This window comes from Protopterus annectens, chromosome 5.part1 (genome assembly GCF_019279795.1).
Source record: "Protopterus annectens isolate FY-2018-M chromosome 5.part1, PAN1.0, whole genome shotgun sequence".
Lineage (NCBI taxonomy): Eukaryota > Metazoa > Chordata > Ceratodontiformes > Protopteridae > Protopterus > Protopterus annectens.
In genome coordinates, this window is record NC_056736.1 from 496899437 (window position 1) to 497043615 (window position 144179).

A 144179-nucleotide genomic window follows, 5' to 3' on the forward strand; every position below is an offset into this window, starting at 1 on the left:
CTCTTAAACCTAGTTGATTTCTTTGAAACAGTTACCAAAACCAAAAGCGAGGGCAAGGTAGTCCACACAGCCTACCTGGACCTTGCAAAAGCCTTCAACACAATACCCCACTCAGGCATCATAAATAAGCTTACCAGCTTAAATATCAACCCCTATATCACAAGATGGGTTGCAAACTGGCTCAGGGATAGAACCCACATGGTCAGAATTGCAGGTGCCACATCTGAATCCAAACCAGTTACAAGTGGCATCCCACAAGGCTCAGTTCTGGAACCTCTCTTATTTGGTATATACTTCTCTGAGGTTCAGGCTAACACGGGGGGACTATGGCTGACAAAGTTCGCAGATGACTGCAAACTGGGAGCCATAATCGACTCTCCAGCTGACACAAGCATCCTCCAAAAGGGTCTCATGGAGATGGATGCTTGGTGCCAGAACCACGGCCTCAAGCTAAATGCTAAAAAGTGCATAGTCATCCCCTTTGGGAAAAACAAAATGCCCACAAATTACCACATAGGTGGTAATCCATTAAGTACGGAAGAAGTAATTAGAGATTTGAGGACCAATGTAGATAGTAATCTCTCCTTTGATAATCATGTTGCCAAAGTAGTTAGAAAGACCTTCTATATAGCCCACCTTATCATGAAAGGGTTCGCATCTAGATCAAGAGAGGTCATTGTGCCCCTCTACTCATCACTCATCAGGCCCATAATTGAATACAATGCCCATTTTGGGATGTACCTTACCCGACACCTGCAACAACTGGAGAGACCCCAAAAGTACCTCACCAAGATCATGGGCTACAAACAGATGTCCTATGCAGCTCGACTAAAGAAACTCCAGCTCTACTCAGTTGCTTACTGCCTATTCAGAGGCAATCTATGCCTGACGTACAAAGCCATGTCTAACCCAGAATTAATTGTCATGCTCCACCTCAAAAAATCCAAATCCCTTAGAGCTACACGCTCTAGGGACTTAAACATCAGCACAAAAATAAATAGGATTTGCTGGAGGGACAGATTAATTTCCCAGAGGCTCCCCTCACTCTGGAATAGAATACCAATTCATGTTAGACATAGCCCCTCGCTGACCCTCTTCAAGCAAAATCTGGACGCGTGGATGGGAAATCGCAAATTCACCCCTGGGATCTCTTCTGTGTCCCTGCTCGACAGAGGCACAGTAAACTAATCTTAAAGGGCTACCTTCTGTGACCTACTATACAGAGGCACAATAGGCTAATCTAATAGGGAGGCGAAAGCCAAATACACTCGGGCTAGGCTTATAAATGCCCTAGGGCAGATAGCCTAGTATCTACCTATGAACCTATGAACCTATAGGTGACCTCTGTCTGGTAAATAAAGCAATCTTAGACCCCAACTTTATGGGACAGCTGCATATCCGTAAGTCAAGCTCCACTTGAGTAATCTGCATGTGCGACCTCAGCTTGGTCTGTGACATCAATAGGACTTGTTGCCGGCACATATTTGTTTCCCAAGGACTCCCCCTTCTGTGGAATAGACTTCCTCTCCACTTCAAGCAGAGTACCTCATTAACCCTTTTTAAGCACAAACTGGATAACTGGATGGGGAACAGAAAATACACCCATGGGATTCCACTTGTAACCCTGCTAGACAGGGGCTTCGGGTACTGACTTGTAGGAACATTCGCTAAATTCTTGGCTAGGCTTGCAAGGGCCTCAGGGCCAGTAGCATAGTAACTTTCTATGATCCTATGAAGAAGAAGCATATAATGCATATTAGCTCATCCTGTAAAGAAACAAACCAGCATTTGGCATGCTGTGGGTTTAACCCCACATACAGAAAACATATTATATAATTATCTTTGCGGATTTCACACATTGTCAAATATTCTTCTCTTCTTAACTATTTATTGATATTAACATGTATTTTTGCATGGTTACAAATAAGTCAGTTATTTGTCAAATTTCTATTAAGTATTTTTGTAATCTGTAATTTTCTTTTAACAATACCTCTTTAAGTATAGGGTTATATTTAAAGCATGCAACAGAGTGCTTCATGTCTGACAAAAGGTTTTGTGGAACATGGTATTTTTTCAAAAGTGCTTTCAAGTGGTTTTTTTGCCATTTCATTATTAAATTTATTACTTATTTATTATTTATTATTACTCCACACCACATACCATGCATAGTCCACACACCTGTGTCTCATAATAACCACTAAGGCCTAACCATAAGCCCAACATATTAGTCATAAGAGACTCCATTGTGAGACACACAGATGTGCCTCTCACCAGGCTGGATAAGGAGAAAATCACGGTTAGTTGTTTGTCAGGTGCCAGAATCCACTATATCACATACTCACTCAAGTCTATCAACAACAGGTGCTGTTATGACACTGTCATAGTCTATGTTGGTGTGACTGACGTGAGACATACCTCCCTGGACTATATGAAGAGAGACATGATTCAGCTCACTGAATATATGTCCCAGGCAGGTATGTCTCTACAGTAAAGCATGATTCTACAGTCACCCAGTATGAAGCCTCAAAGCAAACTAAAAAATGATTGACTTTAACAATTGGCTTAGTTTCTGGAGTCATTCCAGTGGGATCCAGTACCTGACAGACTGGGAAGATATGATCGAAGACCACGATGCTTTGCTAGAGATGGCCTGCATCTGTCTCACTTGGGATTCAGGCTTCTGGCAAAGACCCTTGCCTCTCCCATAGTGCCTTTTTTAGGAAAATGCACGAGGTCGATACTACCAACAAAAAAGGTTCAACAAAATGAAAATTAAAGGTCATGCTGCTAAACGCTAAGAATCTAAACAGGAAACTGCACTCATTGCAAGCATTCTTAACCCTGGAAGATGCTGACATTTGTGCAGTCACAGAAACATGATTCAAAGCTGCGGAGAGCACCCCAGCCTTACCAGGTTACTCATCCTATCATACATTCACACCCCAAATTGTGGGCAGCAAAGCCAAAGGAGGTGGAGTCTCAATATATATTAATGACACACACACCTCCAGGCTGGTCAGATAGTATGATTCACAGCTGGCACTTCAGGTGCAGTTAACCGTTGACAAGACCCCTGTTCAAATCATAGCTAGATACAGGCCCCCAAATTTGACTCAAGATGCCCACTCCACCTATCTGGACCTCTTCAAATCTATAATGATTCAACCCTTTACCCTGATCCTGGGTGACTTTAACTACCCAAGCACAGAGTGGAAAAATTACTCATGCCAGAAGACAAATGCCCAGAGATTCTTTGATTTTATCAATGCAAATGCCTTGGAACAGCTAGTCAATACCCCCACAAGCGGTAATAATATCTTGGACTTGGTATTAATCAACATGACTAACCACTGCAGCACCCCTACAGTGTCATCCTTCCTGGTAATATCCAACCATAAAGCGTTCACTTTCAAAGTCACCATCTCCCCTGACCCTCCTCTAGCCAGGGTCAAACAAAAAAAACTTCTCCAAAGCTGATTACAACCTCCTGAGGAATGGTATACCCAGCTTCACAACCTCCTCCTCCTCTTTAGGAACTGGCACCAATGTCCAAATCTACACCAAAGTCCTATACAAGCATTTATATAGATGCATTGCATCAGAAATATCCAACAGGACAAAATTATCCCCCGCAAAGAAGAGTAAACCTGTCTGGTGGACATCGGCAATAAATAAACTATATAACAAAAGGAAACATTTGCTGTCCAGGACCAAGAAGGAGCAGGTGCCTAAATGGAAGCAATCTCTCCTTAGCCTGAACAAGTAAATACTCACAATAGTGAAATCCTCTAAAGCCAACTTTGAGTCCAAATTGGCCACATCTACTAGAGACAATCATAAGGCCTTCTTCACATATGTCTACAATCTCAAAGGTAGCACCCAGATCTGTTCAGAACTGGTGGTCAAGGACACCACATACACAAATGCTGAAGATATATCCAACCTACTGGCTGACAGATTTAGTGAAAACTTTACCCCTCTGTCCCTCCATCAGTAAATCAGGAAATCCCCAGTACCTGACCCCATCCCATTATCTCTAGGGAACAGGTCATCACTGCCCTCTCAAAGGCAAAAAATACAGCCTCCATGGGACCCGATAACATCCAAGGCTGCATCTTATATGAACTCAGGCATGAACTTGCAGCACTATTAGACACTCTATTCAACCAAAGCATGAGTACTGGCTTTGTCCCAGCCAAGTGGAGGACAGCCACATCCCTTTACACAAAGGTGAAGCATCCACCAAGTCGGGAAATTATAGGACCATCAGCCTAACTAGCCTAATGTGCAAGGCCATGGAATGGATTACCATGGACCTAATTAACAGGGACATTGGCAACCTCCAAACACTCAACCCCACACAGTTTGTCTTTGTCAAGGGGAGGTCATGTCTGTTAAATATGGTCGACTTCTTTGTGACAGCCACCAAAGCCATGGATAAGGGGAAGATAGTGCACACCTCCTACCTTGACCTGGCCAAAGCCTTCAACACCATTTCCCACTTGGGCATAATCAATAAACTCTCTCAAATAGGCATCGATCCATGTGTTACCAGATCTGTAGTGAACTGGCTCACTGATATAACCCACCTAATCAAAACAGAGGAAACCACCTCAAGCAGTAGACCCCTAATGAGCGGCATACCCCAGGGATCAGTCTTGGTGCTTCTGTTATTCAGGATATACTTCTCTGAGGTGCAGGGCAAAACCAGTGAGCTATAGCTGACCAAGTTTGCAGATGTCTGCAAGCTGGGTACGCTCATCACTTCCACAGGTGATTTGGATGTTCTCCAAGATGGTCTCACCCAAACAAATGACTGGTGCCAGAAACATGGTCTCAAGCTGAATGCCAAAAATTATTGTCCCCCTTAGGGAGAGTTATGTCCCCACAAATTATCACATTAATTGCAATGTCCTAAGCATGAAATCAGTCATGAGGGATTTGGGCACCCAGGTTGATAGCTACCTGAATTTGACCACCATGTTGCCTCCATTGTATGGAAATCTTTCTACATGGCCCACCTCATACGTTAGGGTATCTCATCCAGGGACAAGGACATCATAACATCCCTGCACACTTCCCTTTTAAGACCCATTATTAAGTAAAATGCCCCTTTCAGCATGTATTTCTCAGCAGGAGAATCCATGGCCTCAATCATCTACCCTACACAGATAGGCTAAAAGCCCTGTCCCTCTACTCAGTCTCACACAAGCTCCTCCTAGGTGACCTCCATCTGGTATACAAAGCAATCTCAGACCCCAACTTGATGGGACTGCTGCATATCTGTAAGTCAAGCTCCACTTGAGTAACCTGTACATGTGACCTCAACCTGGTCTGTGACATCAATAGGACTTGTTGTCGGCACAGATTTGTTTCCCAGGGACTCCCCCTTTTGTGAAATAGACTTCCTCTCCACTTCAAGCAGAGTACCTCATTAACCCTCTATAAGCACAATCTGGATAACTGGATGGGGAACAGAAAATACACCCATGGGATTCCACCTATAATCCTGCTGAACAGGGGCTTCAGGTACTGACTTGTAGGAACATTCGCTAAATTCTTGGCTAGGCTTGCAAGGGCCTCAGGGCCAGTAGCATAGTAACTGTCTATGATCCTATGAAGAAGAAGCATGTACTGCATATTAGCTCATCCTGTAAAGAAGCAAACCAGCATTTGGCATGCTGTGGGTTTAACCCCACATACAGAAAACATATTATATATTTATCTTTGTGTATTTCACACATTGTCAAATATTCTTCTTTTCTTAACTATTTATTGATATTAACATGTATTTTTTGCATGGTTACAAATAAGTCAGTTATTTGCCAAATTTCTATTAAATATGTTTGTAATCCATAATGTTCTTTTAACAATACATCTTTAAGTACAGAGTGATATGTAAAGCATGCAACAGAGTACTACATGTCTGACAAAAGGTTTTGTGCAACATGGTATTTTTTCAAAAGTGATGTCAAGTGTTCTTTGTCATTTCATTATTAACTGTATTACTTATTTATTATTTATTATTACTCCACACCACATACCATGCATAGTCCACACACCTGTGTCTCACAACCACTAAGGTCTAACTGTAAGCCCAACATAGTAGTCATAAGAGACTCCATTGTGAGACACACAGATGTGCCTCTCAACAGGCTGGATAAGTAGAAAGTCACGGTTCATTGTTTGTCAGGTGCCAGAATCCACTATATCACACACTCACTCAAGTCTGTCAACAACAGGTGCTGTTATGATGCTGTCATAGTCCATGTTCGTGTGACTGACTTGAGACGTACCTCCCTGGACTACATGAAGAGAGACATGATTCAGCTCACTGAATATGTGTCCCAGATAGGTATGTCTCTACACTAAAGCATGATTCTACCTTCACCCAGTATGATTCCTCAATGCAAACAAAAAAAAATTGATTTTAACAATTGACTTAGTTTCTTGAGTCATTCCAGTGGGATCCAGTACCTGACAGCCTGGGAAGATATGATCGAAGACCACGATGCTTTGCTAGAGATGGCCTGCATCAGTCTCGCTTGAGCTTCAGACTTCTGGCAAAGACCCTTGCCTCCCCCATAGTGCCTTTTTTAGGAAAACGCACGAGGTCGATACTACCAACAAAAAAAGTTTCAACAAAATGGAAATTAAAGGGCATGCTGCAAAACGCTAGGAATCAAAACATGGAACTGCACTCATTGCAAGCATTCTTAACCCTGGAAGATGCTGACATTAGTGCAGTCACAGAAACATAATTCAAAGCTGTGGAGAACACCCCAGCCTTACCCGGTTACTCATCCTATCATACATTCACACCCCAAATTGTAGGCAGCAAAGCCAAAGGAGGTGGAGTTTCAATATATATTAAAGACACACACACCTGCAGGCTGGTCAAATAGTATAATGCACAGGTGGCACTCCAGGTGCAGTTAACTGTTGACAAGACCCCTATTCAAATCATAGCTAGATACAGACCCCCAAATTTGACTCAATATAACCACTCCACCTATCTTGACTTCTTCAAATCTATCAAGGTTCAACCCTTTATCCTGATCCTGGGTGACTTTAACGACCCAACCATAGAGTGGAAAAACTACTCATGCCAGAAGACAAATGCCCAGAGATTCTTTGATTTTATCAATGCAAATGCCTTGGAACAGCTAATCAGTACCCCCACAAGAGGTAATAATATCTTGGACTTGGTATTAACCAACATGAGTAACCACTGCAGCACCCCTACAGTATCATCCTCCCTGGTAAAATCTGAACATAAAGCGGTCACTTTCAAAGTCACCATCTCCACTGACCATCCTCTAGCCAGGGTCAAACAAAATAACTTCTCCAAAGCTGATTACAACCTCCCGAGTGATGGTATATACAGCTTCACAACCCCCTCTCCCTCTGTAGGAACTGGCACAAATGTCCAAATCTACACCACAGTCTTATATGATCATTTATATAGATGCATGGCATCAGGAATACTCAACAGGACAAAATAGTCCTCCGCAAAAAAGATTAAACCTCTCTGTGGACATCTGCAATAAATAAACTATATAACAAAAGGAAAAAAATGCTGTCCAGGACCAAGAAGGAGCAGGTGCCCAATTGGAAGCAAACTCTCCTTAGCCTGAACAAGCAAATATGTGCACTAGTGAAATCCTCTAAAGCCAACTTTGAGTCCAAATTGGCCACATCTACTAGAGACAATCATAAGGCCTTCTCCACATATGTCCACAATCTCAAAGGAAGCACCCAGATCTGTTCAGAACTGCTGGTCAAGGACACCACATACACAAACGCTGAAGATATATCCAATCTATTGGCTGACAGATTCAGTGAAAACTTTACCCCTCTGTCCCCCCATCAGTAAATCAGGACATCCCCAGTACCTGCCCCCATCCCATTATCTCTAGGGAACAGATCATCACTGCCCTCTCAAAGGCAAACAATACAGCCTCCATGAGACCCAATAACATCCAAGGCTGCATCTTACATGACCTCAGGCATGAACTTGCAGCACCATTAGACACCCTATTCAACCAAAGCCTGAGTACTGGCTTTGTCCCAGCCGAGTGGAGGACAGTCACATCCCTTTACACAAAGGTGAAGCATCCACCAAGTCAGGAAATTATAGACCCATCAGCCTAACTAGCCTGATGAGCAAGGCCATGGAATGGATTACCATGGACCTCATTAAGAGGGGCATTGGCACCCTTCAAACACTCAACCCAATACAGTTTGTCTTTGTCAAGGGGAGGTCATGTCTGCTAAATCTGGTTGACTTCTTTGTGACAGTCACTAAAGCCACGGATAAGGGGAAGATAGTGGACACCGCCTAACTTGACCTGGCCAAAGCCTTTGACACCATTCCCCACTTGGGCATAATAGATAAACTCTCTCAAATAGGCATCAATCCATATGTTACCAGATGGGTAGTAAACTGGCTCACTGATAGAACCCACCTAATCAAAACAGGGGAAGCGACCTCAAGCAGTAAACCCATAACGAGTGGTGTACCCCAGGGATCAGTGTTGGGGCTTCTGTTATTCAGGATATACTTCTCTGAGGTGCAGGCCAAAACCAGTGGGCTATAGCTGACCAAGTTTGCAGATGTCTGCAAGCTGGGCATGCTCATCACTTCCATAGGTGATTTGGATGTTCTCCAAGATGGTCTCACCCAAACAAATGACTGGTGCCAGAAAAATAGTCTCAAGCTGAATGCCAAAAATCATCATCCCCTTTAGGGAGAGTGATGTCCCCACAAATTATCACATTAATAGCAATGCCCTAAGCATGCAATCAGTCGTGAGGGATTTGGGCACCCAGGTTGATAGCAACCTGACTTTTGACCACCATGTTGCCTCCACTGTATGGAAAGCTTTCTACATGGCCCACCTCATAAGTTATGGTGTCTTATCCAGGGACAAGGAGGTCATAACATCCCTGTATTCTTCCCTTATAAGGCCAATTATTGAGCAAAATGCCCCCTTCAGCATGTACCGCATAAAGCACATGCAGCACCTGTTGAGACCACAGCGGTTCCTCACCAGGAGAATCCAGGGCTTCAAACATCTACCCTACACAGATTGGCTAAAAGCCCTGACCCTCTACTCAGTTTCATACAGACTCCTCAGAGGTGACCTCTGTCTGGAATACAAAGCAATCTCAGAACCTGCCATGATGGGACTGCTGCATATCCACAAGTCAAGCTCTACTCGAATGCGCAATCTCAACCTGGTCTGTGCCATCACTAGGTCTTGTTGGCAGGACAGATTTTTGTCCCAGAGATTCCCCCATCTGTGGAATAGAATCCCTCTCCATGTCAAGCAGAGTACCTGATTATCCCTTTTAAGCGCAACCTGGTTAAATGGATGGGAAACAGAAAATCATCCCTGGGATTCCACCTGTGTCCCTGCTGCACAGGGGCTTTCAGTGCTGACTTGTAAAATTGTGGGCTAAACTCTTGTCTAGGCTTATAAAGGCCTCAGGGCCATTAGCCTAGTAACTTCCTATGATCCTATGATTCCTATGATCCTATGAAAATCTGTAAATGTATCTTCCCACATATCTTAATGTGTCCCTGATGTACAGCACCTTTTATGTTTCTTTTAACAGAAGCTATATGATACATGACTCTGTCCCACTATCTGAAGGTGAAGGTTTTCATTTCCTCTTACTGGCTGTGACCGCAGCACTGACATGAATTTAGTGTTGCAAATGATTTACCTACATGACCAGCACATTGTCCTTTTTTGAAATCCTAAGCCATGATCCATTTTAGTACCCCATCCCTGCTCATTCATAATGCCAACTCTTTTCACTGCATTCACAATGCATGCTGTCAGGCAAGATGCATTATCTAGACAAACAGGTGTCAGAGTTAAGAGTGTAGACATTGATTAAAGTTACAGGATTGAAGTTCGCGGACTCCAGTCTGTGTTCAACTCTGTTCAAAAATGTAAAGGTCTGTGTGTGTAACATTGTAAAATATTCATGGTGATTCTCTAATGTTCTTCAGAAATAAACTTATTAGAACCTGATCTGAGCAATCTATATCACTGTTATTTGAGGACAACATCATTCATAGTTGCTCTTATCTTTTTGCAGGTGACAAGGACAGGACCTAAAATCATGCACTGTGCACTGAGTGGATACAAAGGCTTGAGTAGCAGCAGAGCGAAAGAGGTATGTTGCTTAATTTTCCTGTTTTGTTAAATAAAATGGCTCTGATCCTTGTTACAGGCCTGTATTTTTCATTACCATGTATATTGCTTAGAATGCCATCATACATCAGTAGGATAAGTGCAATAATCACACTATACCTGTGCTTACAAGTCTGATCGAAATACATGTATGTTTAAATATTAGTTAGCAGCAAGCCATGTTTTCTGAAGACAGTTTTTGAAATGTAGGCCACAACCAAAAAGACAGTTGGATTTGTGCAGCTATCACAAATATTTTGAGGTGGACGTTGTACATAACAAGTCTGTATTGCTTTGATGGTTGCATTTTATATATGTGTTGGCACACTTTTTGTGTGGATATAGTTCTCTGTCAATGATCTGTTGTGCATAGCCTATCTTTTCACAGACTTTATTGTTATCTGCTATGTCAGTGGTCACACTGCTGCTAGTAGACAGTGAGGCATGCCCTTCAGTTCAACATTGGTGTTGCATCTGCTACAGCACCTTGGGTGATTTTGTTACAACATACCTGTATCTTGTGTTTGTGGATATTTGTACAGATAGTCATTTCTTTTTGCCATTTCATAATCAGCAAGCATCATCAGGATATTTGCATTTTGCAGGTTACTAATTGCTAATAAGTGTAGGTAGGTCATGCATACAGTTATAGACAGAATATACTGTCTGTACAACATATACTAGATTAGAGTGTGTCACAGGCTGTTACTGTTTATGATTGAACATTATTATTATTTGTTACTGTTGTATTCCCTATATTGATGTGGGGTCAGCCAATTACCATGCTGTCCAACTGAGATGTTTATCTTATGGCTTGCGTAGTTTCCACCATACTGTCATCTCACTTTGTATACATTTTAACAATGTTAATTGGCAGCTGTTCATATGAGTCATTACATGCAGAGAATACAATTTACATTTGCACACAGGCATAACTGATCAGACAACACATGCTGTCAGACACTCAACTGGACAGTTTACTGAGGCAGAAACCATTATTAAACTGTGTAGGTCCCAATGATATTGTCATCTTATCATTTACAAGCATTTATTTTGTCAAATGTCAGTTATGGTAATGTTGCATAACACAGTTCCAGGCATGTTCTTATACAAATGTCATGATGTGTTACATGTGCTTGCTTTGCATATGCTTGTCATGCTTAATGCTGGCCAATAAACAAATGTTCAGGTCATGTCATGATTTCAACTAGTAAGCTGTGTTATGCATGTTGTTGCATGGCCTTGATTGAACTGCTCACATTGTGTGATAGATACAATCTCCCTGACATATTCTGTTATTGGACATGTCCATTAGTATAGATTAAGTGACATAGGGATGGTGATTGTGTGCATGAGGAGGCATTTATTAGCAGCAATTCTGTTGATTATAATTGTGGTACTTGCTAATGTTTGCACCATTTCAACATGAGGTGTGTTTTAAATAAGAATTTAAATGTATGCACTAATACTTTCAGTCTCATACTTACAGTTGCAAATCTCACATGTGGATGGGATGCTAATTAATGTATGTTAGACTGCAGATGTACACATCAGGTCAGCTATGCTCTTCATTGGAATCTGCGATGTGATAGACATTTGTTTTTCATTGTTATGGTTTTGACTTCTGACATACATCACATATGGTGGTACACTGGTCTATAGTTATAACATATTTTAACATTTCATGAGGAGTGTTCTCTGTCTGTTCATTGTGTCACAGTTGGTATGTTATGCAGGCAGGTAGTATCAAGTATGAATATGTAATTTCTGTCCTGTGTTTGATTCATCTTGACAAAGCATGGGACCTGTGTATGATCGCAAATCAGTCATAGATATTGAGGGCATGCCAGGCCACTGCTGGAGTCCTCAGATGATGACAGCTATGATGATGACATGGATGCCTAAGATAGCTGGACCTGCATCTGCATATGCCATCATCGCTGCTGCACCCTGGAGGAGATGACACCAGGAACAACAGATGGATGATTACTGGGAGGAGATCTGGGAGGTTGTGACCAATTTATTTTGAACACAAATGAGAGAGATGATGGGAATTTTTTCATGGACATGGCATGGCTATGCACTACTCATTCAGGGAGATCATATGTGATGTTTATCCCCATCAGGGCAGTCCTTCAGGTCCATAAGTATTGTCTGTGTGGTCCAATTGTGTAATGCTGCCAACATGCTGTTTGCCATGCAATTGATTAGACTGAATATGCACTGCTGTACATGCATACCATGTAGCTACCATGCTTGTGTGTTACATGTGCAAACATATCACACAGATATGTGACATTTAATTATGTTTCTATGTGTGCATGACCACACACATTAACACAATACAGCTGTCAATGCATTGTGGCAGTTAACCTGCAGCTAATTCTGCCATAATTACCCTGTAAACGTATTTTAGTGAGGGAAACTGACAGACAACACATGTTGCCCACACTTCAATACTACCACAGTGATATGGTTAAAATTTGTGTATTGTCATATAATGTGGGTGCAACTTAAGGACATGTCATTGCTCATGTGTTTCAGATGACACTTGTCATGCTGTCCTACTGGCATGATGTCTTGCTGTATGCTATGTGTTGGCAATGCTGATGCCATGTGATGTCATACAAAGGTATGTCATACTTATGGGTAGTTCTCCTTTTCTGGCTGCATTAAATTCCAATTAAACATTGATGTGTACACCGTGGTATGATAATTTATTCAGTAGTAGTATAGTACACCATGTTTGATGTATGCTACATTTCCACATCCATTCCTTATTCACATAAGTTCACACCTTTTGGCAATATTTGTTCAGATTAGTTGATGATTGTACATATCTTCATATTGAAACAACATTGTACCTTTGACATGTCAGTATTCACTGGTGTATTGTTAATGTGCTATAATGATGCTCACAGTAGTGTCCTCTGCTCAGTAATGAGAGGGTGTGTAACATACACCAGCAGTTGTTTATTCCACAATGGCATGTGTGACTGAAATGCTTAGATTGCTTACCAGTGCTTGTTGATGTTACATGATTGCAGATTATTGTGTGTGTGATTTATTTATGCCCATTTTGGTAGACACCAGCAATGCAGTCTGTTTATGTGATGTACATTTCCCATTTGCTTAAATGTATTTTGAGTTAGCTTCAACAGTACCCTGTGTAGTGTACCCATGTATTTGTAAGGTGCAACCTTATCTTGTTGTCCTTTATTATTGTCTTCCTTGATGTGGGCCCAGGTTGTACACCTCCCTTCCACTTTTGTATTTACATAATATATTTTGCAGATATGTTTGCCTTTGTTGCAGTTATTGCCCATTGTCATGTATTATGTTGTTGACATAGTCAACATGTGCCAACTGTATGGTCATTTCACAGATGCAGGGCATGTTGTGGAAATTCATGTGCAGAACATGATATTTTTTAAGCTATAAAATTATATTTGTGCAAATATTCTTACATGTTATCAGTGTGTGTTTGTGAATTGACATTGCTTTCATGTATGTTCCATTTTAGGACACTGACAGTCATATATAAATATATATACACGTACACCTCTGTGTTACCTTTAATATATGCATTCCATTACACCTTTGTTTGAGATGGGTACATGGACTATTGTATTTATCAGCCATTTTACTGCTTTGCAGCAGTACTGCTGTTGGCACTGTGCTTGGTTGCTTGCCTTTCATGTGCATGGTTAGAGGTTTGGTTCTGTCCTCTGCTAGATCATCTAGCATCTCTAGATCTGCATTTGCTCTGTGATGATGCTTGACTTGCACTGCTGACAGACTACTTGGATATGTGTTTATTTATCCAATTTGTACTGTGATCCTTATTTATTACCCTACAACATAAATCTACCATTAGTCATATACACCAGGTGTCACTGCCATGCAATGTGCAACATGTTGTAACATGACAGTACATAAGTAGATATATTTTTCTGCATTTCACCATGGCTGGTATGCATCTCCACTAGGTTTGACAACTTTCCATTGTCTGTGTTGTGCATTGTGCCATCTGTGTAACTTACCTGTCCTTACTGTTTTTTCCAACATTTGTCTGTCATATGTTATAATATTTGTTCTGCGGGTATACCTGCTGTGATGGCCTTCTCCTCCTCTTTACATTTCCTTCTGTTCTCAGCAAAAATAACAACAATGGGACCTATTCTGGGAAAAAAAAAATTCCCCATGCCCCTCTGACTTTCTCTCAAATATTCATATTCTAGCATACCTCTTGTGTGTCCGTTTTCTTCACCCATTCCCCACATCTTCTTTTCAATCTCCCAATTTCCTTGGGTGTGTGCATTATCTGTGTTCCCCACACATGATCCACTCCAATTGTTAGCTAATGTTAGCTGTGGAGATGTGGCAATGCTTGTCCTTCACCTTTATTAATTTTTTTATTAGAAAATTTACAGATTCCATCAGATTCTGTGAGTGATAGCTAGCATATTTTGATAATAGCTAACGTATGGTGGTATTCCATATTTGTCTGTAAGCCTACTGAAGAGATACTGTTATAGATATGCATTTATGACTGTTAGGCTGCTTAGATTGTAAGATTCTTTCCATAACTTTGTTAATTTATACACTTTGGCAGCAATTTTTCATTACTTACAGATTACTTGCGAGTGATATACAGTGCACCATTACTACTGAGATACTCCTTTGTGCACCGAGATATTTGGAGTTCACTGTGGCATACTTACATACAGAATTGCTATCTGCAACTTTGCCATTGATATCAGTATAACGCGCCAGATTTTGTGAACTTTATGGAATGTGGTCGAAAGAATATAACACAATTCTTTGTTGCATGTCCCTAACCAAGAAACCTCTAAAACCCTAAAAAGAAAAAAAAAACATCAGTGTAAAACAAACTGTAAAACACCTAGAGCAAAAGACAAGAAACAATGGAGGTAAGTAAGCCATAAATGAAGAAGTCCAAAATACTCAAAGAATAGCAGTTAGAGAGCAGTGGCAGCTCTCAAAGGCCTCAGTATACTTTATTTAATCTGAGGATTTATTTAAACTCATATTTCAGGTAGCAACACATGCAGTTCATGTGAAAATATGCTAATGTGAAGGTAGTTCTCATTAACTATTTGTATAAATAAAAATGATGACATGCGTATGTATATGAGCTGCTTTCTGCAGCAAAGATTGATATTTGCTATACTAAAACCTGATCCTGTTTTGATAATTCAACCAGAGTGGCATTCACTGTAGCATTTGGGAGGAATAAAAATGGTTAATTCTCATTCTGTGGAAAGAATTTGTGTCACACATATGTCATTAAGTCAGCACAAAATATCACTTAAGTCAGCACATAGCACAAACTGACTCAGCATATGGTATGTATAGTCTAGAGATCTTATATTTGTGCAACCAGAAATCTATTACTAGTTACAGAACCATGTCTAATGGTTTCACATAACATACAGCAAATGTGCTAGAATATGAACAATTTGACAGAAACAACACAGGACATTTATTTACCAGAAAATTGTGACATTAAAGAATTTTAACAGCAAAAGGCAGCCATAATTTATTAATTGACTTACAGCTCAATTAGACAGATTATAATTTCAGTATAACTCACTAAAGGAGGAAAACATGAAACTACCTACCATTTCTAACACCTGGTACTTGAAACTGCAAAAAGGTGAATTTGGAATATAATGTACAGATCATATATTTGTCAGTATCCATGAATTTCAGGACTCAAGTTATGGCCTTGAAACATCTACTGCAACATCTGAAGTCACATCTCAAGGGACATTATTAATTGCTGTCTATCAAACTGCAATATTTCATGAAGACCAGTTATGTCCATATACTATTATAATGTTACAGTGTAACTGTTTAAACATCAGGGTGGTACAATGGTTCAGGCATAACATTGCTACCTTATAGCACTAGTTTCTCCTTTGCTTCTAGACTGAGGTGCATTTTCTGCAGAGTCTGTATTTTCTCCATGTCTCCATGGGAATCCTCACCGAATGCTCTAGTTTCCTCCCGTATCCTAAAGACATGTGAATTTTCACTCCTATAAAGCCCCCTCTTTCCATTCAGATTTTTTTCTTCCTTTTGCCAGTTGCTTGTCAGGATAGACTAGTCCCCTTGCAATTCAGAATAGAGTAAACCTACCTAGAGAGATTAAAAGTTTTCCTACTTCTTTTTGTCTTGTATTAACTCCTACATGGTGATCTCTGCCTTGCCTTCTGGGTTATGATACATCCTGTCATACTAGACTTCCTCCATATTAGAAATACTGATAATACTAAAAAAGAACACTTTAAAGGACCCTCACACTTCATTATAAATAAGCAAGACTTCTAGGAAGGATAGTTTCCTAACCCAAAGAATCCCCTACTGATGGAACAGCTTCCCCTTGAATGGAAAGCAATGTAACACTTTGGCCTCCTCTGAGGTCTGCCTTGATGACTAGATAGGATCCCACAAATTTACTTCTAGAATAAGAAGAAGGCTGTTGCTGAGATTATGGGATCATAGAAGGTTACTAGGCTATTGGCCCTGAGGCCCTTATAAGCCTAGCCAAGAGTTTAGCTCATGCATAGACAAATCAGCACCTGATGCCCCAGTCCAGCAGGGATATGAGTGGAATCTCAGGGGTATATTGTCTGTTTCTCATCCAGTTATCCAGGTTGTGCTTAAAAAGGGGTAAAGAGGTACTCTGCTTGATGTGGAGAGGGAGTCTATTCCATAGATGGGGGAGTCTCTGGGACACAAATCTGTCCCACCAACAATTCTTGTTGATGTCACAGACCAGGTTGAGGCCACACATCTGGGTTACTTGAGTGGAGCTTCACTTGCGGATATGCAGCAGTCCCATCAAGGTGGGGTCCATGATCTCCTTGTATGCCAGGCAGAGGTCAACTCTGAGGAGTCTGTATGAAACTCAGTAGAGGGATAGGGCTTTTAGCCTATCTGTATATGGTAGATGTTTGAGGCCCTGGATTCTCCTAGTGAGGAACCTCTGTGGTCTCTCCAGCTGCTGCATGTGCTTTGTGAGGTACATGCTGAAAGGGGCATTGTACTCAATAATGGGCCTTATAAGGGAAGAATACAGGGATGGTATGACCTCCTTGTCCCTGGATGAGGCACCCTTACTTATGAGGTGGGCCATGTAGAAGGCTTTCTGTACAATGGAAGCAACATAGTGTTCAAAAGTCAGGTTGCTATCAACCTGGATGCCCAAATCCCTCACATCTGATTGCGTGCTTAAGACATTGCTATTAATGTGATAATTATTGAGGACTTCACTCTCCCCAAAGTGGATGATGATGTATTTTTTGGTATTCAGCTTAAGGCCATGTTTCTAGCACCAGTCACTTGTCTGAGTGAGACCCTCTTGGAGGATGTCTACATCACTAAGGGAATTGATGACAGCACCCAGCTTGCAGTCATCTGCAAACTTGGTCAGCCATAGCCCATTGGTTTTGGCCTGCACCTCAGAAAAGTGTATCCCAAATAACAGAGGCCCCAAGACTGAACCCTGGGGTATACCACTTATTACGGGTCTACAGCTTGAAGTGGCTTCCCCTATTTTGACTAGGTAGATTCTATCAGAGAGCCAGTTTGTTATCCATCTGGCAACATATGGATTGATGCCTAGTTGAGAGACTTTATCTATTATGCCCGAGTGGGGAGTAGTGTCAAAGGCTTTGGCCAGGTCAAGGTAGGCAGTGTATACCATCTTCCCCTCTTCCATGTCTTTGGTGACTGTCTGAAAGAAGTTGACCAAATTTAGCAGACATGACCTCCCCTTGATGAAGCCAAACTGTGTGGAATCAAGTGTTTGGAGGTTGCCAATGTCCTTGTTAATGAGGTCCATGATAATTTGTTCCATGCCCTTGCAGATCAGGCTAGTTAGGCTAATTGGTCTATAATTTTCTGGATCGGTGGATGATCCACCTTTGTGTAAAGGGATGACAGTGGCTGTCCTCCACTCAGCTGGGATGAAACCAGTACTCAGACTATGGTTGAATAGGGTGCCTAATGGTACTGCATGTTCCTGCCTGAATTCAGGTAGGATGCAGCCTGGGATGTTATCGGACCCCATGGATGCTGTATCTTTTGCCTTTGAGAGAGCAGTGATGACCTGTACCCTAGATATAAGGTGGAATATCCACATATTAAACTCTCACAGTTTTGTGGCTAGACCATACATGGTGATACAGACTGCCTTTCTATTAAGCACCAAGGAAGTTATTAGTCTATGGGTACAGGGGAATGAATGAATGAATATTTAAACCAGAGAGACAATATTTTATTTGCTGCAGCACAAAAAAGAAGACCGTAAACTGAGACAGCTATAATATCCAGCTATATTGTTTTACACTGGATATATTTAAAACAGAGCATTATTTTTCCCTCTGGCTGTGTGGCATATAAGTAAAACTTAAGATTTCTTCCTGACTCCTAAGTATTTTGAAGAATTTGCCCTTACCATTCAAGTGAATGTCAGAAATTACTGAACTTTCAGTTTACACTTTATAGACCATAAAGAGTACATAGCCTACCAATTAATATACTACCTATTTAACAGTGTTTCCAAGGTACTTAAAACAGTTGTGATGTCTTTAATACACAAGTAGGTGTTTTTTTATTTTGTCTTTCAGGTCTTCCTTTTCTGTTCTGACAAATGAATGTGATTACTGTTTTATATACTTATATATGAAAGTAGATAAATTTTTCACTCATATTACTTGCTGTTTCTGATTTTATCTATACCATGCTCTATGTCGATTTCGTCTCATTCAGCATGTGTAATATATATACTTTGTTTACAAGCAAAACAAAATTTAGGCATGGATACAAAAAGTAAAAGAGGCCATCATTTGTCTTCAAAAAGCATGTCAGTGTAACAAGCAAAATAAATGAATGGATAAACTAAGAAATGTTAATGGGTCAATAAATTATGCTGAATAATGTTGCATCCAAAGCTGGAAGACGGCTGACCATTGCTAAATGCTCTGTAATCTCTGAATTATATAGAATGATTTACTTGTGATAATGACAACAAATACAGAAATTGCCATGGTGCAGTTAATATATGTTCCGTTTTCCAACTTTTCCATTTTTTTCTGAAAGATATGTAGATTTTGGCTTGCAACTTTTAAATAATACATCAGTCATTGTAGCAGAACACAGGAAAACAATTCTCTCATCACAGTTTGGTAGATTCCAAGTATTTAGAATTGCATAGCAAATAAGAATTGACGTTTTTTCTCCAGTATTTTATGAACAAGGCCAATGACAGACAAATATTTTTGAAAAACTTAAGATTTTATATATATTTTACATACACATATTCCCAGATTCGCAAAAGCTTGCACGGAGTGCAAGATTGGTGCAGGAGCTCAAGCAGGCAATATGTCTGCTGTGCGATCCAGGAACAGCCTGCAGGGGTGTGCACGAGCGTTCCTGCACTAATCTTGCACATACTAAGCCCTTGTATGCAAATCACCCCATTTGCAGGTGAAATCCATGCAAATGAGGTGATTTTGCAATCCAGGAAGCTTGCAACAGTCCGTGCAAGACTAGTGCTATCTGCAGAAATGTACTCTGTTAATAACCGAGTACATTGCTGCAAAATCCAAATCGGAGCTGTGACAGCCCCAAATAAAGCCTGCATATCATGTAGTAAGCATGCCAATGGCCAAGTATAAGGCCATTGGCATTGCAAACAAAAAAATAAGTATAAAAATCAACTTTTATTTTTTTTAGCCGATCTTGGCTGTTTAAGCGTAGGGCAGCAGCCCACAAACGGGATCGGGGGGTAATAAAATAAACCGAAAATAAACAGTCGAACAAAAATCACTATTCTGCCATGCAAGTCAATGACAGGCAGAAGACGACCTGGCCATTGAGTAGTGGTTGCTAAGGGGGGAGGCTCAGTGTAAGATATATAACTATGCATTACCAGGCAATCCTATGCAAATGAGGGGAAGGATAGTGAATCCCAGTTTTCCCCAGCATGTGAGTTAGCGTCCAATAGTGTAAGAGTAGGTATAGCTTGGTGCAAGCCTAAGGAGTTAGGTGACATCATGGGGGTGAGTGTCAGGCATACTGTAAGTGGATTGGAGCCCTGCGGCTCGGGTTTGCTCCTAGCTTAGCACAGCTAAGCTAGAGGGTGTGCCTAAACCTGGCTAGCCCTCTTTACAAAGTCTAAGCTGGTGTGTGCTTCCGCACACCGGGTTTTACAGGAAGAAATAAATAAGTTAAACCAGGAAATAGCAGCAGTGTGCACATTTGAGGACTCTGTGCACCGCGCACACAGGCTTAAACAGAAAGGCAATGGGAAGGGAAAACAGCAGTAGGAAGGTAATCAAGGAGAGCTAGTTTAGCTGGCAGGTGAAATGTATCAGAATCAGCCAATTACACAGGCAGCAGACCAGCCTAGCCCAGCTCAGAACACTACTATAAACTAAGCAAACACCTTCCCCTATGGTTTTTCCCACACTCTACACCGCCGGTGTAAACAAGCGGGGAACTTTTACCACTCACAACAGCAAAATGATAGTGGCTGCTATAGCTATCATACAACTTGTGGAAGAGGCTGAGGGTGGTGAGGATGTGAATGTTGTCAACCAACCCACAGTGAGGAGATGGAGAAGAGTGTACAGACCCAGGGTAACCTACCAGGGGCTACATGAGCTGGAGATAGTGGAGCGCTATAGGGTGGACAGGGACCTCCTACAGCAAATTATTGAGCTGTGCCGGCCATGCCTGACACACAGAACTAACAGAAGGGAACCAATCTCAGTGGATACCAAGGTATGTGTAGGCCTAAGGTTATTAGCTACAGATACCTTCCAAAGGCCAACTGGGGATATGATGGGGATTTCACAGGCATCAGCATCCAGGGTACTCCACCAGTTCCTGGATGCCATGTCAGCACATGTCAGTGAGCACATATATTTCCCCAACACCTGTGAGGCATTGGCCAGCAATATGCAACTGTTCCACCAAATAACAGAATACCCTGAAGTAGTGGGTGCTATAGACTGCATGCACATATGCATCAAAGCACCACCCGGCAAGCGAAGTAGGGTCTACATCAACCGCATGGGCTTCCCTCCATCAACTGCCAGGTCATGTGCAATTCCCAGGGCATAATAATGAATGTGTTTGCTGGCTGCCCTGGAAGCTATCACGATTCCCACTTCTGGCATCTGACACAGCTCTACCAGAGATTTGCCAATGGGGACATCCCTCACGGTCACCTAGTGGGGGATGCTGGATACGCACTGGAGTTGTGGCTGATGACACCCATCAGAAATGCACACACACCCGAGCAAGAACTCCATAATGAGGCACACGCACATACCAGAATTATAGTAGAGCATGTGTTTGGGATGCTCAAGTCATGGTTCCGGTGCCTGGACACATCTGGTGGAGCCTTGCAGTACTCACCAGCTACATGTACCCAAATTGTCCTTGTATGTGCCATGCTACACAATATGATCATGCAGAAACAACTGCACCAGAAACAGCACAAGGCAGGGCCACACAGTCCCCCCACCATTGCCAAGGCCTGCACAGGCACAGAGTGACTCAGAGAAGGAACAACCTGAGCCTGCCCCAGTAGACGGAAGGAGGCGTGCCCAGTATGTCCTGGCCTTGGTAAAGAGGCAACGCATAGCACATACCCTGACACAGGAGGAACCCAGAGAATAACACCTCTCTCTGAATCTCACATACAGTAAAAGGGATGCCAAACATTACACTACCTATGCTTAACCATATGTAGGGAGTGTACTATGTGCATACAACATAGGCAACCCTGCAGCACCACCCTCAATACTGGGACACCCACAAGGTAAGTGACTCACACATGCCAGTCGGGGGGGTCACATACCCAACAACAGTCACAGCCAGCATGACAGGTGTAGACAAATGCAAACAAAGGCTGTGCTATTGCCTCTGAATGAGGTCTATGGGAAACCCCCCCCCCCCAGGCCACCACAGACAGACTACAGCAGGTCAGGCTGTGGGATGTCAGTTCTGAAGGGTAGTAAGTCAGAAACTAATATGTAGATAATTAAAAGCTAAGATCTGTAGTACACTGGTATGCCTCTAGCCAGCATAACAAGTAAGACTACAGACTGAAATGGAGTACCCAACATAACCAGTGCAGTCCTAGCAAATGTATACAAGTGTCAGGTGTGCCTCCCCATCCGACGTAGAAATGTAGTCACAGTAAGGTGTGCCCCACCCCCAATCCTGTGTAGAAACATAGAAATAATCAGGTGTGCCCCCATCCTACGTAGAAATATAGTAACAGTCAGTTGTGTCCCCCCACAATCCTGTGTAGAAATGTAGAAATAGTCAGGTGTGCCCCCCCATCCCACATAGAAATATAGTAACAGTCAGGTGTGCCCCCCCCCACAATCCTGTGTAGAAATGTTGAAATAGTCAGGTGTGCCCCCTATCCTACAAAGAAATATAGTAACAGTCAGGTTTGCCCCCTCACAATCCTGTGTAGAAATATAGAAATAGTCAGGTGTGCTCCCCATCCTATAGTAACAATCAGGTATGCCCACACAATCCTATGTAGAAATGTAGAAATAGTCAGGTGTGCCCCCATCCTATGTAGAAATATAGTAACAGTCAGGTGTGCCCCCCAATCCTGTGTAGAAATGTAGAAATAGTCAGGTGTGCCCCCATCCTATGTAGAAATATAGTAACAGTCAGGTGTGCCCCCACAATCCTGTGTAGAAATGCAGAAATAGTCAGGTGTGCCCACCATCCCATGTAGAAATATAGTAGCAGTCAGGTGTGCCCCACCCACAATCCTGTGTAGAAATGTAGAAATAATAAGGTTTGCCCCCCCCATCCTATGTAGAAATATAGCAACAGTCAGGTGTGCCCCCTCCCACAATCCTATGTAGAAATGTAGAAATAGTAAGGTGTGTCCACCCCATCCTATGCAGAAATGTAATAACAGTCCATGCCAAATGATTGACTGAAACCCTGCAGAGACAGCAGTGCAGTACAAACTACCTGGACTCGAGACACACATTCAATACAGACGGCCATACTGGGCATGCCCACACATACTGAAAGGTCATACTGGGCATACTCACATACTAAACACATGAAGGCCATGTCTGCAAACACCAGTGGACCAGACATATCTGGCAGCCACAGATGTTAATGCAGGCACTCCTCAGTATGCACCACACATGCTTTGCACACAAAGTGGATAGGAATACAGACATTTATGTAAGGACAACACACTATAATAAGCCAAAGGTAGTCATACATAGATGTGTGGAAGAGGGTGACTGTAACAAGGAGCCATCCAGGGCTCTCCCACCCAGCATACAACCAAAGTGCCAAAACCACACGAGGGTCTGATGTCACACACTGCAGATACTAGCCACCGGTATCTGTCAGCATTACAGAGTATGTGGTGCACGTGCCAGCTGTGCAACATGACTGTTCAAAGAAGTAGTCATCTAGCAGCTGTATACATGTACCTGTGCAATATGACCCAGGTTGTGCCCGCATGTGGTGCATCAACTCCTAGACGAATGGGTTATGGCCCATGCACACACACTGCCCTCCCCATAGCCCCACTATGACAAGCCTGCTGAGGTCATCTACTGTGAAATACACCTTTGGGAGAACTGTATCCCAGTTATCTCCATGGTGTGTCCCATAACTGCATACTGCTGTAGTGTGATAAACTAGTTAGGTAGGAGTTCTAACCCCAGCCTTGCCAACTGTGTATGCGTGTGTCTGTCTGTGTAGAGAGCAGTGCTTTTTAGGGTGGTCATGCTCCCTACAATTCAAATGCTCATCTTTGGCAAGGCTGCTGATGTCATCCACCTAGAAATACACCTCTGGGAAGCTGTAGCATGCCCCATAACTGGTAATTGTTCTATTCCCAGACATGGCAAGTGTGTGTCTGTCTGTGTAGAGACAATGCTTTTTAGGGTAGTCAAACTCCATACAATTTGCATGCTCTACTTTGGCAAGGCTGCTGATGTCATCCACCTAAAAATACACCTCTGTGAAAGCTGTAGCCCAGTAATCTCTGTAGTGTGTGCCATAACTGTGTACTGCTGTAGGGTAATATAAACCTCTGTTAGGGGTTGTATACCCACACATGTCAGTTGTGGATGTTTTGTGTGCATTTCAATGCCTGTGTAGGGAACAATGCATTTTAGGCTCATCACACTCAGTACATGTCCAATGGCCTACTTTGGCAGTCCTGCTGATGCCATCCAATGTGAAATATACCTTTGTGTAAGGAGTACTCCAGTTGTACTATAACTGCATAGTGCTGTAGTGTAATACACTAGTTAGGTAGAGGTTCAACTCCCAGACATGACAGGTGTGGTGTGTGTGTGTGTGTGTGTGTGTGTGTGTGTGTGTGTGTGTGTGTGTGTGTGTGGGTTTTGCAAATGTCTTTTATGGTGGCCCTATATCACAATGTCCACTGTACAGGGATAACAGATGTGAAATAGCCGAGAGAAGAGGGTGCAAATCCATACCCATACATGTGACATCATGGCCCGGCAATCACAGTTAGTAACCCCAGTATTACCCAAAGCATACTCTCAACCCATGTCACATACACACACACACACATGCCAAGGCAACAGCCAATATGTGTATAGTACACTGCATATTGGTGACTGATAGTAACTATGGAGTGATTACAGTGGCCTACAGAGGGGCATGGCACCCTGTCCATCTGTCCAATAGGCACATACATGCAGACAGTGCACCTTCCCCATGTTCCCCACTGGACACCTGCCATCACATGTGACCCACAAAGGACATACCATGCCTGAAAACATGCCTTGTATGGACAGATGCCACTGACAACAGGGAATGCCGTTAACATGCTATCAATGTAGGTGCAGGGTTAACCTGCTGCCCATTACCAGTTCCTGCCACAGGTGGCCAAGACTGGCACATCTGATGATAATCTGTTTACACAACATGGGCCCAACACCCCAGGTACAGTTCCACATGTCACTGTACATGCATGTGGGAGATGTGCACATCCCAGACACCATCCATGTCATGGACAAGGGAACACAAACATGGCAAGTGATGCACAGCATTGGCCACACACAATAGCCCCCCAGGTGACTAGGTGGTGGATACAATACCCACCTGTGTGGGCAAATGCAGAAACTACAGGCCTAAGCCACAATGCAGACCATTGTCATGTAGCCTGATGCCAAGGTATACCCATCACCTAGCCTTGTATAGCTGTCTGGCACAGTCGACCACCACATATCCATACAGAAATGCACCCATGCATGTCAGTACTGGCATCCAGTGTGTTTGTGTGTGTGTGTTGTATGATGCATATGATCACATTCACACTCACTACAACCCCCAATGGCATACTGAAGCATGCTGTCTGATGTCAGACACCTCCCCATACTCTTTGCCCATATAACATCCTTATGACCTGTGAGGTGCATGTGATTTCTGCACAGTAATATGTTGTGGCAATCTCACTAGTGATGAGCTGTATCCCTGGCCCTGCCAAGTGTGTCAATGTGTGTGTGTCCCTGTGAGAGTGTGGCTGTGTTGACACTGGGACGTGTTCATGCGGACAGGCAGATGTACATCACCTACCGTATAGCTACCATATCCCTGCTGCAGATGTCACTCACCATCACATATATGTTCTGCGGATTCCACAAAAGGTAACCTATGAGGCGAACATAACAACTGCATAGGACTGTGATAGCACTACATAGTCATCAGGGGTTTGATACCCTGTACTGGTAGGTGTGTGACACAAACATGCTTAGGTTTTACTCTCCCATCCCTCCCTGACTTGTCGATTTGTCTGTCTGCCTCTCTCACTCCCTCACTGGTGAACGTGGAGACCTATACCTGCTTTTCTTAGGCAGAAGCATGTGTATTTTAGGTAATGCTCATGATCAGCTGATGACCTCTGCACGGATTGCAACCCTTCCCTAGCTGATTGCATGTGGAACAGCTGTGGTAACATTTCCATAGCCAATTGCATGGAACCACACTCCATTATCTAGGAGCATCATGTTTGTGTTGGTCCTTTTCATTCACTGTGAGCAAGAAATCATTCTGTGGTTTAACAAACATCATCTCAGATGGAGTGTGGATTTATCTCTGACAACATACACTGTGAAAACAGGCCAGCACACAGGAGGGGGATGTGCCTGTCCTGACTACATACTGTAAGTGCTGCTATACTGCATTCAAAGTAATGCTGGTTTAACAGGGTGTGTGCAGATATGGCTGTCCTACATGTATTAATTCCTGCCATATCAGCTCTATGTTTATGAGGACTCCCCATCTGTAGGGTCATCTGCAGACTGGGCAGTGTGTGGTGCCTTTGATGTCATGTGTTACCCATAGAACATGTATCTGTGAACTGCAGAAGGTAGTCTGAGGATTGCAGTCTGTAGATGGTGAAAGCCATGACAGTTACTGACTTCATATCCCTTATAGGACATATGTTGCAACAAACCCTGTTACAACAGTAAATGTATGATGTTATCACAGAATGTGTCAATATTGGCCCTATGTTTGTGCTTCCAGCCACAACTCAGTCAACCTTTGTACATATGTCATGCAGTAAGAGGTGCATATGTGCTGTACACTACAATTAATGTCATCATATCTGATAACAAGCCAGTAAGATAGACTGCTACACATGTTATGTACAGTAGGGGTTATATTTAATGACATAACCTGGACATACTGTGGTTGTTTGTACAGTACTGAGGTCTGTGTACTTATGGTGAATGCCGACAGTGTGTGTATTGTTAATATGTAACTTGGCCTGTGGAAAGACTGTGGTAGTTGTCATCTTCCTAGGTCCCATCCTATCTGATGTTACATGCTGCTCCACTGTATGTTACCACATTGGCTTACATGTTTGTAGGGCCATGCACATACATGTCCCATACCATAGTCAGCCATCAGACCAAACTGTGTAGTGGCCCAGTATATTTAGGGTTAGTGTGTGAGTGGCACATATGATGACGGTTTTGAAAAGATAGTCCATAAACTGTAATATTATGCTAGCGTACCATATGTGGCTGTGGCTGTGTTCTCATCAGTTGTGGTTATGCAGTTTCACACAGGTGTACCTTACCCTGTGCTGTGACATGCCTGTACAGCCTGCTATATATGCAGGTACATGTGCATTCCCTCATAGGGCATGTAGGCCAGAGTTGAGCCAGTCTGCCTGTAGCCTGCACAGTGCATTGTTACATGCCTAGCAGCTTAGTGTACTTACCCAGTGAGATGTCATGTGCAGATACTTGCCAGATGTACTGCTGCCAGGCCTCCCTTAACAGCCATGTATGTCAGATAGAGCAGTGGGATGCTGTACAAATGTATGTCAATATCTAGTGGGTAGTATGTGGCCATGGCACCCCTGTACCAGCAGTTATTACGTGTCAGGCCAGACAGGGGTGGGTAAATGCAGAACCTATGGTGGCATATGTATACCAGTCGTTATGTGTTATACCCATCTACATGGCTGTTAACATCCATATTGTCAGGCATGGTACACATGTTTTACACTAAGGGGTTCTGTGTATACCTCTGGACTGTACAGAGTGTGTCAGAATGTCCACACATATTGGCCAATATCTCTGCTGCAGTCGACAGGGGCAGTACATGCTAGCAGCGGTACTTTGCTATATATCTATATATATATATATATATATATATATATATATATATATATATATATATATATATATATATATATATATATATATATATATATATATATATATATATATATATATATATATATATATATATGTAGACATTATGTTACCACAAACATATCATCCAGCACAATCATTCAACTGTACAGGAAATGTACTTTCACATCAAGATGTGTGTGTGTGTGTGTGTATGTGTGTGTGTATATATATATATATATATATATATATATATATATATATATATATATATATATATATATATATATATATATATATATATATATATATATATGTATAAAGAAAACAAGTAAAATTGCTACACACAGAGTAAATGTCCCACTACCAAAATAGAAGATAGTGAGGCAATACAGCAATATAAGGTAGCCAAAACAACCACGGTGAGGATATGAATTCAGCATTCACATTAGCAATAAGGATATAATTCCAGCTTTCACACTAAAAAATGCGTCTTTATTTGTGCACATACAAGTTAGCGCTTTCACATTCCGCTTCTTCAGACCAAAAAAGTGCAATGCCATATCAGTGCTTAAATATATCAAGGTATCCAATCATAAAACACATTCAATTAAATACCTTCAATTAAATCTTAAAAATATACTAATACTAACCTATCATATATACCTATCATATATAGACTGACAGTATACAAATTGTACATAAAAACTTTCATAAAATACTTGAAAAGCTACGATATTATATACATTTTAAAATATTATTTCATCACATATAAACTTCTATAAATATAACCAAATAACACACATATAGCTAATAATAACTATGTTATAAAATGATGCACAAAAAAGCGAAACTAAATTGATTAATTTTTTAATTATTCTCCGAGATTTAACAACGGGCCTCAATGAAGCCCTCTCATTAAGGCCACTGCCTCTATCAGATCTAAATCTCATAATCCAACATGTCTCTTTTTTCTCTGTAGCATTACGAATATCTCCTTCTCTTATATTAGGGGAAATGAGATATATAACTAGGAATCTAAATCAATGTTCATTTCCATGGTTCATCACATGTTTGGATAAGGCATTAGTAGGTGACTTAATTCTAATAGCATATAGATGTTTCCTGATTCTATTTTTCAAAAATCTATTAGTCTTTCCTACATAAAATGACTTGCATATCTCACAAAGAGCTAAATATATCACATGAGAAGTATTGCAGTCAGCATGTAATGAAAACTCAAACTGTCTCCCTGTATCTGGATGAATGAAACTACCACTAGAATTAATATATAAACAAAAACTACATGTTCCACAAGGAAAATTCCCTTCATTTTTTCTTCTATGTGTCTATTAGTAGTTTTGGGATTACATAATAACCTTTTAAGGTTTGGTTTGTTCTTATACCTAAATTTCAGTCTATCCCCTACTATTACATGTATTTCTGGATCAGTAGTTAAAATTTGCCAATGCTTATTAATAACTTCAGATACTATTTTATTATCTGTAGTAAAATACATGAGAATCTGTATCTCTGATTGCATATCAAATCTAGATTTTATATGCACATTAACTTCATTATGTGAAAAATATGGACTAGCTCTATTAGTTCTCAACTCATAAATCTCACTAAGATTTTGCTGTACTTCATTTTACTTATAACCTCTATCAACAAATCTTTTCCCCAAAATATTTAATTCTTCCTGAAAACCTTCTTCCGAGGCATTTAAGCATGATACCCGCATACCTTGTCCCTTAATAATATTCTTAAAGGTATACTGTGGATGCATGCTTCTCCTATGTAACAAGGTGTTTTTATGACATTCTTTTCTATAAACACCCGTATTAATTGTACCATCAATTTGTCTTTCTACAAGAACATCCAAATACTCTATCCTCTCTGCAGAAAAGTTCAATGAAACTTTAGAAATCCAGTCATTCTATTCATCTGCTCTATAAAACTTTTCAAACTGTCATCACCAAGCCATAAAAAGAAAACATCATCCACAAAACGTCGATAAAAGGGTATAAATTGTTTGAAAACATCTTCAAAAAACAATTCTTCCTCTTCCCATTGTGCCAGAAACATGTTGGCGTAACTACTGGCACATGAAGTGCCCATCACCATGCGATCACGCTGTAAATACAATATCTGATCAAAAACAAAGAACTATAGAGATAGTCCATATTTTTCACATAATGAAGTTAATGTGAATATAAAATCTAGATTTGATATGCAATCAGAGATACAGATTATCATGTATTTTACTACAGATAATAAAATAGTATCTGAAGTTATTAATAAGCATTGGCAAATTTTAATTACTGATCCAGAAATACACGTAATAGTAGGGGATAGACCGAAATTTAGGAATAAGGACAAACCAAACCTTAAAAGGTTATTATGTAATCCCAAAACTACTAATAAACATATAGAAGAAAAAATGAAGGGAACTTTTCCTTGTGGAACATGTAATTTTTGTTTATATATTAATTCTAGTGGTAGTTTCATTCATCCAGATACAGGGAGACAGTTTGAGTTTTCATTACATGCTGACTGTAATACTTCTCATGTGATATATTTAGCTGTTTGTGAGATATGTAAGTCATTTTATGTAGGAAAGACTAATAGATTTTTGAAAAATAGAACCAGGGAACATCTATATGCTATTAGAATTAAGTCACCTGTTAATGCCTTATCCAAACATGTGATGATCCATGGAAATGAACATTGGTTTAGCTTCCTAGTTATAGATCTAATTTCCCCTAATATAAGAGAAGGAGATATTCGTAATGCTACAGAGAAAAAAGAGACATGGATTATGAGATTTAGCTCTGGTAGAGGCAGTGGCCTTAATGAGAGGGCTTCATTGAGGCCCGTTCTTAAATCTAGGAGAATAATTAAAAAAATGAATCAATTTAGTTTAGCTTTTTTGTGCATCATTTTATAACATAGTTATTATTAGCTATCTGTGTGTTATTTGGTTATATTTACAGAAGTTTATATGTGATGAAATAATATTTTAAAATGTATATAATATCGTAGCTATTCAGGTATTTTATGAAAGTTTTTATGTACAATTTTTATATCTGTCAGTCTATATACGATAGGTATATATGATAGGTTAGTATATTTTTAAGATTTAATTGAAGGTATTTAATTGAATGTATTTTATGATTCGATAACTTGATATATTTAAGCACTGATTTGGCATTGCACTTTTTTGGTCTGAAGAAGCGGAATGTGAAAGCGCTAACCTGTATGTGCATGAATAAAGACGTATTTTTTAGTGTGAAAGCTGGAATTCTATCCTTATTGCTACTGTGAATGCTGAATTCATATCCTCATCGTGGTTGTTTCAGCTACCTTATATTGCTGTATTGCCTCACTATCATATATATATATATATATATATATATATATATATATATATACACATATATATATATATATATATATATATAAAACTAAATAGATATATACTTCTCTCTCTCCATGCATACATCTATACATATATGTGTATATATATATATATATATATATATATATATATATATATATATATATATATATATATGTCTATATATGTATATATATATATATATATATATGTATACATATATGTATATATGTATATATATATATATATATATATATATATATATATGTATATATATATATATATAGATATATATATATATATATATAGATATATATATATATATATATATATATATATATATATATATATATATATATATATTGATCGATATGTATATATAGAGCTATTTCTATAGATATAATAGAGAACATAACAAAGACATATATGAACACAGGCACCATGAATGGGGGTCGGGGTCTCAAGCAACATAAGTCTTACACATATATGCAATACAATACCAACTGTTGCAAATGCCATAACCAAGACCTGGCACTACATGGCCACAATATGTTAACAGTAAGCCATCCCACCTGTATTATTTCAGGCTGATATTGATAACATATCATGCAGTACAGTCTGGCTACCACAGTGAATGTACAATGTGTAAGCAATAAACAATCCTAAGATACATATACACAGACACATGTATGCAGATACTTATATATGCATATATATATATATATATATATATGCATATATATAGATATATATATATATATACACACACACACACACACACACACACACACACACACACACACACACACACACACACACACACACACAGAAGTATGTCTAGGAAGATACATAATCAGAGGATGCACACCATACTGAACAGCCAGTATCCCTACAGTTGCAATCTCATCCGATGGACAGTATATGAGTCACCCATACCAAAGACAACTGTTGCCTGAAACATATACTTGCAGAGAAGTCAAAGGATGTAACACAACACACAGGTTTGTATACATAAGAAAGGTTTATTTGTGTACTATTACAGCTGTATATGCCATGTCATATAGCTGATTATGCTTTGAAATACATACAAACAGAGTAATGCAACTCTCAAACAGATCATTTATTATAGTGATCCAAAAACATCACATTTGTTGGTGTCCACGCCAAGGCCTTCAATTAGTACAACAGGAAAGACAGACTGGGCCACAGCATAACAAGCAATAAACAGTATGTAATGCAGATGTATAGTCCAACGGCCTCTAAATGCACTCTGCACGCAATCCCTAGGGGGAAAAGACCTAGGTTGACACAATGGGTGGTATCTGTTACATAACAATGCATAACTGAAATCATCACAATCACACTGATGGCAGTAAGCAGTAGGCCAGCAATATTCACAAGGTGAAATGTATGGTAATCCACATCCGTATACCTAATGGCAGCTTACTACTGGTATTCCTCACATGTTGTAACACCCTAGGATACTAATGGTGCATACCCCCCCACACACTGACTTACAGGGGCATATAACACTGTTACACACACTGACCTCTAGACTACAGAGGTGCACACATGTGTTGTGCAGATGAAGCCCACATATATATGGTGCATATGTTCTATACACCATTATTTATTGACATCATACCTGATAACAAGCCAGTCAGATAACAGACTGCTGGACATGTTGTGTGTAGTAGGGGTTGTTTCTGAGGACATTACTTGGACATTCTGTGTTTGTGTGTACAGTACTGTGGTCTGTGTACGTAGGGCAGGGTTCTGCAACCTTCACTATACAAAGAATCATTCCTGACCCCTTACCCACCAAACTAACTTCATCGGGAGGCACTACAGCTATCTGACTCCTAAAATGAAGACAGCAGAGTATATACAGTTTCATATATAATTATACTAAATATAAAATAACTAAGTTTATAAAAATAATACTTAACATATGTCCATATTTGTGTTCCTGTGTTGGGATTGCTTTATCTATGTGTGTGTGTGTGTGTGTGTGTGTGTGTGTGTGTGTGTGTGTGTGTGTGTGTGTGTGTGTGTGTGTGTGTGTGTGTGTGTGTGTGTGTGTGTGTGTGTGTGTGTGTGTGTGTGTGTGTTTTGTGCGGTAGAGTATCAACTTCTAAATTGCTTATTCTGTGTAGGCAGGGCTTACCCCTGCACAACCGCACTTAAACATGTTTACTTTTACTACTGCTTATTTGTGCTTAAGCCTGCTTACTAGTGCCTTATTCATTATGACACTGACACTTCACATGTGTATTTCCTGCAGTACTCCAGTTCATAAATATATGTTATTTAGTGGTTTTGCAACAAAAATATGAGTTATAATGTGCTTTGCCATGTAAAATAGACAGTGCTGCAGTGGGACTCAAACTGGGAATGCCTGCTCATTAGGTGACTGTGCTACCACTGCACTATTGCTGTGCTGTATTATTTATATCTATATCTTCCATGTTATCCTCTTCAGCCTTTTAAGCTGCTTTAACTGTAGCTAAGCGTTGGGCACACCCATGCATCTACAGTTAGCTATACTCAGATTTAAAAAAAAAATAAAGGGGTTTCTTCATTTGATTTTTATGTACTGTTGCTTTTGTACACATGGGGAACTATTGGTGGGGATATGTGGACACTTATGAGTGATCTCACTCATTTCTTACCACTTTCTGCTGTTCTACATTGCAGGGGCTTATTTATTCTGAGAGCTCTGCTCTCAGACACTCCCCCTGCACTTGCACACACTAAGAGCTCGGGCAGCATGCTTTATTAATATGCATGGCACGCTGCCGTCCTGCTCCTAAACGGGAGCTTCCGCACAGGACTAAGCTAGTCCTGCACTGAAGTTTAGTAAATCTGGGGGGGGTAAACTGTCTTTTAGAATGAAATGTGACTGCATTTTTCCAAGAGGGATATTTGTCATTCAAGACTGTAATGCCTTTGTTTGTATACTTGCAGTTAACACCCATAGTTCCATATAGCATCCAGATATTGTTTTGGTGTGTCTTCCTTAACAAAGCAATTTACCATTTAATAATAGGCAGCATTAAAAAAGGTAAGGAATTATTAACAAAATGACAGAAAGACTGTTAATCTTCAATGTCCTGCAGTAAAGAAATGAATCACCTTTGCCACTTTTTATTCATATTTTCATATTCATGTTATATCTTCATAGCTGAGAGACCTATATGCTATTGAGGAGTTTGGTATGAGATGTCATGGTAGAATACAGAAAAATTAATTATCAATGTCACTTTACATCACACTATACTAAATATATTGTTAGTTGTTCATTAGTAATTATAAAAATAAGCATTATTTCCATATGTGTTCAATATTTCAACAAAACAAGTAGCTAACAAACTATTGCATGGCATCAGGAGAAACCTTAGATGTTGTTGAAGAAAACTGTCATTGATATTTGTACTGCAAGTTGCACATCTTAAGAGACATTCAGTATTATTTATATTCCTAATTATACATTAAAAGATTTCCTTTCATATTTCTGTAAATATCTCTGTGACATCCCCTCTTTGGGCTAGTAATCAAGGAGCCTGAATTCTCACAACTGACACTGGACAGGGATGTTCACTTTGAACAAAAATGGATACAGCCAGTATTTCTAGATAAAGCTCTCTGCATCAAACATAATTTCCCTTAAGAGCACACACAGAATACAGCCAGTCCAGGGGCTGGGTCCTCTCTCTCTATCCATTTCCCCAATAAGTCTCCACACTGGCACATGTGTAGGGTTGAGTCCTCAATCAAGTTCCCAAGCCAAGTCCTGCAGCACCCTCTCTGTGGAACTAGAGCTTGTATCCCCACTCCAAGCAGATGACACACACACACACTCTTTGAGATTTGATTTTCACACACATACACAGATACACACACACACACATATACACACACACACACACACACACACACACACACACACACACACACACACACACACACACACACACACACACACACAGACACACCTACCTGGGAAAGGCTGGCACAGATTTACTACATATGCCTCTTCTGCCCAGACTATAAGGTAGTTAGGCTGCCACCATTCACTCCAAAGCCAGATACTCAAAGGCTACTCAATTATACTGAGTGAAATTAATAGTAATACAAATGGTAGTTTGACCAACAACAAGGATTTCAGAAGTATCCAGAGCTATCATCAAATATATATAAGTACTTTCAGAGATTAAAATATTATCTAAAAGACCAGCCACAGTGAAAAGTTTAAATATATTTAATAATAAATAAAAGAAACATGAAAATACTAAATATCTATTTACAGTAAACACCAGTTTTAATCACAGGATATATTAAAATAACACAGACAAATTGATTCATCCAGATACAGAAAAACAACACTTAATTAGTCTCACTCTATTTTCCTGTCTGATTTAAAGAGTTATTATTCCTTGGTCACTTACTAGCGCAAGGTAAGATGAAGTAGGTGAGGGGTCATTCTATGTCAGGTCCCAATAAAGAGACTGCTATGAGACTTCAGTCTCGCCTAGTATTAAAATATCATTTTTAGTGATGGATTATAGAATGATATCACATACATCCGGTCATCTGACTTCTGGTTCCCATGCTTCCTCCCTTGGCTAGAAGCTGTCAGGATTTAGCACATTTGTATCAATAATACTCACATGTAGAGCCTTGCTAGGATCTGTTGCAGCTCCTGGAAGTCATAAAACAATTTCAAATCTCCACCCTTCTAGAGTAGTAATTAGTTCACCTCAAAGACAATGCAGGAAGCTTCCTAGTACAGACCTTTTGTGTCTGGCTGTATTGAGAACTGTAAAATGTAATCTTTATGGCCTAGACCAGTTAATTTAATTTCAAACTATATTCAAAGTTTGAGATTAACCTCTTCTCTTCCAGTATCCTCTGTTAAAATATATACATTTAAACAGTTACAATGATACATGTATATTTATTTTTCTGTCCAGCAGGGCACATTGTTGGTACATTTTTAACACAAGCAGCTTTACAAATACATTTTTCAACACAAGCATCTGTACAAATCCGTATGATATATGAATGGCATATAATTCTTTAAAAAATTCCAGCTAGCTGTACTGATACATGTTACACAACCACTTCCCTACATCTCCTGGCATAGGAGGCAATGCCTCACATTGTCACAATCTCAATATGCACGCACTGAGAGAGGAATTTCTTGCAGTCATATCAAAGCTTATGTGTCATTAACAAAAGTGTCTTAATAAAATTATATATATATATATATATATATATATATATATATATATATATATATATATATATACAGAGAGAGAGAGAGAGAGAGAGAGCTAGGTTGTAGAGTTTCCAAGATATGGCAAATTGTGAAAGTTTAGCAAAATATATAATTCTGAGTTTGTGTGCATTATGATATATTATAGTATTTATGGAAAGACTATGAAGCCACTGATGATTACTACTGTAAAGAATACTACTTTCTGATAATATAGATATTTGTACAGTTTTAATAGCTTTTACTGTTTGCAAAATATTTACATTTCTTTACATTATGCTTTTAAACTGATTTTTCAGAGAATGCTCTGGAATGCAAGTATATATATATATATATATATATATATATATATATATATATATATATATATATATATATATATATATATATATATATATATATATAGGCTGCCAGAAGTGTTACATTTAACACCACATAGGTGTTAATGAGTTATATGACATGAAATTCAGTTTAGTATAATCTGCGTGTTTGGTTCGCAAAGCAATATATATTTTGCAAAACATGAAATTCCCTCTTTGAAAAAAGAATAAGCTTAGAATAATTAAATGGGACCAATTACAAGAAAAGGAAAGGACTCAAAACGTGAAGGCATTTACAGAACACTACTAGAAGAGTAATACCCATTTAAAGCAGTGACTTTTGTTAAAGGCTTCTGATTTTAAAATGCTAGGAAAAAGGCTTTGTAAATCCAAACTAAAGTTTTCGATTTCTGAATTTTAAAAGTGACAAAAGTATTAGATTTTAAACCTAATACACACATCATAAATGCATCAGAACTGCTCTTAAAGAAACAAGACAGAACAAAGTTGGACTTATCGATTAAAGAAGCTAAGACATAATAGGAAGTGCATGACGTGAATAGTGCTTGGGAAGGCTGTAGCATGACTAGCATGAAGGTAACAGCTCTTTCAATGAAGAAGAAATGCAGTGTGTACAAAATAAACACTGCATGAGGTGTCCACTGGATTCCAGGAGCTGATGGTGGTGAGGCAGGACCAATTTGCTAATGAGGCCTATGGGCAGACTGCGATTTCTTACAGGAGACATTATGTCCAGCTAAAATCTAAAGCAGCAATGATGAATGGCAGCCATAAAAAAATGATATGAATCTACAGGTTGAGACAGTGACTGTGCTGATGTGCCAGACAAACAGGAACAGTCAATTTCTAGTCCTGACTTGATCCCTGACTTTTTGCAACAGATTGTCATGTAGAGTGCCAAATGTGCTAATAAAGCCAGAATGGGGTTAGGCATTAGCATGGACTAGTGAAATTAAGAATGGTTCTGAACTGTCATTTAAATGAGACTGGGTGTTTGTATAGATTATGCAAGCTATCTTGTCTATAGTCTTAAGTAAAATCACTAAAATGCCATATAATCCAAACGTCTAGGGTGAAAAGGGTGAGAAATGTGGTGTAGTGAGCAGTACATGTAACTTTATAACTGGGAACCCACATATCCCTGTATAAAGTGACTGCATATGTACACAGCAGTCCATAGGTTCATTGGTTAATACAAGGCAGACAGCCTGAACAGCTATATATAGTCTAGACATGCACCATATGAAATATCACCAGTAGCAGCCATGCTACTAGTCCCTGGGGTTAATTTGTACAAATCCAACCAATCATTAAAACTTAAGTTAACGAAGGCTAAGGTGTTTTATCATTTATCATGAAAATGAATTTCTTCCATGATAGGGGAATTCTTTTGAGTAATGAACCAATCTCCCTAAGAAGTCCTATTTATTTGGTAAAATATGTTGAGAGTTCCAGATATATTTTTTTTTTTTTTTTGTTTTGGACCAACCAGTATTTCTGGGTCTATATTAAAATAGCAAAACCTCACTTACGCGAATACCTAAACGCCGACACATAAATAGCAAACCGCGAAAACACTGAACATCCTGAAGCAAGAAATTTGAAATATCGAATTGTCATAGTTGGCCATTATCCAGTATAGCTCCCTAATGTAAATGTGCAATAGTTACAGACCTTAGGGTTAGGGTGCATTCAGTGTTTTTGCAGTTCACTATTTATGTGTCGGCATTTAGGTATTCGTGTAAGTGAGGTTTCTGTATTTTAATATACACCCATATTTCTGAGGTTGAAAAGAACTAGTAGATCAGGAAAGACGACAAAATGTCCACATACGAGTCTATATAAAATGGATAAATGAAACACTTTTTCACTTATCCAGATATTTAAGGGAACTTAGCACTCTGAGTCTCTTGATTAGGAAACAGAGTTTTTTTTTTTTCAAGCTGGGACATTTGTTTGATAAGATGCATATAAAATGAAGCATTTTATTGTGACATAGCAAATGTTTCCAACAGGTGAATGCCTTACAGATGAGCAGGCGGTAGAAAGAGTTTGTGAAGCTGTGTTTGAAAAGAGAAACAAAGTTTGACATGGCACATCACAATTAAACAAAGAATTAGGGCTGGTCCCTTTAAAGTGAGATACCAGAAGGCCAGGTAATGGGAATCGGCTGAGCACCTGTGTCTTTTTAATGCCAGGGAAAATGCAGCATGGCAGTAGTTATTTAGCTTTAGACTCCAGAGGATTCTTGAGAGGTTTCATGATCAAAAATAAAAAAAAATTGAGGCCAGAGCAGTCTGCTCTGAGGCAGGCATCCAGGGAAGTCTGTCATTGTATTTCCAGTGGAAGACCCAGTAATGGAGAGTTCTAGCTGCCTAAACCAGAAAATTATGGACAAAATGCTTAATGTCTTTCATCCATGAAATGCATGGCAGGTAAACAACTCTATATTACTTGGCTAGTATGTTTCTAGAGAGACAGAGACAGACAGACAGACAGACAGAGAGAGAGAGAGAGAGAGAGAGAGAGAGATACTTCTGATCTGAAACAGATGCTTCTTCTAAAAGAGTGACTTTTTGGTTTTGAACAACCTGGAAGGTGCATTTCAAAGAGTTTAAGCCCTGAGATGTGTTGAACCACCTACGATGAGCACTAGCTACTGAAATGAATGGAGTATTATTTCAATGTGCTGCTTATTATATTTTGTCTGTTACTATGCATATTGGTTAAAGTTTTAGACAAGTCTACTTGTTTTATGCTTTGCTCAATAAAATACACTGCTTTATGAGAAATTCTATATGTCTTCTGTTTGAAAAGTCTGTAACATTCAAAAGTAAGTCTAATGAGGGAAAAATATATGCAGAGTAAGACCTATTTATATATTGTGGATAAACCTTTTTTTTAATTAACTGGACATTGAAATAAAAATTATTTTCTGAAACTGATACTTGATAAGCAAAGGACAGATCATTGTTGATGAAAATGCCTAGATTTATAATGATTATAGTGATGTTAAGCAGGGTTGTATTTGTGGGATACTTAGTGGAAAAAAAAAAAACGTTTCCCCAAGTGCAAATACACCACATTTTTTGCATTTAGCCCAATACCTTGGTTATAACACTAGGTGCTGACTATAACTAACCCTTTTTGAAAAATATAAACATGTTTGATAAAATCAGTTATGGCATCCAGTTTACAGTCATTCACAAAATTTAGTTAACTACAAATCTTATACATCAGTTTTCAAATAAGACCAGTAGAGGACAAAGACAAACCGATCTAGCTAGGATTACTGAGGGCCTCAACAGGTCTATTATCTATTAGCTGAGGAATTAGCACCACTTTCACCCTGAGTGCATGATCAGAGAGGCAATTAGCTATCCATTGATTAATCTTGTGGTTAATTGTAAGCTAGTAAGTTTATCTACAATGCCCACATGAGCACTTATATTGAAATTCTTAGCAAAGTCAAGATGGTTGGCTGGAAAGAATTCCTCACATTAGTGGCATCTTTCACCCCCACACAAAAAGACAATCAAATTAAGCAAGCAAGAGCAGCCCTTCACAAAACCATAAAGACTAGAATCAAGTGTTTATAAGGTAACTGTTTTACTGTTAATGAGACTAATTAATTAATGATTTTACAAATAATACTAGTGAGGCTAAGGGGGGCAATAAATCCCACTGCCAATTACAAACCCACCCTTATATAAAGGCACAATAACTGCTCCCAAGCTCAGGTACTTGCCCTGTGAAGAGGCTGAAATTTAAAAAAAAAAAAAAAAAAAAAAAGCATAAGGAAGAGTTTAGCAATAACGGGTCTATATCAGTTAATCAAATTACTATTTGTTGAATCCCTATTCGTCGAACCCTATTTGTCAAAGACACAAATCAGCGAATGGTCTTTTCATCAAACTTTTTCCTAGAGCTAAACAATGATAGGCCATCTTAGCGTCCGTAACAAAAAAAAAAAAAACATCTCCCACACCATTCCTAATTAAATGTGCCAACTCCAAGATTGCACTACAGTGGGGGGAAAGGGCAAATTCCAGATGGTGGCCAATCCTTTGGCCCTAGGAAAAAAGTTTGATGAAAAGTCCATTCAATGATTTGTGTCTTTGACGAATAGGATTCGACAAAAAGGTATTCGATGATTAGTGTTTTCAACAAAGTGAAGTAGACCCTAGTAATAACATATGGTGAGCCAACACCAAAGCAGTGTGATATAGTGTCTGGACATATGAGTATGCTAATTTTAGTTTTGCCAGTCAATTATAGTATCTCCTTCATAGTGATGATAGAGGAACAGTGTTAAAAGTTTCAAGGGGAGTAAAAAAACTTGAGCTGAATTTCTCAGCCAGGACATTTGGTTTAGCTTTGGTATCAGAATAGGTGGTGATGTGTACTTTGAGTTCACTGCGGTATTATGAATTATTTCTAATACTCCAAATATGGCTGAAAAAGGATTGTGATTTTCCTTCAAGAAGTTAATATTTGTCAGTTCATGTTCAGATTTGCTCCTAATAATGCATTTAATATCATTGCAAATTTGTTTATGCTTCTCCTTGTGACTGATGTTGGATTTTTTTTTTCATTCAGTGAATGCTTAGCCTGATTACTGTCATATGGATGGAATAAATGTAAATAAGTTTTTTTTTTTTTGTAATTAGAATGTTTATATATTAGAACCCCTTTGCATATCTCAAACTTTGCATTGTTTCTGTCTCGGGTTCGCTTATATATTAATAACTGTCTAATATAATATCTTATAACAGTGGATCTTTTTGTACTGTTTATGTACTGTTTATTCTGTTTATTAATAACTGTGTAACATTTTATAATGGTGGAGATTTTCTCCCCGGGCCTCCACTGAAAATGGGTTCTGACTCAGTGGACCTTCCCGGTCAACAAATGTCAATAAATAAATAAATAATACTCAAGCAGTAGTCAGTGTGGGTTGGTAATAAAATGTCATTAAAGCACTTATGGTCCCCCTGTGAGTTTCTTTAAAATAGATAGCAGGACCTTAGTGTACTTCTAGTCAAAGTTCTAATCACACTTCTGAGCTGGGAATTTCTGGTTAAAGGCTTATAGTGCCTGCATATTTGAACTGCTTCTTACTAAATTGGTAAACCTTGTTTGCTGTAGCATAGACTAGATCCAGGCCTGCTGAATCTAGCTTTGTTTGTATAACTTGAGCACTAATCCAGGCATTCTTTAAAGTATTCAATTGTATTTATTACTGCTTGGTAGTAACTTGATTAAAGTGTAGCTATCATTCTAAGTCTTTTGGATTAAGCACTTGGGCTCAGACCAGTTGTTTTACATTAGGAAGGTTTGTGGCCTGCACTGTGGTGGCAGAACAGGTAGCTTACATCCTTCTAAGTTGGGAACTGCTGATTGAGGGCTCAGTGTCTGTTATTCTAAAAGTGTATTAGTTCTGGTTTAAGCACTTGGGCTTCAGGCCAGTTATTTTACATTAAGAAGGTTCGTGGTCTGCACTCTTGTGGGAGGAGAGGCTGGACTCTGCCCTTCTGAGCAGGGAATTTCTGGATAAAGGCTTATAGTGCCTGCATATTTGAACTGTTTCTTACTAAATTGGTACACCTTGTTTGCTGTAGCATAGACTAGATCCAGGCCTGCTGAATCTAGCTTTGTTTGTATAACTTGAGCACTAATCCAGGCATTCTTTAAAGTATTCAATTGTATTTATTACTGCTTGGCAGTAACTTGATTAAAGTGTAGCTATCATTCTAAGTCTTTTGGATTAAGCACTTGGATTCAGACCAGTTGTTTTACATTAGGAAGGTTTGTGGCCTGCACTGTGGTGGCAGGACAGGTAGCTTACATCCTTCTAAGTTGGGAACTGCTGATTGAGGGCTCAGTGTCTGTTATTCTAAAAGAGTATTAGTTCTGATTTAAGCACTTGGGCTTCAGGCCAGTTATTTTACATTAAGAAGGTTCGTGGTCTGCACTCTTGTGGGAGGAGAGGCTGGACTCTGCCCTTCTGAGCTGGGAATTTCTGGTTAAAGGCTTATAGTGCCTGCATATTTGAACTGTTTCTTACTGAAATTGGTACACCTTGTTTGCTGTAGCATAGACTAGATCCAGGCCTGCTAAATCTAGCTTTGTTTGTATGCTTGTTTGCTTGTTAATTTCCCTGAAATGCTAATTCCACCTAAAACGTGGCTTTTCAGCGTTTCTGTGGATCCCTAGTGACATCTGCATTGCTTACTGTACTTATTTCCTTGTTTCACTTGAAAGAAAGTTACTGTTTGTTATTTTTGCATTTAAGTTACCTGTAACACATTGCATTTAAGTTACCTGGCACTTGCTCAATAAAGCAATTATATAAGTCAGCACTAAAAAATTAAAAGCACTACACCCTCACAAACTCCCCTTGAGTACCTTGTTCCCCATTGGCCCTTTTTTCAATTATAAAGGAATTCCCAATACTATTCTAGCATGTCCAAAGATCAGTTGTCAATCTCCTCTCCGGTCCAGCTGGTGAATCTGGGAATCTTGAGGCAATGTTACAACTGCCTCATGTACACAGACAACCCTCTCCTCCTCCCAACAAATTCCAACACATGTGAGAGATGCAACCATATAGCCAAACTGGAGGCTAAGCTCTCTCAACTCAGTACTGGCGAAACCTGTCAGGAGGAGAAGGAAATCACACTCACTACAATTCCAGTCTCACATAGACCTACCACGACAGCAAACCAAACACATAAACACACAAAAACATACTCAGAGGCTCTAAATAAAAATCTGCCTAAGCAGCAGAGACCTCCAAAGCAGACACCCAAGCAACTGCTACCCCAAAACAAAACATGTGCAACACATAGCTCACAAAGCCAGTGTGCTGAACAGTCACAGCCCTTAAGGCTAAAAAACACACCTGATACACTTGTAATAGGTGACTCTATCGTCAGGAACACTGACGTCCCGCTCACCAGGCTGAACAAGGAGAAGGTCACGGTGAGCTGCCTGTCGGGTGCTAGGATCCGCCACATAACACAAGCACTCAGGTCACTCCAAGGCAAGTACAAATATGACTCAGTCATTGTCCATGCTGGTGTGAATGACCTGAGACGTACCTCCCTGGACTACATGAAAAGAGACATAGAGGAGCGCTCTGAGCATGTGGCCCAGGCCGGTATGACCCTGACCTTGAGTAGCATCTTACCCTCACCAAGAATGATGCCACAATATGAAGACAAGATGATCAATTTCAACAATTGGCTTAAGTTTTGGTGTCATTCAAAGGGGATCCAATGCCTGTCAGCCTGGGATGACATGCTCGACAAGCCATGATGCTTCGCTAGGGGCGGCTTGCACCTGTCACCCCTGGGCTTTCGGATATTGGCAAAGGCTCTTGCTACCCCCATAGTGCCTTTTTTAGGCAAGGTTCAAAAGACAAACCCACCTCCATAGGTATCACAAGGGATAAGAAACTAAGAGTAATGCTACTCAACGCCAGAAGTCTAAACCTCAAGATGCATGCACTCAAAACTCTCCTTAGCATGGAGAACATCGATATCTGTGCAGTAACAGAAACCTGGTTCAAGGCTCCCAAGAGCACCCCAGCACTGCCAGGTTATACCTCATACCATGCTTTTCAGCCCCAAAACTTGGACCGAATCAGAAAAGGAGGGGGAGTATCAATATTCGTCAAAGATACCCACACCTCCAGGTTACTGGCACAGCACGAAGCATCAGAGACTATCCATGTGCAACTAACAGTGGGCAAAACTGCCTTCCAGTTTATAGCCTGCTACAGACCACCCTCCCAAACCCAGGAACCCCACTCGGCCTTCCTGAGAACACTGGAAAATATGAAGGTCTCTCCAAACACCATTATATTGGGTGACTTCAACTACCCAAACATAGACTGGGAGCATTACTCTAGCTCCAACACCCTAGCTCAAAGGTTCCTAGAATTAATAAACTCAAACGCTATGGAACAACTTGTTACCACTCCCACAAGAGGGGAAAACATACTGGACCTGTTCATCACCAACATGGGGACTCTATGCTCCAGACCAGAAGTGTATCCCTCACTGGTAAGATCAGACCATAAACTAATCTCACTGGATATTCACATTCCGACCCCACCCCCTGCCCAGAAAACCACAGTGAAAAACTTCTCTAAAGCAAATTTCACACTCCTCAAAACCGAGGTGGAATCCTTCAAAGCTCCGGGCCTGTGGAAAATACGGCCCAGACCGCAGAATCCTTTATAAATGCATTCTATGAACACCTTCAGGAATGCATGGATCATGCAATCCCAAATAAAACCAAGACCCAATCCTCCAAAGGCAGGCGTCCTGTCTGGTGGACCCCAGCCATAAACAAACTATACAATAGAAGGAGGAAGCTACTACATGATAGAGCAAAATCCCAAAAAGGGAAGGCATCTCTGATCAGTGTTAGCAAAAAACTACGGGCACTCATAAAATTGTCTAAGGCCAGCTTCGAGAGAAAAATTGCACAGGACACTAAGGATAATCACAAGGCTTTCTTTAGTTATGTTAGGAACCTGGGTGGGAATTCCCAGATATGCTCAGAATTGGTCCAAAATGACAAAAAATACACCGAACCCACAGACATTGCCAACATCCTAGCTGACAGGTTCAGTGCAAACTTCTCCCCCCCCCACCAAAAGGGCAAATATCTATCCCAGCAGAGTGCTGCCCCCCTGACATCTCAGATGCTCAGGTAAGAGCCACCCTCTCCAAAGCAAAAAACACAGCATCAATGGGACCAGACGGTGTCCCGGGCTGCGTCCTACATGAACTCCAAGAAGAGCTAAACCCAAACATAAAACTACTGTTCAATCTCAGCCTTACCACAGGATATGTACCCAAAGAGTGACATACAGCAACAGTGGTCCCTCTCCACAAAGGTGGTGCCTCAATGGATCCTGGAAACTATTGCCCCATAAGCCTGACTAGATTGGTCTGCAAAGCTGTGGAAAGGATCATCATGGACCTCATAAAAAAAGATATTGGGGACCTACAGACACTGGATCCTACCCAGTTCGGCTTTGTTAAGGGCAGATCCTGCCTCTTAAACCTGGTTGATTTTTTTGAAACAGTTACCAAGGCCATTGACGAGGGGAAGGTGGTCCACACAGCCTACCTGGACCTCGCAAAAGCCTTCGATACAATACCCCACTCGGGCATTATAGATAAGCTCACCAGCTTAAATATAAACCCCTATGTCACTAGATGGGTTGCAAACTGGCTCAAGGACAGAATCCACATGGTTAGAATTGCTGGAGCCATGTCAGACTCCAAACCAGTTACAAGTGGCATCCCACAAGGCTCAGTCCTGGGACCTCTCCTGTTCGGTATATATTTCTTGGAGGTACAGGCCAACACGGAAGGACTGTGGCTGACCAAGTTCGCAGATGACTGCAAACTGGGTGCTATAATCGACTCTCCAGCCGACACAAGCATCCTCCAAAAGGGCCTCATAGAAACAGACAACTGGTGCCAGAGCCATGGCCTCAAGCTAAACACCAAGAAGTGTATAGTCATCCCCTTTGGCAAAAACAAAGTGCCCACAAATTACCACATAGGTGGTAATCCATTAAATCTGGAAGAAGTAATTAGAGACCTGGGGACCCAAGTTGATAGCAATCTCTCATTTGACAACCACATGGCCAAAGTGGTTAGAAAAACATTTTATATAGCCCACCTAATCATGAAGGGATTCACATCTAGATCAGGGGAGGTCTTCGTGCTTCTTTACTCATCCCTCATCAGGCCCATAATTGAGTACAATACCCCTTTTGGGATGTACCTTACCAGACACCTGCAGCAACTGGAAAGACCCCAAAAGTACCTCACCAAGAGGATCAAAGGGCTCAAACAGATGCCATATGCTGCCCGGTTAAAGAAACTCCAGCTCTACTCAGTGGCATACTGCCTGCTCAGAGGCGTTCTGTGCCTGATGTATAAAGCCATGTCCAACCTGGAATTAATGGACATGCTGCACCTCAGAAAATCCAAATCCCATCGAGCTATGCGCTCGAGAGACTTGAACCTCAGCAATGAAATAAATAGGACATGCTGGAGGGACAGATTCATAACCCAGAGGCTCCCTTCACTCTGGAATAAAATCCCAGTCCAGGTTAGGCAGAGTCCCTCATTGACTCTCTTCAAGAGGAATCTTGATGAGTGGATGGGAAATAGTAAGTTTACCCCGGGTATCACTTCTGTGTCACTGTTAGACAGAGGCATAGTATACTAACCTCGAAAAAGGGCATAGCAAAATTAATTTAAAATGGGTGGAGAAAGCCAAACATACTCTGGCTAGGCTTATAAATGCCCTAGGGCAGATAGCCTAGTATGAACCTATGAACCTATGAACCTACAAACTCTTCTGACTGACCAGATCTGCTGTACTTTGACATGTTGCATCTGTGAGGAAAATAAGTTCTGTTTCCCCCCGATATAGTAGGTTGCATCTGTCTTACACATATATCAGAAGTAATAATGTGTTTTTGTCACCAGTATAATTAGATGTACATAGTATATAGTGTCACTCAAAATGGTGTTTTCCATAGATTCTGGGACCAGAACTAACATAAGATTGTAAAAAACATAAATACCCCATTAAAATATGTTTCTATAATATAAGTTAGTCATAAAAGCAAACCCTCAAAGAGTGTTTTACCATGGTAACTTCTCTCTCAAACAGGGCTAGCTTTAGCAATTGTTGGACCAGATTTCAGTTAACACTCTCTACCTTCCATTCCTACCTACCACCCCAACCCTCCTTCCATGTTGACTTTCTGACCTTAAGACTAATTCTGATTACATGCCTAGAATGTATGTTATTACTAAACATTAAAATAAAGCTATGATTGTTTATTACCTTATAGTTTGTCGTTAAGACATGTTAAAACAGAAATAAACTCTTGGACTCCTGTAATTACCTGTAGAGCCAACATATGTTATACTTCTTCTGACAGGGTCTGCTTAACTCACAGACTATAAGGGCCCTTTTTGATGGCTAGTGAGGTCCATTGTCTACCTAGAACTTCATCAGGTGGGTATATTCAGGGTTAGCAGTAAACATGGCCCAAACTCTTGTAGTACTGCCCACACCTCCTGAGCCTAGCTAAGAGGTAGCTGCACAGTAACCCCCAGATGTTTCTTTTTCCTGTCTTCTGTCTCTTTCTCTTTCCCTTCCTCCTTTGTCATTTTAATTAGTCTTCACACCCCGCTGCTTATCGATAATCCATACTACAAAAACTTTGTTTTTGTGTATTGTTTTCTTCATAGAAACATTATGCTGCATGATGTTATGACAGTGCACAAGAATTTTTCTTACAGATTTTACATACTGAATTCTTGTATTATATCAGCTTATAAGTGTGTGTTCATTCATGATACATATTATCTGACTTCATATGTTCATAGGTGTGTACTAGGCTAATGGCCCTGAAGCCTATATAAGCCTAGCCCAAGAAGATTCCCAGGCATCATGCCACCCAAAGTTAGTTTCCAGTACCCTTGTCAAGCAAGGCCACTGAAGTGATCCCTGGGATGAACTTCCTGTTGCCCATCCACTTGTCAAGATTTCTCTTAAAGAGGGCCAGTGAAGTGCTCTGCTTGACGTGAATTGGAAGTTTGTTCCAGAGTATGGGAAGTCTCTGGGTTAGGAACCTGTCTCTACAGCATGTTCTGTTTATTGTGGTAATGAGGTTTAGGTCCCTAGAGTGTGTGGCATGGAGGGATTGGGATTTCTTTAGGTGTAGCATATCTAGCAGCTCTGGGTCAGACATGGCTTTGTAGATCAAGCAGAGATCGCTTCTAAATAGGCGATATTGTATGTCTATGTATGTTTACTTTTACATTACTACTGTTGCACTGATACTGATTAAAGTTTATTGTTTCTTTGGTTGTACTTCTGCTATGTTGAGCCTGAAAATGGTCTAGTTGGAGCCATGCACTACACTGGTTAACAAACTATAAATAAATAACTAAGTAAACAAAAAAAAAACTTCCGTAGATTAAGTAGTGTACACACTGCAGTGTCTCTAGGAGCTGCTGAAGGCAGCACTGAGCAAACCATTCTACTAAGATATAGGCTCATTTTGAAACATGAAACCTATTAAAATCTTATGACTCATCATAGTCTCCAACTCTCGCCTTCCATGCTTAATGTCCTTGTGTGCCAGGAACTATTGGACAAGATTAGTCAGTGGGATATGTTTAACTCATTCATGTCTATAGCCTTTTTATACACATCCAGTTTATACCCATAGCCCTTTCTGGCATCCAAAACGGTTTTGGGTCTAGCTTCATTTACTAAATGACTTGCCAACTAATAGAAGGCAATATTAGAAAGTAAAAGGAGATATTAGCAAAATGACACCACAATTTGGTAAGTAAGGATGTCATGCAGTAGAAAATGAATCATTGCTCATCACTTATTCATATTTTCATATTTTTGTTTATATTTTCATAACTGAGAGTCCTACATGTTTTTGAGGGGGTGTGGTATGATATGACATTGTGGGAGATGCGAAAATTCATTGCCAATGTCCATTTATATAACACTATACCTGATATATTGCTAATTGTTTATTAGTAATTATGAACATAAACAATATTTCCATATGTGTTTAATACTTCAAAAACAATTGGCTTACAAACTGTTGCATGACATCAGGTGATAACCCTGGATGTTGCTGACAAAAACATTCTTTCTAATTTGCGCTGTAAGCTGCAAATCTTAAGAAATATTTAGTGTTATTTATACTGTTAATTATGCAATTAAGTATTTGTTTTCATATCTCTGTAAGTATCTCAATAAACCTGCACTCATAGAGGAATTTCTTCGTCTGGTTAACAAATGTCCTAACAAAATATGTCTAGGTTACACAGTTTTCAAGATATGACAACATTGTTTGTAAAAGTTTAGCAAAAAATATAATTTGGGGTTTGTGTGCATTATAATATATTATTGCATTTATGGAAAGATTATGAATTCACTGACTATTATTGAAAAAAATACTTCTCACTGATAACATTCCTATTGGTACAATTTCAATAGCTTTTATTGATCACAAAATATTTATTTTTATTTATGTTACACTTTTTAAGTTTGTTTTTCAGAAAATGCTCTGGAATGTAAGATGTATACATGCTGCTAGAGCTGTGACATTCCACACCATTTAGATGTTATTGATTTGATGGTTTTCAGAGTCATGTGGTCCAAAAAGAGCATCAAAAAATGTCTGAGCTCCATTATACATTCTCATAGGTTCATAGGTTAGTACTAGGCTAGCTGTCCTTGATGGCCATTTTAATCCTAGCCAGTTTCCCTTTTTGTGCTTGAAATAACCTGTCCGGTTTGGTTAAAGATTGGCCTTGCCCATTCCATGGGCAATAATTATATATTACTCCTAATGAGAATAACTGGGAGCATACCATAGATAATTTGAGGGGACACGTGTATGGGATAAAGAATTAAAGAGCTGCACCTGTCCATTAGTAGTACAGGGTCAGTCCTGGGGTAAATTTTCTGTTTCCCAACCATAGATCTAAGTTGCTCTTGAAAATGGACAGGGATGAACTTTGTTTTATGATGGAAGTCTGTTTCACAGCAGTGTTATCCCCTGGGAAATACACCTTGACACTGTATAACATGGTATTGCTACTTAATTCCTTGTAATAATCCTGTAACATTGCTGTTTAATGCTAATTTATAATGAAAATTGGGTACTTACGTAGTATCACAACCACATTTCAGAACTGGCATACTTTGTTGTGAGTCTCCGAAAACAGGCTTGTTAACCTTTAAAGGGGTGTATATGCAGGTAAGTACTTATGTGTCCCTGACGGTTTGAGGCAGGGAGAGGAAAAACCTTCAAATTCTGTACTCGTGGGCAGCGTGTGGCATTATTTCAGTGAACTCCACAGTGCCACACTGTATCGCAAATCCTGCTTTGCTGATTACAACATCAGCTCAGGAATATTTTGTCTGACTGCTCTGGGTCGGTACCCACCCAAAACAAAGGTGCCTGCAAGAAATACTGACTAAGTGGACACTGACTCCTCAGGGACTGATGCCTTTTTCCCCAGCAGGACTCCTCAGCTGGGATATTAAGTGGTTATCCCGTCTCAGATGGATACTTCTGATCATGTGAAGTTATGTAGTTGCAGCATCCACTTACAGTACTACCAACAGGTGCCCCACATACTGAATGATTCACACACATGTCCCAAATGTAGCAATCCCCCCTTGCAGTATGTAAACCTAAACATAATTGAAATGGAATGGGTTTCCTTTTGGTGAAGGTGTTGAGTTGCATTAGTTCGATGAGGAGTGAGAAGCAGCACTCTTTCTTATAAGGCTCAAAAGGCAGTTACCAGGCAAGACAGATTCTCACCTTATTCCTCTTCCAGTGTAAACAAACAATCACACACAATAGTTTCAATACTCGAAAGAAATCGCTATGCTTCTGTGAACACTTTATACACCCCTTTTTAGCTTAGCAGACCTCATTTCACACAGACCTAGCGATTTCTGCGAGTACTGAAATGTGGTTGCGATAATACGCAAGTACCGAAAATTGTATAATATGTTGGAGCTTTTCTCCCCGGGCCTCCACTGAAAAAGGGCTCTTCAACTCAGTCGGACAATCCTGGTCAACAAATGTAAAATAAAATAAATAAAATACCTGTCCCTCAAAACCATTCTATTGCTGTTCTGGAAGACGTTTGGATCCCTTGACTGAATTCTCAATTCTTCTTTCTTTCTCCATGGTCTTCCAGTCATCTCTTGCACATGCTCTGAATGGTTGGAGTTCTTTGGTTAGTTCTCACTTCTCACACATGTAACAATGTTTCCATAAACTACATAAAACTGTTCAACTATCTCAGAATGCTTGACAATACTAATAGTAATAGTCACAGGCCTCTGCTTAGAAATGGCATCACTCACACAGCTCACTCCTTATAACAATTTCTGAAAGTTTATTTTTGTTTAATTATTTATTAAACAGGGTAGCTGAACTAATACATGGCATGTCCATATCATACACACCCTCTGACCCACTCTTGTTCTCCCTTTCACTTCTATCCCTTCAAGAAGAATCGTGACTCCTCCTTATACTGCCTCACCTGCGAACACCCACACCAACAGTCTGCAATTATACACATTCCAACTTTAAACCCAACCACATCTCTCAAAACTAACCCTAAAATCCACTCCCATACCCCTTTTACTTACATTTGTCTCAATCAATGTTATTACTGGAAACCAGTACATTCTAAGTACTACTTTACTCTAACTTAAACTATGGAATTTTGTTAAAACTTCCGACTACCTATGTATATTGTACTCTGTAACTTTAAAACTATGGAATCTTGTTAAATCATGCGTTTTCCCATGAACACTTGCTTGCTATGTAGAAATCTCATACTTGTTTGTTTTTAATCTGTGGAGCTTTTCTCCCCGGGCCTCCACTGAAAATGGACATGTATCCAGTCGGACTCTCCCGGTCAACAAATGTAAAATAAAATAAAATAAAATAAATAAATAAATAAAATCTCTTTTTCAGCCCTATGACAGATTTCAAGGGCTGCAGAAAGGATTGGATACAGGGATAATTTAATGTAGTCATTAAACATTATGTTTTGGCAGATAGGATGAAATCAGAATGCAATCCAAACTGTAGCTTGCTACAGATCCCCCACCATGCCCAAAGATTCTCACTACACCTTTCTAAACATACAGGAAAATATTAAGATACACCCTAATACTGGGTGATTTCAACTACCCTGCCATTAACTGGGAATACTACTCGTGTACCAACACCTTTGCCCAACGGTTTTTGGAATTCATAAATTCCAACGCCCTGGATCAACTAATCCATAGTCCCACAAGGGGCTCCAATACCCTAGACCTGGTCATTACCAACATAGGAAATCGATGCTCCATGCCTATGGTCACCCCTTTGTTGGTCAGGTCTGACCATTAGCTAATCTCCCTTAACATCCACATCCCATCCCCACCCCCCAGTAGAGAACCCTCCATAAAAAACTTCTCCAAAGCCAACTTCATGCTACTCAAGTCAGAAATGACAAACTTCATGACACCCACGCAGATGGGAACTGAAAATCCGATTGCTGAATCCTACACTAAGGCACTATACGAGCACATCCACTCATACATGAATCCTGGCATCCCAAATAGAACCAAGATGCTCTCCTCCAAAAAAAGTAAGCCGATCTGGTGGTCCCCTGCCATAAACTTTACAACAAAAAGAAGAAACTGTTGCAGAAGAGAGGAAAATCCCAGGATGCAAGAAACTCCCTTACCAGCCTCAGTAAGAAGCTGAGATCCCTCATAAAATCCTCCAAAGTTAGTTACAAAAATAAAATTGCCAAAGATTCCAAAGACAACCACAAAACATTCTATAACTATGTCAAGAATCTAAATGGCAATGCTCAGATCTGCTCTGAGCTACAACAGAATGGCATTAAATATACTGATCCCAAGAATATTGCCAATATCCTGGCAGATCAATTCAGTGCCAACTTCACCCCCCTCTCACCCCCTAAACAGTCCATCTCAATACCAGAAGATTGCCATATCCCGGTAATAACTGTCACACAGTTAAAAAATGCACTCTCCAAACCTAAGAATACAGCATCCATTGGACCAGATGACATCCCGGGCTGTGTACTACATGAACTACAAAATGAACTGACACCTCACCTAAGTGTCATGTTTAATCATAGCCTCAACTCACGCTTTGTGCCCACTGAGTGCCGCACAGCTACAGTTATCCCACTCCACAAGGCAGGATCCACCTTGGATCCTGGGAACTACTACCCCATCAGTCTGACAAGCCTGATCTGCAAGGCCATGGAACGTATTATCATGGAACTTATAAACAAAGACATTGGCAACCTTCAAACACTAGACCCCACCCAGTTTGGGCTCGTGAAGGGCAGATCTCGTCTCCTGAACCTGATTGACTTCTTCAAATCAGTCTCCAGAGCTGTGGACGTGGGTAAGGCAGTCCACACAGCCTATCTGGACCTCGCCAAGGCCTTTGACACCATCCCCCACTCTGGAATCATAGATAGACTTACTAAGCTGGGCATTAATCCCTACGTCACTCGATGGGTTGCCAACTGGCTTACTGATAGAACCTACACTGTAAAAGTAGCCGACTCCAAATACAGTTCCAGAAAAGTATCAAGTGGAGTACCTCAGGGTTCTGTCCTGGGACTGCTCTTGTTTGCCATCTACTTCACTGAAGTACAGGCCAACACTAAGGGACTCTGGCTAACAAAGTTTGCAGATGACTGCAAACTGGGAGCTATTATTGAATCCCCAAATGATGTGGATACTCTACAGAAGGGCCTTACAAAAACAGATGCTTGGTGCCAGAGCCATGGGCTCAAGCTCAATGCCAAGAAATGTATAGCTATCCCCTTTGGGAAAAAACATGTACCCATGAATTACCACATAAATGGCAGTACACTAAACACCAAACGTGTGATAAGAGACTTAGGGACACAGGTGGACAGTGATCTCACCTTCGATAACCACATCACCACAACAGTCAGGAAATCCTTCTACCTCACCACTAAGGGCTTTTCATCCAGAAAAAAGGAGGTCATTGTCCCACTGTACTCATCTCTCATTAGACCCATTATAGAATACAATGCCATGTTTGGTATGTACCTCTCAAGACATCTGCAACAACTGGAAAAGCCACAGAAATACCTCACTAAAAGAATCACAGGCCTAAAGCAGCTGCCCTACGCTGACCGCCTTAAAAAACTCCAGCTATACTCTGTGGCATATCATTTACTCAGAGGTGATCTCTGCTTAACATACAAGGCCATGTCAAACCCAGAGCTGTAGGACATGCTACACTTAAAGAAATCCCAATTCCTCAGAGCCACACACTCCAGGGATCTAAACCTTGTCATCACAATAAACAAAACATGCTGGAGGGATAGGTTCCTAACCCAGAGACTCCCCAGACTCTGGAATAGACTGCCCATACATGTCAAGCAGAGCGGCTCTTTGGCCCTCTTCAAAAGGAACCTTGACGATTGGATGGGAGAAAGGAAATTCAACCCAGGGATCACGTCAGTCGCCCTGCTAGACAGGCGTCCAGGGAAGTAAATAGTGTGAGAAGAAATAGCCAGGGAATTGTTATAGCTAGGCTTGTATAGGCCCAAGGGCAGATAGCCTAGTAACAGCCTATCGACCTATGATCCTATGAAAGAAAGCCATGTAGATGCAAATAAAATGTGCAAAACCCACACAGTTTCTCCACCTTTCCGTAATACACTTCCACATAAAACTCTTCACTGTTTTCTATCTTTAAGTTTCTGCTTTCTTCCCAGAATTTCTAACTCTGAAACTCTGATACAATTTTTTTCCCCACTTTCAGCTATGTGAATCATTTTATCTATTTATCTCTGCTTTCCTCCACTTAGTACACACACACCTCATGTTTCTCTTCTCTGGGATTATTTTGCTCCTGTCCATGACTGCACCATGTATTCAGTGAACTTACTGCTGAATTGGTAATATTCTGTCACAAGTTTTCAAGTGATTCAGAAGTTACCTCACAACATAGTATTTTTTATCCTTACTGTTTCACAGTTATATGCTGTGACTGCGCTCATTAGCAACCATTTATAAACTCAATGTCAGCAAGAGAAGCAAAATAAAATAGAGTACTTCTCTATCAGTCTTTCTATTAAGTCTGGTCTTATTATCTTTAAAGATAGTTACTGGAGCAATACACAAAATCAGATGGTTAATTTGGCCAGGTCTGGGTGGAAAATCCTTTAGAGCACTCAAGAACTACAATTCTCCACTGAGGGAGTGTGAGCAGCTGAAAATGTGAGTCATACAAGAGATGTGAAGCTACAGTTAATAACAATACTGGGCTAGCCATGAATGTAATGCATGATGGGAAATGTCCCTTTTCACTAGCAAGACTCCTAAGTACTATAGGAGCAAGCCTTTTTTCAATTATAAAGGAATTCCCAATACTATTCTAGCATGTCCAAAGGTTAGTTGTTAATCTCCTCTCCGGTCCAACTGGTGAGTCTGGGAAACTTGAGGCAATGTTACAACTGCCTCATGTACACAGACAACCCTCTCCTCCTCCCAACAAATTCCAACACATGTGAGAGATGCAACCATATAGCCAAACTGGAGGCTAAGCTCTCTCAACTCAGTACTGGCATAACCAGTCAGGAGGAGAAGGAAACCACACTCACTACAATTCCATTCCAACATAGACCTACCACGACAGCAAACCAAACACATAAACACAGAAAAACATACTCGGAGGCTCTAAATAAAAATCTTCCTAAGCAGCAGAAACCTCCAAAGCAGACACCCAAGCAACCGCTACCCCAAAACAAAACACGTGCAACACATAGCTCACAAAGCCAGTGTGCCGAACAGTCACAGTCCTTAAGGCTAAACAGCACACCTGATACACTTGTAATAGGTGACTCTATCGTCAGGCACACTGACGTCCCGCTCACCAGGCTGAACAAGGAGAAGGTCACAGTGAGCTGCCTGTTGGGCGCGAGGATCCACCACATAACACAAGCACTCAGATCACTCCAAGGCAAGTACAAATATGACTCAGTCATTGTCCATGCTGGTGTGAATGACCTGAGACGTGCCTCCCTGGACTACATGAAAAGAGAAATAGAGGAGCTCTCTGAGCATGTAGCCCAGGCTGGTATGACCCTGACCTTGAGTAGCATCTTACCCTCACCAAGAATGATGCCACAATATGAAGACAAGATGATCAATTTCAACAATTGTCTTAAGTATTGGTGTCATTCAAAGGGGATCCAATGCCTGTCAGCCTGGGATGACATGCTCGACAAGCCACGATGCTTCACTAGGGACGGCTTGCACCTGTCACCCCTGGGCTTTCAGATATTGGTAAAGGCTCTTGCCACCCCATAGTGCCTTTTTTAGGCAAAGCTCAAAAGACAAACCCACCTCCATAGGTATCACAATGGATAAGAAACTAAGAGTAATGCTACTCAACGCCAGAAGTCTAAACCTCAAGATGCATGCACTCGAAACTCTCCTTAGCATGGAGAAAATCGATATCTGTGCAGTAACAGAAACCTGGTTCAAGGCTCCCGAGAGCACCCCAGCACTACCTGGTTATACCTCATACCATGCTTTTTGGCCCCAAAACATGGAACGAACCACAAAAGGAGGGGAGTATCAATATTCATCAAAGATACCCACACCTCCAGGTTGGTGGCACAGCACGAAGCATCAGAGACTATCCATGTGCAACTAATAGTGGGTAAAACTGCCTTCCAGTTTATAGCCTGCTACAGAGCACCCTCCCAAACCCAGAAACCCCTCTCGGCCTTCCTGAGAACACTGGAAAATATGAAGGTCTCTCCAAACACCATAATATTGGGTGACTTCAACTATCCAAACATAGACTGGGAGTATTACTCTTGCTCCAACACCCTAGCCCAAAGGTTCCTAGAATTTATAAACTCAAATGCTATGCAACAACTTGTTACCACTCCCACAAGAGAGGAAAACATACTGGACCTGATCATCACCAACATGGGGGCTCTATGCTCCAGACCAAAAGTGTATCCCTCACTGGTAAGAACAGACCATAAACTAATCTCACTGGGTATTCACATCCCGACCCCACCCCCTGCCCAGAAAACCACAGTGAAAAACTTCTCTAAAGCAAATTTCACACTCCTCAAAACCGAGATGGAATCCTTCAAAGCCCCCGGGCCTGTGGAAAATACGGCCCAGACCACAGAATCCTTTATAAATGCATTCTATGAACACCTTCAGGAATGCATGGATCATGCAATCCCAAATAAAACCAAGACCCAATCCTCCAAAGGCAGGTGTCCTGTCTGGTGGACCCCAGCCATAAACAAACTATACAATAGAAGGAGGAAGCTACTACATGACAGAGCAAAATCCCAAAAAGGGAAGGCATCTCTGATCCGTATTAGCAAAAAACTATGGGCACTCATAAAATCATCTAAGGCCAGCTTCAAGAGAAAAATTGCACAGGACACTAAGGATAATCACAAGGTTTTCTTTAGTTATTAGGAACCTGGGTGGGAATTCCCAGATATGCTCAGAATTAGTCCAAAATGACAAAAAATACACCGAACCAACAGACATTGCCAACATCCTAGCTGACAGGTTCAGCACAAATGCCCCCCCTCCCCACCAAAAGGGCAAATATCTATCCCAGCAGAGTGCTGCCCCCCTGACATCTCAGATGCTCAGGTAAGAGCCGCCCTCTCCAAAGCAAAAAACACAGCATCAATGGGACCAGACGGTGTCCCGGGCTGCGTCCTACATGAACTCCAAGAAGAGCTAAACCCAAACATAAAACTACTCTTCAATCTCAGCCTTACTACAGGATATGTACCCAAAGAGTGGCGTACAGCAACAGTGGTCCCTCTCCACAAAGGTGGTGCTCAACAGATCCTGGAAACTATCGCCCCATAAGCCTGACTAGTTTGGTCTGCAAAGCTATGGAAAGGATCATCATGGACACTGTCATTATTTTTTAATGCCAGATGAATTTTACAGTCTGACTTTAACAAATTTATTTAACACTCATAAATAAAGATACTGGGGACCTACAGACACTGGATCCTACCCAGTTCGGCTTTGTTAAGGGCAGATCCTGCCTCTTAAACCTGGTTGATTTCTTTGAAACAGTCACCAAGGCCACTGACGAGGGGAAGGTGGTCCACACAGCCTACCTCCTCGCAAAAGCCTTTGATACAATACCCCACTCGGGCATTATAGATAAGCTTACCAGCTTAAATATAAACCCGCATGTCACTAGATGGGTTGAAAACTGGCTCAAGGACAAAACCCACATGGTTAGAATTGCTGGAGCCATGTCAGACTCCAAACCAGTTACAAGTGGCGTCCCACAAGGCTCAGTCCTGGGACCTCTCTTGTTCAGTATATATTTCTCGGAGGTACAGGCCAACATGGAAGGACTGTGGCTGACCAAGTTCACAGATGACTGCAAACTAGGCGCCATAATCGACTCTCCAGCCGACACAAGCATCCTACAAAAGGGCCTCATAGAAACAGACAACTGGTGCCAGAGCCATGGCCTCAAGCTAAATGCCAAAAAGTGTATAGTCATCCCATTTGGCAAAAACAAAGTGCCCACAAATTACCACATAGGTGGTAATCCATTAAGTACGGAAGAAGTAATTAGGGACCTGGGGACCCAACTTGATAGCAATCTCTCATTTGAAAACCACGAGGCCAAAGTGTTTAGAAAAACATTTTATATAGCCCACCTAATCATGAAGGGATTCACTTCTAGATCAGTGGAGGTCATCGTGCCTCTTTATTCATCCCTCATGAGGCCCATAATTGAGTACAATGCCCCTTTTGGGATGTACCTTACCAGACACCTGCAGCAACTGGAAAGACTACAAAAGTACCTCACCAAGAGGATCAAAGGGCTCAAACAGATGCCATATGCTGCCCGGTTAAAGAAATTCCAGCTCTACTCAGTGGCATACCACTTGCTCAGAGGCGAACTGTCCCTGATGTATAAAGCCATGTCCAACCCGGAATTAATGGACATGCTGCACCTCAGAAAATCCAAATCCCATCAACCTACTCACACAAGAGACTTGAACCTCAGCACTGAAATAAATAGGACAGCTGGAGGGACAGATTCATAACCCAGAGGCTCCCTTCACTCTGGAATAAAATCCCAGTCCAGGTTAGGCAGAGTCCCTCATTGACTTTCTTCAAGAGGAATCTTGATGAGTGAATGGGAGATCATAGGTTTACCCCGGGTATCATTTCTGTGTCACTGTTAGACAGAGGCACAGTATACTAACCGCGAAAAAGGGCATAGCAAAATTCATTTAAAATGGGTGGCGAAAGCCAAACACACTCTGGCTAGGCTTATAAATGCCCTAGGGCAGATAGCCTAGTATGAACCTATGAACCTATGAACCTAAGACTGCCAGTAGGAAAATGCCTTGTACCTTGCTGTAGTGTCTTCTAGGCCAGTCTCTGGGCCACAGAGGGAAAAACAACCCTGTCACAACCTAGTGTAGGGCCATATTGGGCCAAATAGGTCCAATTAACCTAAGACTACTCCTGCTCTTTATGTATCTACTAAACATGTGTGTCACTGACAACACTTCAGAACTGATAATGTACTTAATTATTAAAACAACACTACAATGCTCAACAATATGAAAATGGAGAGACAGTGTAGACAGTGTTTTTTGCAGGATTATAAACTGATGAATACTGTTGCATTTGCATTGGCAACTTATTTCAAAACTAGTATCTTAACCATCCAAAGTGGCAGATGCTGCCCTTAACTGTCTTACAGCCCAAGTGTCATTACGTACAAGGCTGCTTCATTGTTTTATTCAGTCTGCACTTAAACTTAAAAAGGTAGATTTTGAGGTTGATAATGTATAAGTCCACAGAGAATTTTTATATTTGTGGGGGAATAAATTTTCCTAACCTGATATTTAGAACGTGAAGCTCTTGCCACTTATTAAGCTCCTCAGTGAGGACAGAGAATAAGACTTTTTTCATTTTTTGTTTGTTTGTTTACTCTTGGAATTCTGAAAGTCATTTGTATATTAAAGCCTCTGTGCCTATGTGTGGGCTCTAAATGAAAACAGAGGATACTAGCTTCTTTCTGTTGGGAAACATTATAGGTTCATAGGTAGGTACTAGGCTATCTGCCCAAGGGCATTTATAAGCCTAGCCAGAGTTTGTCGGCTTTCGCCACCCCATTGATTAATTAACTGAGCCCCTGTCAAGCAGAGCCATTGAAGTGATCCCAGGGGTGTATTTTCTGTTACCCATCCACTCGTCAAGGTTTCTCTTGAAGAGTGTTAGTGAGGGGATCTGCCTAATGTAGTTAGGAATTTTGTTCCAAAGCATGGGGAGTCTCTGTGACAGGAATCTATCCCTCCAGCATGTTCTATATATTGTTGTGGTGAGGTTTAGCTCACTAGAGCATGTGGCTTGCAGTGACTTGGATTTTTTTAGGTGGAGCATCTCCATCAATTCTGAGTTGGACATGGCTTTTAAAGTCAGGCAGAGATCACCTCTGTGTAAGCGATATGCCACTGAGTACAGCCGGAGTTTTTTCAGTCGGTCTGCATAGGACATATGTTTGAGGCCAGTAATCCTCTTGGTGAGGTACTTTTGTGGCCTTTCCAGCTGTTGGAAGTGTCTTGTGAGGTACATCCCAAATGGGGTATTATACTCTATGATGGGTCTGATGAGTGACGAGTATAGAGGCACTATAACCTCTTTATTTCTGGATGCAAACCCATTAGTCATTAGATGGGCCACAAAGAAGGATTTCCTAACTACTTTGGAAATATGATCTCTTATTACCTCTTCTTTATTAAGGGGGCTGCCAGCTATGTGGTAATTAGTCGTGGCTATGTGGTAATTACAATTGTAAATTGTACATTTACAATGTGGCCTTGCTGCCTGTATGTATTGCAGCATGGGTAACTGCAACTGGCTTTATGTAGGTATAACCACAAGTGGCTTTATACATGTTATAACTATGTGCAGCCCTAAAACAGAAGAAATAATTACATTATTGTTGAGGTCTGCCACAATTAATGAAAAGCTGGTAGAAAAACAATACAGCTGGAACTGCAACTACTAACCATCACCCAAGACTTGCTGAAAATAGTCCAGCTTTACAAAGAGAGTCTGTCACACTGAATAACACATGGTCAGCCTGCAAAAACAAATTGTTATAATTAAACCACAAATCCCTAGTATGATGGCCAGCCAATAACTATACTAAGAAACTTGATGAAGGGTAACATTATGAAGAAGCTTGGTTCTAATTATGCTCTGGAGGTTTACCTTGTGATGATCAAGAAGTATGCAGAGAGGAAGAACTTGCCCTAAACCATCATCTTCTCATTTAAGTGGAGACTTACTGAAGGTGCACATGTATACAGAGAGGGTGTATTTCACAGATTACTATAGGCTTAAGAAATGCATTTTAGGCAAGATTGGGACTTCACTAAAGGTTTAAGAATACAGATTTCACAACTGGAGATTCCTTTTAGAAACAGTGGTAAGATCATAAATGGTTGAGTTAATACATATATTTAAGTCATGGTTAGAACCTGATATAAATAATGTAAGCAAATGATTATAAATATTACCTATGAGCAAATTTAAGAGGACATTTTCCAACAGTTTAAGGACTTGTGTATTTCAAAGCAACAGTCCTTTGAGGAAATGGTTTCTTTAGTTGAATGTTTGTTGTTATATGAAAACGTAAACCTTAAGTCTGACTTGCATGCATCCAATGTTATCAGTAAGTCTACATCTATGTAAGTGGATATACCTACTAAGTAGTGTCCAGTAAGTAGTCAGCTTATTATTAGGTAAACCGTACATGAAAGTTTGCTCATGGACTGTGACAATGGTGAAGTAAGTAAAAAAAAATGTAGAATCAGCTTACTGTTGTTATACTGCTCTTAAGCTTATCAAATGTAATGTAATTATAGATGGAGAAGAAATGCAATGATTATGAGGTTCAGATAGAATGATTAGGCTTGTTAGAACAAAACAGACATTTAACCAAGGAAGCTGTTTCCTCAAAGGAAATTAGAAATCTCTAAATGCACTGCAATTTGGGTCTGTGTGGAGGGACTGGTCAGAGAAGATACTGAGTCTTATCAATAGCCTCCAGAAGGCAAAACTATAGAAGAAGGCAGTATAGAGACTGCCATGGAATGGCTCACACTTAGACTTATACAGCAAAAAGCAACAGAAGTTAATGTCATGAAATAGATCAGTATAACAGCTGAGATAGACAAGCCTGTAATACAGATTCAGGGGGGAATTCATGAATATTATGCTGATCCAAAAGAAAGAATGAAAAGAAATAATCCAGAGCCCTAAGCTTCCCTCTGTTATACTTGAGCAAAGAGCCAAATAGAACCTCTGCTCCAAGGTAGAGGTATTACCACCTCTGTCAACCACCAGTAAACCAGATAGAATAAAACCATCTGAGTTTTCCCTTCCAGGAGTTAAGTAAAGGAGAGAAAGCTGTACCTATCTCCACTGGGGAAGAGGCTACACCCTCCAAATCACAGCAGGGTAGTTCTTAAAATAATAGTGAGCTGGTTGAACTCAAGACAAGTCATATCATCTTTAAAAAGGCTCACTGAGAGGGCAGCGCCCTCAGTAGTTAGAAGGAAAGAATAAAGCAAAGGTAGAAGATAGCACAATCAAACTGACTAGTCCCCTCCACTTTGTACCTATACTTTGGATTAATAAGTGACTCACTGTTCAAGGCAACCAAAGAAAAAGAACAGATACTGAACCACTTATTAATACTACAGAATTTTATAGCCCTCAAAATAAGGTTAGCACATAGTCATGTCTTGCATGAACATTTGTAGATGAATAAGACAAAAGCTAGACTTCTTGTTAGTTTTATTTGTCTAGGATTATGAATAAAATAGAGCATTTCTGTGCAGTTTTCCCAGACTGTCAAAAAACAGTATCTAACACAGTTATGGAAACTGTTTGAATCATATTTTTGAAAACATAGTAATGAGTAGATTAGGCGTACTTGTAAAGTTAAGTAATGGTCATCAGTACATACTGGTTATCATAGATCAAACTGTGACGACCATGCCCTGGCCCAGCAATCAAGGAGCCCCAATCCTCACCACTAATACCAGGGAGATCATCTCATAGAAGAGGAAAGGAGAGGCACAGCAAAATAATGGGTATAGTTCCCCATACTAAAGGGGTGGCGTAAGCCACAAAACTATGGGCTAGGCTTGTAAATGCCCTCGGGCAGATAGCCTAGTATGAACCTATGAACCTATGAACCTATATCAAATACACACAGCAAAGTACAATTTCCCTTACGTGCACACAGAGATCGCAGTCAGTCTGGAGCTGGTTGCTCCCTTGCTCCCCAGGTCCCAATAAGACTCCCGATTGGCACAGCTATAGGGTCCAGATCTCAGCCTAGCTAGTAAGCTAACCTCCAGTACCCTCTCTGTCCAACCAGTGCTTCATGTCCCTGCCCAGGTAGCTGACACACACCCACACTTTGAGATATGTATTTATACAACTTCACAGACACTCCTGGGAAAGGCTGACACAGATTCTCTAACTGTGCCCCTTTACCCAGACTATACAGTAGTAATTGCTGCCACCACCAGCTTAATAATTATCAACTACCCAAAGGCCCTTAAAAGGGTGTCCAATTATTACTTTGTAATATTATTATCCAATTGGTAATGTGACTATTCAGTCTAAGGCTTTTTAGAGTGGCGTATTACAATACATGCTAGATATATATGCAATGTACTATAGAGCTTACTATCTCTACACAAACCAGCCACAGGTAAAGTTTTTTTTAAATATTTAATAATAAATAATTAATACACAAGACAATGCTACTACACCACAGAGATATCTAAGAGTTCAGAGATCATACATAAACTTAAAATAATACAGCAGGGCAGGTCTGATATTAAAGAAAAACACTTATTCTAACTTTCTAAACTTTAGCTAAGCTTAAGAGAAAACACAGTGCTACAATCCTACTTACATACATATAGAGCATAAGCAGTGCTGGGGTTGATGGTCCAAGACAAAAATGCTTACAGTCTCTCTCTCTTAACAATAGTTTTTAAACTCACTATCAAACAGCTCTGCTAAGGCCCTCCCAAATTACATCATTTTGACACTTAGGTTTTCCCAGTATTCATATTACATCATTTTGACACTTATTCTGGATTTCCCAGGCAAACAAACTGCATTATTTAGCAAGCTTACACCTGCTCAGGAAACTACAACAATAAAAGACATTTCACATGTACACTCTTAACAGTCATTCCTTAAGTTAAGACAACAGAAAGAATGTGTTCAGCCAGCCGGTTCGGCACCACCATTTATATAATTGTAACTTCAAAGAACATTTGAAATGCTTGGCTTGGTTTTCCTTACAGCAGATGTCAATGTTGCAACAATCTTGAAGTTCACATTTTACAGTGTTTTCTTTCATTTAAGAAGACAAACCTGTATTTTACATTTATATATACAAATGCCAGAATTATGTATCAAATTCTATTTGACTAGGCTGGCAGCCTTCGCCCATCTTTCCCCAATCTTCACATCTTTTCCCACCTGGAGAACTGAAGCTAGTTTTTCAAGTGACCCTTGAGAAACGCCGCTTGAGAGGGTTAGGTCTATCTAGGTGTACCTCACCCCATTCCCTGTCTTGAGAGCCCATCTGCATTGGCATTGCTACTCCCACTGTGGTGCTGCACTGACACATCATATGCTTGCAACCCCAGGCTCCATCTTAGCAACTTGGCATTTTGCTGACTGGCTCTTTTTAACCATATTAGAGGGTTTTTGATCTGTCATAATAGTGAATTTTCTTCCATACAGATAAGGCTGGAATTTCTGCAATGCCCACACTATAGCTAGACATTAATTTTCTACAGCTGCATAGCATTCCTCCCTAGGTTGGAGCCTACGACTGAGACAAATCACTGGGTGCTCTTCCCCCTCTGAAGAAATCTGGCTAAGAACAGCCCCCACCCCATGGTTCAAAGCATCCACTTGCTCAACACATTCTTTGCTGTAATCTGGACTGGCTGACATAGGGGGTCCTCCCAAAGCTTCTTTAAGCTTCTGAAATGCCTGCTCACTTGCTGGGGTTCACACTACCTTAGGTGGCTTGTTCTTCCTTGTCAGGTCTGTGAGGGGAGCAGCTATGGTACTATAACTGGAGACAAACTTTCTGTAGTACCCTGCTGTCTCTAAGAATGCCCTCATCTGCTTTTTGATAACAGGTGCAGGCCATGCCTGAATAGCTTCCACTTTGGCAGGTTCTGGCCTTATCTTACCACTCCCCACTCTATGTCCTAAGTAGGAGACCTCTGCCATACCCACCTGACATTTGCTCGGCTTAATGGTCAACCCTGCCCTCTGTAGTCTGCCCAGCACCTCCCTGACATGCTGAAGATGCTCTGGCCAGGAATGGCTGTAGATGGCAATATCATCTAGGTAAGCAAGGGCAAACCCTCTTGCTCCTGCTAGGATATTATCCACCAGCCTCTGGAAAGTCGCTGTGGCATTCTTCATCCCAAAAGGCATCTTTGTGAGCTCATACAAGTCAAAAGGAGTCACAAAGGCTGACCTCTCTCTAGCACTGGGATTCAAGGGCACCTGCCAGTAACCCTTGGTAAGATCAGTGGTTGTAAGATACTTAGCCCCACCCAGCTGCTCTAGGGCCTCATCTGTCCTAGGCATGGGGTAACCATCCGACTCTGTGTGACTATTTAATTTCCTGTACTCCACACAGAATCTGGTGCTGCCATACTTCTTTGGCACCAACACCACTGGTGAGGCCCAGGGACTGTTGTAATGTTGAATCACCCCTAGTTCCAACATCTCCTGTACCTCTTCCCCAGAGTCTGTTTGACTCTCTCAGGCACCCTATGAGGGGCCTGCCTAATAGGCCTTTTGGGCCCTGTATCCACCTGGTGCTGCACCAAGTGGGTGCACACTGGTTTCCCAGTGAACATGTCCCCAATTTCCTGCAACACTGCTCAGATTTCTTTAACCTGGGTAGGAGATAGCTGCTGGGATATTGCTGCCCCTTCCACCGAGGTGTCAGCCCGAGCCTCATTGAGGAGATCAGTCCCCAGATCTCCCTCAGACTCCTCCTGCAATCCACTGCAAATGCTCAGCACAAGGGCCTCCCTATCATGGTAAGGTTTCATCATGTTAGCATGGTACAATTTGTGCCCCTGCCATCTGCTTTGCACTTCCTCCATGTAGTTAATATCACTTACCTTTCTTACCACCTTGTAGGGTCCCTCCCAAGCTGCTTGGAGCTTGTTGTGTCTGACAGGAATTAGAACTATTACCTGCTGCCCCAGAGCATATTTTGTAGCTTGAGTATTCCTGTCATACCACACCTTTTTCTGTTGTGGGGCTTCTGCCAGGTTCTCCTGGGTCAAGCCCATGAGTTCCCTGAGCCTTGTCCTGAGGATTAGGACGTATGCTCAACAGACTCCTTGTGAGACTCACACTCACTTTCCCACTCATCTCGAATTAAATCTAGAGGTCCCGTCAGCCTATGCCGATACAGTAACTCAAAGAGTGAAAAACCTGTGGATTCCTGGGGAAACTCTCTGTAAGCAAGCAACAGATGGGGCAAATGTTTGTCCCACTTCCTCTTAAACTGATCTGCAAATGTCCATAGCGTGGACTTGATTGTAGAGTTTAACCTCTCAACAAGACCATTAGTCTGGGAATGGTAGGGGGTGATCTTCATGTGCTTCACCCCACAGGACTTCCACAGACAAGCCAGCATTGTCTGACATGAAATTGGCACCTCGGTCAGTCAGTATTTCTTTTGGGAAACCTACCCTGCTGAAAATCTCTAACAAAACATGTACCACCTTCTCTGCCTCAATAGAGGACAAAGCCACTGCCTCAGGGTATCGTATAGCATAATCCACTACCACTAGGATATACTTTTTCCTTGTAGAACCTGGGATAATCAAAAGACCCACAATATCCTTAGCTACCCTCTGAAATGGCTGCTGAACTACAGGTAAAGGCATCAAAGGAGCTATCACCTTGTCTCCTGCCTTGCCTACCTTTTGGCACTGCTCACAGGTCCTGCAGTACCCTGTTACATCTCTGGAAATTCTAGGCCAATAGATGTTTTGCATAATACACCTCTTTGTATGATTTATGCCCATATGACCTGCAAAGGGAATATCATGGGCTATGGCTAGAAGCACCAGATGGTAGGCTCTAGACACTACCAACTGCTGTACTCTCTCTCCTTCTAGCCCTCCCTCTGGGGCCCAATCTCTGTATAGTAACCCTTTGTCCCAGTATACAGATTCTCCCTTCCCTTGAGAATCAGGTGCTTCCCTAGCTACCTGCCTCAGGCCTTGCAATGTAGGGTCTGAGAGTGAGCCTGTCACAACTCTCTCCTTGTAACCCTTCCCAGCTCCCCTTCCACAGGAAGTCTGGCATCGTCTGACAGTGGTGCCTCACTGTCAGCCTGGGTACTACTACTCACCTTTACCTTTGCAGTTACCCTGTCCAAGGGAACATCAGTACACACAAGCAGCTGTGGCTCACATTCAATTTCACTGCTACAGCGTAGCTCTCTCCCTGAAGTAACCACCTCAGCAGTCCTGGCTGCACGTATGCAGTCTGTCTGGGTCTCACCCAAGCTACCAGACCCACATGCTTGTCTCCTAGCCTCACTGCGTATAACTGCATAAGCACATGGTACTGCCTCATCTGAATCCTTCCCTCTTAGGACATCTGCAGGATGGTAGTTCTATACCCCAGTTGTCTCAAGACAACCCACTATTGGCATTTTGTCTTCCCCACTTACTGGCTCCCTCAGCTTTGGTTCCCCACCTTGCCTCCGTGGACACCTGTATGCCACATGGCCTCACTGGTTGCATTCAAAACATTTAACCCTAGCTCTTGGATGTGTACCTGGACTAGTGGCTTCCCCTGCTACTGACGGATTCTTTTGGGGCAGTCTGTGCTGCCCACCATGGGTTCCTTTAGACCCATGAGCAGTACTGCAGGTCCCCTTCCTGTGCAGGGCTGCCCTGCTGGCCAGGTATAGGTCTCCCTTCTTCCCCAACTCATCTGAAGTAGCACATTGTCTATCAGCTAACCAGATCCTCATTTCCTCAGGCAAAGTGTTAAAGGCTTGTTCCCTCACCAAAAGGTCTGCCAGCCCTTCAAAAGTGGTGACCTGACATCCACTCACCCAGCTATGAAAATAAGTGCTCAGTTCAGCAACATATTCACATACATTTTCATCTGCCTTGCGTCTATGCTCACAAAACTTTTTCCTACAAATTTCAGGTGTTAGCTTAAAACATTCTAATAGACATTTCTTCACAGCAGTATAATCAAAACAGACAGAGTCAGGCATTTGTGATATACAAGTTACAGCTTTCCCATGGAGTAAGGGGGTCAGGAACTGTACCCAGAGCCTTTGGTCAACACTATACTGTTTGCATACCCTTTCAAACATGTGAATGAAACTATCAGAATTATCCCCCTCTTTAAATTGCGAAAGACATTTACTGACCTGTTGTGCTTCTGGGGTCCAGTTACTCCCTTCCCCATTACCCCCATGACTTTGGTGAAGAGTCAACATTTCCCTGTCATGCTTCCTCTGACGCTCCTTTTCCTTCGGCTTCTATCTCCAAACACCTGGCCTCCAACTCAAGTCTCTTTAGCTGCAGCTGCATTTTTAAGTCCACTGCAGAAAGGTTGAGCTGTCCATTCTCTGAGGATATTGTATTTCCACTGCCAGTCTTATTGTCCTTCGCAGAAAGGTTGAGCTGTCCATTCTCTAAGGATATTGGATCTCCACTGCCAGTCTGATTGTCCTCTGGATGCTGTTTTCTGATGCAGCTGTAACCAAGGCTGCAATCAGGTCTGCCTTAGTCAGGTTTCCATGCACCAGTCCCCCAGCCTGGAATATCTCCGCCAGCTGGCTCCTTGTCAGCTTTCCGTACTCCTGTGCTGACATGCTGCCTGCTCACGCTGACTAACTAAGCTAACAAAAGAAATAAAACAATTGTGATCTGAACTCTGATTATACACTGCGTAGCTGATTTAGAGTACAAACCACATTCAAAGATCACTGTACATAAGCTACAGGATTCACACTACCCACACCACTACAAGCCAATTAGTATTTGCCAACTAATTAATATGTGATGTGGATATCCCACTGCTGCCAAATAGATATGTGAGGATATCATATCCCAACCACTGCCACCAGATATGTGACGACCGTGCCCTGACCCAGCAATCAAGAAGCCTCAATCCTCACCACTAAGACCAGGGAGGTTGTCTCATGGAAGAGGAAAGGATAACAAATACACACAGCAAAGTACAATTTCCCTTAAGTGCACACAGAGATCACAGTCTGGGGCTGGTTGCTGGTTGCTCCCTTGCTCCCCAGGTCCCCAATAAGACTCCCCACTGGCACAGCTATAGGGTCCAGATCTCAGCCTAGCTGGCAAGCTAACCTCCAGTACCATCTCTGTCCAACCAGTGCTTTGTGTCCCTGCCCATGTAGCTGACACACACCCACACTTTGAGATAAGTATTTAAACAACTTCACAGACACTCCTGGGAAAGGCTGACACAGATTCTTTAGCTGTGCCCCTTTACCGAGACTATAGAGGAGTAATTACTGCCACCACCAGTTTAATAATTATCAGCTATTGAAAGGCCCTTAAAAGGGTGTCCAATTATCACTATGCAATATTATTATCCAATCGGTAATGTGACTATTCAGTCTAAGGCTTTTTAGAGTGGCTTATTGCAATAAACTCTATAAATATGCAATGTACACTAGTGCTTACTATCTCTACACAAACCAACCACAGGTAAAGGTTTTTAAAATATTTAATAATAAATAATTAAAACACAAGACAATACTACTACACCACAGAGATATCTAAGAGTTAAGAGATCACACAGAAACTTAAAACAATACAGTAGGACAGGTCTGATGTCAAAGAAAAAGACTTAATCTAACATTCTAATCTTTAGCTAATCTTAAGAGAAAACACAGTGCTACAATCCTACTTAGAGCATAAGCAGTGCTGGGGTTGATGGGTCAAGACAAAAATGCTTACAATCTCTCTCTCTCAACAATAGTTTTTAAACTCACTAACAAACAGCCCTGCTAAGGCCCTCCCAAATTACATCATTTTGACACTTAGGTTTTCCCAGTATTTACATTACATCATTTTGACACTTAGTCTGCATTTCCCAGGCAAACAAATTGCATTATTTAGCAAGCTAACACCTGCTCAGGAAACTACAACAATAAAAGACATTTCACATGTACACTCCAGCAGTCATTCCTTAAGTTAAAACAATAGAAAGAATGTGTTCAGCCAGCTGGTTCAGCACCACCATTTAGATAATTGTGACTTTAAAGAACATTTGAAATACTTGGCTTGGTTTTCCTTACAGCAGATGTCAATGTTGCAACAATCTTGAAGTTCACATTTTACAGTGTTTTCTTTCATTTAAGAACACAAGCCTGTATTTTACATTTATATATACAAATGCTAGAATTATGTATCAAATTCTATTTGACTAGGCTGGCAGCCTTTGCCCATCTTTCCCCAGTCTTCACACACAACATAATTTCCAGAAGTGGTACCCTAAGAAACAGCAAAGGCCATGTCAATAGTCTAGGAATATTTACCACTGTTTATTTTATTCAGTAATGTATGAACTCTGCCAATTCTTTAAGGTGAAGCACTTGAGAAAATCTATATACCACTGTCACACAAATGGGATAGTTGGAAACATAAACAAATCTTTGAAATGTTATGGTCTGAAAATCTATAGAACAGCACAGAAAAAATGGAAACCAGCTACTTCTATATCTTCTCTTTGCTGAACGGGAATCACCCCAAGCCTCACCCAGACTTGCTACTCTTGATCTGTTTCACAGAAGGTATCCTTAGGATTGGATAGATATAGCAAAAGAAACATATGAAGAAGAAAATACTATCTGTAAGAGTATAATAAAACATTACACATCTACCAAGCTAACTCCGTAGTGTCAGTGGACCACTGGGTAGCACACTCAGCTTTAGTGCTAAAGGATGTGGAATCTATTCCCATACCAAGCAGATCAATTGCTCACTGTAGTGCAGCATAAGTGAGAAGGTTGTTATGAAATGATTTAAAAAAGTACATTAAATAAATTATGAAGAGAGGGAGATGCAAACTGGATGAGAAAAGCACATCAGTTATATCATGTAACTGTTTTGAAGTCAAGGAGAGAAACTGAAGTTTCTGTAGTGAGAATGCCTTCAAGAGTTTAAAATGCTCAGCACATAACAGGAAGTTTAAAGAAGAATTTGTGCTAAGGAATAGAGCCAGATTTTCAGAATGGCCTGGCAGAACTAATTTAACACAGTGTTATGATGAGACCACCCCTAGTGAGAAAGTAAATCTGAAACTGTACTGGATACCAGAGTCACAGTTCCTAGCAGTTAAGGAAGCAATATAAAAAATGCTTATGGGTGAGATCATATAGGAATCTTCTCAGAGACCATGTGACAGCTCCATTCCATTGGCTCTTAAACCTGATGGAACTATAACGTTTTGTAAAGATTTCAGAACACTGAATATTACAACCAAATCTGATTCCTCCATGCCTAGAGTTTACAAAGAAGTTGAAAAATTGGGAAAAACTAAGTTTTTGTCCATGCTGCATGTGACCAATGGTTAATAGCAAATCCATTTTACTTTAAAGGCTAGGGAAAAAACAATCCTATCCATGTCCAATAGCCTTTTAACTACAAGGTCATGAAATCTGACCCGAATGGGGGGCTACAGAAACATTTCAAAGACTTGTGGACCAGATTATTAGAACCCCAACCAGGGTATGCAGCAGCTTACCTTGATGACAAAATTTTTTCTTCTGAAAATTGGGATAGGTTCATAGGGTCATAGGTGCATGCTAAGCCAATGACCACTAGGGCCCTTAAAAGCCTAGTTGTGCAACTCAAATGTGACCCACAAATTTGATTTATATTTGATTTATGGGGGTGATTTATTGACTGCTTCTGTCTATCAGAGACATAGCCAGACTGGGGTGAATTTCTAATTACACTTCGTAAATTACTAAACACTCTCATTCAATTGCTGCAAATAACTTTTCAGTGGTTTCAGGAAAGGAAGTCATCCTACCACTATAGTCCTCACTTAGCAAACCCATTATTGAATACAATGAATACTACTAAGCTAGAAATGGCAAAATGAGTTCTTAATTAAAGGTGTTAAGTCCTCCAAATATCTCACACAATTAACATGGCCCTCATTTTACTCAGTAACCCTGCTGGCTTCTCCAGGGTGACATATGTTTCATTTTCTAGCCATAAAGAACCCCCTTCTATTTAGCCTCTTATTTCTTCTCAAAACTAATACCTCTGCAAACATCCACACTAGGGACCTTAATCTACATCAACAAATAAACATGACTTACTGGTGGTAGGTTCACAATTCAATGTATTCCTAGCCTGTAGCTACCACTGCAAGTCAAACAAACTGCATTTAATGTTATCATGTAAAACCCTGCTCAGTTTGGAAGATGAGCAATATTAAATGCTTGAAAATGGTGGCAAACGATTTTATGTCTACTGATAGGTACATATCCTTGGGCATCTTATGGTGCCAGGGATTGCTAGTATAGTTCCTATCTTCCTATGTTCCTAGAGTCCAGCCATCCTAAACTTTACGAGTCAAGGTTGAATTTATGCTATCCCACCATAGCATACATGGTTGGTTGAAGAGCAATACTTAGGCTATGTAATAGGAAAAACAAGAGCAAAGCCACAGAGAGATGGTAGAAGTCATGCATAGCTGGCCTATACTTGTTACAGAAGACAAATCAAGTCTTTTTTTTTTTTGGGGGGGGGGTAGCAACAACAAGCACATGTTTATCCTGAACTTTTACCACTATAGTATAACTGCTGACTAACCTGACCAAGGGTAGTACCCTGATAAATGTTAAGTGGACAAAGCTGACAGACCAGTTATTCTAGTACCTGTAAGAAATGTTATATTCTGAACTCATCTTGTTGGCCCAAGTCATCTCAAAGTAGTGTATTGTACTCACAGACGCCTCTGAAGTGGGTAAAGCAGCAGTATTGGCACAATAATTGAAGGCTATGATCACTCAGTTCTTACATAAGTCAATAGCTAAGTACCACTGAAAGGAGATAAGCAGCAAGTGAGCAGGATTTTGCAACCATAAAGTTGGCTCTAACAACACTGCCAAGTATTACTTACTAAATAGAGATTTTTTACTATTTATAGACCATGTGCTAATCCATTGGCTATGTAGAAAAATGACAGTAACTTCAAATTTGCTAGGCTGGCTCTGTCCTGAAAGCCCTTTCTCTTTAAGTGTTGCACCATCTGAGCCACCACAGTAATGTGGACAGATTGACTGGAGCCTACTGATCCTTCAGTGGAGCTAGAACCAGATACTCTGAGAATAATGTGTTATTTAGCAGAATAGTTAAGGTGGGATTGGATGCTAACATTCATGCAAACCACATCCCAAAACAGGAATTACATTTCATAGGTTCATAGGTTCATAGGTTGGTACTAGGCTATCAGCCCTAGGGCCTATACAAGCCTAGCCATAACAATTCCCTGGCTATTTCTTCCCACATTATTTACTTTCCTGGACCCCTGTCTAGCAGGGTGACTGACGTGATCCCTGGGGTGAATTTCCTTTCTCCCATCCAATCGTCAAGGTTCCTCTTGAAGAGGTCCAAAGAGGCACTCTGCTTGACATGTATGGGCAATCTATTCCAGAGTCTGGGGAGTCATTATAGTTGTCAGATACAGAGTAATAATTAGCATGCTCCACACAGTATATAGTTTCATAGTTTCATAGTTTGGTACTAGGCTATCTGCCCTGGGGCATTTATAAGCCTAGCCATAGTGATGTGGCTTTCGCCACCCCATGTAATGGTACAAAAGTGTACAGAATAGATTTAGAATACTGTGCCTCTGTCTAGTAGTGACACAGTGAAGACCCCCTTACATAATAGAATTAGTTTACTGTGCCTCTGTCTAGTAGTGACACAGAGATGACCCCTGGGGTAAACCTACGATCTCCCATCCACTCGTCAAGATTTCTCTTGAAGAAAGCCAGTGAGGGGCTCTGCCTAACATAAACTGGGATTCTGTTCCAGAGTATGGGAAGCCTCTGAGTTATGAATCTGTCCCTCCAGCATGTCCTATTCATATTTGTGCTGAGGTTCAAATCTTTAGCTCTCGTGGTTCTGATGGATTTGGATTTTTTGAGGTGGAGCATGTCCATCAATTCCTGATTGGACATGGCCTTGTACGTCAGGCACAGACCACCTCTGAGTAGGCAGTATGCTACTGAATAGAGTTGGAGTTTCTTTAGTCTGACAGCATATGACATATGTTGGAGACCCTTGATCCTTTTGCTGAGGTACTTTTGGGGTCTCTCTAGCTGTTGCAAGTGCCGGGTGAGGTACATTCCAAATGGGGCATTGTACTCAATCATGGGCCTGATAAGAGAGGAGTACAGGGGCACAATGACCTCCTTTGATCTGGATGTGAATCACTTAATGATAAGGTGGGCAAGGTAGAAAGTCTTTCTAACCACTTTGGCAACGTGGGTGTCAAATGAGAGGTCACTATCGACTTGGGTCGCCAGGTCTCTGATTACTTTTTCTGTACTCAGTGGGTTACCGCCTATGTGATAATTTGTGGGCACTTTGTTTTTCCCAAAGGGGATGACTATACATTTTTTGGCATTTAGTTTAAGGCCATGACTCCAGCACCAGTTGTCCGTTTCAGTGAGGCCTTTCTGTAGGATGTATGTGTCAGCTGGTGTATCGACTATGGCGCCTAGTTTGCAGTCATCTGTGAACTTTGTCAGCCACAACCCACCCATGTTTGCTTTCACATCTGAGAAATAAATGCCGAACAAGAGGGGTCCCAGGACAGAGCCCTGTGGGACACCACTTGTCACTGGCTTTGAGTCTGACATGGCTCCAGCGATTTTGACTTTATGGGTTCTATCCTTTAGCCAGTTTGCCACCCATCTTGTGACATATGGATTTACATTTAAGCTGTTGAGCTTGTCTATGATGCCAGAGTGGGGTATTGTGTCGAAAGCTTTAGCCAAGTCCAGGTAGGCTGTATGGACTGCTTTGCCCTCATCAATGGCTCTAGTGACTGTTTCAAAAAAGTCAACCAGGTTTAAAAGGCAGGATCTGCCTTTTACAAAGCCGAACTGGGTGGGATCAAGTGTTTGTAAGTCCCCAATGTCTCTGTTTATTAGTTCCATAATGATTCTTTCCATAGCTTTGCAGACCAGGCTGGTTAAGTTTATGGGGCGGTAGTTACCAGGGTCAGTAGAGGTGCCTCCTTTGTGGAGTGGGACTACTGTTGCTGTACGCCAGTTTTCAGGTACATATCCTGTAGTAAGGCTAAGGTTAAATAGCATTTTTATGTGTGGGTTTAGCTCTTCTTGGAGTTCTTGTAGCACGCAACCTGGGATACCGTCGGGTCCCATTGATGCTGTGTTTTTAGCTTTGCTGAGGGCGGTTCTCACCTGGACATCTGAGATGACAGGGTGGTTACAGTCAGCTGGGATGAGTATTTCTTCTTTTGGGGGTGAGAGAGGGGAGAAATTTGCACTGAACCTGTCTGCCAAAATGTTGGCAATATCTGTGGGTTCTGTGTATTTTTTGTCATTGTGAACTAACTCTGAACATATCTGAGGGTTTCCACCCATGTTTCTAACATAGCTGAAGAAGGCCTTGTGGTTATCTTTAGTGTCCATAGCGATTTTTCTCTCAAAGTTGGCCTTGGATGTTTTTATGAGAGAACGTAGCTTTCTACTAGTGCTGATCAGAGATGCCTTCTCTTTATGAGATTTTGCTCTGACGTGCAGTAGCTTCCTTCTTTTGTTATACAATTTGTTTATGGCTGGGGTCCACCAGACAGGACGCCTGCCCTTGGTGGAGAGGGTCTTGGTTTTATTTGGGATTGCATGATCCATGCATTCTTGGAGATGTCCGTAGAAAGCATTTGTGAAGTATTTTGCATTGTGGGGTGTGGTTTCCACTGTCCCAGTGGGCTTAAAGGATACCATCTCAGTTTTAAGAAGTGTAAAGTCGGCTTTTGAGAAGTTTTTCACTGTAGTCTTTTGTGTTGGGGGTGGAGGTGGGATATGTATATCCAGGGTGATTAGTTTGTGGTCAGACCTCACTAGTGAAGGGTATACTTCTGGTGTGGAGCACTTTGTCCCCATGTTTGTGATGATCAGGTGTAGTATATTATCTCCCCTTGTGGGAGAGGTGACTAGCTGTTCCATTGCATTTGAATTTATGAATCCCAGGAACCTTTGGGCTAGGGTGTTAGGGCTAGAATAATGCACCCAGTCTATGTTAGGGTAGTTGAAGTCTCCCAATATGATGGTGTTTGGTGAGACATTCATATCCTCCAATGTCTTCAGGAAGGCTGAGTGGGGTTCCTGAGATTGGGAGGGTGGTCTGTAACATGCTACCAGTTGTATAGCAGTTTTGCCTACGGTTAGTTGCACCTGGATGGTCTCTGATGCTTCATGTGTTGCCACTAACCTGGAGGTGTGGGTGTCCTTGATGAATATGGACACCCCCCCTCCCTTTTTGGTTTGGCTCGAGTTTTGGGGCCGAAACGCATGATACAAGGTATAGCCTGGTAGCACTGGGGTGCTCTCAGGAGCCTTGAACCAGGTTTCAGTTACTGCACAGACATCAATGTCCTCCATACTGAAGAGTGCTTCGAGAGCCTGCATCTTGAGATTTAGACTTCTGGCGTTGAGCAGCATTACCCTTAATTTTTTTCCATTTTTGTTTTCTAAGGAGGTGGGTTTGTCTTTTGAGCCTTGCCTAAAAAAGGCATTATGGGGGAGGCAAAAGCCTTAGCCAATATCCGGAAGCCCAGTGGTGACAGATGCAAGCCGTCCCTTGTGAAGCAGCGTGGCTTGTCCAGCATGTCATCCCAAGCAGACAGACATTGAATCCCCCTGGAATGACACCAGTATTTGAGCCAATTATTAAAGCTGGTCATCTTGTCTTTGTATTGTGGCATCATTCTTGGTGAGGGCAAGATGCTTCTCAGGGTCAGGGTCATACCAGCCTGGGCTACATAATCAGAGAGCTCCTCTATGTCTCTTTTCATGTAGTCCAGGGAGGTACATCTCAGGTCATTCACGCCGGCATGGACAATGACGGAGTCATATTTGTACTTGCTTTGGAGTGACCTGAGTGCATGTGTTATGTGGCAGATCCTACCTCCCGATAAGCAGCTCACCGTTACCCTCTCCTTGTTCAGCCTGGTAAGCGGAACGTCAGTGTGTCTGACTATAGAGTCACCTATTACTAGTGTATCAGGCATGGTGTTTGGCCTTAAGGGCTGTGATTGTTTGACACACTGATTTGTTGAAGTATGTGACGCATGTGTTATGTTTTGAGGTGGTGGATTTTTGGGTGTCTGCCTTGGAAGCCTCTGTTGTTTTGGTAACTTTTTTGTTAGAGCCTCCGAGTATGTCTTTGTGTTTTTATGTGTTTGGTTTGCAGATGTGGTAGGTCTATGTGGGACTGGGTTTGGTTTGTGTGTGGTTACCTTCTCCTCCTGTCTGGTCTTGCCAGTCCTGAGTTGAGAGAGTTCAGCCTCCAGTTTGGCTATATAGTTGCATCTCTCACATGTATTTGTGTTTGTTGGGAGGAGGAGAGGGTTGTCTGTGTACATGAGACAATTGTAGCATTATCTCAAGATTCCCAGATTAACCAGCTGAACCGGAGAGGATGCCAGCAATCTACCACTCGACATGCTATAAATTTTAAGGGTGTGCTGTGCCTTTAAGGGAAGTGGGTACTCACAGGGAGTGTGCCTTTAAGGGAAGTGGGTACTCACAGGGAAGGTAGGTGGATGTAGTGCTTACTTTAGTTTGCGAGTGCTTACTTAGAAGAGAGATTTTGAGAACAAGTGCTAGGCTTATAGTAAAGCGATTAGACTAGATTATTATAAGAGTAGAGCTTTCTTAAGGGAAAATTTGAAGAGCAGACTTGGCGGAGCCAGAAAAGTTTAACCTTGTTTAACCGGCACTGCTCTATGCGCACAACCGCGCAAAAACGCTCAGAGGCAGATTTTAAACAGGGAACTTCAAAAGAGCTAGAAATGGTCCAAAACAACCAATTATTACAAGCTCTTGTGCTGAGGTCACTCCTTCGGGGACAGATAGGCTGCTCAAGGCTCCCCACTCCCACTGTTGAGCAAATAAACTTCCTTCTATCCAAGTAAGGCAATGGTCACCACAGGAACTACACCACAGCCCAGAATACAGCAAAGCCTGTATACTGGTCTAAACTAGTCGAGGAGAGGTGGGAAAACAAGGATTTTTTTTGTTTTTTTTTTTTGTTTTTGAGATAGAAAGCACACAGAAAAGCAGGAAACAGTAATAAATCAGTTATACAGGCTAGCACACTTTAGTGGGCAGCCTCAACAGTTAAATTAACAAACAAACAAACAGGGTCATGACAGGAAGACAGAAAAACAGATTTCTGACTTGGAAAGTCTTGGGGGTAGCTATAGAGTGAAGACCTGAGTTCACACTAAATTTGAAGATAGGAAATTGTTTGAAGAATGCATTACATTTGCTTGGTCTATACAGAAGCTGAAAAGAATGTCATGCTTCTTAGACGTTGTTAGGAAAAGCTGCCTTCCTGGATGTTAAATATGTGGAGCTGGTATCCTGAAGAGGGAAGCTGTGAACTGTCTCTGTCGCTCTGTGTATATATATATATATATATATATATATATATATATATATATATATATATATATATATATATATATATATATATATATATATATATATATATATATATATATATAAATAAACATCTATATCTATATCTATATATCTCAAAATACTGAAATGTCGAATTTCAGTATTTTAAGACCAGAATTTAAAAACTGCACAAACACAGAAACACACAGCACCAAACTATCGAAACACCATAAAACAAAAAACACAAATAAAAACACAACCCACCCACAACATACAAACAAAAACCCTAATAAACTGAATACAAATAACACGAGTATACATTTCTGCAGGGGAGCAAGCCCTCCCCACACCCCCACTACTTATATATACCAACTCGAAGGTTGCACTTACTCAAAATAAAATAAACACAAACCTACTTTTACGTCCCCTACACTCCCACTGCACACTGTCATACTAACATTCACTAATAATACACACACATAACATATGTACCATCTCCTAGACAATGAATTACTTACAAATACTAAGCACAGCTTTTAACCCTACCACAGTACTACCACAGCCCTTATTAGCTTCACTAACACCATTAGTCAACTTAGAAATAAAGGTGAGCTAATATCAGCAATCTTTTTAGACTTATCAAAAGCCTTCAATACAGTGTCTCATAACAAACTGCTGACTGCCTTGTCCAAACTGAACCTAAGCTACTCCACTCTAGCCTGGTTTCAGAAATACCTCATAAATCGGCAACAAGCCATACGGTGGAACAAAGCTCTTTCTCCCTTACTACCAATGACTATGGGCATGCCTCAAGGGTCTAGTCTCGGCCCCCTCCTTTGTAACCTGTTTACAAATAATCTCCATAATGCTACAACTCTAGCCACCCTTATACAGTATGCAGACGACACCACTTTCTTGTTTACCCCCAACTCTACTTGAACTACAGAACTTAACCCAAACATCCTTCAATGCTATTGAATCATGGTTGGCAGATGCCCAATTAATCTTGAACCCAAATAAAACTAAACTCATGCTCTTCCACTCCACTAAATTCAAAACCCAATCTACTTACTTCAACATCACATCCAGTAATAAGACTTTGACTGAACCAATACCATCCACCCAACTTCTCGGTGTTGTTATTGATCAAAATCTGAAGTTTGACTTACACATTGCCCAGACTGTAAAAAAAAAGTACACAAGAAAATAGGTACCTTATACAGATGCAAAAACTACCTAACCACAAACTCCAGAATAACCACAGCCAGAACTCATCTTCTGTCAACTTTACTATGTGTCTCACCCATCCTTACCAACCTCTCCAAATCAAACCTTAGAAAGCTAGATGCCTGCTATAATGAGATAGCTAAATTTGCCACTAGCTGTCCTCCTGGAACCCATCATTGTAAGGCCCTAAGACAACTATCTTGGTTAGAACTACCCCACCAACTCATTCTCATGGAACTCTCTATCACCCACCAAATGTACTATAAACTTGATAAAACACCAGCTCTACAAGGCCTCCTCAATCCCCATATAAGTACCCATCCACTAAGATCCACTAACAAAGCTCTTATTGAAATAACCAGGAGTAAAAATAGCTGGGGTGATTCTCTATACTTCTACTACATTGCTAAACTGTGGAATGTCTTACCACCTGAAATTAAAACTATAACTATCTTAAAACACTTCAAGCATCACATTAAAGCCCACATCACCACCTCTTGGACTTGTACATGTACTGGGCATGGTTAGCCAAAACTATGGATTTAGCTGATTTCAAATTTGAATTGCATATGTAATGAGCATTGAATTTAAGCCATATGACTACCTTATATATTTTTTTCTTTCTCACTGTTAATATCTATCAGATTTTAAGTCTTCAGTTTGCTATGATACCTTTATATAAGATTAAGTATCGTAATTGCACTCTTATTGTATACAATGTCACTACCTGCTACTACTATAAGAACTGTTTTCTAGAAGCATTGTTATTTATTTATTTATTTATTTATTTATTTATATTTGTTGACTGGGAGTGTCCGACTGGACGTAGGTCCATTTTCAGCGGAGGCCCGGGGAGAAAAGCTCCACAGTTAAAATAAACAGACAGTAGTTACATTGGATTACATAGTGATTAACAATTTACATAGCAATTACTTACAACATATTTACAGATGAAGAACATAGTACATCAGTAGACAACTAGAATCTTTATCTGTGAAGTACATAACAGACATTAACAAATTTTACAAGAAGAAGTTCCTGCTGTATAATAAGTACTGGCTTATGAGCATCTGAGCTTGCTATAATCAAGGTAGTTAGTGGAGTGGAAAGAAAGGTTGTGGTTGGATGGGGTGGGTGATATTAGAGTGGAAGTTGCAAGTGCATAGCCAGCATGTTTTTAGGTGCGCTTTTAGTAAAGTTTTGAAGTGGGTGCATGATTGTATGGAGGTAATTGTGGGTGGGAGGGAGTTCCATAATTTGGCTATGGTGCAAGAGAATAGTGTTTCACCAGCAGAGTTATTGGCTTTAGTGATCTGCAAGTGATTTTTGTTGCTGGATCTTAGTGGTCTGGTGGCGTGATAGGGTTGGAGCAGATTCTGGAGGGATAGGACATTTAGTGGATGGTTTACTAGTTTGTGGGCGAGTGAGAGTTATTGATCTTGTCTCCCACTTGACCAATTTATTCTGTTCTAGTCTTTTTGCCGTTATGAATGTCTGTTACTATTTTTTTCTTTATTGTGTTATGCAATCTTCTCTCTAGTTTACTAACAATGGAGCTTTTCTCCACAGGCCTCTGCTGAAAAAGGGTTTTATGCCCAGTCGGACTCTCCCATTAAACAAATGTAAAATAAAATAAATATGTACAAAAATCACCACTTTCAACATGAACACACACACACTCTCATGTACCTACCCCCAATCTACACCTAAACCTCCCCACAAAAAATAAAAATTAACACATCTACCAAAAACCTTAAAAAAGTAAACACCTACCTGAATCTCTGTACATAACCAGACATTGGCTGCCATGTAGAAATGCCAGACCACACTTCCCTTTAAAGAGACAGAAAACAATAAAGTACACACCACACCTAGATTGGATTCACGAAACTTAGATTCATTAAAGTGCAGTTTCAAACAACTGCACTTTTGACATTCTGGCCTTGAAATACTGAAATTTGACATTTCAGTATTTTGATATTCAGAAGTGGACCTATATATGGATATATATATATATATATATATATATATATATATATATATATATATATATACACACACACACACACACACACACACACACACACACATAGTTATCACTATATATATATATATATATATATATATATATGTTTATATATATATATATATATATATATATATATATATATATATATCCCAATCAGATGATCAAGTTTTCAGAAAGTTGAAATTCATATGGTCAAGACCACATGACTGACTTTCTGAAAACTCAAACTTTGGAAAACAACAAAAATCTAAGTTTTTGCAGGGGGGAAAGCCCCCCTGCATCCCCCGCACCCACTTCATATTATATATACCATGTCTGAGACTGCACTACAGTAGGGAAAACGGTAAATTCCTTGATCCTCACTGTACTGTGATCTGCATTCAAAAGCTTTGAGTTTTCAGGAAGTCGATCATATGGTCTAAATCATATGAATTTTGACTTTCTGAATACTCAGCCTTCTGAAGGGGACCCAGTAAATATCTATATCTATATACAGATAGATTTTTTTTCACTCTTGAAGGTAGACTGTCAAAATTGTGTTGACTGCTTATTACATTGTAAAAAAGTCTATCAATGAAGTTTATATGATTGATTTTTCTGCATGTTCTTCTTATCTCCACATTTCTGACAGAAAGTTTGTTTTCTTTTCCCTGAATTTATGCAGTAACTTGCAGTTATAGCATTTTCTATTTGTACCAGTTCTAGTATCTGGAAAGCAAGGAATTTTGTTGCATCTTTTTAAATAAATCTCAACTTAAATTTTAAATGATAAATCTTCTGGCTGATTGCATGTAAAACCACATAGGGTTACTACACATGCCTCTGCATAAAAATCGATATATCATGGCATACTCGTGGGTAATTCATGGTTTAGTTGGGGTATAGGATGGGTTATATTTTGATAACTGACACTTTATCGTGATCAAGTCATCATCCTTGCCTCTCAATGTGCCCTGATACATACACAATCTTTGGAACATCCTGTGACACTGCCAGCCCAGCTAAATAGAATTTTGTAAATAATTCTATGTCATTTGTGAATAGCAATATGATTTGCCTGCATGCTAAAAAAATGTAAGAAAACTATATATTCTGTACTGAGCTTGAAGATTGTAACCACAGTGCACCCTGTTGGAAAAGAGCAGAAACTTGTATAAACTCTATGCCTATGTAAATGTATGTTTCATAGTAGAAATTGGGATATACAGAGTTAACTTGCAAAACTCTAAGAAAATAAGTTGATAAGTAAAGAGTTTTACAGTGTGTTATGAAGTCAGTTTATCTCAAGCTAAGAGACAGGCTCTCTAGGCTAGGGGCTTCTTTCTATTGTCTGGAAACAGAGGTAATTACAAGTTTCCAAGGTAATTGTTTTATGACTTCCCATTCAGACAAACTTCTAAGAGACAATTGTCAGCTTCTGATAGATAAGTATTTTTAACAGAGACATGTTAAAAATGTAAGTTCCTGCTAGTCTGGGAAACCTAGGCAGAGGTGACAAGAATTATGTAATCTGAGATGATTCAGCAGTAATGTGTGTTGTTAACTTAAGAACTATCTCAGAGAAAAAGAGTGCATTTTGTATTTTGTTCTAGACATGTTAACAACTCACCAGCACTTTGCCTTGGTCTGTAAGTATCATCGACACATATCTCTCAACTGTCCGGATTTTCAAATAATGTCCTGATTTTTGCCTCATATTTTTGGTCCACCCCTGAAAAAAATGTGTGTTTTTCTGACAAATCATTAAGGAATGAAGTCTTTAAATAATAACAGATATTTGAGTTCCATACTTCACATCCTTCAGAAAATGCAGGCTATTACAAGGCCTGTCATTCTATCAATTTTCTAAGTTTAAAAGAAAAATATTTGACATCTGCCCCTGATTTCTGGCCTTTACCCCCTCATTAGTTTTAGCTTTGGTCAAGACGTGTACATAGGAATGTTTGCAACTGTATATAGATTTGCAGTGGTATGGTCTGAGTCATAATTAATTCTCAATTAATATAACATATGTTTTGTAGGGCAGAATAATTAATACTTGTCTTGCCTGAATATAATGTTTGGTATCTCATAACGTGTTGTCACCAGTTAGAACAGGAGAGAAAGACCAACACAAATGGTCAATACTTTAATGATGTACATCATGGGGGAAAGCATATGGTAAACTGGTCCTCAGTCATGCTTTTATATGAAGTGCTGCCTTTTGTACTTGGTGTAATTCACAATTGTATAGAAAAAAAATTCATGTGGTATGACTTGTGACTTAGATGTGTCAAGTCTTTTTACAGGGTGATGTTCAGTTTTGGCTGGAGAATAGTTTTATTTTGGGAGCTGCCTATGTGATTGTGGTTTTGCAGAATTTATATGGCTGTTTTTTTTTTCTATAGTGATATGCCTGTGCTAGACAGCTGCATTAATTACAGTGTGTTTTGTTATTATGTGTGCTTATGTTTCCCAAATGATACTAGTACAAATGTTATTACCAGTATAATGATGGTAGAAGATGTTATCTTCTTTAGCCATACTGAGCCTTCCTGGTTACCAAACATTGCTGTAACACTGAGCATGCTAGGATGGGGACAGGAATGTTATGGTGGCACTGTCATTTTTCCAAATGCTAATTTTGTATGTGATGTTTATAAATATGAATATTTATGAATCTAGCTGATTCTGTTACTTATTTATCTGCATGTTTAAAATTAGTCTGTTGTCTCTTGACTTGGCTTGGTTTATGACTATAAAGTGTCCTTGGGGCCAGCTCATCTCCTTGTTCAACAAATAAATAAACATTCCTGTCGGGGCACTGTTACCCATTATAAAATGGGTGATGCAGATCACCTACCTGTTTAACAAATAAATAAATATTCCTGTTGGGATACTCCTACACATTATAAAATAGGTGATGCAGATCACCTGCCTGTTTAACAAATAAATAAACATTCCTTTTGGTGTACTCTTACAAATGATAAAATAGGTGATACAGATAACCTACCTGTTTAACAAATAAATAAATATTCCTGTTGGGGTAATGTCACATATTTTAACATGCCCCCATGCCTCTAGCTCTGGCCCCATGTCTCTGATAGACAGAGGCAGACAGTAATGCCTAAACTAACACACCCCACTCCCACATAACCTCTAGAAACTTCCTAAAATACCACCTCTTAAGAAACACCCATGAGACATAGAGACACAATTGGGTTGGATTGCACAGCTAGGCTTACCAAGGCCTGGTGGTTGTTAGCCTAGTATATAACTATGAACCTATACATTAGGTCATGTGGGTCACCTACCTGTTTAACAAATAAATAAACATTTATTGTGGGGGTAATGTTACACATTATAAAATGGCTAATGTACTACACTAGGTGGTTGTATCACTGCTGATAACAACAATAAGGTGTATAGTGCTGAAACTTGTCATGTCTTATCTGGTCTTTCAGATGAGGAAGTCTGTCAAGGAAACAGCACCATGATAGTGGAACACTAGGATGACATTCCAACAGTGAGGTATTGAATATCATTTATCTGACTAGCAGTAGTTGGGGTACTACTACCTTACTTTGAATTTGCATGTGACATCATGTGGCAAGTCTAGAGTTTCTACAGGTGAGACAGGAAATGATAACAGAGGCCCATTCACTTCTGGGTGTCATGACACTGGAGATGCATGGGTTGGCAATGACCATCAGGTACCATGGAGTGTAATCACAACCTTGCAGATGTGTCTATGATCATCATAGATGATGCCAGTCTCTGCTGAACTCCTGTAGCACATCCAATTGTGGAGGCCTTGTTGAGCCTGGGTTCCCACATGGAATAGTGCAGCAGTGATATAGCAATACCTCCTAGGTCATTATAGGGTACCTCCTGGATGACAGTATGCATAGGTAATAATTTGCCTGACTAATGGCAATGGATGCAAAGTCTGAAACTATATTTTGACCATGTTATCACATTTGTTGACTGAGATTGCTGGGTATAAGAACTAGAGTTTATATTCTTGGCACAGGTACCTGCCATAGAGGGCTAATATGCTGCATTCAGGCTTTGACAGCATTGCTGACTACTCTTTCTAAACTGTCTTCTTTATGAATGCTTATGTCATTCAGCCTAATTATGTACATATCTGTGCTACTTTATTTATTTATTTATTTATTTTATTTATTTATTTTATTTAATTTTTTACATTTGTTAACTGGGATGGTCCGACTGGACGAGGTCCATTTTCACCAGAGGCCCGGGGAGAAAGGCTCCACTTAATTCAAAACAACAAATAACAACAATAATGATATACATAGTGTAAAAAAATGTACTATGAGAGAAAAAGAGAAAGTGTGGAGGTAACAATTTTAGGACTATGTGACACATGGACAGAGCTAAGAACTTATAAGATGTGCCTTAAGGGAGTTTTTGAATTGTGTGGTATTTGATGCAGAAGTCACAGATGTAGGTAGATTATTCCAAGGTTTTGCTATAATGTGTGAAAATAGAGCTTTACCTGCTGTGTTGTTAGCTGAGGTAATAGAGAGGAGTGATTTGTCAGCAGAGTGGAGAGGACAATTTGGTGTTTAGTTAGTCAGTAATTGCATTATAGCGGAAGTTTTATCGGATTGTTTTAGGTTGTTGTATGATATGACAAGTTGGTGATAGACTAGTAGCTGTGGGAGCTCAAGCCACTGAAGTTTCCTAAGAGGTATGCAGTGATGGGTTCTGAACGGGGAATTATTAGCAAACTTGGCAATTTTGTTATAACAGGACTCAAGTTTGTCTAGGTCAGATTTCCTAACATAAGTGAAAATTGGGGCTGCATACATTAATGTATAAAGAAGGTAGGCTTGAGCTAGGGTGACCTTAGCCTGATCAGATAGAAAGTTTTTTTGTCTGTATAGGGAACCCATTTTTTTATGTACCTTTTTTATAGTTTGAGAGATATGGATGTCAGAGTGGAGGTTGTTATCTATTTCGACGCCAAGGAGCTTAGTGTGGAGAGAGGGTGAAATGACAGCATCATTATTGGAGAAGATAGAGAAGGAGAATGGAGAGGTATTTGTTTTGTTTGGGGTGAATAGAAGTAGTTTTGTTTTGTTAGGATTTAAGATGAGTTGAATATTAGTGATCCACTTTTCTACTGAGGCAAAAGATTCCTGGGCGAGGTGCTGTAGGGAGGTAAGAGATGGGGCTGAGCAGATTAGGGTGGAATCATCAGAATACTGGATTAGTGAGGCCTACAGGGTAGTGGTATGTAGGTTATTGATGAAGATAGAAAAGAGTAGTGGACCCAATATGGAACTTTGGGGTACACCAATGGTAGTTGGGAGTAGAGGTGATAAAACTCCTTGCCACTGGACAGCTTGTTGTCGGTCTGATAGGTAATTTTTAAACCAAGCAATAATGTTGGGGGTAAAGGCTAAAGAGGTTAAAGTATCTATTAGTATGGAGTGAGAAACCATGTCAACTGCTTTGGAGAGGTCAAGGAATATAGCAGATACAAATCTATTGTTATTTCTATGTTGGTTAACCAGGTTTGTGAAGGAGAGAAGGGCAGTAGTTGTGCTGTGGTGTGGGCGGAAGCCATGTTGTGTAGGGGAGAGGAGATTGTTTGAGTTTAGCAAATGCATGACTTGAGAGTGTATGCATTTCTCTAGTATCTTTGATAAAGAATACAGAATGGCAATGGGGCAGTAGTTTGAGAAATCAAAAGAGTTTCCACCCTTATGAAGGGGAATAATGTAGGAGATTTTCCACAGATGAGGGATATAGGATTCCTGTATAGAGCAGTTGATAAGGATTGAGACTCGGTAGGATATGGAGTCGGCAGCCATTTTTAGGAAATCTGCTGGTAAACCATCTGCTGTCACAGTAGCGGGTTTAAGTTTTAGGAGGTGTTTTTTTTTTATTGTAGAGGTTGGGACAGGTGAGAAAGTAAAGGGAGATGAGTTGTTGGGATCTGTTGACATGGACGAGTAGCTATTTTTGGATAGTTGAATAGATAGAGATTTAATGGATTTAGTAAAGTGTTTGTTGAATTTGGAGGTTATATCACTATCTGTGTTTGTGGAGGTTGAGGTGGGAGCTGGTGTGGTGGTTTTACCCAGTTTTAGTAGGGAGTTAATTGCATGCCAGAACTTTTGAGGGTTGTTGGAGTATTTGTTTTGGATGCTTAGGTAGTAGTTTTGTTTATCATGCTTTGTCTGTAGTTTGACCTGATTCCTAAGGTGTTGACAGTCTTGTTTGGAAAGACTTGTGTTGTCTTTCTTCCAAGTTTTCCATGTCTTACCTCTGGACTTTAATAGGGCTGCAGTGGACTTACTAAGCCAAGGAGCATAGTGAAGTTTAACTCTAATTGTTCTTATGGGGGCTACTAGGTCTAGGATCTTAGTGAGAGTAGTATTAAAATAGTCAACAGCTTGGTCCAAGTCAAGAGTGCATAGTAGTGCCCAGTTACATTTTTTTTAACATAGTGTTGAGATCTAGAGGGTTAACATTGCAATAATTTCTGACTTGTCTGTAGACTGTAGGTTTGGGTATGTTAATATGTTTGGGTATGAGGAAAGTTGGGAGGTGGTCGTTAAGTCCATCTGGTGGACAACCTGTTTGGTAGTTCTGTTCTGGGTAGTTTACTAATGTCCAATCTAGTATAGATTACTTTTGGGATTTCTTATCTACTCTAGTAGGTTCTAGAATAAGTTGAATGACTCCGTATAGGTTGATGTAGTTAGTGGGGTTTTTAGAATTGCAGGCTAGCCAGTCAGTGTTTAGGTCTCCTAGTAGAATAGTCTGTTATGGGAGGTTGTCTTTTACCCATTGAAGAATCTCCTCAGTTATTGGAGTGTTAGTACCTGGAGGGATATACACACAAAGAATATTGATTCTCTTTTTATTGTTAAGGAGTAGCACAGAGCCTATGATCTCAGCAGTATTACATTTTGGTAGAGGGGTTAGTAGAGGTTGTATAGTCGGTTTATTTTTATAGACAATTGCAACACCCCTCCCTTCTTTCCCGTCCTATCTTGTCTTAGGATATTATATCCTGGAGGGAGAATTTCCTCATTCTGTGCACTGGGTTTTAGCCAGGTCTCTGTTATGGTTAGAATGTCAGGGGAGTAGTGAGTTATGAATGCGTGTAAGTGAGGGAGTTTGTTTAATATACTGCGAGAGTTATGGTTAATGATAAGTAGATCTGCTGTGTGTTTGTTTGGGGGTATATTATTGCCTGGCCCTGGATTTGGGTGAATATCTCCGGAGGTGAGAAGGTATTTATTTAATAATATATGAAGTTTGATTGTTTGTAAAATGTCTATGTGGAGTTTGCGTGATATTTTCTAGTGTGAGATAATGCAAAGTACTTGTTGTGTATAAGTAATGTTGTGTTGTTATTGAATAAAGAGGGGGCTATTGGGAAGCTTATGTGGGTTTTTGTAGGTGTGAAGGTTTATGTTGTATGGTAGGTTGTGTGGGGTAGTGGTATGTATGTATGTGAGGATGTAGTGTAGGTTAGGGTTGTGAGGGTTAGGAGGAGAGAAATAAGGAAGAAAAGCAAGGTTTGTGTCATATATTTGGATGTTAATTAAGCCTTACTTATGTATCACTTCCTGCTGCATCACAGTGTATGTCGTTTGTCATCAAGCCATATCTCTACATGGGTGTGGCTTTCTTTGTTAGACAATTCTGAATATGCATAACACATCCCCTGTTGTGTAAGTTGCCTGGCCATGCCTTTTAGTATATGTTTAAACATTCCATAACTAAATAGGCATGATCACCACTGTGCCTAGAAACTTGTTTGATTGCTGCCTTCACTTCCATACCTTGTTACCCTGCACTATTATTCCAGTGTAACTGTATGTATGTGAATTCAAAGTCTGCAGATAAGCTGTTTTTTATTTTGTAACAACTGTACAGAATACTGCATGCAATACTGGCCACAATGTATCTGTCATCTTTCACTCAACTTATCTTTCTTTTAAACATTTTGTTAGCCAGGGTATAACTATTCCCAGCTCCACAAAATCTACTCTTCAATTTTTCCCTTGGAGCTAGACAAACTTTCAACTTAAGCACTCAAACCATTCACTTAGCCCGGCACTTGCTCAAAACTCATAGCAATTATAGCACTAATAAACCTTAGCACTAGACCTCCCCTATACTGTAGAGAAGGACAAGGCTATCTATTCGACCTTACCAGCCAATCAGTAAAACAGCTCACTGTACATATCCAGGCATGTCCAAAGGGCAGTTTCAGGTATACTCTCTGGTCCAATTGGTGAATCTGGGCATTTTGAGGTAATGTTACAACTGCCTCATGTACACAGACAACCCTCTCCTCCTACCACCAAACACTAACACATGCAAGAGATGCAGTTATACAGTCAAACTGGAGGATAAGCTCTCTCAACCTAAGACTGGACCAGACAGTCAAGAGTAGAAGGGAATTACTTGCATCACACCACCAGTCTCACATAGACCTATGAAACCAGCACCGGCAAAAAACACACATAAATACATGAAAACATGCTCGCAGGCTCTAAATAAAAATCTGCAAAAGCAACAGAGACCCTCAAAGCAGACATCCAAGCAACCTCCACCCCCCAGCACAAACCACGAAACACATACTTCACAAAACCAGTGTGCCACACAATCACAGCCTTTAAGGCAAAATAACATACCCAACACACTAGTAATAGGTGACTCTATAGTCAGGCACACTGACGTTCCACTCACTAGGCTGAACAAGGAGAAGGTTACTGTTAGCTGCCTGTCAGGTGCCAGGATCCGCCACATAATACAAGCACTCAGGTCACTCCAGAACAAGTGCAAACATAGCTCTGTCATTGTCCATGTTGGTGTGAATGACCTTAGCCATACCTCCCTGGACTACATGAAAAGAGACATGGAAGAGCTCTCCGATCACGTAGCCCAGGATTGTATGACCCTGACCCTGAGTAGCATCCTGCCCTCATCAAGAATGATACCATGGTATAAAGAAAAAAATTATCAATTTCAACAACTGACTAAGCTTCTGGTGTCATTCAAAGGGGATCCAGTGTCTGCCTGCCTGGGATGACATGCTCGACCAGTCACGCTGCTTCACTAGAGACTGCTTGCACCTGTCACCCTTAGGCTTTCGAATACTGGCCAAGGCTCTTGCCACCCCCATAGTGCCTTTTTTAGGCAAGGCTCAAAAGAGAAACCAACTGCCGTAAATAGCTCAAGTAACAAAAAACTGAAGGTAATGCTACTCAATGCCAGAAGTCTAAACCTCAAAATGCATGCACTTGAGGCACTCAGTATGGAGAAAATCGATATATGTGCAGTAACAGAAACCTGGTTTAAGGCTCGAGAGAGCACCCCAGCACTACCAGGCTACAACTCATACCATACATTTCAGCCACAAAACCTGGACTGAAATACAAAAGGTGGGGATGTATCCATATTCATCAAGGATACTCACACCTCCAGGTTAGTGGCACAGCACGATGCTTCAAAGATCATCCTTGTGCAACTAACAATGGACAGAACTGCAATTCAAATTGTAGCTTGCTACAGATAACCCATCATGTCCCAGGACCCCCATTCTGCATTTCTGGAAACACTGGGAAACATAAAGGTCCTACTAAGCACCCTGATATTGGGTGATTTCAATTACCCAGACATTAACTGGGAGAACTACTCAAGTACTAACTCCCTTGCCCAACATTTCCTAGAATTTATAAACTCTAATGCCCTGGATCAACTGGTCAAACCCCCACCAGAGGTGACAACATATTGAACCTGGTCATCACCGACATGGGCGACCGGTGTTCCACACTGGAGGTCAACCTCTCACTGGTCAGATCTGAACATAAGCTAATCACTCTGGATATCCACATTCCACCTCCACCCCTGGTCAAAGAAACCACAGTGAAAAACTTATCAAAAGCAAACTTCACGTTACTTAAGACCGAGGTGGAAAGTTTCAAATCCCCCATGCTAAAGGATAATGCTGCCCAAGCTGCAAAATCCTTTACTAATGCAATCTACAGGCAACTACAAGAATGCATGGATCATGCCATCCCAAGCAAAACCAAGACTCACTCCTCCAAAAAAAGAAACTAGTCTGGTGGACTCCTGCCATAAACAAGCTATACAATAGAAGGAGGAAACTAGTACAGAAAAGAGTAAAATCCCAAGAAGGAAAGACATCCCTGATCAGTATCAGCAAAAAACTATGATCCCTCATAAAAATCATCCAAGGCTAGCTTCAAAAGAAAAATTGCCAAGGACTCTAAAGATAACCACAAGGCATTCTTTAGCTATGTCAAGAATCTAAATGGCAATTCTTAGATCTGCTCAGAGTTAGTGCAGAATGGCACAAAATACACTGAACTGACTGATATCGCCAACAACCTGGTAGACAGGTTCAGTGCAAACTTCACCCCCCCCTCACTCCCAAGAGGGCCCATAACCATACCAGAAGAATGTAGTGCCCCTGAAATCACAGACACTCAGGTTAAAACAGCCTTCTCCAAAGCCAAAAATACAGCATCAATGGGACCGGACGGTGTCCCAGGCTGCATCCTACATGAGCTCAAAGGTGAACTAACCCCTCACCTAAACACACTGTTCAACCTCAGCCTCTCCACAGGCTACATGCCCATAGAGTGGTGCACAGCAACATTTATTCTGCTCCACAATAGTGGAGCCACAACAGACCCTGGGAACTATCAATCTATAAGCCTGACTAGCTTGGTCTACAAGGCTATGGAGCGCATCATCATGGATCTCATTAACAGAAACACTGGGACCCTCCAAACACTGGACCCTACCCAGTTCGGCTTTGTTAAGGGAAGATCATACCTCCTAAACCTGGTGGACTTCTTTGAGACAGTTACCAAGGCTATAGACAAGGGTAAGGTGGTCCACACAGCCTACCTAGACCTCGCAAAGGCCTTTGACACCATTCCCCATTCTGGTATTATAGACAAGCTCACCAGCCTGAACATAAACCCCTACGTCATGAGTTGGATTGCCAACTGGCTCATGGACAGAACCCACATGGTAAGAGTTGTGGGAGCTAGGTCTGACTCTAAACCGGTTACAAGTGGCATCCCCCAGGGCTCAGTCCTAGGACCCCTTCTGTTCAGCATATACTTCTCAGAGGTACAGGCAAGCACAGGAGGACTATGGCTGACCAAGTTCACAGATGACTGCAAACTAAGGGCTATAATTGACTCTCCGGCTGACACAGACATCCTCCAAAAGGGTCTCACTGAGATAGATACCTGGTGTCAAAACAATGGCCTCAAGCTAAATGCCAAAAAGTGCATAGTCATCCCCTTTGGAAAAAACAAAGTACCCACAAACCACCACATAGGTGGTAGCCTGCTAAATACGTAAGACGTAATAAGGGATCTGGGGACCCAAATAGATAGTAATCTTTCCTTTGATAATCACATTGCCAAAGTGGTTAGAAAATCCTTCCATGTGGCCCACCTAATTGCAAAAGGGATTGCATCCAGATCAAAAGAGGTAATTGTGCCCCTGTACGCATCACTCATCAGACCCGTCATAGAGTACAATGCTCCATTTGGGATGTACCTTACAAAACACCTGCAACAGCTGGAAAGACTGCAGAAGTACCTCACCAAGAGGATCAATGGCCTCAAACAGATGCCCTATGCAGCTCGACTGAAGAAACTCCAGCTGTACTCGGTCGCATACCACCTACTCAGAGGTGATCTCTGCCTGACATACAAGGCCATGTCCAACCCAGAACTGATGGAGATGCTCCACCTAAAGAAAACCATATCCCCTCGAGCCACATGCTCTAGGGATCTAAATCTCACCACAACAATAAATAGGAGATGCTGGAGGGATAGATTCCTGTCCCAGAGACTTCCCATGCTCAAGAAAATATTCCAATCTACATTAGGCAGAGCTCCTCACTAACACTCTTCAATAGAATCCTTGACGAGTGGATGGAAAACAGAAAGTTTACCCCGGGGATCACTTCAGTGGTTCTGCTGGACAGAGGCACAGGGAACTAATCTAAGGGGGCGGCGAAAGCCAACACATTCTGGCTAGGCTTATAAATGCCTCTGGGCAGATAGCATAGTGCCTACCTATGAACCTATGAACCTATGAATATATATGAGCCATAAAGGGAAAAAAAAAGCCTAATCCAAACATGACTTTAAGGTGATACTCTACTTTCTTTTTACTACTTTGGTTTGTGCGCCAGTTCATACATTGTTGCTGCATCTCATTTTGTCACATTCCTTGATTCTTTGTTATGATATAGTGTTTAGATACTACTTATACTGTTATATAGCTATATTTAAGGTAGGCACTATCTGCTGTACTGATATTGTCCATGCGCATGCCATGTATGTTAATGTGAATTGTTTTTGTCACCCTATCTCTTAATGTTACTTTATAAAATTGAACTCCATTATGGAGGCAAGCCATGATAAACATGTTCACAATTAGACATTGCCTCATAGTGCTGTACTGAACTACTCTTGCCTTTATTTTAAAGAATATTTTCCAAACATAACTATTCACAATCTTTGATTTATGCTATGATTTTGTCTTCCATTGTGGCCCATGTCCAATGCCTTATTTGCACGTTAGACTACCTAGTATGATTTTATGACACATTGCAAGGCTTACATCATGGCATTTTTTATTTTCTGCCTCTCACCCATTGTCCTCACATGAAGGTAACATAATATGCAATAATGAAATATTTACAAGTTAATGTAAACATAATGCACATTAACAAAATAACATATAATAAATAAACCCAAAAATGTATGTTTAGATGATCTGGCTGGATAACCTTTAGCACACAGCTATAGAAACAAAAACAAAAAAATTATGATCATAGCAATGGGACATATATTTTGGTGACTAAATAATACATAGTTAAACACAATGCTATAAAAATGTAACAAAGGCTAAACAAGTGTTCTACTTTCTTGTATTCTACAGTATCAGTGGTAACATTATCATCTTTATAAATATACAGTTAGCACTTGAAACAATGCTGTAAAATGACATACACTAAAAGAGGTGGAATGTGTCCACCTGCAAGAAAATCAACACATATAAAGTGGTTTGAGGCTTGCTTAGAGTGGAAAAGATATGGGTAATAATGTTAACAACAAATAAATAAATGGATACTGCAAACAATAAACTGATTCCAAGGAACAAAAAGTTAACATCTGAAGTACATTGAAATTGCAGGCAATAGGGACATTGTTAGCTTAATATAATTATTAAGTAGCACAATTCATTGAGATGTTAAAGATTAGTATTTCCACCATTATATGCATTAAAGTAAATATACATTATTTAGGAATATGTATTTTGTATATTCCTATAACTATTTGGGGTCAGAACAGGAGAAGTCAGTCTATGAGTCAGATTAAATATAGCAGAAAATTAGAAAACAGTATAAGATAAAAAAATCAATTCAATAAAAGTAAAAAAGTATAAGATATATGTGTGTGTACAATATTCATAAATATAGATTATTTATTAAGTTGCTTGTTAAAAATAATGACTCAATTGAGATATATACCTGTGAATTTATGTGTGCCTGTAAGGGTGTGTGTGAGAAACAAATGTATGAATATAGATGCATAGACACAGAAGTGACCATGTAATGATTTCTGCTTGAGTGTGAAATACGTTAATAGAGTCAGATACAACCTTAGGACAGAATATATGGGTCATTGTTCGCGAGCTTCCAGATAAACTGTGCTTTTAATGCCTAGCTGTTATATATCAGATTAATATTATAATAGCCCATTGTTTTATAGTAAGAAATGTGCAATGTGGGGATTATTTGCATAAAATGATGTCTATGGGTAAAGTGATTATGCAAATGAAGAGCGTTTATTCAGCAAGCCATGAAGACACTTGCATTTATAGAGGCAATTAAAAAGCTTAAGTTTAGGAATCCTTCTAACATATGCCTACTGATTTTGCTCGAGTGCACATATGCAATCAGAAAGATACAGTGAAATGTTATTGTTGAAAATGGTATTCCAACTGTAAACAGCAAGTCTCAGAATGGATCAGTAACTGTAATTTACAGGTCAGTCATAGTGGATTTCCGACAATGTTATGCACTAACTGTGAGGAAGGTTTTTTAAGTCAAGGCATTTTTCTCTGCTAATTACTAAACTGTGTAGTCACCATTAAGTCAGCTGTAATTCTTCATTTGGATGCCAATTACCATTATTCACCTTTAAATAAGTAATCCTCTTGAATTACAGTCTAAAGTAATTACTTATGTGACTAACAAGATTGTCCAAGGCATTGCTCATTAATATTTCAAAAATTAACGTAAAACCTGAAAATTGTGCAGAATGTTGGGGGAGCTCACACCATCCTAATAGGTCCATTGAAAGAGCTGTAAGGGGAATGTGACACTTATTGTAATAACATCTTCCAAGATAATAACTTTTTTGGATTAACAATTGTCAAGAGGGAAGCAACAATTTCCTCTGTTTAAGGCCATTGTTCTTTCATAGACAATCATTAAACCTTCAGAATGTACCCACTGTGTCTATCCTTATTATTTATATAAATAGGATGCGTGGACAGCATCTTATGTATTTCATATAAACGTTTAGCAGCAAGTGTTTGTCCCACAACATAAATTTATTGCTTCTCACCACAAACAGCTAGATTTCATTTCCACTATTTCAGGTTAAAGTGATGAGATTTAACAAGCAGTAATAAAATTATTTAATTTTCAATATGTTAATTTCCACCTCATAACGATATTTTAAACAGTTTTAGAGAATGGGTGAGCTGTAAATTATCACTTTGATTGCAGAAAAAATGTTCTCCAGCAGTTGTTACTGTACAGGTAATGCCCACTGAAAAATGAGTCCACCGCTGCATGGTAGCATATTAAGCACAAGTGGAGCTTGAACTGTAACAAAGCTAATGGTCACCCTTATTTTACACTCGCTAAGCAACTCTTTTAGTGTTTAGCTAATGTAAAATTAAAACAAACAGAAATTGTAAAAAAAAATAAATAATAGAAAAGTGTGTGTGTGTGTATATTTCTGCATAAAAGTGAGAATGAGATCGACTGAGCCATTATTTTACACTTGCTAAGCACTGCTTTTGTTGCAAGTGTAAAATTAAAAGAAACAAAAAACAAAGAAAAGAAAGAAAGAAAGAAAGAAAGAAAGAAAGAAAGAAAAATAAAGAAATTAAAGTGTGTGTGTGTGTGTGTGTGTGTGTGTGTGTGTGTGTGTGTGTGTGTGTGTGTGTGTGTGCTCATGTGCATGTGCATGTGTATATGTGCATTTATGTTTCTGTCTGTGTGCGTGAGTGTATGTGTGCTTGCATGAATGAAAGCGGAAGTGTGTTTGTGTGTGTTTGTGTGTGTGTGTGTGTGTGTGTGTGTGTGTGTGTGTGTGTCTGTGTGTGTGCGTGTGCTCATGTGCATATGTATATGTGCATTTATGTTTGTGTCTGTGTGCGTGAGTGTATGTGTGCTTGCATGAATGAAAGCGGAAGTGGGTTTGTGTGTGTGTGTGTGTGTGTGTGTGTGTGTGTGTGTGTGTGTGTGTGTGTGTGTGTGTGTGTGTGTGTGTGTGTGTGTGTGAGGCAGACAGAGATTGATCAAGCAGTGGCAATAGTAGTTAAGTGGTATGCATACCTCTCAACCTCTTAACTCAAGAGATATACATAAAGCCTAAAATAAAAGAGGGGAGGGTCAAAAGCTCAAAAATAGGGAAGCAGAAAGTTGCTAGAATAATAACAATTCTTTTAGTATGCATTTTCTGAAGAAAATAAAGTCTGAATCTCAAATCTATGTCATTATTTTGTGACTTCAATCCCTAGCATTTTGTCAGCAAACCACAAATTTTATGTGTAAGGGACCAAACAATGAGGTATTATACTTTAGATGCAAAATACTTCTTCCAACATTATTTACATATACTACGACAGTTTGAAACATTAGGTAGAGGAACTATTTTTCTTCAAAAATATAAAAAAAATAATAATAATATAGTAATAATAAATAAATAAATAGGTAAAACATAACAATTTTATAGGCAACACATTCTCTAAGCACAATAATGCCCTCCAGGGTATGTGTTACTATGTAAATAATGCTCTTCCAGGAATGAAAAGGCCCTCCACCTGCAGCAACGGGTCTCAAATCACCCCTGGCTGTGTGTTATTTACACAGTAACACACACTCTGTTTGCCATTATTGCATGCTCAGCAGACTTCTAAACCACACCTTCCCAAAACATGAACTGTTATCACAATAGCTTTTATACAGAGAAATTATACAGGTTGTGAATTAAAGTGCAGATTATAAAATTGAACATCCTCTGCTTGAAACTCATCCAGACCAGTGTAGTGTGTAACTTTAGGCAAGTGACTTGGCCTCACTCTGATTAGTAGAATATCTGAATTCAAAATTAAGCAGTCTACCAGAGGTTAATTTTTAAACTTAAGAAAAATTACAATTTACAGAAAACTGACAGAAATTTAGCTGTCACCCACACCTTCCACACTCCCTCACAGCCGACTGACTCTACTGCTATTATCTCACCAGTTATGGTCCAGAAACAGGCCAAAGCTGCTCAGTTGCCAGCTAGAGGGGTAGACATCAGTAAGTAATGGCAGCATGCATAATTACATAGCAGATATAGAGAGGACACTGTGGGGCAGTGGGGCAGTCATCCATCATGTTAAATAAGTGAAGGTAATGCCATACCCTTACATCCCCATATGCATTTTTGCTCAGGCAGAAGAAGAAAAAGAAACAACAGGTAAAAGCACATCCATAATTAGCCTGTTAACCACAACTGCACAGAATGCTGACTGTTTCATTTGATTTATGTGAGACAGTTCTCCTAGGCAACACTGTTTCTCATTGAAATACGAGGGGGAAACCTTCTATACAATTAACCCTATCCTGAAATATCTTTTGCATTCTAAGACAACCATTAGCTAAACTGCCTGTGGCATGTGAGATAAGTAATAAGAAAATAGTAAGAAGAGGCACATAGGGTAGGAACAGTGAAGCAGAAGGGGATGCAGAACGTCACATGTGTTAGCATCACAAGAGTTCACCATAAAATCCCTAGAATGGAAATCAGATTGCCATAAATCAAGTCATTTTCCTTTTAAAATGGTTGTAAATGATACAAGGTGGCGTGACTATGCATTTAATAAAATAAAAGGGCCTTTCAAGCTAAAGAAGAAAAAACAATGACATTAAGAGCATTGTGCCTTTAAAAAACACATCCTGTCAGCTCTCCATGATAAAAGAGATTATTACCCAATGGGATTGTTAAAGATTGCCCACACAACAAGAATGTAATTAGATTTCCATGTTGTATAGGCAACCATGCCTTGTTTCAAGGAAGGTGAAGAAGTATTGGGAGGATATGATTTGACACAGTGACCTGTAATGGTCAAAGGAGTTCAAAGGAGGATGGGGAGGAGAGAGAGAGAGAGCGGTAAAGGAATACTATATGTTATAATGTATTATTATTATTATTATTTTATCAATGATAAATCACAGATATACTTGTATTCCTTAATTTGTTTACCTAGAATAACCCAGCTAACATACAATATCTTGTTTAAGGTGGGATCGAGATTTTTAACCCTGACGTGAGTAAACTGAAGCACTGTATCGATAAGTGATTTACCTTTGCCTTGCACAGCACAGAGGGCTGATGCTATGGATTTTTTTTTCCTGAGAAATAACCTGCAGGAAGAATCATCTATCTGCAGGATATTTTCTCAGTGAAAGATCATAGCATCAGACCTCTGGGCTATACAAGGCAAAAGTAAATCACTTATCGACACAGTGCTTCAGTTTACTCACCTCTGGGTTAAAAAAATCTTGATCCCACCTAAAACAAGATATGGTGTGTTAGCTTTCTTTAATATATATATATATATATATATATATATATATATATATATATATATATATATTTGCATAAAGGAACTTCATTACTATAATTGTATAAAATAAATACATTCTGAGTCTTTCACTTTAGCTGGAGTCAGTCGTAATGACTTTCTTACTTAAACCTGCACAATACTGTACTATTTTCTTTGTCAGTCTCATACTTCAGTTCCCCGACTATGGGAATTGTCCCATCCCCTATTCCTTAACATGATAAATGTCTTGCAGAGACACAAGTAAACAGTATTGCAGTGTAACAGCTGAAACATTACAAAGTTGCTTGTCACATCAGCAGCATTGTGCACTGACTGATCAAAGGTGTGACAGTGACCCCTCTTGAACTTATCTACATGAGTGCAGAGACTGAGCTAATTCAGAGTCTGCCAATATTCCTTTATAATGGCTTCTTGTATTATATACAGTGGTAGTTTAAAATGGAGAAGGGGAAAGCACTTTAGCTGTGTTAATGACAAATGTACAATTAAAAATCATCAGTGATAACTAGAAGGGAACACTATTCTTGTATTAGTAGATCAAAAGTACCAATGGCTAGTACCCTATATACTGTCAAAATAATGTAGCCTTTATTTGAAAACCATAACTCCCTAATTTTCTGCAATGTGAGCTAATATACAACAACAGTTGTGTCATATTTACCAACTACTTTGCACTTGTGCCATTTGTGACATTTTATCCACAGCAACATCATGCTTTAACCTAACACATCAGTGTATGTTTATATAGCTAAAATAAATCTTTTAACTAGAGTTTTGTAGAGTCCATATTTTCACCTCAAATTTTTGATCCATTCATGAGGACTGAAGTCAGCAAATAATAATAAACCTTTGAGTTTCAGACTTTGTATTCTTTAGAAAATGTATTCAAATGCAAAACCTTTTATTCTATCAACTTTCTGCATTTATAAGAGCAATATTTAGACTCTCTTCCTGATTTTGAGCCTTTGTTCCTGCATTATCTTTCACTTTATCCAGAATTCTTATATTAAAAGGTCGAGAGGTATGATAGCTAGGTACTGTCCATCATCATACACTTAAACAGTTTGACACAGTAAGCAACAGGGTAAGTCAGTCATATCTTACTGTGCTATTCAATGGCCCGTGAGATACCATCTTAAGAATAATAAAAAATCCAGCGGACAGCTTTGTAGCACAACTAATACAATGTCCATGTTTAATTATGGTTACCTACAAAGCATGGGAATTACAGAATAAATTACAGAATGCTTATTAGTATTCCTGATCTATAGAGAACTGAAGACATAGTACCTAGGCCAACTGTGTACTGCAATATCACATCAAACTGAGGCTGGTTGAGCTGCACAAAATCCCTACTCCTGGCAATGGAGTGTTCATAGGTTAATAAAAAAGCACAGCTTATTGTATTCACTGATGTTTTCAGAGACAAGTGCTAGGCTATCAGTCCACAGAGTATTATAAGCCTAACATGTAACCAGAGGTCAGAATCAAACCCTCTACCTTATATCTGTGAGATAAAGATGTTGACCATTATTCCAACCCCACTCCCCTTACTTTTGCCTTATTCTACTGTTTTAGTACATCTAGGCAGGAGAAGAACACATGTGCCTCTAAGTATATGGACCTACCCATTCAGACTATACCTTTCTGTGTGGTAGTACTTTGAAGGGACATGTTTTTACTGTGTTCGTATATGTCATGCCAGTCAGGAATTCAAACAGAATTTAAAGGACCTGCATAAGCAACTCATTCTTGACTTGATTAAATATGCCTTGTTATTATCAGAAAGAGTGCTGGATGTGTTCTGCCCTAGACCTACATATTATACATTTGGGGTACCAGGGAACTGGGACATAAAAAGGGGGTACTCGGACATAAAAAGGGGAAATAACCTCAAGATGATGACCATGAATAAACATCAACCCTTGACATGAGCACATTAATTGCCTGTTATCAGGTAAAGACTGTTCTAGACATGACCACTTAAATCACTTCCATGAGGGAAAAGTGAGTTACTATAAAGTTGCACATTTAAATTGCCTTAGAAGGGGAAAGGTGAGTGGAAGACCACCTTAGATACATATCTTTCTGTTTTACAATGAGTGGAAGAGTGGGATATACACATGCTCCTTGTAGAACGCTATGCAAAAATGTATCTCAGCAAGAATATGTAGATACAACTTTCACTAATTTGCCTAGGATAGTGAATTCCTTGCTCTTGTGTTATAGTTGAAATATGTAATCTTGTCCATTGATTTTTCCTACCTTGCAACTGACCATCAGTTGCCCTCTGGCTCCTCTCCTTGTTCACCAGGTCCATCATCAATCTAGACAGACTACCTAGCAAAAGTAGTACCATACCTCTCAATCACTTAATGCAAGACGCCTGGAAAAAGACTGAGGGCCGGATTCACGAAGGCTTGCACGGAGTCTAAGAGTAGAGTAAGACTCCATGCGGCCAACATGTCTGCCGAGCGATCTAGGAACAGCCGGTAGGGGCGTGCAACAGAGCTCTCAAAATGAGTCCTACACGGACAGGGCTTGGATATGCAAATTACCTCAATTGCAGGTGAAAGCTATGCAAATGAGGTAAATTTGCGATCCAGGAAACCCGAACCTGTCCAAGTAGGAGTAATGTTATTTGCAGAAATGCACTCAGTTGACAACTGAGTACGGTTCTGCAAATAGCAAAACGGAGCTGTGACAGCTCCAAAAAAAGGATGCATTTACATGAGTAAGCATGCCAATGGCCAAAAATATGGCCATTGGCAATGTTAAGTGATGCAAAATAAAAATAAAATAACTTTTTTTTTTTCATCACGATCTCCAGGGTTTAAGCGTAGCGCAGCGCCACGCAAACGTGCTGTGCTCTAAAAACCAGAAAATTAATAATGAAGATCCACAAATGTGGATTTTAATGCTAATATGAATTTACAATGCAAGTGAATGGCAGGCTGAAGACAACACGGCCACCGAGTAGAGGTTGCTAAGGGGGGTAGCTCAGTCTAAGAGATGTAACCAAGCATTAGTAGGCAATCCTATGTAAATAAGGGTTAGGATAGTGAATTGCAAGTTTACATATCAAATTAGCACAGTCAGTGGAGTGCAGGAGTAGGATAAGGGGAGTAACAGAGTAGAAGATAGGTGACATCACGAGGGGGGTATGTATGAAAGAAGTGAAGCTCATTGGAGCAGAGTGACATGTGTCAGCTGTCATTTACACATCATTGAAAGAGGTGTTTCTACAGGTAAGCTAGGTAAAGGCAAGAAATTGAACGTGTATGCCATGGATAACACCAAAGTTTCTTGCTGAGCATGTATGCGCGCGTGTGCGTACCTGTAAACCTGAGTAAGACAGTGTGCGCGCGTGTAAGCGTGCGTGCTCGCTTTTAAGCCGGAGTAAGCATGTATAAGGCTGTTTAAAGAGTTGTAAGCGTGTTTGCGCTGGTGTGCATGCATTTTAACAAGAATAAGCAAGTTTTCAGCCGTGTACGCATGTGTGCACATGTGTGAGCTGGTGTGCGCGTGTTTGCCCTTGTGTGAGCGGCGCTGCCACCCCAAGGAAAAAAAAGGAAAAAGGAAGCACAACAAATAGTAGGAAGCTACCAGGGAGTACTAGCAGAGCTAGCAGGTGAAAACAATCAGAATCAGGCAATTACACAGGCAGTACACTAGCCCAGCCCAGCCCAGCACTTAAAACTCTGCTAACAACAGTCCATTATGTTTCTCTCAAGAGACACTGCAACACTGCAGTAAGCTAATAGAAGTGAAAACTGAAAAAGCGTTACTGAGACAAAGAAATATTAGGGGCTGCCATTGCTGTTATAAGGCGACATATGCAACATGCTGAGGGTGGTGACAATGCAAATGCTGCTGGACAACCCAGAGTGAGGAGACGGAGAAGAGTGTACAGGCCCAGGGTAACCTACCAGGGGCTACATGAGCTGGAGATAGTGGAGCGCTATAGACTGGACAGAAACCTCTTGCAGCAAATTGTTGAGCTGTGCAGGCCACGCCTCACATACAGAACCAACAAAGGGGAACCCATCCCAGTGGAAACCAAGGTATGTGTTGGCCTAAGAATATTAGCAACAGGTACCTTCCAGAGACCAACTGGTGATATGATGGGGATATCACAGGCATCAGCATCCAGGGTACTGCACCAGTTCCTGGATGCCATGTCAGCACATGTCGGTGATCATGTATATTTCCCCAATTCCCGTGAGGTATTTTCCAGCAATATGCGTCTCTTCCAGCAAATAGCGGAGTACCCAGAGGTAGTGGGTGCAATAGACTGCACGCACATACGCATCAAAGCACCAGCTGGTGAGCGAGGTAGGGTCTACTTCAGCAGCAAGGGCTTCCCCTCCAACAACTGCCAGGTCGTGTGTGATGCCCAGGGCATAATACTGAATGTGTGTGCTGGCTGCCCTGGAAGCTACCATGATTCCCATATCTGGCATCTGACGCAGCTGTACCAGACATTTGCCAATGGGGACATCCCACATGGTCACCTAGTGGGGGATGCTGGCTATGCACTGGAGCCGTGGCTGATGACACCCATCAGAAACGCACACACACCTGAACAGGAATGCCATAATGAGGCACACGCACAAACATGAAATGTAATCGAGCATGTGTTTGGGCTGCTCAAGTCATGGTTCCGGTGCCTGGACACATCTGGTGGAGCCTTGCAGTACTCACCAACTACATGTACCCAAATTGTCATGGTATGTGCTATGCTACATAATATGATACTGCGAAAACAGCTGCAGCAGGACCAGCATAGGCCTGGGCCAAACAGCCCCCCACCATTGCCAAGGCCATCACAGGCAGAGCATGACTCAGAGGAGGAACAACCTGAGCCTGCCCCAGTAGGCAGAAGGAGGCATTCCCAGTATGCTTTGGCCTTGGCAAAGAGACAACCCATAGCACATACACTGGCTCAGTAGGAACTCTGGAAATGATACCTCTCTCTGACTCACACATATAGTAAAATGGATGCCTAAGTTGACACTACCTGCTTTCAAACATGTATAGGGAGTGTAGTATGTGCATTCGACATAGGCAGCCCTGCAGCACCACCTGAGGCATGATTGCCATGTATTAAGTAATATAAAGCAGTGCTAAACAGCATTTACCACCATGTAGTATATGTAAATGAAATCACACACACCAACTAGCACAACTGTGGTCAATGTTGAGTAATATTGGGCAACGACCAGCAATGTTGGTTAATATTGAGCAATGTCGGACAAGCTTGGTCTAAGTAGAACATAGCTGAACAAAAGCCAACATGCTCATATTTGCTCTACTGGCCCTTAAGCAGTCTGGTCTGCTCAGTATGAAAATATAAAGCAGTGATGGGCCTCGAACCCAGGATACTGTGCACTATAGCCATAGTACTGAACCACTAAACCATGACAGTATTTCAGTGGTTAGCCTGTATGAAGAAATATTGATAAGTCTATGCAAAGTATCTCATGGAAACCCTGCAGGCACAGCATAATCCCTGTCGAGTTATGACACAAAGGTGAGTCCTGCAGTAAGAATAGAACCTGACTTTCAACACACACAGTATAAGTGTTAATATGGGTCATGTTCACACACATCAGCAAATGTAGTGGACCTCAGACAGCAACATACCGGGCATGCTCACACACACGAATAAATGAGATAAATGTCAGGCAACAAAACACTGAAAGCCTGAACTGGGCATGCTCACACACTTAGGCCGTGTCTGAGTACAGCAGTGGGCCACACATATCTGGAAGTTGCATGTGTTAACCCAGGAACCTGTCACTATCCAGCAATCCACCCTGTGCACACAGTTATATGACAACAGACACATATATAATATAGTGGAACCCTGTCATAATCAAATATGTTCTGCAGATACCTAAGTTGTTCATAGAAAGTGAGAAAGCAAAGACGATAAAAACCTGCAAGCAGTATCATCAATAAACATTGTGCATCCTGAACATTATCATAGGTTCAGAGGTCGATACTAGGCTATCTGCCCTAGGGCATGTACAAGCCTAGCCAGAGTGAGTTTGGCTTTCGCAACCCTGTCAGATTACTACACTGTGCCTGTGAATAGTAGGTCACACAAGATAGCCCATTTACATTTAGTCTATTGTGCCTCTGTCTAGCAGGGGCCCAGAAGATATCCCAGGGGTAAACATACGATCACCCATCCACTTGTCAAGATGTCTCCTGTAGGTGGTCAGTGGGTGGCTCTGCCTATGCGAAACCGGGATTACAATCCGGAGTGAGTGGAGCCTCTGGGATAAGAATCTGCCCCTCCAGCATGTTCTATTAACATCTGTGCTGAGGTATATGTCCCTGGAGTGTGTAGCTCCAAGGGAGTCTGATATCCTGAGGTGGAGCATGTCCATTAATTCTGGGTTGGATATTTCCATAAACAACAGGCACACATCACATCTGAGTAGGCGGTAAGCAACTGAGTAGAGTTGGAATTACTATATCCGAACTGTGCAGGGCATTTGTATGAGTCCCTAGATCTGCTTGTTGAGGATCTTTTGTGGCCATTACAGTTGCTGCAGGTGTCGGGTAAGGTACATCCCAAATGTGGCATTGTAACCAAGCATGGTCGTGATGAGTATAGGGGCACAATGACCTCACTTGATCTAGATGTGAAACCATATGGGATAAGGTGGGCTATATAGAAGGTCTGTCTAACCACTTTGGCAACGTGATTGTCAAAGGCGAGAGTACGAACAAGTCGTGTCCCCAAACCCCTAACAACTCCTACCGTATGTAATGGATTGCTACCTATGTGGTAATGTGTGGGCATGTTGTTATTCCCAAAGGGGATGACAATGAAACTAATGGCATTTAGCTGTAGGCCATGGCTCAGGCACCAGTCATCCATCTCTGTGAGACCCTGTTTGAGTATGCATGTGCCAGCTGGAGAGTTGATTATGCCACCCAGTTTGCAGTCATCTGTGAACATGGTCAGCCATATTCCTCCTTTGTTAGCCTGTAGGTCAGACAAATATATACTGAACAAGAGAGGTCCCAGGACTGAGCCTTGTGAGATGCCACGTGTAACTGGTGTATAGTCAGACATGGCACCTGCAATACTGACCATGTGGGTGCTATCCCTGATCCAGGTAGCAATCCATCGTGTGAGATATGTGCCGATATTGACGCTGGTGAGCCTATGCATAATGGCCAAGTGGGGTATTGTGTTGAAGGGTTTTGCAAGGTCCAGGTAGGCTGTGTGGACAACTGTCCCTACGTCGATGGACCTGGTAACTGTTTAAAGAATACGAACAGGTTCATGAGGCAAGATCTGCCCACAACAACACTGAAATGTGTAGAACACAGTGTCTGCAGGTTCCCAATGTCTATGTGTTTGAGTCCCATGACAATACGCTCCATAGCTTTGCAGAACAAGCTAGTTAGGCTTATAGGGCGATAATGTCTGTGGTCCATTGTGGCACCAACTCTGTTGAGTGGGACCACTGTCGCTGTACACCATTCCTTGGGTACATATCCTGTAGTAACTCTGATATTGAACAGTGACTTAATGTGAGGATTACGTCTGTCATGAAGCTCGTGTAAGACACAGGCCGGGACACCGTCTGGTCCCATTGATGATGTGTTGTCTGCTATTGGGAGGGCAGCACTCACCTGTTTATTTGTGATGTCAGGGAGGTTACACTCTGTTGGGATGGATAGTTAATCCTTAGGGGGGATGGGGGGGAGACATCTGCACTGAACCTGTTTGCCAGGATGTTGGCAATGTCAGTGGTTTCAGGGTATGTTTAGTCAGAATGCAGTAACTCACAGCATATCAGTGAGTGTCCACCCAGGTTCCTGACACAACTGAAGAAGGCCTTGTGATTGTCCTACGTGTCTGGTGCAATTGTCTGTTAGAAGCGGGCCTTAGATAAATTCACCAAAGACTCCCTATGCTGTGGAACAAAATCCCGGTACATGTGAGGCAGAGCACCTCGCTGGCCTTGTTCAAGAGAAATCTTGACCAATGGATGGGAGATCGCAGATATACCCCAGGGATTACCTCAGTGTCACTGCTCGACAGAGGCACAGCAAAATAATGGGTATAGTTCCCCATACTAAAGGGGTGGCGTAAGCCACAAAACGATGGGCTAGGCTTGTAAATGCCCTCGGGCAGATAGCCTAGTATGAACCTATGAACCTATGAACCTATGAGTGATCATAGCTGTCTGCTAGTACAGATCACAGATGCCTTCCCTGTCTGGGATTGTGCTCTATCATGTTGTAGCTTCCTCCTTTCATTGTATAGCTTATTAATGGCCGGGGTCTACCAGACAGGTCCTCTGCCATTGGAGGAGTGAGTCTTGTTGTTATTTGGGATAGCACAATCCATGCAGTCCACTAGGTGTCCATAGAATGTGTATGTAAAGGATTCAACAATCTGAGCTGCATTTACCACTGTCCCAGGGTCTCTGAAGGATACCACCTTGGTTTGGAGAAGTGAGACATTTGCTTTTGAGAAGTTCACCAAGATTACCCATGATGGGTGTGGGGACGGGATATGGATGTCCAGTGAGACAAATGTATGTTCTGACCTTACCAATGAGGGGTATATCTCTGGTGTGGAACATAGAGTCCCCATGTTGGTGATGATCAGGTCCAATATGTTTTCCCCTCTTGTGGGTGTGGTGACCGGTTGTGCCATAGCATATGAGTTTACAAATAGTAGCAACTGTTGGGCGAGGGTGTTGGGGCTTGAGTAGTATCCCCAGTCAATGTTTGGGTATTTGAAGTCACCCAATATAATGGTGTTTGGGGAGACCTTCATATACTCCAGTGTTCCCAGGAAAGCCGAGTGTGGTTCCGGAGTTTGGGAGGGTGGTCTGTAGCAGGCAACAAACTGAAAGGCAGTTTTGCACAATGTTAGTTGCATATGTATGGTCTGTGATGCTTCGTGCAGTGCTACTAACCCGGAGGTGTGTGTATCTGTGATGTATATGGATACCCCCCCTATTTGTGTTGGCCGTTCCGAGTCTTGTGGTCAGAAAACATGGTATGAAAAATAACCCGGTAGTGCTGGTGTGCATTTGTGAGCCTGAACCAGGTGTCTGTTAGTGCACAGATATCGCTATTCTCCATACTGAGGAGAGTCCTGAGTGGGCGCAATTTGAGGGTAACACATCTGGTGTTGAGCAGCATTACCCTTAGTTTCATTTACTCTGTAATGTCTATGGAGGTGGGTTTGTCTTTTGAGCCCCACTTAAAAAAGGCAATATGGTGGTAGCAAGAGCCTTAGCCAGTATTCGAAGGTCCAAGGGTGACAGGTGCAAGCTGTCCATAGCGAAGCTACGTGGCATGTCGAGCACATCACCCCAGGCTGACAGACACTGGATCCCCTTTGAATGACACCAATATGTTAGCCAACTGTTAAACGTGATAAGTTTGTCTGTATACTGTGACATCATACTTGGTGAGTGTAAGATGCTACACAAGGTCAGGGTCATAGTGGCCTGGGCTACATGATCAGAGAGTTCCTCTATGTATCATGTCATGTGGTCCAGGGAGGAACGTCTGAGGTTTTACGCACCAGCATGGACAATGATGGAGCCATTTCTGTACTTGCTTTGGAGTGACCTGAGTGCATGTGTTATGTGGCGAATCCTGGCACCCGACAGACAGCTCAAAGTGACCATCCCCTTGCTCGGCCTGGTGAGTGGGATATCAGTGTGTCTGACAATAAGTGTCACCTATTGCAAGTGTATTAGGTGTGTTGTTTAGCCCGAAGGGCAGTGACTGTGTGGCACACTGACATTGTGAACTATGTGATATGTGAGTATTGTAGTGGGGTAGCAGTTGTTTGTGTGTCTGCTTTGGAGGTCTCTGCTGCTTAGGCAGAGTTTATTTAGATCCTCCGAGTATGTTTATGTGTGATAATGTGGTTAGATTGCTGTCGCTATAGGTTTATGTGAGACTGATATGTGGTGTATGTGGTTACCTTCACCACCTGATAGACTGTGCCAGTCATGGGTCGAGACAGCTCAGTCTCCTGTATGTCTATATAGTTGCATCTCTCACATATATCTGAGTTTGTTGGGAGGAGGAGAGGGTTGTCTGTGTACATGAGGCAGTTGTGACATTGTGTCAAAATCACAATATTCACCAGATGAACTGGAGAGTACACACAAAACTGACCCCTGGACATGCCAGGATATTATGATGACATACTCTGTAGACTGATCACAAAGGATCAGTAGGGTGTTAAGTGTGTAAAAGAGTATAACAGGGATTAGTGCTCAGATTTGTCAGTGTTTTGTAAAGAGTAACTGCGAAGGAGTCCAGATGGAATCATGACACCTCCTTCAGCTATGTCATAAATAGCAATGTACACTCATATATGTCTTGAGTCAGGGCCAACTGTACCTGACTGACAATGCCGACATCCTGTCAGACAGGCCCATGTTTACATACCCACCTCCCACTGACGAAAGTCCCTATCATCATACCAGGAGATATCACATGTAGAATGGGTGAACAGTTTCCCCCAAAGCCGAAAGCATTGCAACAATTGGATTACAATGTTTCCCTATATGTGTCATGAATGAACTACAGAACAAACAGACCCTGCACCTGAACAGTCTGTTGAGCATCACCCTCTCCACTGGATCTGGAACTGTTGACTGTGTTACAGCAACATATGGCACTCCCTACAAGTTTTGGTGCACAACACACCATGGGAAGTATAGTCCAGTAAGCTTATGAAGTCTGATCTGCAAGGCCATGGAGTCCATCATGGTTGAAGTCATAAACAGAGCTATTGGAAGCTGACAAACACACAACCCTACCAACTGTGGTATGTTCATGTGCAGATCATGGTTCCCAAACATGCTAGACTGTTTGCAAGGCAGCCACCCAGGACATACATCACTGAACGGAGCTACACATGTCTCACATAGACTTTAAATAGCCCTTTATCAACATCCCAGATACATGTCGTATCTACAAAACCAACAATCTGTGCATAAATATGTGTTGACATATGAAGGAATGTCAATTTGTCCACAGATAGATCACACAAGCTAAGAAATGTGGTCCTGTTCAAGCTGTTGACACCTGCCGACCCACATGGCTCATTCCTGGGATTGCATAAAACAAAGTGTACACACATTACCATGTCCAGTCTGATGATGTCAGCATCCTACAAATATAGCAGGAGAAATTAAACAATCCAGTAAGGCATATAGCGCGTCGTGTTAATGCATATCTCTCTAGTATCATAACATAGATAGGTAGGTGTTTGAATCCTGCAATTGCTGACTGTGAGTGGGGGTTGTGTGCATGTGTGTGATTTCCTTTGAGAGGAGTGCCCTTTTTGGAGACTGAAGGAACATTCCTCTTTGGAAAGTCTGATGATGTCAGCATCCTACAAATATAGCAGATGAAAGAAATCCACCCAGTAAGGCATATAGTGCATCGCGTTAATGCGTATCTCTCTAGTATCCTAACATGGTTAGGTAGGGGTTTGAATCCTGCAATTGCTGACTGTGTGTGAGTGGGGGGAGAATGTGTGTGATTCCCTTTGAGAGGAGTGCACTTTTTGGAGACTGGGAAAACACATTAAAAGAGGAACATGGGGGGGTGTGCATATGTGTGTGATTCCCTTTGAGAGGAGTGCCCTTTTTGGAGACTGGGAAAACACATTAAAAGAGGAACATTCCTCTTTGGAAAGTCTGATGATGTCAGCATCCTACAAATATAGCAGGAGAAAGAAAACCACACAGTGAGGCATATAGTGTGTTGTGTTAATGCATATCTCCCTAGTATCATAACATAGTGAGATAGGGGTTTGAATCCTGAAATTACTGACTGTGTGAGTGGGGGGTATGTGTGTGGTTCCCTTTGAAAGAAGTCCACTTTTTGGAGACTGGGAAAACACATTAAAAGAGGAACATTCCTCTTTGGAAAGTCTGATGATGTCAGTATCCTACAAATATAGCAGGAGAAAGGAAAGCCCCCAGTAAGGCATATAGCATATCGTGTTAATGCCTATTTCTCTACTATTATAGCATAGTTAGGTAGGGGTTTGAATCCTGCAATTACTGACGGTGTAAGTGGGGGGTGTATGTGTGTGATTTCCTTTGAGAGAAGTGCCCTTTTGGAGACTGGGAAAACACATTAAAAGAGGAACATTCCTCTTTGGAAAGTCTGATGATGTCAGCATCCTACAAATATAGCAGGAGAAAGGAAACCACCCAGTAAGGCAGATAGCGTGCCGTGTTAATGTGTATCTCTCTAGTATCATAACATAGTTAGGTAGGGATTTAAATCCTGCAATTGCTGTCTGTGTGGGGTGTATGTATGTGTGTGATTTCCTTTGAGAAGAGTGCTCTTTTGGAGACTGGGAAAACACATTAAAAGAGGAACATTCCTCTTTGGAAAGTCTGATGATGTCAGCATCCTACAAATATAGCAGGAGGAAGGAAACCATCCAGTAAGGCATATAGTGTGTCATCTTAATGCGTATTTCTCTAGTATAATAACATAGTTAGGTAGGGGTTTAAAGCCTGCAAGTGCTGACTTTGTGTGAGTGGGGGATGGGTGTTATTTCCTTTGAGAGAAGTGCCCTTTTTGGAGACTGGAAAAACACATTAAAAGAGGAACATTCCTTTTTGGAAAGTCTGATGATGTCAGCATCCTACAAATATAGCAGGAGAAAGGAAACCACCCAGTAAGGCATATAGCGTGTTGTGTTAATGTGTATCTCTCTAGTATCATAACATAGGTAGGGATTTAAATCCTGCAATTGCTGTCTGTGTGGGGTGTATGTATGTCTGTGATTTCCTTTGAGAAGAGTGCTCTTTTTGGAGACTGGGAAAACACATTAAAAGAGGAACATTCCTCTTTGGAAAGTCTGATGATGTCAGCATCCTACAAATATAGCAGGAGAAAGGAAACCACCCAATACAGCATATAGCGTGCCATGTTAATGTGTATCTCTCTAATATCATAACATAGTTAGGTAGGGTGTGAAACCTGCAATTGCTGAGTGTGTGTGTGTGAGACACTGTTGGTCAATGCCGTGTGGTTTTGGTTTTACTATGGTATGACATATCAGGATCAAAACAGTATGTGCTTTGCACACATCAGGTATCTGTGTGGCAAATAAATATATGTACATGTGACCTCAATTAGTACATAGGTGTGAAACCTGCATACTACACGAATACATTTGTTTCCTTTGACAGATTGTGCCGCTGCTTCTCAGATCGTAGTTCACATATGTATGTATGTGACAAGGCCGGCCACTGTAGTGATCTGTGGCCAAGGTCATCTGTGCCACACACACACCCATGACAGTTACTATAGAGTAGTGTGAGTGAGGGTACATGTCTGGGGTATATGTCAAACATGTTCATACACAACAACGACTGTCAATAATGGACAGTCATTATAGGTGTACAACAGCCTTGTGGATATGCATTCAGGCCCCTAATGTTTTATGTGATACACCAAGGGACTCCACAATACCTCCTGATATGTGGATACCAAGGGACAGATGACATAACACATGGCTGTACGTACACATTGATACCCAACATACATGTTGGGGGCTACCACCTATGAGGTACTGTCGGGATAGTATGCATAGTAAATATGGATGACTATGCCATAGCCGGCTTAGTGCAATACAGCATGTGTTGGACAACAGGTATCTGTCTGTATGATACCCTTGTGCAGGATATGTGTCACATCCAGAGAATGCATTGTATGCCAATGCATGCATTTCCAGATGTGGATAGACATATCCCTAGTGTGTTTGCATGTACCTAAGAGGCCTATATGACAAACAGGTGTGGTCCCAGGAATGGGTGGCGGTCAATACCACTGGTTACTGTTATAGTATAGTACCGGATGGATCCCACTCTTACTGAGTTCCCTACAACTGTGTGTCAGTTGTCAGGACATCATCTAATGATTGGTTATAGTCATGCTGTTGAGGTTGTGTATACTACCAGAATGCAAAACATTGACAGATATTAACAGTATCATCCACAGAATAGTGTCAACCCATGTCATACACACATGTGTACCCATGTTAGTACATATCTGTAGTAGAATGCATACTGGCCATCGAGAGATACTATGAGATGTTAACAATGTGTAAAACAGGGTATGTCACACGTCCCATGTGTCCACTATGCACGTACATGCAGACAGTGCGCACCCACAATGTTCACAGATGTACACTGCTAATCTGTACTGCACACATCACACACGTACTGTCCACTCACTAACACATGCTGGCAACACTATACACTTCAGCCAAGTGGCACATGGGCGGACAATACATACTCAGACCTAACACTGGTGTAAACAATGCTACATTGACAATCAGAGCTCTGATGCATCATGTCTGCTCAGATATACCTACAAGGATATCATTACACTTTCCTGTTGACAACTTGCTAATATTGCTACACTGCTATAATGTCACCCTGTGCATCAGCACCATGTTAGCCTGTTCCTGCATCAATGTTACAGATGACAGCAGGTGGTACAGTTGTCGTCATGTGCACAGGGTGTGTTGTTGGTTTGCCAGAGCCCGACATTGACCCATCCAATCGACATGGCTGTGTGTGTGTGTGTGTGTGTGTGTGTGTGTGTGTGTGTGTGTGTGTGTGTGTGTGTGTGTGTGTGTGTGTGTGAGGGACAACAGTATAGCATGGGCCAATGTTGATGTAATGTGTGTGTGTATGTGTGAGCCCTAGTTGTTTGGTTAATGTGTGTGTGTCTGCATGCACACAGCTCCACCATGTGGCTGCCATATACGGGAGATTGTGGGACAGCCACAAACTGTACCTGCCAGGCTGTACAAATCACTGTCTCTGGCCACAGACACAGTACCTGTGCCTGGCAGGGGTGCCACGGACAGTATCAGGTACCAACCCTGATTGGGTACTATCATCAGAGGCAGCGGTATGTCGAGTGGACCCATGTCCCTGCTGGGACGGGCCAGAGCCACATGCACGTGGTCTACTAGGACGGTCAATCGACATGCCAGCCTCAGCATTGCTGTGGCTGGTAATGCCACTACAGGAGCGGCTGTGATTTGTGGGCCATCCGCGATGACTGCCAGCTGTTGATGTTGCTGGCATGCGTCTGTGTCGATGTTTCACCCATCCCACATGGTCCTGGCTCATGGAAAACACATTGTGGAGGGCATCTAATGTCTCCCCCAACGTCTATCAATGACCTCGGTGTAATTCTGGATGGCACCGGCAAGGTCACGGATGCTGTCATTGATAGCAGTGTAATGGGCCCTCTGCCCCCTAAGTTCCTGTCTTGTGTACCGTTCCATACGTGCCTGTGCCTGCATTACAGCCCGGAACATACTCGAGGTTGTAAGACCTGTGAGGGCACATCTGCCAGGGGTAATATGACCAGCGGTGCTCCCTTGAGAACCCCTGGACATCCGCCTATGTGGTACCATTCCAGGAATCCGGGTATGGCTGCTTATAGAGGATGCAAGTGCCATGGGTACCACAGAATCCTGGTCAATGCCAACTGTATGCTGTCCCTCGGCTAAGGCCATTGGTGATGAGGGATGTATTGGCAGTATGAGTGTGTGCATAGATGGGGTTGAACGCTGTGTACTGTCGATTAGCGGACCAACGACAGACCCTGTCAAACCTGCCTGTGCCACAATACATGTCTCATCATCTCCACTATTTGTGGCAGTGACTTCAGGTTCCCTGCTGCATTCAGCCACCCCAAACTCAGCACCTGTGACAGGAAGACAGGAAACACACTTTACAATCTGTACATGATGTTAGCACACATGCACACATGAACACATGAGCACATGAACACATGAACACATGCACACATGCACACATGCACAGATGAACACATGCACACATGCACACATGCACACATGCACACATGCACACATGAACACATGCACACATGCACACATGAACACATGCACACATGCACACATGAACACATGCACACAAATACATCCTCACTACAGCAGATACACACACACACCAGCAATCCAACACATACTCAATAGTGGGAGAAGGTGAGTGACATTATCACAAAGCAAACAGTCACCTCACACGTGTCAGCATGCAGAACATGTGTTGCTCAAGACCATGCAGTGCGAGTGTAGATGGCCCTATTTAATGACAGTATACATGGCTTTGATGTATGTGTATAGTTGTTCAGTGATTGGCTACACCCTGGAACACAATGTGTACATGGACACAACATTGCTGTGCAAGTATTATCAGCTCTGAAATGTCCTGTGCATCATCACTCACAGGTATACATACCATGGTTGCATGTGTTATCTGGGTGACACATAGATTTCCATGTCTGATTACAGTGTCTGTGTCCATAGCAGATAATACTGGGCACAGGTGTAGCACATGCATGCTATGTGCACACACAGGATGAGTGGTGCATGTAGACGTGAAAGAATCCAAATGCTCAACATGGCCATTGTACAGTGGTTTTGGTGAGAGTGGGACATATTGCAGATATGTTGGTGCCAGCCATGACATGGCATGCTACATGACTGCAACATTAAACACCACACATACCCAATGTGTGGCATGTGACCTATACACCCAATAGCATTCCAGGACATATATGTGTCACTTTGTACAGATGGCGAATGCTATGCATATTGTGTATACTGGCATATGTAAGCAGACACACAACATGCTATGCATATTGTGTATAGGTGCATATGTTTGCACACATACAACATTGAGGTGCAAAGCAATGACTGCCATATGTAGTACTGTTGTCACTGTAACTGGATGGGGTGTAGTGCCATGAGCCATCATCATCATGCATCATGTGGTCACTCACGGCTACTAATGTGTGACAGACCACGGCCTAGCATGCTGTACCTGAACTGCAGTGCCGTGGCTACATTCACAATTACACAGCAACTTTGTACATGAGTGTGTGGGTGCCCAATAGGGAGCATTGCCTAACATGACTGTGTTATGTGTTGAAGAGTATTGTACAGCCCCATGATAGGCCTCTACCCTTGAGGTTTATCAGGTGTGTGTGGATGACATGTGGGATACTGAAGTGTGACCTTACAGCAGGTGTGTGGTAATGCCATATGTAGCATGTTGAGGTGTATTGCGTATGATAAACGTGTTATGTTGTGTACAGCTGTAGCAACTATGCCTATCCAATGTGCAGTACGGTGTTGCCACAACTGTGTCTGATGCTCTGTGTATTGCATGTCATTGAGGCAGCTACTGACATTACTGAGCTGTGCAATGTCTTACAGCAAACATGCACGGCATGCATTATGCGTAGGTGTGTTACGTGTACATGGCCTACACCTCACCTATGACATGCACATTTCATTACCAACATTGCAGTTATACCACGCTAATCAGCATGGATCATCTGCCCTGCTGTCACACCAGAGGAACCTACGAGAATATGAGAGAGTTCGTCAGTGGCCACAACTGTGGCATTGCTACTGTGGGTTTGCTAAACTACAGTAGAACAACAGTCGACAGTCACAGGTGTACAGATAATATTCCAAATATCAGTATTGCACAACAGTAGGCAGCACAACTGCTAAACACACAGTACACATCTCACGTAGACATAATCTAACAATACAAGTAACTGTAGTCTACAGACAGGGCATGTTACCTGCACGCTCCATGTCAACATGCTGGGTGGCTCCGGCCTCCATGACAACACATGTCTGTGGGAGTTGCTGTTGTTGTCCAGGAGCCACCATGCTTAGGAGCAGCTCCTCCACTCTGGTGAGGGGGGGATGAATGGCCAGATCACCACCTGTGGCAAGCTGTTGTCTATGGATATCAGACGCATGCCACCGGACATGTCTAATTAAATCACTGCAGTGATGGCGTACCTGCTCATATGTCCAGTTATGCATGCCTATGTCATTTATCCAACGAACAAGATCTTGTCACAGTGCAGTCCGCTCATGCTGGTGCTGGCCGCTTCTGGAAAAAAACAGTGTGTAGTGCTGCACCAGGCTTTGCTGGATCACCTCTTCCTCCGCTGCTGTGTAAGAAGGGTTACGTTGGTGGGCCATCAGGCTGAAAGAGAAATAAACAATATGTGTGAGCGAGTCCTGTGGCACACTTTACACCCTTGACCACAGATATCACTTCACTGCCATATATACCATCCGTTTGTCTGTCAGAGGATACACACGTTCAATACCACATATTGGTTCTCAGGCCACAACTGACTAACAGTGCCTGGCACACTCTATATATCAAACCACTATACAACAGTACCCGGCACACTGTTTGTGACACAATGCACAACCTCGCCACAGGGGTATATATCACGCTAATGCATGAACAAAGATGTCATCCATTGCAATGAATGTTAAGTACAGTTACAGTAGTACCAGTAAACCACCCTAGTCATTAATGCCATAGCCCTGCCTAACATATGTGCACAGTTGTTAATATAGGTGGCATACTGCTGTAACAGAGTATATATGTTGCTAGATACACATGTATGCCCTGTAACACACATATGATTGCGGCCATGGTACAGACATAATTACACACACATCAGACAAACATGCAACACACCACTGTATGCCAATGCAGATGAGCTTTACCTGTGTACCATACAGTACTGTGTGCCACTACTTACAAACCCTTATGCCTGAGTTATGTCCTCTGTGCAGATTATGGGAAACACACAAGACAGTGTTTCCAAGCAATGTGAACACACACCATACTGTGCTGTTTAGGCCTACAGCTTCAGGTAGTACTACAGTTCATATGGGAGTCGGATTCACCAGCAGTACCACTCACTAAGCATACATGTATTGCTTTAGCCTACAATGGGACACCACAGTCATCAACAAGGAACTACGTCACATCATATGCCATACTACTATGTCTGCCTAACAATAACATACACATCTTTTGCTGGCCTCACAGCTAGGATAGACACTACCATGTCAGATACAACTTCACACTATGCTATCACACCTTTACAGACCTTGCACACATTCAGTGTTACACTTATTCAACCTCACATAGCAGGTATTGCATTGAGTACATGTGTGACTGCATAGAGGTAGGTGAGATGCTATTGGCCCTAGGGCATACAACAGCCTAGCCATATGCTACCCTGGCCTTTGCCACACATGTACTTTGATTTCACTTTTCCTTGTCAACCAGAACCACAGAGGGGATTCCTGGGGTGTATTACCAATCTCCCAAACAATCATCAGGTATATTTATGACAACTGCTAATGAGGAGTCTTGTTTGCTATTGCTAGGTGGTCTATTCCAGAGTATGGCATATCTCTGAGATAGGAAACTATCCTTCCAGCATGTGCTGTTTAGTGAGCTGACGAGGTTTAGGGCCCTGGTGCATGTAGCCCGGAGGGATTGTGATATGTTGCCATGGTGGTTGTCACACAGCTATGGGTCTGACATACCTCTGTATGTCCGGCAGAGGTCACCTCTGTGTGGGCGGTATGCAATACAGTCTAGCTGTGGTTTTGTGAGTCAGTCTGCATAGGGCAGCTGTTTGAGGCCAGTATTACCCTTTGTGAGGTATGTCTGCAGCCTTTCCACTTGCTGTAGTTGTCATGTGAGGTACATACCACATGGGGCATTGTGATGAATAGAGGAGAACACTGACCTATATTTCTCTAGATTACACACCTGTTGTCATGACACATGCCACATAGACAGATTACAAGTCTAGTGTGGCACTGTCTTTATCAAAGGGGAGGCCACTGTCCACCTGTGTCCCATGTTCCCTTATCACACCTTCAGTGTTAGGTAGATTTCTACCTATGTGGTAGTTAATGGGTACAGTTTTTTGGAAAGGAGGAATGGCACTGCAGTATCAGCACTTGTCGACAGTCCATGCCTTGGTCACCACACACCTGTTGCAGTACATATGACCCCGTGTCTCTCTCTCTCTATCTCTCTCCCCCTCTATATATATATATATATATATATATATATATATATATATATATATATATATATATATATATATGTTGTATATATATATATATATATATATATATATATATATATATATATTGTATATATATATATTGTATATATATATATATATATATATGTATATATATATATATATATATATATATATATATATATATATATATATATATATATATATACACATATCCATACACATACACATACATGTACACATCCATTGCTGTACATATAGATGTACATATAGGCACATGTACAGTCCACCTTTCATGGTGGGGATATCACTTATGCGACAGTTGTAGGATGTACAGTTATGTGATCATATTGCATAGTGTTGTGCAGAATGCATTTTGGTGTCCTCAGCCCATGTAGCTTTAGCAGGCCTCACTGGCTGTAACACAGCAGATCTGACAAATCAGTCCCACAGCGTTTAACCACCACATGACATATATCAGCACTGCATGCTGTTTTCTATGCCTCACACTATGACCTACATAGATATATGCACATAACAACCTTCAACGACATATATGTGTCCACCCTTCACTAACAGTTGCAGTATGTCCCTTGCTCTATGCACATATGCAGATACAGATAGATATGTACTGCTGCCACATATGGATGATTTGCAGTGTGTAGAGTACTCTTCAGGAACATCTAGTACATGCTGGCACATACATATGAGTTACATACCTTACCTTTGTTTTCCCTGCTCTGTCTGGTGTTACTGTTTTGTTGTTTTGTTTTGTTTTTTTTTTTTGGTTGTTTGTTTTGGGTTTTCACTGTCTGTCTCTGTTTCTGTTTCTGTCTCTGTCTCTTTTCTCTGTGTCTCTGTCTGTGTCTCTGTTTCTCTCTCACTCTCTATCTCCCTGTTCCTGCAATGATATTATTGCATGTGTGGACAGCATGTACAGCCTGCTTTTCTAGGTATCTGCACATGTGCATGTGACAGCCTCTCCACCAATTGCTGCCCACCATTTAGTAATTGCATGCAGCCTGCTGTGTGGTGATTGCAGTACTCACTGTGATTGCAGCCCACTGCTATAAAATGCTAATTTAGGTAGGCGTAGCCCTTTCAGCTTTCCAAGGTGGGGCCCATGCTTGTTTGCTCTGGACACCGTTGTGTCAGTCAGAAGGTTGGTATATGTCTCTTATCTGAAGCTAGGGTTGTAGCCAGTGATATGCATGTTGTACTCAAACCTGAATGTTGCTGCTTCCAGTACACACTTCTCAGTGTAGACATGTACTCACCCCTCCAAATGTTAACACAGGATACATGGGAGTATGTACTTTCTTTCTGAATTAGACAATTAACTGCCATACAAATGTGGTTATTGCAATGTATTCCTGTGGCACCTGCACTGTTTGTGAACTGCTATACTGTAATTATTAAGTTACTCACTTCTGAACAGTTTGTGGTTTGTTTGTGTTGACATTAGCACAGGCTGCTCAACTCAACTGGACATATTTTAGTACTGACTATGCCTACCTACACCCTTGTTTTTGCCTGAATACACAGGTATGTCGTACCTTTGGGTAGGGGTGCAGAACTGCAAAGAACATTTTTTATTATCGTGTGAGGTTTATCTTGCTGAACATACAGGGTGGCTGTGTACCTGTTAGTCTATCAAGGCAAGTAGTCTGTCTGCGTAGCTCCCACCTGTGGACATATCCAGATGGTAGCTAGAGGTTAGCCTATTATTCTTTGTCTGTGCACCGCACCAGTCTTTTCAGCACTGGCACAATGGCATTGTCACAGTTGGTTGCTAGCAGTACATGGCTACATCCTGTGATATTTCTGTGTTGTACTCTTACATAAGGGCATGCTTGTGGAACTCCTTCCAAAGCTATTTGGAGAGTGTGTAACAGCAGGAATGCTGATATGCCTGTGTGTTTCTGCCTCTGCCAGGCCTCAGATACTCTCAGGTATATATTTGAATGGCCTCAGTGAAAGGTACATATAAGTGAGATACACCTGCAATATATTACAGACATATTGCAGTTGAGACTTTCTTGGGAATCAGAGCATATGTATTACTACACCTTTTCTGACGTGCAAGCAGTGTCTACTCTCACCTATTGACATTATTCATTAAGTGTGATTCCCCACTTTTCTGCCTAATGTTAGTACTTTTCAGAGTAATTCAGAAGGACACAGCTAACATTTGTTTACAAATCAGGGGCATCCCTGTAAAGCAGTCACAGTTGGGGAGTCTGGCCTCTGCCCTATTCAACTTTGCCAGTGTTTATCCTGGTCTGATACTGTGTGGTGTTTGTAAGGTGCTACTGTAACATTATTCCCTGCTAGAATGGCTGGTTCTCTTTTTACAGTCATATCATGCAATTCCACAACAACTGCTGGTAAAGGCCAACAGAACAGGATTTGTGTTATGCCATTCCTAATTTCCATTTACATTCCCTCATTGTAATGCATGATATATTTAATTCAGCACCAAGTTATTTGGATATCTGCTGTGGCTTAGTGGTAATTCATGCAGTCTATTGTGTCAATGGTCTGGGGTTTGAGACTGGCAGAGGTTTTTTCTTTTGTTTCTGAGCAGAACAAGGGCCCTGACATAGAGTGACTAAGGCACTTTTAAGCAGTTGTAAGCGGGTTTGTGCGGGTTTGCATGACGCTTAGCTATACTTAGCTAAGCGCACACGTGCGCACACTCGCTTAAACCTGCTTACTTCTGCTTAAAAGTGCTTACTCCCACTAACCCCAGCATTAATTTCTTTGAAAGAAAAGAAAATGGGGAGATAGGAAAGTGGTGAAAAAGGGGGCACAAAGAGGGACAGACAGTAGGTAAACAAGCTCAGGATGTGCAGGACAGGTGTAGGGAAGGTCAATAGCTGCCCATTTCTTTACCAGCAACAGCTGTGCATATGCAATACATTTGGAGTGATATTTGAAACCTTCCACCTCTGGGAGAGGGGTGAGGACAACAAAGTATGTTGTACTGCCAGTTATAATTATCAGTTTACATGTCCAGCAGACATGTGTGCAAAATGGGCAGCTATGTATGGGGCATAATTTTTTTGTGGGTACAGATTGCCTTTTTTTTTTTCAGGTGAAAGTGGAAAGTGAGGTAGAGGAAGTAGGTATGTTTGAGGAGGTAGGTTGGGGAGGTTAACAGACAAGACAAACAAGACACATACAGGGGCGGTGTATGACACATGGGGTGGGTGAACACAATTGACGGGGATGGATGTTTGGAAATCGCATGCCCATGAGCCCACAGATGGTAACAGTAGAACTGAGATCCCCACCCATGGGCAGTCACCACTGCACCTTCACAGCCCCGAGGGTGGCTGTGCTGGGGGCTGCGCAGGATGGGCAGGCTCACCCGTGAGATGTGCCACTCTCACCTTGAGCTGGCGTAGGGGATCAGCAACTGAACGCTGGATCTCCCTATGCACCACAGCCCGGACCCTTCGAAGGGTAACAGGTGGCCCTTCTCCTCCCATGCTTGCATAGGGGAGACAAGCCCCATCCCCTGCAACGCTTCCACCTGAAGGTGGTACAGGACCAATGGAGGAGGGGAGCCCGGGCTGGGCACCGGACCTGCTGGTGCCAGGTGCACTGGCCAGCTGAGGAGGGACAGGTGGGTGCACTGGGACAAGCCTTCCCATACGTTCTGTGATTAGGTGTGTTTAATTACAACATAAACAACAGCATTCCAGATTAGTTGTAACAGCATGCAGTAATATTCCCATTAACCCAACACACCAAGGTTCCAACAGTTGAACAGCAAGCATAACACATGCATATATTGAACGACAGTGGATATTCCAACACCATGCAGGGATGATTGGTAGCAACAGGCCACCATGATTGTGGTGTTTAAACAGGGCACATGCATCAAAGTGAATGTAAATATTTATAGAACAATAGGACATATGTCCCAACAAATATTTGAGATTACACATACCCATTGAGGTGTGGAATTGCATGGCTTATGCACATACAGTAGGGTGTAGAAAGAAACCTCAATTAACATCTTATAAGTAATTTTAGTCTACACTACATTCCTAGTGACTGCAAGTGTATATCCCCTACATGTATTATTACAGTTGCCAACATGCATTAGGTTGTTTAATGGGTTTGGCTAGTTCAATATATACCTGACCTATATCTGACATACTAACTGTCCAAGATGCAGATGTTACTGCTGCATATTTCTTGATTTCATTTATATTTCTTTATCTACATATCTGGATGTTTTCACATGACATTTTCACTTCAATTTGTACAGAACCCTGCATTTCTTGAAGCACACTCACATTTATGGGGAACAAATTAACGTGCTACTCGTGTGCCAGATTTACTTATGCATGCCAGCCAGTAACTGACTGTTGAGGACTGTATATATGCTTCACAGCTACTAGCACTTCCATCACCCACTTTAGATGGGACTGCACAACTCTGGGTTTCCAGCACTTATTAAAACAGTACTATTTGTATAATGCAAGGGTACAACAACATTTCAAAGTAAGTGACACAGACACACTCCAGGTTTTATACCTTTATTAATTACATTACACACTTTTCCACAGGCTCGCTCCTTTATCTGATATAACAGTGCATATGGAAGACATATTCAAGACATATTATACCTTTATTAATAGGTTAGAACACTCTTTTTCAGGCTTGCTCACTTATTTTATATGACAGTACCTGCAGAGATATTATTATGGACATATTTTACCTTTCTTAATGGGTTACTACACTCTTTTTTTCCTGGCTCTCTGAAGTTTTCATATGACAGTACATGCAGAGGACTTATTCAGGGCATTTTATGGCTGTATTATTGGACTACAACACTTTCTTTCATGCTCTCTCCCGTATTTTATATAACAATAAATGCAGAATAATCACTAACCTGCCTGGTGGCGCAGCCTTAGCAGCCAATCTGCATAGGCTTGCTGATTCGCAGCACGGTCACCTGCAGCTGTGAAGTAAATGAACGGATCTTGAAATATACCTATCCATTATACAGAATCAATTATCAGTTCTTACATACTGCATTCCATGGCTATCTACTCAGTTGTGGGGCATCTTGCATCCCAAGGACCTCCTGTATCCATTGGTTCAGGCAGTCCTGCTTCCATCTCTTCAGGTCTGCATGGTGGTGACAGACTTGCTCACCAGTCCGAGGAATGCCTGTGACACCGGTGAGGTCATGAGCTAACCAGTTTCAAGCCTCTGCCTTGTACTCCATCCCTTGGAACTGGCCCTGCAGGAGTCTTGACTCATTACGGTGGACAAGGAGCCAAACCATGTATTTCGACTCCTTGATGCCCCAACGTTGTGCTCGGAAGCATGTACCTTCTCCAGCACCAGCCATTCTAACTGCAGATGTGAGCTACAATCAGTTATGGTGTGTATTCCCACCTATGGGGCTTAAATATGCCGCATTTCCCGCACTTTTTTGTGATTGGCCATTTTTGAAAATTCTCGGCTGACTGCAGACCTGCTTAGTAATGGTTAATCTACCATTTCTAAGTATATGTATGTTAACAGTGGCTGTTTCTCCTAACATGTCATGGCTTAGTGGTTCAGTACTTTGATTATGGTGCACAGAGTCCTGGGTTCGAACCTTTTTATTCATTTTATTTTAATACAGTCCAGACAGTCTAGGGGGTGTGGCTGTGTTTAAGCAACTTTGCTCTACGTTGCTCCACATTGCCCTACGGTGCCCTGGTTGGTGCAGTGCACACGTCTGCACACACAGATTGTGCTGGTTAAAGCGCTATTTAGCTATGGGCACCTCTATTGCGCTGGTTAAAGCGCTATTTAACTATGGGCAACTCTTTTGCGCTGGGTAAAGCGCTGCTTAACGGCGGGCAATTATATATCAGGATCCTTTAAAAATATATATTTTCTTCACTGATACATAGGCCATTTCACTGCTTTTTACTAATATTTTAATCATATATGTCAGGTATTATTTCATATACTGATTTAAAACATAAATAAGACGGGGAGTGGTGGGACTCGAACAGTGAAAGCCTCCTCTTTGTGCAAATGCTCTACCATTACGCTATTGCTATTTGGTGTAATTTGCATAAACATTTCTTTCTTATGCTCTTCCATGTCGGAATTGCTAACTGCAGCTAAGCAATGGGCACACCCACGCACACACGTGCAAATACGGGCAGCTATTTCAGGAATTAAAAAAAAATAAAATTAATGTTTTATGTTTTATAACTGTGATGGGGGTTTACAATGTCAGGGAGTGTGGTGTTGGGTGCAAGGACATTTGAGTGGACTCGCTCTTGTGTGTTTTCATTTTACTTTTCGAACCCTTGCAGGGGCGTGGGCATTTAGACTGGTCAGCAATCGGACATGCCCCTTGCTTTCCTACACGGTCCGTGTTAGACTTACGGTTGAGTCAGCGTGCCCTCATGAATATTCATGGCACGCTGACATCATACCGTTCAACTGCAGCCTCCGAGTAAGACTTATTAAGTCTTACACGGAGGATTCGTGAATCCGGTGGTGACATAATGACAAGACAAAGGCACAAAAACAGGGACAGATTTTAAATATTGCTCTTATAAATTCAGGAAATTGATAGAATAACAGTATTTGTCTTAGCATGCATTTTCTGAAGAATATGAATTCTGAATCTCAAATGTATGTCAGTATTTAGTGACTTCAAACCTCAGATCTCAAACCTCAGATCATCCAAGAGATTTCCTAGAAAACCACAGGTTTTATGAGCAACAAACCAAAAATATGAGGCAAAAATCTGGGCAATCTGCAAAAGTCTGGACAGCTCAGAGGTTATGAGTGGTACCCAGCTCCTTTTTACTTTTTATTAATAGCATCTTTTCTAAGAAAGCTTTTTTTTATTTTGTTTGATAAACAGAACATTGCACTAGTCAGCATACCTCTCAACCTCTTCACGCAAGAAATCTGGACAAAGCCAAAAATAATGGGAAGACAGAAGGCCCAAAAATGAGGACAATTTTAAATATTGCTCTTATAAACTTAAAAAGTTGCTAGAATAGAATGTTTTGTGTTACCATGCATTTTCTGAAGGATATTAAGTTCAAAACTCAAATGCCTGTCATTATCTCGTGAATTTAATCATCACTGATTTCCCAAAAAAACACAAATTTTGTGAGGAACAGACCAAAATTATGAGGCACATATAAGGCACAAATCTGAACATTATGGAAAAATCTAGACAGTTGAGATGAATACTAGGTACAAGTACTTCTCTTCAGGCACAACTTATAAAGGCTGTACAGTCAGACAGTACAGAGAACAGAGATTAGAGAAACCAAACTCAGGACTACAGCCTGAAACTTATTAGGAAGACTTTGCCTTAATCCACTGTGCTAACCATGTGTTTATTTTTTTGTAACCAAATGACTCATTGAAACTCAGTGTTCCATTTTTTCCTCAAGCAGCAAGAAATGCTAACCACCACAGATATGGTAAAGCATCATATACCATGGACAAAAATAAACCAGCCAAGCAAAAGGAAATAAAACATGATTTACTGCAGGTGGTATTTTTTATTGCATTGTTTTTGCCCCCACACATGCTAATCATCAAGTCTTTAAGGAGCCAACATTCAGCCAGCCCTGAAGGAGCTTTGTAATTGCACCCTATTCTGACAATGAGGACATGTTTCATTTATGAACCTAAACTCACTCCTACTGGAGATATGAGCACTCACATCACCACAACAGTTTCCCATGTAATCTCAGTCTGCACATGCATGCTACCCCACATGTGCCAGTAGTGGCTGCCATTATCGTGGTGGATGGCCACACCCACATCCTCCTAACTCCCACTACATAATGAGCTTCAGTTCCAGGCAGGCTCTGTAACTGGAGCTGCAGTTTGAACCAGGCGAGAACCCAAATCCTCATTGCCTGCACCATCAGGTGCCTGAGCCTCTGCTCAGACTCAGATCACTGGTTACACTTCATAATCTTGAATTACTGAAATCTCGAATTTCAGTAACCCGAGACCATGAAGCCGAAAACCAGAATGCCGAAAGTGCATAAGAGTGAACTTGAATCTCTCGAATCCGTGCTTATGCATTTCTGGTATGTCCAGTGTAGTGTTATGGTGCCTGAGATTATAGGTGAGTGAGTGTTTGTTTTTGTACATTGTATGTGTGGGTAAGGGTAGGGAGGTGTAAGTGTGAGTGTTGGATTTGTTGGTGTTTGTGCATGTGTGATGTGTATTTGTGTGCGAGCGAGTGGAGGGTAGCGTTGTGTGAGGTTTTTTTTTTATGTTATGTGCGACCTCGAAGTTGGTATATAATAGTAGGTGGAGTGTGGGGGCAGAGCCACACATAAGGGAGGTTCAGGGGGGCTTGCCCCCCTGCTTATATGTAGTGTAGGGTTGTGTGGTTTGTGTGCTGTGGTTGAAATGGTGTGTGTGTTATGTGGTGTATGGTGTATGTATTTTCGTGACTTTGTGGTTCGGGATTGTGGATTTCATTATTGTGAATGGTTTGACTTTATAGTCTCGGGTTACTGAAATTCGGGATTTAAGTAATTCGAGATTATGAAGTGAAACTGATCACCTGGCCATCAGCGCAAACTCATGCTGTCAAATTTTGAACTACCCCACAAAAACAAGCTCTAACTACATAAACAAATCAGTTGAAATTGAGTCTATCAGGGCTTTATCCATTGGCACAGGCTAATTCTGGTCAGTTTTGAAATACCCTATAAAAATGATCCAAATACAGAAACAAACAAACTAGAGTGCCTGTCCCCATAAATGCCTATTATACAACGACCCCCCATTAATATCACAAAACGTGCATGCTGATTGGTCAGCGTGCATGTTGTAAATCAGAGTTATAGTAATGGAAAAAGGTCCGGTCGCCCGGACTTTTTCCATTAGTATAACCTTTTTTTTTTTTTACAGCAACGGAGAACGCAAGATCCCCGTTGCTTTTTACAACCTGTCTCGCTATGTTAAATGAGTTTAACATAGAGAGACAGCTTTAAAAAAGTAACGGAGATCTTCCTATCTTCGTTGCTTTTTAAGGTGTCTCGCTATGTTAAATGGGTTTAACATAGCGAGACAGCTTTAAAAAAAACAACGGTGATGCTCCGTTGCTTTTTTTAAAGCTGTCTCGCTATGTTAAACTCCTTTAACATAGTGAGACACTTTAAAAAGCAACAGAGATCTTGCTTTCTCCGTTGCTTTTTTCAAAACTGTCTCACTTTGTTAAATGAGTTTAACATAGCAAGACAGCTTTAAAAAAAGCAACAGAGATCTTGCTTTCTCCGTTGCTTTTGCCCACAGCTCTGATGTACTGCATAAGCATACGCATGCGCAGTACATCAGAACTGCCGCAGAATACCAGACAGCTGCAGAAGGGCAGCAAGGAGGCATTATACAATGCCATTATTTAAGAAAAGTAATTATTTTTTTTCATAAATAATGTCATTGTATAATAACAATAACCCACTTCTGGGTGTGGGTAATGCTGGATTTACACACGGTTGTCTTTGTTTGGCCACTGGCGCTCGTGACCAAACCACACCAACTGTGGATAAATCCAGCATTACCCACACCCAGGCGTGGGTTATTGCTATATTATATAACATCTAATTAAAAAAAAACACAATATACAGCAGTACCTACATAAAAATCAAAAACATGTTTCATCATAGTAAATAATTTACAATAAAATATTTGAAATCAATTAAAATATTAAACAAAGTAAATAATGAAAGTGACAGAGCAAAACAAAACATGGGCCAAATTCACTAAGAACTGCTGTTTGTGCAGCAAATTAATTTTTTCTACTATAGCTTCCTACATGTCAGAGGTGAAGCTAGCAATTTTTAAACCTACTGCCATCCCACAAGCTAATGCCTGCCCTCAACTTTAAGTTGAAGGGCAAAAGAGGAAGAAAAGCTCCTTTCCTCGGACTTCAATGATAGCATTTATTTGTAAATGCTGGTATGAACTGAACTCCTGGGATGGCTGCCCCTTCATATCATCCTAGCTAGGCCTACTGAATAAGTAGCTTTTGTAAGAAACACAATGAAGAAATCACTTCCTAGCCAGCTTCTAGTGCAGCTGCTGCCACAACATGTTGCAAATTTTCTTTTCAGTATGGTGCATTTGGTTAAGTATGTTTGAACAACTATTAAACATTAGTGAAAACGAGCTAATATATACTAAAACAGCATGAATTCATAAGGAGGAGCAAAATTAATTACTTCACAAGTAAAAAAATATGAAAATCTTATGCTGCAAATAGATGTATGAAATAGAACATTTTCTAAAGTTTGATAATAATCTATGTTTTTATCTATCAACTCTTTAATTATGTTTCCAACCATACCTCTCAACTGTCCAGATTTTCACAGAATATTCTGATTTTTATCCCATATTTTTGGTCTGTTCCTCATAAAATTTGTGATTTTCTGGAATTTTGTGGCAAATCAGTGAGGGATGAATTTGCTAAATGATGACAGGCATTTGAGTTTCAGACTTCATATCCTTCAGAACATGTATGGTAACTCAAGACATTTTATTATAGCAACTTTCTCAGTTTAAAAGAACAATATTTAAAATGTATCCCTATTTTGGGGGCTTTGTCCCACCATTATTTTTGGCTTTGTCCAGATTTTTTGTGCTAAGAGGTTGATACATATGTTTCCAACATTTCTATCTTCTTACAAAAGCAAAAAAGCCTAAACTAACTGAAAATACAATATACCTCAGCAAACTTGTAGGCATTTCATAGACATGATCCACTGTGCATTCAATGGAATTAGATACTGTTTTGAGTGTGATTAACATGTTCTAATATCAAACCCTATTACGCAAAAGTTGAAAATATCAAAGCAACAGAAAACAGAATTTTTTCCTAGGGAAAGGAAAGAATTCGGTTGTCTGTTTCTGTTGCTTCGGTATTTTCAGCGCTGTGGTGGAAAGTTACGGGTTGGGTTCAGGTAAATGTGCGATTGAGTGTGGGTTAGGGTAGTTAGGGTTAGGGTGTGGGTTAGGTATGTGTGCGATTGTATGGACGTGAGGGTTAGGAGGGGTTAGGTGCCTTAGGGTTAGGGTGCGGGTTAAGTATGTGTGTGATTGTGTGGATGTGAGAGTTAGGGCGGGTTAAGTGAGTTAGGGTTAGGGCGCGGGTCAAGTAAGTATGCGATTGTGTGGATGTGAGGGTTAGGCTGGGGTAGGTGAGTTAGGGTTAGGGCATGGGTCAGGTAAATGTGCGATAGTGACGGAACTTAGGGTTAGGGTTTGGGTTAAGGTACATGAATAGTTAGTGATGTGTGTATAGTTTAGTGTAGGGTTAGGTGTAAGATTTTAGGTGTATATGTGTGGATTGCTGTTTGTTTGGTGTGCTTGTGTTATGTGTATGTGTTTTGGAACAACAACATTTTTCCCTAGGAAAACATGTGCTGTTCTGTATGTTCGATGTTTTTAGCTTTCACGTAATAGAGTTTGTTATTAGAACATTCGAAGTTTTGAAACTTCGATGTTCTAATATTGACCCCGGCCAATTCAGGGAATGTATGGAATAATGAACGTGCTCAGTATATATTTCTGCATGACACAGAGTGCTTGCATGGATGCAAATTGCCAGCAAAGATTTCAAGGCCACATTGCACAGTAACCAGTGTGCCCACTAAAACTCAATTCATTGTTGTTTGTCAAGCTGAGAGATCTTTCAGATCTAAAGTATCCTGGGATGTATGATGTATTTATTGGAAGCCTATTCAGTCTATGGCCAATAAGACCCAATTCAGACTTCCAAATGCTTTGCTGTGGTTTATGAAGTTTTCTGCAAACTTAAAGACAGCTTGTAAAAAAATATTGAAAAGTGTCCATAATAGTTAATGGCCTTGTTTTGTATTGTCTCTGCTAATTGCCTTGTATTGGTTATAAATAATTACTTTCTGTTATAATTTGACCTGAGGGTTTCTGCCATATATGTTTTAAGCATAAGAAATAAAATTGTTGAACTACATGCCTAGATTTCCCAACATAAGCCTGACCCATCATAAACAACTCTGAAATTACTCCATCTGGCTATAATGTCAACCGCAATGACTATATAATGAGAAAAGATTGTGGTATTATTCTAGTATTTATCAACAATGACCGCATTTCCCCTTACAACAAACCGATACCAAATTTTAGTCCAATAAGCTCAACAGGGCTTCTTATTATTATCCTGAATTTAAACAATTGCAAACAAATATGCATTACTGTTCTTGACATGGGTCTAGGACTATTCACTAAAAGCACATTTCACTGAAAGTCAAATGACTGTGCACAAATCACTGAAAGCTCAATTCACTGAAAACACAATTCACTGAAACACATTTCACTGAAAGTTATATATGGCCTTTTCCCCACTGTAGTGTGACCCTGGAGTTAGTATATATATATATATATATATATATATATATATATATATATATATATATATATATAGTAAGGAGGGTGTGGGGGGGGCACCATCCCACACATTGGGGGTCGTGAGGTGTGTAGCCCCCCACATAGTTTGGATAAATATTATGTTCAGAAAAGAGTAATTTATTGGAATTGCAAGTATCCATGTATATAGTTCAAAATATTTAAAATCGGTGGGGGGCTACACCCCCACACCCCCAATGTGGAGGGTGGTACCCCTCCATACCCCCCTTCCTATATATACTAACTGCAGGGTTGCACAACAGTGGGGAAAAGGCCATATATAACTTTCAGTAAAATGTGTTTCAGTGAATTGTGTTTTCAGTGAATTGAGCTTTCAGTGAATTGTGCACAGTCAAATGTGTTTCAGTGAAATATGCTTTCAGTGAATAGTCCTAGACCCCTTTACATCCCTCCTGGTGACAATACAGCTAGACTGGAAGATGTCCTACATTAGATATCCATAACAACTCCACAAGAAATAATACTACTAGGTGATGTGAATACCAGTTAACTAGATATATATTCTAAACTCCCCTATATCTACAGTGAACATATTTGGTTTCACACAACTAATTAATCACCTCACACATTATAGTAATGCATCAAATTACCTATTAGAATGAATCCTAGTATTTGACCCTAGCAAATACTCCACCTCTGGTACAATGTCTGACTGTCTCAGTAATCATTTCCAATCTATATAACCAGACATCTCAAACATCCAAAGCCAAATCCAGCACTAGTAAACCTAGGCAATTGCCAGGTCCTGCTGGCTGGGATGGATTGGACCCCCACTGGCTGGGAGGGGGCATGATGTCCAGAGGGGCTGCCACAACATTTTCTTTTTAATTAAAAAAAGAAAAATTCGTCTTCAAAGGTGTTTGTTCTTCTTTAAGAACACCCTCTGTGTCTCTGCATCCCTGCGTGCATCAAAACACACACCTCATGCTGTTGCTTCTTCCTTTCCTTATCAGCATTCAGAATTTAAATGGAATGATGGATGTATTTTTGACTGAATGCCTCTATCTTAGTTCAGAATTAAGGTAAGTGTGTGTACGAACAAATGTTCTCTTACATTGGAAGTGTGTGTGTAATGCCCTAGTTGGGATGACAGATTATTTAATTTGCTCAGGCTCAAACCCTGTACCTTAATTACAGATGTCAAGAGTCTGAATCCTTTACACCAACTACAAAACTACTCGAATTGCATCTTTAAGGAACTGAGTTTCAGTGCAATTTCAAGGAATTGTGAGCTTCAGTGTATTTTCAAGGCACTGCTAGCTTCAAAGAAAGACAAGTTTACTGCTGCTCATGCTAAGTCTGTTTTAATGTGAACTGTTTTGTTTAGCAAATGGTTATCACTGTTTGTGCTAGAGCATTTAAAAGCACTTGTGGCAAAACAGGTAGCATACTTGCTTTTGATGTAGAAGGCTTGGGTTCTACTCACAAACTGTATAGATGGATTGCTGATACTGTGTTGTACTTTAAAGGAAGGTGGAGGTAGAGTGTTGCAGTTCTGAGGGTGTCCTCCTTTGGATCATATGTATAGCAATTATTTATTTATTTATTTATTTATTACATTTGGATCTGGCTTTGGAGCTTTTCTCCCTGGGCCTCAACTGAAAAAGGGCAATAGCTCAGCTGGACACTCCAGGTCAACAAATGTAAAATAAAATAAAATGTAAAATAAAATAAATAAAACAAAAGTTATTAATCAGGTAGTGTGTGACTGTGCCAGGAGCCCGTTTTCAGTGGAGACCCAGGGAGAAAAGCTCCAGAACAGTACAAGGCAAACACAAACTATAGTAATTTATATACTGAAAACAAATTAAAAATAACAGATGATGCAAATATATAGAGAAAATACAAAATCCAGCTCTGGGACAGACTGTAAAAACAATTACGGTTTTGAGCATAGTACATATGAATACATATATGAATAGTGGAAGATATATATAAATCAGCAAGAAACTGAGCAGTACATATTTGAGAAAATTCTGCATAGCTAAAAAAAATGAGAAATTTAGTTGGAGATGAAGAGGGGACAGGAGTAGCTACCGTATTTCCCCGAAAATAAGACTGGGCCTTATGCTCTTTCCCCCGTTGAAATACGCATTAGGGTTTATTATCAGGGGATGCCTTACTTACCCTCACCATACAACAATCTACATTTATTAATTTATTCATGTACAAAAATCGACATTTATTCATGAACACAAACTGACATTTATTCATGTACAAAAATCGACATTTATTCATGTACACAAATTGACATTTATTTGGTACTTTTCTGTTATTGGACAACAGTTCTAAGTAACACATTAACAGTTGTGTGAGAATTCTACATAAACAGTGCAACAAATATTTCAACTTCAGAATATCTACACCTTGGCTTTCACATTGCAATATTTCATGCTTAACAGAAAGTGCAGAAAAATCTCAATACATCTATATTGGAGGAGGGGAATAAAACTGAAAGCAGAAGCAATCCATTCTGTTGCCCCGTTAATGGAAAAGTTATTCAAATACAGTCATGTCATCTTCTTCTGGAACATTGTCATAAGTCTCCAACCCCCGAATTCCAGCCTGAATTTCTTGCACCTCCATTTCCTGTAGAACCATTGGCCCCAATCTGTCATGCCTAGCAACAGAGCTCTCCTTAAATGACCACTGCTTGTCCAAGTAGTCTGCTTGTAGTGCATTGGCAACACAGCTGTCAGTGATTTTATCCCATGAATTTTTCACACAAGTCGCGACCTCTTGCAGGCTAGGCTTCACAAAGTTTCCATGCTGATTTTTCTCCATTTTATTTTCAATGTAGTCATTGAGTTCCATGAGCAAATGGTCCTTGAATGGCTTGTATATTGCAATATCAAGAGCCTGGAGATAGGCAGTCATGATTTGATCTATTCTTCTTTGTGCAAGGAATTTCTTCATTTCTTTAGTGTGGTGAGTGCTGGCTGAATCCCAGACTAGCAGACCTCTTTCACCACTTTGCAAAACAAGTGGCAGCATTACATCGACCCACTTCCATATAACTGCTTGTGTGCACCAGGCTTTTTTGGTCTCAAGAATGTAAATGCCTGAAACACATTCGATCTTATCTTTTTTGCCCATACTAATGATTAGAGGTTGGGTTTTCTTTCCATCTAGATGAATTGCCAAAATACATAACACGTGCACTCTCGTAACCAGTGGAGGGAATGTAGATTGACAAGGCACCCCTCTGATCAATTGTTGTTTGAGATCCTTGGCCCATAAACACTGAAGTTTCATCCATAGCAATCATGTTGGAGAGTTGATATTTAGAAAAGTCGATGCCATCAATAAAGGACTTGAACGCAAGTGCATGTTTAATAACTTCAGTATCTTCCAGCTTGAACAGTATTATTGATCTTCTTAGAGACAGTTCCTATCGGTGAAGGAAGCCATCCGGCCAATGTTCTGATGCTTTGAATTCTTCTAGGAATATTTCTAACTGTGGTGCCATTGCAAGGGCAAATGCTTGAATATCAGCCCTGCGCACAATCAAAGCCTTTGCTCTCCTGTTAGCAATCCATTTACAGATGATGTCTTCCAGCTCAGGAAATAATGGTTGCCGACCTGATCCACACTTGCACTTCTTAGCATTTCCCTTGTTGGCCTGTTGACTGAGATTATCATATGCTACACACCAATTTCAAACCATTCAGAGATCTAACTTCTTCTCTTTGCAGAAAGCCATCAGATTTTTTTCCCCGGGAGTTCTCTATGATTCCTTTCTTGTACTCGACAGAATAGCTCTTTCTTTTTGCACTCATCTTGTCTGGGGGGATTAATTGAAGACTTATGAGATTGAAGTGGCAACACAAAATGGCACCGGTTAAGATGAGAAGACACAACCACAGCCATTCATTATCAACTGTGAGTGCTTTACACGCGTTGTCTGTATTTTGACTGGTCAAAGTACACCTGCCAGGGTTTATGGGCCAAGGATCTCAACCGTCAAGTATGAGTAATGATTAGGGTTACAGTAAGAATCGTGTTTAGTGTGAAGGAATATCCTGAATCCTTTTTGCCCAATATTTTCTATAAAGTGAAGGGAAAAAAGAAGAACGGGCCAGTTTGTACCATTTCTAGGGCATGGGGTTGTGTCTTCTCCAAAATGTACAGTAGAATACTAGTCCTTTTTTTATGACACATCCCTTATTTTAACATTTAATAGTAGTTTTTGTGAACTTGTATCAATATACAAAGGCACTGGAGGTTATTTGGGGTTGACCAACAATATTTAGAAGTGGTTGGTGAAAAGCCAGCTATTGTGTATAAGTAGGACTTGTGTTATAAAACTTTATTGGAAAGGTGTAGTTTTTTTTTTTATAAAAATGTGTGTTTTAATGCTTTTTTTTATGAGTTGAATGCCTTATTAACTGAAAAAAGTTTTTGGAAGTTTTATATAAAGTTAACTAATGTTATTTATTTCCATGGTTAACGTTTAATTAGAATGAGCATTAGGAAGGAGCTGTTAGTTGTGTGTGCCTACATATAATGCAAATGTTTTGTGTTGCATCATTCTGAAGAAGTCCATTATACTAAGGATGAAAGCGCTAAATGTAATAATAATAAAGAGGTTGCTGGACATCGGTTCCGAGGTCTTCATCTTGTTAGAGGCTGCAGGCATGTCAGGCTTGGTTACCTAACCTTAATGTATACCTGAATGCTATAAATAGCTGTCTGCCATGTATCGAATGTAAATGTGTCTGTATTTATCCAACTATATTTACTTTTTATAATGTCTCTGTATGTAATAACATTGTAATTTCTGTAGAGCTGTCCTTCCCTAAGGCCTTCACTGAGAAAGGGTAGTTTTTGTCCTGCCAGACCATCCCAATTAACAAATTCTAATAAATACTTAGTTAATTAAATAATAATACCATTTGACATACAAATTACTGCATCACACTTAATCTGTCACTTGTAGTCTAGTGACAATCTCAAGTACTTTGAAAACAGAATCATGGTGGCCATAATCTGATTAATTTATTAATGTTTATTAAAAAAAAACTTAAATGTATCTTTAGTGTGTCTCCTTTTTATTTCTACATCCTTGTGCCTGATCAATGAAGGAACAGCACCAAAAGTGGAGGACTGTTGAATTGGCAGTAAACTGAAAATCACTTCTTGAAGATGTCTGAACTTCTTGCACGTATGATATTTCTTCTTTAAGTTTATGCTAGCCAACCAGATGTTATTTGTGGACAGTGATAACAAGGTGCACTCCCCACAACAGCATGCTATTCCCTCTCTTTTTTATTTATTGTGATGATTTTTCTGGTGAAGGGTCTAGAGTAGCAAGTTGACATACCTTGCTGTGGGCATTAATTTTGTCACATCCTGGTACTCACACAATGATATGATCAAGACTGTATATAAAGTGATCAATTATATGCCTTGGTGGGAGTTGGGGATAGTGTACATATATTTGCAAAAGCAAAAAAAAATGAAATACATTTCTCTGACCACTTTTTCTGTTTAATTTTCTTCTCAGTCCAACATCAGAAATATACTCTCTTTTTGTGGAGATGGGGTGGAGAATGGGTGGAAAGTTGTGTTTGAATGTGCAAGGTAGTTATATGATCACTGTTGAATGATTATTGTTATGGTTTGTCAGGGGGATAGTGCAGGTGTGAATGAATAACATTTTGAAATGCAATTCTGTGTTTATTATTTCTTTAACTGTGCATATTTGTGCATTAGTATACATGCATGTGTCCATACATGAGAACAAATATGAGGATGTGTGCACATGCATGTGTGTGTCTGCTGTGTGTGTGTGTGTGTGTGTGTGTGTGTGTGTGTGTGTGTGTGTGTGTGTGTGTGTGTGTGTGTGTGTCTGTGTGTGTGAGTGTGTGTTTGTTCACTGTGAGGTCAAAAAAGTGCTTTTCAGTTGCCCAACAGCTTGCATTTTTCAGGGAAATGATGCATCTCCTATGATCTTTTGATCACCTGCAAGTTTAAATACTGTAGAATCAGTGTATGTGCCATGCTGAAAGAGATACACATTTTTTGTGTGCAATTTATTGTGCTCAGCTATATTTTTGCACTGACTGCCATACTGTTGTCCACTAGTGACTTCTTCACAAGGTACATGGTAAATATGTTTTTAGTACAATAAATTTTGATCTACTACAGTGACACACCAATTCAGTTAATATGTAAATTAAAAAAAACATAAATCTTTTACCCTGCGTAACTGAAACAAGGGCTTAACATAGCCTCCTCTAAGACTATACAACCCTGGGGTAGATTAAACTTTTTTTTTTTACTCAAGTAATTGTATTCATTTTTTTATTTCAAAGACAATAATGGTGAACTTTTACATTTAAACAAGAATACATTATAATAAACTATTTACAAATGTGCACATTGCCTCAAAACCAAAATAAAGAAAGGAAAACAATCTGATAAGAATTATATAAATTCAGTTACACATTATTAGAGGAAATCTTAATTCCTCTTCATTTAAGTAGATGAAACTGTGTCTGGTTTAAGTGTCTCAATAATGGAGAGAACTTTCTCCCAAGGATTATTAGTCCATTTCTTAGGTGAGATTCTCATTTCCTTGACTCTTTTTTTCCAACAATGCTACATCTTTCAACAGGATTAGGAAATCATCAAGAGTCGGAGTGGAGGAGGATTTCCATTTTCTTGTGATGCATTTCTTAGCAACTGCCAATGTAGTGCAGAGAAGATAAATGTCTTTGTTGTTCATAACAATAGTTTCATTTACATTCAAAAAATTAATGACTTTGGCAGAAAAAAAGAATCAATAAAGATAGCTTTTAGGAATTCACCAATATCTTCCCAAAATTTCTTAATGTGAGTGCATTCATAAAAAAGTATGAGACCAATAGGCCATACATATTGAAGAACATCTCCAACATGTTATATCATTGGAAGAATTGAATCTGGCAGTTTTGCTGAGAGTGTAGAAAGCTCTATGCAAGAACTTCCACGAGGAAAATGTTCCATGTTTGTATATTAGAGGTTAATTTAATAGAATATAGGAGATTAGTTTTATTCTCATTTGATTAAAACAATAGATGTTCCTTAGTAATAAAATTCCAAAACTTCTGATTAGGAGTAGTTTTATAATTAATAATGATTTTATATAATCTTGAAATTAAATTTGTCCAATTAGAATCTTTATATAGTACTTCATGCAAAAAGTATATGAGTTTAGGCATGGATTTAAAGGAAGAATTGTTAATTTTTCTGAGTATATCTTGTGCATAGAGAAGTAGAGTGTTAAGAGCTAACCAATCTGAATTAGATAAATCAATGTATTAGTTAACTGGTGTACATCCAAAAATATGAAATTCCTCATACAATGGTACCAACATGTAATTTTTTTTGTTTCCCATGTATTAAGAGTATTTATACTAATGTTATTGAAACTTTTTTGTGATTTTAAAGGGAATTAATAACTGTAACGATAATTTAATATCAATATTATTATTAATGAAACACCTGAATTTATTATAAATATAATTTATGTAATTTAGATTGGTAGGTTTAGTGGAATTACATTGTAGGTTGATACAGAGAATATGCCAGATTTTATTATCTTGTTCATTTAGTTGTAAGTTTTTTATTAATTTGTTTTCATTTAGTAATATGATAGTGTGCAAGAATTTCCGTGCAGAAGAAATTTTTGGATCAAGCCAATTTATAACTGTTCTGAATATGGAAGCTTTAATATAAGATTCTAAATCAGGAAAATTAATCCCTCCCATTTCCCAAGGTCTAATATGGTTTAAGAAAGCTATCCTATTTCTTTTTGAGTACCAAAGAAATTTTATGAGAATTCCATTTATTTATTTTAAAAGAATCATACTGGGTATTACAGGTATCGCTAGTGCAATGTAATTTATCTTTGGAAGTAGAATCATCTTGATTAACTGCAACCTATCTTCAAATTTTAAATATTATGTATTCCATTTACAATAAGTATTTTTAAGGTGGTCACAATATTAGTATAATTTGTAGTCAAAGTTAAATCTAAATTCCCTAGGTAATTTAAAGAGGAAACTTGTTTTCAGATTATTTGATTTATATTTGTATGAGAGTCGGGTTTTTTTTGTTTAACAGCATGTGGTTAAACTTAGAACTATTAACGCGTAAACTTGAGATGCGATAAAAGTTTTCAACTAGTAAATTTAATTAATTTAGTGATTCATCTGAATTAGTTCATGTAAGAAGTATATTGTCCACAAAAAAAGCATTATTTTAGAATTAAATTGGTCATATAAATTAATGCCTTTAATTTTGGGATTACAATGAATTGCTGAAGAAAAAAGTTCGATTTCGTCTACTCAGAGGCGATCTCTGCTTAACATACAAGGCCATGTCAAACCCTGAGCTGTTGGACATGCTCAACTTAAAGAAATCCTAATCCCTCAGAGCCACACCCTCCAGGGATCTAAACCTTGTCATCACAATGAACAAAACATGCTGGAGGGATAGGTTCCTGACCAAGAGACTCCCCATACTCTGGAATAGACTGGCCATACATGTCAAGCAGAGTGCCTCCTTGGCCCTCTTCAAAAGGAACCTTGACGATTGGATGGGAGATTGGAAATTCATCCCGGGGATCACATCAGTCACCCTGCTAGACAGGGGTCCAGGGAAGTAAATATTTTGGAAAGAAATATCCAGGGAATTGTTATGGCTAGGCTTGTATAGGCCCTAGGTTTGATAGCCTAGTACCAACCAATGAACCTATACATATATAATGCAAACAAGATTGGAGACATAGGACATCCCTGCTTGGTGCCCTTAGTAATTTCAATAGCTTCTGAGATAAATGGGCCTAGTTTCACATGGGCCATATTATTTTTGTAAATATTATAATAAAGAGGTTGCTGGACATCGGTTCCGAGGTCTTCATCTTGTTAGAGCCTGCAGGCATGTCAGGCTTGGTTACCTAACATTAATGTATACCTGAATGCTATAAATAGCTGTCTGCCATGTATCGAATGTAAATGTGTCTGTATTTATCCAACTATATTTACTTTTTATAATTTCTCTGTATGTAATAACATTGTAATTTCTGTAGAGCTGTCCTTCCCTAAGGCCTTCACTGAGAAAGGGTAGTTTTTGTCCTGCCAGACTATCCCAATTAACAAATTCTAATATATACTTAGTTAATTAAATAATAATACCATTTGACATACAAATTACTGCATCACACTTAATCTGTCACTTGTAGTCTAGTGACAATCTCAAGTACTTTGAAAACAGAATCATGGTGGCCATAATCTGATTAATTTATTAATGTTTACTAAAAAAAAAACTTAAATGTATCTTTAGTGTGTCTCCATTTTATTTCTACATCCTTGTGCCTGATCAATGAAGGAACAGCACCAAAAGTGGAGGACTGTTGAATTGGCAGTAAACTGAAAATCACTTCTTGAAGATGTCTGGACTTCTTGCACATATGATATTTCTTCTTTAAGTTTATGCTAGCCAACCAGATGTTATTTGTGGACAGTGATAACAAGGTGCACTCCCCACAACAGCATGCTATTCCCTCTCTTTTTTATTTATTGTGATGATTTTTCTGGTGAAGGGTCTAGGGTAGCAAGTTGACATACCTTGCTGTGGGCATTAATTTTGTCACATCCTGGTACTCACACAATGATATGATCAAGACTGTATATAAAGTGATCAATTATATGCCTTGGTGGGAGTTGGGGATAGTGTACATATATTTGCAAAAGCAAAAAAAAAAAAAAATGAAATACATTTCTCTGACCACTTTTTCTGTTTAATTTTCTTCTCAGTCCAACATCAGAAATATACTCTCTTTTTGTGGAGATGGGGTGGAGAATGGGTGGAAAGTTGTGTTTGAATGTGCAAGGTAGTTATATTATCACTGTTGAATGATTATTGTTATGGTTTGTCAGGGGGATAGTGCAGGTGTGAATGAATAACATTTTGAAATGCAATTCTGTGTTTATTATTTCTTTTATTGTGCATATTTGTGCATTAGTAAACATGCATGTGTCCGTACATGAGAACAAATATGAGGATGTGTGCACATGCATGTGTGTGTCTTCTGTGTGTGTGTGTGTGTGTGTGTGTGTGTGTGTGTGTGTGTGTGTGTGCGTGTGTCTGTGTGTGTGCGTGTGTGTTTGTTTACTGTGAGGTCAAAAAAGTGCTTTTCAGTTGCCCAACAGCTTGCATTTTTCAGGGAAATGATGCATCTCCTATGATCTTTTGATCACCTGCAAGTTTAAATACCGTAGAATCAGTGTATGTGCCAGGCTGAAAGCGATACACATTTTTTGTGTGCAATTTATTGTGCTCAGCTATATTTTTGCACTGACTGCCATACTGTTGTCCACTAGTGACTTCTTCACAAGGTACATGGTAAATATGTTTTTAGTACAATAATTTTTGATCTACTACAGTGACACACCAATTCAGTTAATATGTAAATTAAAAAAAACATAAATCTTTTACCCTGCGTAACTGGAACAAGGGCTTAACATAGCCTCCTCTAAGACTATACAACGCTGGGGTAGATTAAACTTTTTTTTTTACTCAAGTAATTGTATTAATTTTTTTATTTCAAAGACGATAATGGTGAACTTTTACATTTAAACAAGAATACATTATAATAAACTATTTACAAATGTGCACATTACCTCAAAACCAAAATAAAGAAAGGAAAACAATCTGATAAGAATTATATAAATTCAGTTACACATTATTAGAGGAAATCTTAATTCCTCTTCATTTAAGTAGATGAAAATGTGTCTGGTTTAAGTGTCTCAATAATGGAGAGAACTTTCTCCCAAGGATTATTAGTCCATTTCTTAGGTGAGATTCTCATTTCCTTGACTCTTTTTTTCCAACAATGCTACATCTTTCAACAGGATTAGGAAATCATCAATAGTCGGAGTGGAGGAGGATTTCCATTTTCTTGTGATGCATTTCTTAGCAACTGCCAATGTCGTGCAGAGAAGATAAATGTCTTTGTTGTTCATAACAATAGTTTCATTTACATTCAAAAAATTAATGACTTTGGCAGAAA